The sequence below is a fragment of the Pangasianodon hypophthalmus genome, chromosome 4, assembly GCF_027358585.1.
Source record: "Pangasianodon hypophthalmus isolate fPanHyp1 chromosome 4, fPanHyp1.pri, whole genome shotgun sequence".
Taxonomy (NCBI): Eukaryota; Metazoa; Chordata; class Actinopteri; order Siluriformes; family Pangasiidae; genus Pangasianodon; species Pangasianodon hypophthalmus.
The window spans coordinates 9,544,912-9,674,147 of NC_069713.1; the positions used below are offsets into that span (position 1 = coordinate 9,544,912).

General features: G+C 38.3%; 3 protein-coding genes and 1 long non-coding RNA gene across 5 annotated transcripts; 2 read left to right on the top strand and 2 right to left on the bottom strand.

Annotated features, from left to right (window-relative positions):
- The first annotated feature begins 9,951 nt into the window (after positions 1–9,951).
- On the top strand, positions 9,952–26,322 carry LOC128318152 (low affinity immunoglobulin gamma Fc region receptor II-b-like). Its single transcript, XM_053233529.1, has 6 exons — positions 9,952–10,282; positions 15,071–15,343; positions 22,118–22,384; positions 24,629–24,874; positions 25,583–25,693; positions 25,789–26,322. Exons 1-6 carry the CDS (start codon positions 9,952–9,954, stop codon positions 25,845–25,847), a joined length of 1,287 nt encoding a protein of 428 aa, XP_053089504.1. The 3' UTR covers positions 25,848–26,322.
- Positions 26,323–32,258: 5,936 nt separating this feature from the next.
- On the top strand, positions 32,259–37,425 carry LOC128317070 (uncharacterized). The gene is made up of 5 exons (XM_053233530.1): positions 32,259–32,293; positions 32,551–33,190; positions 33,307–34,833; positions 36,501–36,694; positions 36,947–37,425. Exons 1-3 carry the CDS (start codon positions 32,259–32,261, stop codon positions 33,676–33,678), a joined length of 1,047 nt encoding a protein of 348 aa, XP_053089505.1. The 3' UTR covers positions 33,679–34,833; positions 36,501–36,694; positions 36,947–37,425.
- Positions 37,426–40,645: 3,220 nt separating this feature from the next.
- On the bottom strand, positions 40,646–44,932 carry LOC113524706 (uncharacterized). 2 transcript variants are annotated; one of them, XR_008301566.1, is made up of 3 exons: positions 44,892–44,932; positions 43,957–44,808; positions 40,646–41,231 (listed from the first exon to the last, which is right to left on the bottom strand). It is a non-coding gene; the product is annotated as an uncharacterized LOC113524706 (long non-coding RNA). The 2 variants fall into 2 exon arrangements; XR_008301565.1 differs by lacking the exon at positions 44,892–44,932 and having other exon boundaries at positions 43,957–44,882.
- A 3,167-nt stretch (positions 44,933–48,099) lies between these two features.
- On the bottom strand, positions 48,100–116,193 carry LOC128318153 (basement membrane-specific heparan sulfate proteoglycan core protein-like). The gene is made up of 25 exons (XM_053233531.1): positions 116,082–116,193; positions 115,550–115,663; positions 98,931–99,203; positions 91,650–91,922; positions 90,579–90,851; positions 81,739–82,011; positions 80,697–80,969; positions 74,306–74,578; positions 73,264–73,536; positions 67,638–67,910; positions 66,603–66,875; positions 60,962–61,240; positions 60,012–60,281; positions 59,045–59,314; positions 58,595–58,864; positions 57,400–57,672; positions 56,475–56,741; positions 54,335–54,580; positions 54,132–54,239; positions 53,852–53,905; positions 53,718–53,759; positions 53,555–53,623; positions 50,312–50,389; positions 49,998–50,057; positions 48,100–49,180 (listed from the first exon to the last, which is right to left on the bottom strand). Exons 1-25 carry the CDS (start codon positions 116,191–116,193, stop codon positions 49,173–49,175), a joined length of 4,977 nt encoding a protein of 1,658 aa, XP_053089506.1. The 3' UTR covers positions 48,100–49,172.
- Positions 116,194–129,236: the final 13,043 nt, after the last annotated feature.

Here is a 129,236-nt window from a genome sequence, read left to right on the forward strand (position 1 = left end):
AAGTGGTCCAAGGAAGGACAGCCTGTGAACCGGCAACAGGGTCATGGGCACCCAAGGCTCACTGATGTGGGTAGGGAGCAAAGGCTAGTCCGTCTGGTCTGAACCCACAGAAGAGCTACTGTAGCACAAATTGCTGAAAAAGTTAATGTTGGCTATGATAGAAAGGTGCCAAAACACACAGTGCATTGTATGGGTCTGCAGACCGGTCAGAGTGTCCATGCATAGCCACAGACCAGTCACCACCCTGTCATCAGTGCCCACCCTGTCCACTGCCAAACGCACCTACAATGGGCATGTGAGCATCAGAACTGACCCATGGAGCAATGGAAGAAGGTGGCCTGGTTTGATGAATCACGTTTTCATTTACGCCATGTGGACGTTTGGGTGCGTGCTTGTCACTTACCTGGGGAAAGCATGGCACCAGGATTAAATATTGGGAAGAAGGCAAGCCGAGACAGTGTGATGCTCTGGGCAATGCTTTGCTGGGAAACTTTGGGTCCTGGCATTCATGTGGATGTTAGTTTGACATGTACCACCTTCCCAAACATTGTTGCAGACCAAGTACACCCCTTCATGGCAATGGTATTCGCTAATGGCAATGGCTTCTTTCAGCAGGATAATGCGTCCTGCCACACTGCAAAAATTGTTCAGGAATGGTTTGAGGAACATGACAAATAGTTCAAGGTGTTGACTTGTTCTCCAAATTCCCTAGATCTCAAGGAAGACAAGGAGGCCAGGCTTCCAATCAACAATTAATCAGTGGGGTTGAAGTGTTCAGTGGGGTTGAGGTCAGGACTCGGTGCAGGACACTGGAGATCCTCCACACCAAGCTCATCAAACCATGTCCTTATGGACCTGACTTTGTGCACTAGGGCAGATGTCATGCTGGAACATGAAAGGGCCTTCCTCAGACTATTGCCACAAATTTGGAAGAATACAATTGTCTAAATGTCTTTGTATGCTGTAGCATTAACTTTACCCTTCACTAGAATTAAGGGGCCCAAACCCTGAAAACAGCCCCAGATCATTATCCTTCCTCCACCAAACTTTACTGTTGGCACTATACATTCTGGTAAGTAGCATTCTCCTGGGGTCTACCAAACACAAATTCATCCATCACACTTCCATATAGTGAAGAGTGATTCATCACCCCAGAGGACACATTTTCACTGCTTCAGAGTCTAGTGGCGGCATGCTTTACACCACTCTAGCAGATGCATGGCACTGGGCATACTGATCTTAGGCTTGTGTGCAGCTGCTTGACCATGGAAACCCATTTCATGAAGCTCCCGATGCACAGTTTTTGTGCTGATGTTGATTCCGGAGGCAGTATGGAACTCTGTAGTGATGGATGAAACAGAGGATAGGCAATTTTTACGTTCTACACTCTATGTTCTACACAGTAGGTGGCCCCATTCTGTGAGTTTGCATGGTCTACCACTTCATAGCTGAGCTGTTGTTGCTCCTAGATGTTTCTGTTTCACAATAATATCACTTACATTTGACATTTCAACTGGGAAATTTCAACTGAGAAATTCCAACTGACTTGTAGCAAAGGTGGCATCTTATGACAGTGCCACGTTTAAAGTCACTGAGCTCTTCAATATGAACCATTCTACTACCAATGTTTGTCTATTGCGTTTGCATGGCTATGTACTTGATTTTATGCACCTGTTAGCAATGGGTGTGTCCAGACCCCTAAATCAGTTGCTTAAAGGTTATCCATCACAAAAATGTCAGGGAAAGGAGAACTGCAAAACTCCAATTATGACTAAGTATTTCAAGCCCTCACATCCATGTGGGTCTCGACGGGATGAACGTTGTGAGTTGGCTTTTCAGGAGCTAAAATGCCATTTGACACAAGGAGGTGTTAGCTTTTGGTGATCCTAACTTACTTTACATATTACATGTTGACGCAAGTATGAATGGCCTGGCTTGTGTGCTATACCAACCACATCCTGAGGGATTGCGCCCAGTGGCATTCTTTAGCAGAAGTCTCTCCCCCTCTGAAAAGAATTACCCAGCGGACAAGCTGGCATTAAAATGGGCCATAGTTGACAAGCTACGTGATTATCTTTAGTGACTTTTGAGGTCAGATCGGACAAAAATCCCCTGACCTACCTCCTGAAGTCGGCTAAGCTAGATGCTACTGGTCACAGATGGCTGGTAGCTTTGTCTACTTACTAGTTCAGTTTGAAGTATCGGCAGGGGAGGAAAAACATTGATGCAGATGCTTTGTCTAGGCGACCTCATTCCCTGTCGGAACTGGAAGAAAACTGGCAGGAAATTCCAATTTCTGGGGTTTGTCAATCTGCTGAGGCAAAGGGGAAATAGAAGAGCGACAATATTCTAGGCATAGATGACATAGATGAACAGCAGAGTGGTGACTTACCTGATGTCAAAACGGGGTGTTGCCAATCTACATTTCTGGTCACAGGGTAGTTACCTGACTTGAGGCCTGGTGAAATAAATGCCGCTCAGAAAAAAGGATCCTTGCCTTAGATTGGTATAGATAGTGGTTAGGCAGAAATGTCCTGCTAGCAGTGTTCAGTCTGATCACCCTGATGTGAAACTTCTAAAGAAAGAATGAGAGAGATTGTCAGTTAGTCAAAGCCTATTGTATAGGGAGGTTACTAGACCCGGCATAAGTGAAAGACAGCAACTCTTGCTTCCTACTGAGTTTTGTGATTCTGTGTTGACATGTCTTAATGATGGTAATGGTCGTTTATGGTTTGAGAAAACCCTATGCGCTCATGCGTGACAGGTTTTTCTGGCCTAGGATGAAAGCCGAAGTGGAGGCTTACTGTAAAAGCTGTGACTGCCGCATCCTGAGGAAGACTTTGCTTCAGAGTCACATTTACACAGTTCTGTTCCTCTGGACCTAGTCTGTATTGATTTCCAGTCAATTGAGCCGGACACCTGAAATGTATGCAATGTGTTGGTAATTACCAATCATTTTACTTGGTATGCCCAAGCCTTTCCATACAAAGACCAGAAAGCTTTATCTATTGCAAGAACCTTGTGGGAGAAGTATTTTGTTCGCTATGGTCTGCTGAATCGAATCCATTCTGATCAAGGCCGGTACTTTGAGAGCCAGTAGATTAAGGAGATGCTGACCATGTTGGGGGTACAGAAATCCCGAACTTCTCCATACCATCCACAAGGAGACCCACAACTGGAGAGGTTTAACTGAACACTTCTTGATATACATATGGGCCCCAACGGAAATCCAAGCGCTTGGTTCAGACCCCGCGTGCCTCGCTCTCGCCATGCAGAGGGGATTCTCCCGTCTTCTTTGAGCGCCCAGACCTGCATCCCTCGGCTGATGCGAGCGACATGGTTTCTTTGGCGCAATAGAGGAAGAACCGCTAGATGACAGCATGTATTTAGCAGCGTCAGATGCGGAGGATATTTAGAGCTCTTCCTTCGACCCCGCCCCTTTGCCGACTATGGATTCCAGCGTCACCAAGACGAGTATGGACGCCGAGCTCTTCCACATTCTCTCTAAAGCGGTGGAAGAGCTGGGTTTAGAGTGGTCCACGCCGGAGGAGCCCATTTGGAGCCGTCTGGATGAATGGTTCCTGCCGGGTTGCTGTCAGGCTCCTCATCAGCGAGCTGCGCCTTTTTTTCCAGAGGTCCATGACGAGCTCACTAAGTCATGGCGCGCTCCTTATTCAGCTTGCCTTCGCACGTCCGTTTCATCCGCGTTCTCCACGGTCGACGGCGTGGACGAAAAGGGCTATGAGGGCCCGCCCACTGCCATCGGATGGAGAGCGAAGGTCGTGCACCCCTAAAAACCTTGCAGAACAACGTCTGCGCTTGCTGGAGGAGCTTACTCTTCCTCTGGGCAGGCAGCCTCAGCTCTGCACTCAATGGCCGTGCTCCAGGTTTTTCAGGCAAAACTCCTCCAAGTTATGGACGAGTCGGAGCCCGATCCTGCGGCCTTCAAGGAGCTGCACAGTGCGACGGACCTGGCCCTTCAAGCTACGAAGGTGACAGCTGAGGCCATCAGGAGGTCAATGGCCAATTTAGTGGTGTTGGACCACCACTTGTGGCTAAACCTGACGGAGATCAAAGAGACGGACAAAGTTCCTTTCCTCGATTCTCCAGTTTGTCTCACGGGGCTGTTCGGACCCGCCGTCGAAGGGTTTGCAGAGCGCTTTACTGCCGCGCAGAAGTCATCTCAGTTACTGCGACACTTCTTACCGAAGCGTTCAAGCTCTGCGAGTGCCACCAGTCGCCCCTAAACCCGCCCCAACGCAGCACCCGGCTAGATCTGTGCCTCCTCAGCCTACTCAACAGCCTGAGCTTCCGCAGCACTCCCGCTCGGCCAGACGCCACTCATTTTTGAGACGCCAAGGACCCCGGCCCAAGTTGACGCTGGATCCTGCGCCTCGGGCGCCATCCTGATTTACTGGACAGGAAGAGGAGGGGGCAAAGTCTCACCGTCGCCGGACCACCCCCTAAACGATCTCTGTTATGCCCCCAAGCACCCCGTTCTGTTCCGGGTGCCGGCGGCGATGTGTTTGTAAATGCTGTTGTGGATATTGGACCCGTTCTGAAAGCGCCCACACAAGCAGCCACTGTTATAGCAAAAACAATAAAACACAAACATTTTCAGACAGAGAGCATACTTCCTCTTCCACTTACAACGAGTGTCAGATCTCCTCATGGCGATCTGCCACTCGAACCAATCCAACCCCTCGCCACATGGGCAGAAGCCTGGCAGGCCATCCCCAGAGCGTCAGATTGGGTTTTGGGGATTATAAAGCGAGGTTATTCACTCCAGTTCGCTCGAAGACCCCCGCAATTCAGCAGTGTGGTTCCCACCTTAGTGCAGAGCAAGGACGCTCATGTCCTACGCTCCGAGGTGATGGCCCTACTGGTGAAGAGTGCCGTAGAAACGGTCCTGCCAGAGCAGAGTGAGTCAAGATTCTACAGTCGCTACTTCATCGTCCCCGAAAAGGGTGGCGGACTTCGGCCCATCCTCGATCTCAGACACCTGAACCACGCGCTCATGAAGCGGCCGTTCAGGATGACTACATTGAATCAGATCCTCTCGCAAATACGCCGAGGGGACTGGTTCTTTTCCCTGGATCTGAAAGACGTATACTTTCACACCCAGATAGCCCCCCAACACAGACAATTCTTGAGATTCGCCTTCGAGAGAGTGGCTTATCAATACATGGTCCTGCCCTTTGGGCTGTCCCTGGCTCCTCGTACTTTTACGAAGTGCATAGATGCGGCTCTCTCCCCTCTGAGAGAGAAAGGAATCCGCATTCTGAATTACCTCGACGACTGGCTCATCTTAGCCCAGTCAGAGGCCGAGCTAGTGTCTCACAGATCCCTCCTCCTCAGCCACTTGAAGTGCCTAGGACTCAGGGTCAACTTTGCCAAGAGCTCGCTGTCCCCCAGCCAACGAACTTCGTTCCTGGGTGCAGTTTTCGACTCAGCCCGCATGAGGGCAGCAGTCGCTCCAGAACGTACTCTAGCTATTCACCAGCTCGCGGCTTCCTTCAAAATTGGAGCCATACGCCCTCTCAAAACGTTTCAAAGGATGCTAGGCCTTATGACCTCGACATCTCCAGTGGGCCTGTTGGGCCTGCTTCGTATGAGACCCCTCCAGTACTGGCTGAAACCACAAGTGCCGCCCAGCGCGTGGCGTCACGGTTGCCTTCGTATCAGGGTGACCCAGGCCTGCGTTGCGGCTCCGGCCCCCTGGAAGGACCCCCAATGGTTCAAACAGGGTGTAACTATGGGCATCATTCACAGGAGGAAGGTTGTCTCGACGGACGCTTCCAACACGGGTTGGGGAGCTCTGTGTGAGGGCAAACTGGCCTTCAGCTCATGGTCGGTCACGGAAGGTTGGCTACACATCAACTGCCTCGAGATGACAGCAGTATGTCGAGCTCTTCAGATCTTCTTGCCAGACCTGAAGGGGCACCACGTGCTAGTCCGCTTGGACAGCATGACAGTGGTCGCCTATATAAATCGCCAAGGCGGGCTCTTCTCGAAGCGCCTTTTCGAGATGGTAAAGCGCCTCTTGGAGTGGGCACATCTCAATCTGCGGTTGTTGAGGGCAGCACATGTCCCTGGCGTGCTGAACCAGGGAGCAGACATGCTATCTCGGAGCAACGTCCCCTCAGAGGAGTGGATGCTCCACCCACAGACGGTTCAGAAAATCTGGGAGGTCTTTGGCAGGGCAGAGGTCGACTCTCATTGCCCAATATATTTTTCAAAGAGCGAGGATGTGTTGGCCCACGATTAGCCCAATATTCTCCTGTATGCTTTCCCCCCGATCGCTCTTATCCCTCAGGTAATCAGACAAATCAAGGACCACAAAGACAGAGTCCTCCTAGTGGCCCCACTCTGGAGAAACCAACTTTGGTTCTCAGAGCTATCTCAGCTGATTATAGCGGCCCTGTGGCCCATTCCCCTGAGGCAGGACCTTCTCTCTCAGGCGAACAGGACAATTTGGCACCCCCAACCCGAGTTGTGGGCATTACATCTTTGGGCTCTCGACAGGAATCAGTAGATCTCCCTAAAAGTGTCCAAAATACTATATCATAGGCTAGAGCCCCGTCCACGAGACGCTTCTATGCCCTTAAATGGTCGGTCTTCTCTGCCTGGTGCACAACCCGCGGCGAAGATTCTATTTCCTGCGACATATCAGTGATATTGTTCTTTCTACAAGAGCTGTTGGACAAGGGTCGCTCCCCTTCCACGCTAAAGGTCTATGTGGCAGCTATAGCAGCTTCTCATGTTCCTATAGCAGGACAGTCTGTGGGTCGGAACAACCTATTTGTTCGTTTCCTGAGGGGTTCCAGGAGGCTTAATCCGCCCCGGCCCCCTACCGTCCCCGTGTGGGATCTGCCCACAGTACTGAGGGCCCTCAAGGGGTCCACTTTCGAGCCACTACAGTCTGTAGACCTAAAAACCTCATCATTAAAGACCGATGTTACTGGCGTTAACATCGGTCAAACGAGTAGGTGACTTACAGGCTCTCTCGGTGAGTCCTGCCTCGAGTTTGGGCCTAACGACTCCAAGGTCGTTCTGAAGCCGAGACATTGTTATGTTCCTAAGGTACTCTACACCCCATTTAGAGGACAGGTTATCACTCTCTCGGCGCTTCCTCCATCAGAGGAAGACCCGGAGTTGAGCCTTCTCTGCCCTGTCAGGGCACTGCGAATTTACATAGAGCGTTCCGCTCCATTCAGGCAGTCGGAACAACTCTTTGTGTGCTTTGGCGGCCGCATCAAAGGGTCTCCGGTCACAAAGCAGAGAATTTCTCGATGGCTAGTTGACGCTATTGCGCTGGCATACTCCTCCCTGGGCCTGCATAGCCCCATAGCAGTTAGAGCCCACTCCATTTGGGGCGTAGCCTCGTCTTGGGCATGGTCTAGCGTGGTGTCCATGGCAGACATTTGTGTGGCGGCTGGCTGGGCCTCGCCGTCCACGTTCACCAGGTTTTATAGCCTGGACATTCCGGCCTTACAGGCTCGGATCGTTTCTGCCTAGGGGCACACGCCTGTTTATGACAGGCGTATTCCTAGTGCGTTCTTGGCCCTTTCTAAAACGTGCTGAGACGACACAGGATTATTTTGGAATGGTTATCTTAGGCTAGGCTGTCCTCGGTGAGTTCAGCCCTCCTGCCTCCATCGGGTTTCACCCTTCTTAAACTGGTCCCTCTGGGCCTTATTGCTCAAGGCCGGTTCATGCCAATCGTTCGACGTTCATGGCACGGCGTGATTGTATTGGTTCCCCATAGCATCTAACGACACAGTACGAATGTAGCATCGAAAGGGAACATACTCGGTTACTAACGTAACCTCGGTTCCCTGAGATACGGGAACGAGTGCTGAGTTGCAGGCTGTGCCATAACGTTGCACAACTCAGTGTCGTCGCTTCAGTCGATTTGACCTGAGATCCTATGGCGCTATGCCCGCTTATATAGCCAGATCGTGGCGGGCTTCCTTGCCATAGGCGCGTTCAGTTCCGCTGCTGAGCCATTGGTTCGCTTTGTTGCACTGCACGAACCAATGGCCGCGCAGTTTTCACTGTGTGATTGTAAAGGCTTCAGTCATTGGAGAAAAAGGAGTTTTCCCCATAGTGTCTAGCAACGCAGTACTCGTTTCTGTATCTCAGGGAACCAAGGTTTCGTTAGTAACCGAGTACGTTTTTTTCATCTACCTTTTATGTAACTAGTGTGTGTGGTAGTTGAGTTGTCATGAATTCCACTTCACAATGAGAGTGCTGCTTTCTCTTGGTTAGTTTTTCATGTGTTTTTGTTTGTTTTGCCATGTGCATTTGTTTCGGTTCGACTCCTGACGCCATCCCTGTCATGTCATTGGTTGGTTCCCCTAATGTGTTCATCTGTTCTATGTTTCACTTCGATTAGTTTGCCTATTTATATTGTCTTGAAGTCTTGATAATTTCAATATTGCCACCATTATTAGAGGTGCAACTTTACACATGTGCCTGTTTAACTTTTTTTGAGATTTGCCTCATGATTTGGATTTGTTGATCATTACCAGCCATTTTAATAAAAATCGTCCTCTGTAATTGTCACCGTCTCTGCTGCCTGAAACAATAATTTCAATATTGACAACAATATAAGATGCATAAATATATTAGGATAAATTCAGTTATATTGGGACAGTTAAACCTAGCATTACTTATTTTCTGGCTTGATAAGTGAACGTAAAAACATATCTTTGCACCTTGCAGTGGAAGTGTTTGATGGAAATTACATGACTTCATTCATGTGACATCATATCAGGGGGCGTGGTCAGAATTCAACAGGAAGTTTTATTTATTATTACATTTAACCTTTATTTAACCAGGTAAAGTCTCGCATGCATGCAAAGTTTCAACAAGCAAAACAGTCATGCAATTATACAATACAGTGAGCATAGCATCATAGCATCCCAAAAAGTTGACCTAAAAATTTCTTGAAGTAGAAAAATGACACACATATTGTACAGTTGTTTCTTTTTTAAATAAGATTCTAAAACTGTTATTTATGATGCATATAAACATGTGATAAACTGTAACAAAATAAGCATAAAGCTAGTTCAAATCATGTCCAGATGTTTATAATTTAATCATTGTGAAGATTTTCAGACATGGGGAGGTCATTAGGAACAGCACAGTGTTCAGTTTAATTGGAACAGTCTTAAATACAATAAGTGGAGAGAGGAAAAGTGAAGGGATGTGATGGATGCATGAATGGATGAATGAAACACCCCACAACTATGGTTAAATGAGGCATTGATGGATTATATGTGCTTTAAATGATGTTTTTATGAAATGTGTGAATAAGCAGGTGATTAAGGTAGACTGGGAAATACAGAATGTTACTTAGACCTCCTACTGAGTATGCAGAGATTTCTACTTAGTGTACTGTCTTCATATCATTTTAATGATGTACATTTATTTGTTTATTTGTTTGTTGTGAGGTGGCAACACGACCCACTTTTACTGATGTTTAGTCAAAACACAAAGTGTTAAAAAACAAGACCATTTCTAAACATTTCCAATATGTCTTCCAGTAAAGATTATATGTGTACTTTTGCATTTTGTATTCCACTTTTCCAAAATAATCTTTACTCTATACACCCATAAAAATAAACTGATGTAGAGAGTGATTAAAGATCTGATAAATTATCACACACATATGAGTAGTGTCAATATAGCAACATTTACACAGCTACATACAAAGAACTCTTTCAGCTAAATCATTTATTAAAGTTAAAGAGAGACAGTGTGAGCACGGCTGAGCAGGGCTGGTGTGAGGTGAGCTGGAAAGCAAGTGGTACAACACTAGTTTAGCTTTGGAAGAAAATATCACCAAAATCTTAATCATTTACATGTGAGCAGATATACTGTATCTACACTCTGAATGGTTACCTAAATTCTGTATTCAATTTTAATATGTTACTACTTCTTTAAATGATAGTGTCCGAAATAAATTCATACATAGAAACAGTAGTGATTTTTTTTCTTACAGAGAGTCCTAAACCTGTGGTGTCTATAACGCCTGATACACAGATGTTCAGAGGAGAGACTGTGACTTTCAGGTTTGACATACAAGAAGGAAGAGACACTAAGTGGACACATGGCTGGTATAGGGATTACACATCCTACCCATCCCACACAACACAGAAGTTCAGCATCAGCTCTGCTGAAAATGATCAACATGGTAAATACACCTGCACAGGGAGGAAGAGAAGTGACTCTCAGATCTCAGAGACGAGTGATCCTGTTACACTCTCTGTATCAGGTGAGTGTGTGAATGTATGTTATTGCTTACGTTATGTATGTTAAATTTATCACTAGTTTCAGATTTTGTTCCAGATTTTATCATATGAGACACAAAGTCCCATTATAAAGATTTTACAGCTTCTTTTTTGTCTGTTTACTTTTGACTTTCAATTTCCTAGTTTAAAGTTACCGATTCAATTGATTTGTAAAGAATCACTACAACTTATTAGTCAGTCTGACTGCTGGAATGTCATTTTGCCTTTAATTTTATTTTAAGATTGTTAGAAAATCATTGATATGTATAAGAAACATGTTCTTCACCTAATAGTCAAGCTGATGCTACTGTCATGATTCTACATGTTTGAAAACCGAGTTCAATGCTTCACTGTTGTGGCTTCACAATAAAAATCTGTAAGTTTAGTTGCGTGAAGAAGATTTTTAAAGAGATACTGATGTGTGCAGTTGGTGGTGCAGGTTGTGTCAACCCAAGCTTACAACAGCAAAACACACTTTACCCCATTTTTCTTTAACATGCACACACAAGAACTAGAACACACCTCAGTCCAACACAGAGTCTCTGTAACACATCAGCTGCACCAAAGAGCCCTACGTTCACTGACTGGAGGAATTCAGCAATAAAGATCTACTTGTTAAAAATAACTAAAAATGTACACTCTAGTAAGAAAATCACAAAGCCAAACAATGTGTCATGTCAGTGCCGGAATCTGCACCGGACTCTATTTCCCACAATGCACCATCACCTACAAACATGGACACGGGACTACAACACCCATGCACCATGTTCAGTGTCACGTTCACAGTCACCCAATTCCTGATCACACACACCTGGACCCTGTTAGCACACACACTGTATAAGCACACACACTGTATAAGCACACTCACTGCACCAGCACACTGCAAAGTATTTGTTCAGTTTGTGTTCTCACCTGATGCACTAAGCCTTTGTTTGTTGCTTCCTAATTCTGGTTTTGACCCTCGTCTTTGCCTTTGACTCTTGAACTTTGTGTTGTTCTGTGATCTCCAGTTTGTACCTCGCCTGACCTTCAGCCTGTTTAACTTTTTTGAGATTCGCCTCATGATTTGGATTTGTTTTTCATTACCAGCCTCTGTAATTGTCACCGTCTCTGCTGCCTGACACAATAATTTCAATAGTGACAACGTTATAAGATGCATAAATATAATAAGATAAATTCAGGTATATTGGGACAGTTAAACCTAGCATTATTTATTTTCTGGCTTGATAAGTGAACGTAAAAACGTATCTTACTGAGGCCCTGCAGTGGAAATGTTTGATAGAAATTACATAACTTCATTCATGTGACATCATATCAGGGGGCGTGGTCAGAATTCAACAGGAAGTTTTATTTATTATTTCATTTAACCTTTATTTAACCAGGTAAAGTCTCATTAAGATTAAAAATCTCTTGAAAAAGAAGGCAGCATGCAAAGTTTCAACAAGCAAAACAGTCATGCAATTATACAATACAGTGAGCATAGCATCATAGCATCCCAAAAAGTTGACCTAAAAATTTCTTGTATATATTTTTAAAAATAATATTCTAAAACTGTTATTTAAGATGCATATAAACATGTGACAAACTGTAACAAAATAAGCATAAAATGAGTTCAAATCATGTCCAGATGTTTATAATGTAATCATTGTGAAGATTTCCAGACATGGGGAGGTCATTAGGAACAGCACAGTGTTCAGTTTAATTGGGACAGTCTTAAATACAATAAGTGGAGAGAGGAAAAGTGAAGGGATGTGATGGATGCATGAATGGATGAATGAAACACCCCACAACTATGGTTAAATGAGGCATTGATGGATTATATGTGCATTAAATCATGTTTTTATGAAATGTGTAAATAAGCAGGTGATTAAGGTAGACTGGGAAATACAGAATGTTACTTAGACCTCCTACTGAGTATGCAGAGATTTCTACTTAGTGTACTGTCTTCATATCATTTTAATGATGTACAGTTATTTATTTATTTATTTATTTATTTATATGTTTGTTTGCTGTGAGGTGGCAACACGACCCACTTTTATTGATGTTTAGGCAAAACACAAAGTGTTAAAAAACAAGACCATTTCTAAACATTTCCAATATGTCTTTCAGTAAAGATTATATGTGTAGTTTTGCATTTTGTCTTCCACTTTTCCAAAATATTCTTTACTCTATACACTCATAAAAATAAATTGATGTAGAGTAGAGAGAGATTAGAGACCTGTTAAATTATCACACACATATGAGTAGTGTCAATATAGCAATATTTACACAGCTACATACAGAGAACTCTTTCAGCTAAATCATTTATTAAAGTTAGAGAGAGACAGTGTGAGCACGGCTGAGCAGGGCTGGTGTGAGGTGAGCTGGAAAGCAAGTGGCACAACACTAGTTTAGCTTTGGAAGAAAATATCACCAAAATCTGTACAACTCTTTTAACAAGCTGCTCAGAGGCTGTAAAAGGGGCTTCATAAAGGTCAAAAAGTTACTCCTTCAGAAACATCAACATGCTCGAGTCGAGACCTGCCTGAGTGTGAATGAGTGAAGAGGTTCAGTTTTATACTGAACCACTGAGTGTAAGAGGCTGTAGAATCTGAAAGAATGAGAATTATTGTTTTCTAGCACTATTTTTTTGCTTTTTTATTAAGTATACCTGTTAAAAGTGTAATCACTTTTTACTGTCAGTTATTTCTAACATTATTGTGATCTACATTTACTTCATTAGTAGTGATTGTTAAAATGACTCAGTGCACCTCTGACAGAGCTTCATCATTTACATGTGAGCAGATATACTGTCTTCCATTTTAAAATCTTACTACTCATTTAAATAATGGTGTTGGGAATTAATTCATATATAGAAAAAGTATTGATTTTTTTTTTTTAATTGTAGTCCTAAACCTGTGGTGATTATAGAGCCTGATACACAGGTGTTCAGAGGAGAGAGAGTGACTTTCAGGTGTGACATACAGAGAGGAGGAGACACTGAGTGGACACACAGCTGGAATAAGAATGATCACACACTCTACTCAGACAGAACAACACAGGAGTTTGACTCAGTTAGAAATGATGCCAGTGTTAAATACACCTGCAGAGGGAGGAGAAGTGACTCTCAGAGCTCAGAGAACAGTTACTACTTATATGTAAAAGTTATCAGTAGTTTTAGGTTTCATGTTTTTTCCCAGATTTTTTCAGCTACATAGTGTCATTATAGCAACTTTAAATTTCTTTTTGATTTTTATTTTCCTATTTTAAAGCCATCAATTAACTTGATTTGTCAAGAATCACCACAACTGATTAGCCAATCTGATTGGTGGCACAGAGTAAGCATTAAGTAAGAAAGGCAGTCAGTCCCACATCATCTTCCCTCTGCTATTATTTGAAACGGAAGGAAATAAATTCGTGTACGAGAAACACTTTCCTATTTATCTAATAGTCAAGCTGATTCTACTGTCATGGTTCTACAAGTTTAAAAAAGCTTTTTTCACTGCTGAGGATTCACAGTAAAGTGTTCAAGTTTAATAATTGACTAACATTTCTAAACAGATACTGATAGGTGCAGGTTGTGATATATGACTTGACACACTATTTACAAAACATCAAACTAACAATAACAAATACAGTGACTTTTACACTTCAGTTCAATCGTTCAATTTCATTTTATAGAATGTTCTGCATATAAGCTGTGTTGAAGAGTCATATTGAAAATTGTTTAACACTGTATCTAAATGCTGAATCAGACACAAAAATAATAAAACTTATGATGTAAAGATAAAAGAAGCTCTGATACCTTCATCATTTCATATCAACAGAAAAACCCAAACCGACTGTGAGTGTGAATCCTCAGAGCTCCGTCTACACTGGAGACAGCATTACTCTGAGCTGTAAGTCTGTGAAAAAAAAATTATTGGAATTGTGTAATTATATAATAGATTTAAATGATGTTTACATGTACTGTATGTGCTGAAGTTTTTATTATCTTTGAATAGCGAGACCAAAGCCTGTAGTGAAAGTACAGGCAGCTGAGCGTGTGTTCATTGGGGAAACTGTCACTTTCTCATGTGAGATACAGACTGAAGGATCCTGGCAGTATCGCTGGTATAGGGATAATAATGAACTCAGAGATGCTGCAGGAAAGAAAACATACACAATCTCTAATGTTAAAGCCTCTGATAAAGGTGATTATACCTGTAGAGGAACAAAGTCATCAGACCCAAATTACACACAGACCAGTGATGCTGTTACACTGACTGTATCAGGTGAGTGTGTTTTATGTCTATTATGTTAATATTGTCTATTGCATTAAAACTAAAAAGTGTAGAGATGTGTTCTGTATAGAACTGCTTTAAACATTGAATAATATCAAATAAAAGAGTAATGTGTATCACAAGAATGTATCAACTTTGTACATCAAGACTGAAGGGATCTGAGTATGAGTTCATCAAGAAGAAAGATAATCACTTGTTTAAATCATCTTATTTACTTCTTAAGTAATTTACTAATTATAAACCACAGAAGAATCACATCATGTAGGCACCTGCTATTTCCTAATGTTTGGTCTGTTTCCTTTTTTAGCAAATAAATGTGAACATGATTATTTAGCTTACTATGCTACACTAATAAAGTAATATAATAAAAGGAAAAGATGTGTAGGCTTAATTATTGTTTAACCGAGACCAGGATCATCACAGAGACAGCAAAAATGTTTTCACTCTGTAGAGGTGATTAGTACAGTAAATATTACATTACTCCTGAACTGTGTGTTTCGTCTCTAACAGAAAAACCTAAACCTGAACTCACATCAGACCTTAAAGGAGCTGCACTGACAGGAAACCCAGTGATTCTGTCCTGTACACTGAAGCTGCAGTCTGCTGGATGGAAGTTTTACTGGATCAAACCCACACAGAGCACTGAGAGTGAGACTGAAACACACTCCTACTTCATCAGATCAGTTACAGTCTCTGATGGAGGTCAGTACAAGTGCAGAGCTGGAAGAGGAAACCCAGTCTACTACACACACTACAGTGATGCACTCTGGGTAAATGTTACTGGTGAGTATGTGACTGCACTGCACAGAAAGTGTTAACAGTAGAGCTGGGTAGGAACACACAGTTACTAACACTAACCCTAAGCTATATTTACACTTCTTTATATATAGAAGAAATAAATTTTCCCCACTATCATGCTCGAGTGTGAATGAGTGAAAAGGAGGAGGTTTGAACTTTTATACTGAACCATTGAGTGTAAAAAACTGCTGAATCAGAAAGGATGAGAGAGATTAGAGAGTCGTTGTGAGGTGTTATGAATTGATAATGTGTGTGTGTGTATCTGTGTGTGTAGACATGCAGTGATGAGTAATGTCTGTCTGACTTTTTGTGATTTAGCTCCGGTGCAGTGCAGCACTTCAAACGAAAAGCTACTTTTTACTCAGAAAATTATTGTCATTGCTAGCATCTTTAATGCTCTATGTGTATTTTAATCTATTATCTTCATTACTTCACACCACAAAACTTTTTTTTATCTCTTAACTAATAAATAACTAGTTTTTTAATCAAAATAAATGTTAATAAAATATTGACATAGATTGATATATACTAATATGACTAAAATTGTTAACAGGTGAGTCTTCTCCAGTGTCTCCTCCAGTAATGATAAGGATGTGCACATCAGAATTATTTTTTTTTCTAACCTTATTTATTTTTTTTTTATTAAATATATCTGTTAAGTGTAAACAAATTATATTCACTCAGTTATTTCTAGCATTATTTTGCACCTTTTACTTTTAGTTTCTTGTTCCCTTGCTGACACTCAGTCTTCCTAAAGATGAATAGTCAGGGAAACAGGATAAAAAACACACTGTCATTCAGACAGGAATCAATAGTGGAAAAGATCTAAAGTTTCAGAACAGTAACTTGATTAATTTTAGGATTGAGTCAGTTTTCCGAATTGTCATCTACATTTACTTCATTAGTAGTGATTGTTAAAATGACTCAGTGCACCTCTGACAGAGCTTCATCTTTTTTTTTTTTTTTTTTTTTTTTTTTTTACAGAGAGTCCTAAACCTGTGGTGATTATAGAGCCTGATACACAGGTGTTCAGAGGAGAGAGAGTGACTTTCAGGTGTGACATACAGAGAGGAGGAGACACTGAGTGGACATACAGCTGGAATAAGAATGATCACACACTCTACTCAGACAGAACAACACAGGAGTTCATCATCAGCTCAGTTACAGACTCTGACGGTGGTAAATACACCTGCAGAGGGAGGAGAAGTGACTCTCAGAGCTCAGAGATCAGTGATCCTGTTACACTCTCTGTATCAGGTGAGTGTGTGAGTTTATGTTATTACTTTTTTATTACATATGTTATTATTTTGGTTTTTATTATATGTAAAATGTATTGCTACTTTAAGTTTTCAGATTTGTTCCAGAGTTTTTTCAATGAACTGCACTGTAACTGAGTCTCATTATAATGACTTTACAGCTTCTTTCTGTCTGCTTACTTTTAATTCTCACTTTTCTGTCTTAAACCCTCAAATTCACTTGATTACTGGTCAAGACAGGAATCATCACAACTTATTATTCAGTCTGACTGCTGGAACATCATTTTGCCATTAATTTTAGTATAAATTACTAGAAAATCATTGATATGTATAAGAATCATGTTCTTCACCTAATAGTCAAGCTGATGCTACTGTAATGATTCTGCATGTTTGAAAAACGATTTCAATGCTTCACTGTTGTGGCTTCACAGTAAAGATCTGTAAGTTTAATTAAGTGAAGAAGATTTTTTAAATAGATACTGATGTGTGCAGTTGGTGGTGCAGGTTGTGTCAACCCAAGCTTACAACAGCAAAACACACTTTACCAGAACTTGTGTTGGCAGTAAGGTACTGTAAAATTTAGAGTAAACAACTGTAAAACATATTTACAGTGAATTACTGTAATATCATAATGTTGTATAAAATAATATAACCCAGAACACTTGCTCATTTGAGTGATGCAGGATAAAACTGAGCTGAAGGATCGTGCCAAACCATGACAACTTGGCAGTGCTAGGATTTGAACATATAACCTTCTGATTCATGACGCTAAGCTTTAACCACTGAGTCATCACAACTACACCATAATTAACTTGCACTGATTCAACTACTTCTACCACTGAATTAACTCCACTAAAAGATTACATTGAATCAATGCAAGCTAGTGGTGCTAGTTGCGGTACCTCAGTGGTTAAGGTTTCGAGTCAAGGATTAGAAGGTTGTGTTCAAATCCCAGCACCACCAAACTGCATTGATTGTGTCCTTGAGCGAGACTCTTCAGCTCAGTTGTTTCTTGCATTAACCAAATATATGGGGTTACGTGTTATTTTATACTATGTATAATATTACAGTGCTTTACTGTAAATATGTTTTATAGTAAAATTTGCTGAAAGTTTCACAGTACTCTGTTGGCAACCCAGATTGCCAGTAAATTACTGTAAAATCTACAGTAAAGTTTTTTACAGTGAAAACAAAGTTTCTGTAACACATCAGCCACAGCACAGAGCCCTACCTTCACTGACTGGAGATTTCAGCAATAAAGATCTGCTTGTTAAAAATGACTACAAATGTGCACTCTAATAAGAAAATCACAAAGCCAAACAATAATTTTCAATGTTGACAATATAATATTGTAAATATAATAGGATAAATTCAGGTATATTGGGACAGTTAAACTTAGCATTATTTATTTTCTGGCTTGATAAGTGAATGTCATTTATGTGACATCATATAAGGGGGTGTGATCAGAAAGAATGAGGTAGTTTTATTTATTATTTCATTTAACCTTTATTTAACCAGGTAAAGTCTCATTAAGATTTAAAAATCTCTTTTTCAAGAGATACCTGGGCAAGAAGGCAGCATGCAAAGTTTCAACAAGCAAAACAGTCAAGCAATTATACAACAGAGTTAGCATAGCATCATAGCATCCCAAAAAGTTGACCTAAAAAATTTCGCAATGTAGAAAAATGACACACACACACACACACACACACTATAGTTTTTTTTAAATAATAATGTTCTAAAATTATTATTTAAGACGCATATAAACACATGATAAACTGTAACAAAATAAGCATAAAATGAGTTCAAATCATGTCCAGATGTTTATAATGTAATCATTGTGAAGATTTTCAGACATGGGGAGGTCATTAGGAACAGCACAGTGTTCAGTTTAATTGGGTCTTAAATACAATAAGTGGAGAGAGGAAAAGTGAAGGGATGTGATGGATGCATGAATGGATGAATGAAACACCCCACAACTATGGTTAAATGAGGCATTGATGGATTATATGTGCATTAAATCATGTTTTTATGAAATGTGTAAATAAGCAGGTGATTAAGGTAGACTGGGAAATACAGAATGTTACTTAGACCTCCTACTGAGTATGCAGAGATTTCTACTTAGTGTACTGTCTTCATATCATTTTAATGATGTACAGTTATTTATTTGTTTGGCAACACGACCCACTTTTATTGATGTTTAGTCAAAACACAAAGTGTTAAAAAACAAGACCAATTCTAAACATTTCCAATATGTCTTTCAGTAAAGATTATATGTGTAGTTTTGCATTTTGTCTTCCACTTTTCCAAAATATTCTTTGCTCTATACACTCATAAAAATAAATTGATGTAGAGTAGAGAGAGATTAGAGACCTGCATCATCACACAGCAGTTATATTTTGACCCTCACTTCGATCACAGCTGTTATTTAAGTTAAAAAGTTTAAAGTTTCACTGCTGTGCTTTTACAATAAAGAGTTAAATGATTGAATAAGATTTTTAAAAAGACACTAATGCATGCAGTGTGATACAGAATTTGAGACACGATTTATAAATCATCATGTGGAAAAGCAAAATCACAGGAGCAATACAGTGACCTTTACACTTCAGTTCAATCGTTAATTTCTTTTTGTAGACAATATACTGTATACAAACCATGTAAAAATAAAAAGTCACATCACTGAAACCTTTACAATAAACACTGTATCTAAATGCTTAGTTAGGCACAAAGATTAAACTACTGCTCATGTTGTAAAGGTAACTCCAGCTTTTCATCATTTTATATCAACAGGAAAACCCAAACCGACTGTGAGTGTGAATCCTCAGAGCTCCGTCTACACTGGAGACAGAGTTACTCTGAGCTGTAATCTGCTGTCTGTTGGATGGACTTTTCTCTGGTACGATAATCAGCAGTCAAAATATCTGACACCTGTAGATGCACACAGTAACACACTCGATGTAACAGTCTCTAATGAAGGACAAATAAATTACTACTGTAAAGCACGCAGGGGAAACTACGACTCAGAGATCAGTTATCCAGCCACGATTACAGTGAGAGGTACGTCATGTTTTCTACATTTTCACTACACGTTTAAAATTAGGAAGATGGTGAAAACCTAATTATTTTATTATTTTCGTAACTGTTTCAGGAAGTATTATAATTATGTAATTATGTAAATATCTAATATGTTAAATTTATCCTGTATATAGTTAAAACGTTTTTGCTCTCTTTCTATAGCGAGACCAAAGTCTGTAGTGAAAGTACAGGCAGCTGAGCGTGTGTTCATTGGGGAAACCGTCACTTTCTCATGTGAGATACAGACTGGAGGATACTGGCAGTACCACTGGTATAGAGATAATAAAGAACTCAGTGATGCTGCAGGAAAGAAAATGTACACAATCCCTCATGTTAAAGCCTCTGAAAAAGGTGATTATACCTGTAAAGGAACAAAGTCATCAGACCCAAAATACACACAGACCAGTGATGCTGTTACACTGACTGTATCAGGTGAGTGTGTTTTATCTCACATATTGTCTATTTCATTAACAGTGAGAAGTGTAGAGGTGTATTTTGTATAAAACTGCTTTAAACCTGTCTTTTATACTTAATAATGTGGGTTTGTAAATTTGTCTGATGAACACAGTATGTTAGAAACTCTAATCCTGCCAAGAAACTCACCTCATAAACACTGGCTACATGAGCTAAAGGCACGGTTATTATCTTACTGTAATCAAACTTAATTTTGAACTTAACCAGAAAGTGCAAGATGCAGGAATGAAGTGTTTGTATGTGTGATGAATAAAAGTGATCTGCAGGTAAACTGATGTGATCTTCTAAGATTGTAGAACAGAGTTCTGCCAATATAAACATGTGATATAACAGTGAGAGATTACACTTATGACTTGAAATAATAAAAGAATAGAACAGCTACTTTTGCTATATTCAGCTTTATGGATTTGAAAAAAGAAATCATTATTCTACTTCTAATTGTTAATTTGAATAATATCCACTGAATGCGTAATGTGTATCAAAATGTGCATGGTCTCTGTACAGCAAGACCAAAGAGATCTGAGTATCATCAAGATGAATTTATCAAGATGACTATTTTGTCATTATATCATTTATTTATAATAAATCACACAACGCTAAATATGTTGAATAAAAGAATCACATCATGTGGGGACCTGCTACTGGTCTAATCTTTGTTCAGTTTCTCTTTCAGCAAATAAATCTGAACATGATTATTTTAACTTACTGTGCTACACTAATAAAGTAATACAATAATAGAAAAATATGTAGGCCTAGTTATTGTTTAGCTGAGACCAGGATCATCACAGAGACAGCAAAAATGTTTTTCACTCTGTAGAGGTGATTAGTACAGTAAAGATTACATTACTCCTGAACTGTGTGTTTCTTCTCTAACAGAAAAACCTAAACCTGAACTCACATCAGACCTTAAAGGAGCTGCACTGACAGGAAACCCAGTGATTCTGTCCTGTACACTGAAGCTGCAGTCTGCTGGATGGAAGTTTTACTGGATCAAAGACACACAGAGCACTGAGAGTGAGACTGAAACACACTCCTACTTCATCAGATCAGTTAGAGTCTCTGATAGAGGTCAGTACAAGTGCAGAGCTGGAAGAGGAAACCCAGTCTACTACACACACTACAGTGATGCACTCTGGGTAAACGTTACTGGTGAGTATGTGCCTGCACTGCACAGAACATGTTAACAGTAGAGCTGGGTAGGAACACACAGTTACTAACACTAACCCTAAGCTATATTTACACTTCTTTATATATAGAAGAAATAAATTTTCCCCAGTATCATACTCGAGTGTGAATGAGTGAAGAGGAGGAAGTTTGAACTTTTATACTGAACCACTGAGTGTAAAAAACTGCAGAATCGGAAAGAATGAGAGAGTTATTGTGAGGTGTTGTGAATTGTGTGTGTGTGGGTGTGTGTTTGTTGGGGGGGGGGGTTTAGTGGTTAGCATGCTTGCCTCGCACCTCTGGGATTAGGGGTTTGAATCCTGGCCCTGCCCCGAGTGTGTGGAGTTTGTCTGATCTTCCTTGTGCATTGGGGGTTTCCTCCAGTACTCCAATTTCCTCCGCCAGTCCAAAGACATGTGCTGTAGGCTGATTGGCATCTCTAAATTGTCTGTAGTGTGTGAATGGGTGTGTGAGTGTGTGATTGTGCCCTGATTGTGGTACAGAAAATGGATTGTGTGTGTGCGTGCAGCATGTAATAATGAGTAAAAAAATGTGAAATTTTGTGACTTAGCTCTGGTGCAATGTAGCACTTCAAACAGAAAGCTCCTTTTTACTCAGTAAATTATTGTCACTAGCATCTTTTATGCTCTATGTATAGTTTAATCTATAATCTTCCTTACTTCACACTGCAAATCTTTTTTTATATCATTTAATTTTCTTACTTTCTTAAGCAAAATACATTATAATATTGACATACATATTAGAATAATATGAGTATAATTATTAACAGGTGAAGCTCCTCCAGTGTCTCTGATCATCAGTCCCAGCAGAACTCAACACTTTACTGCTGACTCTCTCTCACTGAGCTGTGAGGACCAGAGTGACTCTACTGGATGGACAGTGAGAGGATACACACACAGTGAGACATTGTTCGATTGTTCATCAGTTTCAGGATCTACATGTAACATCAGCTCCCTCTCTACATCACACACTGGAGTTTACTGGTGTCAGTCTGAATCTGGAGGACGCAGTAATTCTGTCAACATCACAGTGCACAGTGAGTCATTTTATCAATTCTCATCAGTAGTATTTTAATATATAAAACATATCTAACATTTAAAAAAATTATTCTAAAGTTTTGTAAAGAAGTTAATTGATAACTTACTTGCAGTAATAACAGATGAATACTTATTTATTATATTGTGATTAACAGAATTGCAGTAAAACCTATTTTAATGTCTGAAAGCTACTGAAAAACTTCTGGAAACTTTACTTAACACAGTGCCTTAGTTCCTTTTAAATGAACAATTACATTAGACTCTTCAGCTCATGTAGCTCTCTGTTTCCTTCTCTCTGAGTCACTCTGTCATGGTTAACATAACTGCATAGCTATGTATTTCCATAACCTGAGAAAATGATGAAAGCTTTAACATTAAACTACATTCATAGATAGTTATTAAGCTGCTGCTGTGTTCTTTAAGATTTATGATGTTAATTGTGTTGTAGGCAGGACAGCATGTAGGTCTGAATGACTGCAATATTAGCTCGAAACTTCTGATATCTTCCATAACTGGATTTAATATTTTTTCAATTATTTTTAAAAATAATTTAAATTATAATATTCATAATATTCAGTCTGTAACTTAACTCCCATTTATTTGTAAATTCCACGAGCTTTGAGTGATTTGTAATTGTAAAAAAAAAAAAAGTCAAATGAAAAAATTGCCACCACAAGCAAAATAGAATACTAGAAAAATGTAGGGAAGTTAGAGCCTGTGGGTCATATAAATGCTACATTGCATATTAAACAAAAAGTTATATGGAGTTGCCATCCATATAACTTGTGATTCCTATTCATCTATTTCAGTCACGTTATCTCTTTCTTATAGCTGTCATAATTATGACCATAATTTATGATCCATACCAAGTCCCAGGGGAAAATATATAGAGATCTGGAGTCAGAAGAGACATTGCCAAATCTACAATTCACATACATTTACGTATTTATTTAATCTACAGTCCATCTCTGTACATGGGCAAGAGTCTGAGGGCTTTAGTGTACAGAAACCTAGCAGTACAAAGTACAAAATGAAGGCACAAAGATTATAAACTTTATGTAATCCCTATGTAAACTTATGTAAACTTGTGGACAGACCTCTACTGATCTGTTCCATGTGAGGTTACTGTATGACCACACTGCCATATTTATTATCAAAAGATTGTGGAAGATGTGGCTATAAATAAACAGCAGTATCACAGCAGTCTCTAGCTTCATAAATAGAAACAAAAGTTTGTGGTCACATTATTTGTGAGCTAAAACTAGCTAGTGAACTGTGTAGCCTAGGTAGATATGTACAGCTACCAAATGCAAATTCAACACTTGGAATCAACTTCAGACCTTTTATCTCCTTAATTTGTCATGAAATAAGGAGGAAACAGGCCACACCTGCTCATGAAACTGCATATCAGTCAACTGTCCAATTACTTTTGAGCCTGTGAAAATGGAGGAACTAATAAAAAATGGCTGTAACTCCTAAACAGTTAATGCAATATTTTTGTTAAACCCCTTGAATCCATTGTGGAGGTGTACAGAGGCAAAATGATGAAAATTGTGTCACTGTCTAAATACTTATGGACCTGACTGTAGATATGGACAGCAGATATGTACAAGAAGATATTTATTATTTTGAAAACCCACTGGTAAATCTACAGACAGCAACATTAAACATCAAACCTCTGCACATCTGTCTCAGACAAATGTTCAGATAATTTATTTAGCTTAGCACATATAGCTATAGCCACCAACTTACTGATGTAAAGTGCTCATTACAGAGAATGGAGTGTTTTGGAATGGAGTAAAATCAAATCATTCAAATTGAATCAAAATCATTATTTTTGACTGAGATTTTCAGAGTCACATTTTCCACAATCTTTTGGTCACAAATATGGCAGTGTGGTCATACAGTAATGTCATATGGAAGAGATCAAGAGGTCTGTCCATAAGTATTTGGACAGTGACACTGGAATTACAGCCATTTTTTACATAGTTCCTCCATTTTCACAGGCTCAAAAGTAATTGGACAAATTAACAATCATAAATTTTAGGAATATGTCTAATACTTGGAAGCAAATCCTTTGCAGTCAATGACTGCCTGAAGTCTGGATCCCACGGATATCACTAAATGCTGACTTTCCTCCCTTGAGATGCTTTGCCAGGCCACAATTTCAAAAATTGGACCTGACTGTATACTTGTATTTTACACACTTTGTGTTTTCAGTGTCGTCTTTCTCTTTCCTGCAGATGGAGATTTGATCCTGGAGAGTCCTGTCCATCCTGTAACTGAGGGAAATCCTCTGACTTTACACTGTTTAATTCGGTCAAAGATCTTAGATTCTGGTGCTGATTTCTATAAAAATTATTCCATCCTCCAGTCCCAGACTAAAGGAGAGATGACCATCCACACTGTCTCAAAGTCAGATGAAGGTTTCTACCACTGTAAACACCCAGAGAGAGGAGAGTCACCGAAAAGCTGGGTTTCAGTCAGAGGTGAGAAATAATTCTTATATTCATTTAAAGAAAACTTTTGCTGTGTTGGAGTCAGTTTTCCATTCTTAAAGCATTTAAAAAATATTTATTATGACTTATTTCTCCTTTACACCTTTTAAGCTACATGAATGCTAGTCACAAGATATTTACTACTCATTGTAATTTATGGTGTAGAAATCTCATTAAACCTCCTTGAAATGACACGACTTTTACACCATTTTCAGTAAAATAAGCACAAGTTATGTTGTATTTGGAGTACTGTAGACCAGAGAAACATGCTGAGTGATTATCAAAGGCTGGCAGGCTAGACTCTGTGTCGATGTTTAGCCAAGATACTTGCATTTCAAGCATTAACACTTTATTTATTAAAGCTCACTTCAGACACTCTACAGTCAACAAACCATCTATAGGCTGTGACTAACCTGCCAGGTGACTGTCATCAACCAGCCTATCAACTCATGCTAGACAATACAGCACTGTCCAAAAGGAAGCCTGATTTTTATACACATTTTGTCTTAGATGTTTATTTTATGTCTTCTACATTATCAGTAGGAAAGAGCAAATATATCTGTCCTCATGTTCAGATTCATATTTTGACATGAAACTTAAATGTATGACCACTAAATTAATGCTTTATATATGATTAATTGTAATTTATTATTATTTTAATTATATTATTATCCATAGTATTTACCCCTTCATTTCTAGCACATGGAGAAGCTCCATCATCGGTGCTGAAGCTCCTCAGCAGTGTCGTAGCGGCCTCTCCGTATGTGCTGGTGACCATCATTCTGGCAGTGAAATGTTCCAGAGCTCGAAGTAAGAACTCACAGTGTTCTTCATTAGCTATAAAATTAAACCCTAACATTTAATAAGAGGCTAATTTGAAGTGCTCATGATTGTGTATTTTACAGATGACCCTGATGAGGACAACAGACCGTACAGAGTGATAGAAGCTGAAGCGTCTGTCTGACTGTCAGGTTTTTACATTATTTTTATAAACTAGCTTTTAAATAACAACATCTCTCAGTGCTACAGAGAACACATTCGTGTATGTGCTCTGTCAGTAAGTACAGTTTTAGTGATGAGTGGCTGTGACGCTGTTTCTGTGATTTTGGATGAAAGCTTTAACTTCTAATGATGCGTTAGGTTTTATATAGAGTGATTTCTATTCCTGATATATTTGTATTTGTATTACTTGTATGCATTTATTTTCACTATTTAAGCTTTGCTTTGTATTATTGTTGTTTTTTTAGCTATATGTCTTGTAATTTGTTTAAATTCCATATTAATGTTTATATTGTAGCCAGCATTTACTCAGGGATGAATATGCAGTATGGTTTGATGCAGTGTGATATTTGTAATTAAATAGAGTAAGGCTTATTTTGTAATATTTTATGGAAAGATGAGTTTTGTTGTTTAAAACAATGTTGTAATGAGACTGAAGTGTGCTTGTTGGATACATTTTAATAAAAACAATGAAGTCTGTAAGAAAAAAAAAAGGTTTTCAGTTTTTACTAAATACCCCATTGGATCATTTATTGCCTAGTTGTCTTTCATAACCCATTCAAAAAGGTTGACAGAGCAGATTTGTTTGAAAATGTTGAGGAGAATGGAGTGTCTGCGTCCTGCAAGACTACAAACCACGCCTATTACAAGGAACGCCCACTACAAGGAACGCCTACTAGCAAATCACACTACACAACATTCCCACGCCCTCTACACAACATTCCCACGCCCTCTCCCCCCTAACCCTAACCCTATGTTTTACGTATTTGTGGTGGGTGTAACTTGTAATAGTGGGTGTGCCTTGTAAGGGGTGTGGTTTGTAATCTTGCATACGGATACACTTGCTATTGAGAGCTACAGGAAGCACGTGACTGCGTGGCGGCGAGAGCAAAGAGAGTCGCAACTCTTTATTTCAGTGGCGCTGGTTTGCCAGAGAGAGCGAGCGGAGTTGGGATTCTTCCTTCATGACTGGCAAATTAAATGTCATTGTCCATCTGCAGGTATGAGTAATTCCTTTTTATGCTGTTTCATTCATCCTTTTTTAGTGGAATATTTTGTTTTGTATATTTTCAGTCGTTTTGTTTCTTTTGTACTTGTTTAGACTGGATGACGTTTGCACTCCCAGCAGATGTGTTTGCTCTCTGTACTGGTTTGGATCGGATGAACCCATTTAGATGTTAGTGGAGTTGTGTTTAAATGGTAATTGCGTTTATTTTAGACAGACTGGGCACGTATTGTGTAGCGGGGGCTTCCTCGTCATCATGGTTACGGGGGAATTCCTGCGTCCAGAGATGCTGCTGCTTTGCTTCGTTGACTTTGGTTTTGAGTTGTCCTGCAGGTTCCAGTCATCTCTCCATCTTTCTCACAGACTGGGGGATTTGGGTTGTTGATGTTATTGTGTTGGTTTGTCGATTGTGTTTTGTTATGTTATTTTGATTGCATTGTTTTATGTGTATTTTAGTTTAGATATTTTTGTTTATTATTTGTTTAGAAACCATCATATGAACGGAAATGATCTGGATGCAGTCTGGTTTGGTTACGCCTGTTGTCTCTGATTGTTGGCATTGTGTACCATCGCTGAACATCCTGCATGACTTGAATTTCTTTTCTGTCTGTTGAAGGAGCTCAGCGCCTAAAGCCGGGGTTGGATCTTCTGGTGGCAGTTTTTCCATTCACTTGTTGGATCTTATTCACTTGTGCTGTATGCTGTGCTCTCAGTATCGTGTGTGTGTGTGTGTGCTATTGGGGTGACTCCTTGATTGGTGGGCTGATTGTGTCCATCCTTAACCTCCTCCCTGTGAGTAAGCCTCGGCTCCTCCATTAGGAAGTTCAATGATCGTTTCTGATCTTCAGATGGATATCGTATATCATATTTACACTTAGTGTGTGACTATCAGTGACCTGTCTTCATGGTCTGTTTCATGGATTATTTTTTTATTGTGGGTTGTAAATTAATATTTGTATTTTTGTATATCTACGTCTCCTGCCTTTCACTAGTGAAACGATCCTGTGTTGTTCTTTTTGTGATCCTGTTTAGATTTAGTAAATATTCTGAGTAAATTTCCCAGGGTGGTGTAGTCATTGCTTTCTATTTAGCACTTGAGCTATTCTCTTTGCCCCTGATGCCACACAGTGAAAAACCCCATCTCTTTACACCTGTTACTGTGTCTTATCTCATGAACATATTTGGCATGGGTTTGTACAGTTTCACCAAATTAGGAAACATCCAGGACAACCTTCCCAAATTGCAGATTGTTTACTGACTGCTGAAGAATCAACACAGGAAACATCCGTTCCTTCTTGAAGTCTTTGTAAATGTAACAAGATCCAAGCTCTTGTCTCTCTATTTCTTTTTTTTCCCTCTTCAGGTATAGCTCATGAGCCACCCATATTCATGTCACTTGTTTCTCCTTTTTCCTTAATAAGGTATTGTAAGAATGATTGATTGTGTGTCGGCTCATTAGCGGAAAACTGCTAACAGTTCAAAGCAAACAAATAGCAGGTCACTGATTGTTTGCTACAGCTGACTACATTAAGTCATTACAAGCAATAGACTGTATATAAGCAACACACAATTACAAAAATATATGAGAACAACAGTCCAGGAAGTGAATCTAGGCAACAATAGTTTTCCTCCCCACTATAAAACTAAACAAACTGTACATGGATTGTGCAGAAAAGGATGACATAACCATCAGGACAGTCTATGTGAAGCAGGGAAAGCTCACAATCTGCACATCTGAAGCAGGGACCTGATGATGTACAGCCTCAGTTGTATCAGTAGTTGAAGACAGTGACTTTGACCATTCTTGGCCAGAATCCACAAGTCACAGTTCCTTTCATAGTGCATGCTCTTTATGTAAAGTCTGAACAGATATCCACCAAAAACACACCCCATCTGCTCCTACCCAACAGAAAGTAGTCTACAGTCTAAAAGAACACGCTGTGGAATGCAAATCTTTACTGATATATGCTAAACAAACTGATTCAGACGTCCCTCAATGTGAAGACTTATGACATTACCATGCCGGTAAAATCACAGTCACATATTTAAGATGATAAACCATTAATGTGGAGTATTACAGCAATTTTATATTTAAAAATACATTTTAATCATTTAACATAAAAACTGTAAATGGGCTTTTATGAGGTTGTAGGTTAAATGTTCTGTGTAAAGTCGTGTATATATCCATCTGAAAACCCAGCATTGTGGATTTATTCCGTTTATATAGAACAGCATATTAATCTGAAACATAAGAGCATGAAACAATGAGGTAATGACGTATATGTGAAAGCCTACAGTAAACAGACTTTGTCATAATTTGAACATTAAATTAAACACTTGAAATTGAATTGAACATTTTTTTCCCAACAAAAGTACCAGGGATTTGCTAAAACCTAATTACGTTAGTGTTTATGATACAGACTGAGTGAACATTTCCAACTCTGTTCATCACTGGGCTTGAAAATGGCTGTTGTGTTTTGGCTTTTCTCAGCAGTGTGAGTTAAACAGTGAGAAAGAGGGAGCAGGTGCTAAAATGTTTTTGCACTGCTGAGACATCGTTTCACACTCTCAAGCTAAAAGGCTAAAAGATGCACTACTTAAAACTTCTATGGGAGGTCCAGATGACTTGTAATGAATAATGAAATAAGAAAAAGAGAATATAATATTATTGTGAATGAAGCAGCTCCACACAGATATACACCAGTCAAGTTTGTCACCATATACTGTAATAAATAAAAAGTTTAGAACATTAGACACATTTACCCTGACTTTGAGTATACAGTATGTTAAACAAAAACATAATGCTAACTCTCTGCTCATATGTGAAGCTCAGTACCACAGTAAAGCCACATTCATTGCAGTTATGTTGTGTTTTACTTGCAGTAGCTTGTAGAACCAGTAGGTACACACAGCACAGCCGAGCTCAGATGTGCAGACGCTAATCTATGATTACTGAGGCTTTTTTTTTTTCAGCAGCAGTGATGGCAGTTTAAGACAAACCTTTAAAGTAACAAAATTCCAACTTCTCAGTTTCACTTCATGCTCCTGTCCTACCTAATAATCTGTTCTCTCTATGGAGAGCTGTAAATGCACTCCGGCTGCCCGATATGATTAACTCACATCTACTGCTGTGGCTCCTCTCAGCCTCGAAGCTGCCTGACTGCTGTTGATGTTCTACGATTGCTCTGTTCCTCCTGCTGCTTCGGCTTTCTGCATTATGACTCGCCTCCTGCTGCTGTGGATAATCTCACCTGTATACCCTGAAGGTGTGCACTTCCCCAAACCAGTTTATATCCACCGCTCACCTTCCTGCTTCACTGAGTAGTCTTATCTGAAAACCATACACAACTGCAAATTAGCTCACGTCAGTTATTTCAGATCATTTCAGATCTAAAAAATAACCATTCACATCTAGCAATGAATGTTCTGATTAATTAACATTATTACACTGAGTTTCCTCTTATTTGTTCTTCAGAAAATAAGTGACGTTCAGTGGTGTAAAGTAACGAATTACAAATACTCTCGTTACTGTAACTGAGTAGTTATTCTCAGGAATTGTACTTTATTAGGTAGTTTTAAAACAGGGTACTTTTACTTGAGTACATTTTTAGCGCTGTATCGGTACTTTTACTGCGCTACTTTCCCTCAACCTGCCGTCGCTACTTTATATGTTTATTTTTTCGTCAACGGTGATTGGCTAAGGAGAATAATCAGTCCCGTGATTCCCGTCGAATCAAATCACACATAGAAAACTTGCATCAGACAGACTTCAAGACACCTGGCGCCAATTTAGTTTAATCATGGAGGAGGGAGGAAGTGTGGTGGATGCTTCAACATGCAACAGCTCAAATACAGCACTTCAGCATCCTTGGCCACAATGAAGCAGCTTTTTGCAGTGAAGGCGAAGAAGGACAATTGTGTCATTATGTCGTGTCAGCTTTGCCTGCCTAGACCTGTTGAAATATCGGCATTCAAGAGTTCTTCCTCTAATTTGAAAAAACACATCGAGGTAAGTTTTGAATATCTGCTAAGTATCATACCTTAAATATGTTAAATGTTATAATAAAAGTCACAACCAATATAGTGCAGGGGCGTAAATGCGCAATCTTTCTGGGAAAGTGTGTTCATGTAGAGGTTTTATGAGCCAGCGTGAATTAGGGATGCACTGAACGTTTGGCAACCAAAAAATAGCACAAAAACTGCTGGACACTCTTAGCTTGTTAGCCAGGGTTCAAAGTGCACCTATCGTTAACCTCTCGTCACAGCTGTATTTTTGCCTCTTACACAGGTTTCGCTCAGCATATAAACACATTAACCTGCTTTCTGTCGGCTTATTATCGGTGCATATATTAATGTAATGTGTTCTCACATGGGGATTTAAAATTGTAGTCCATGAATAGCAAGTAACATTTATATTTTATAGTTTTATATTTAAATCATGTTTGTTTGTTAAATGATGCAAGCAAAAGTTATCAGTGGTTACAAATGTGAGTTACTCAATTTTGAAGTGTATTCTTTTTACAGAGAAAACATCCATTGAAATTAAAGCAGTACAATGAATGTGTCTTGAAAAGAAAAAACTCAGAAGAACAGAGGTGTGATTCAGCTGTGAAACAGATGAAGATTAAAGACTACTCCATGTCATGCAGGCAGGTTACTCAGTCCACAATTGACAGGCTTGTAGTTGAGTTTGTCTGGGAAAGCCTTCAGCTCTTCACCATAGTTGAACTTCCAACATTCAAAAATCTAATCCATACAATGCAACCTAGCTGTACAGTTATGTCCAGACCAACTGTGAAGTTGAGAATCGAGGAAGCAGCCGCAAAGGTAAAAAAAAACATTGCTGAGATGGCAAAAGTCAGCTATATAGATACCACTACTGATTGTTGGACAGCTCGACAACGGAGTTACATCGGTGTAACCGCACACTGAATCTACACTGGAAAGAAGGTCTGCTTCGATTGCCTTTAGACGCTTGAAAGGATCCATACATTTGATTTGCTTGCAGGGTGTTATGTGGCTAGGCGATAAGATGTTCAAAAGTGTCGCGCCGGCCCTGCTTGTCCGGGAGGACAATATATATGGTATGAAAGGAGCCAAGTGCGGAGACGGATCAAAAGACTCCGCCTAAAATGCGGCCGCCTAAAGCGGGACACGAACCGGAGAGTTTGTGAACCCCAAGCTGTAACTGAGCTAATTCTATTGTATGGGATTTGTGAGTGTTGCAGTGCTTGTGAAACTGGATCGGGAAGCTCAGATCCAACGGCTGAACTCAAAAGCGCTGCAGTGCGGCGGAAAAACAACTCAAAACTGGCCCTCCTTCTGGCCGAACTTAAAGGCACCAAATGAGACAAAAATCTCTAACTTAAGATGGCTGAATCTTTATCTGGGAGTGAGGACTCTCAGTCTGTCCTCCTCTTTAGTTTTGTGCCTACTTCCTCTTTAATCCTGAGCTCCCTTTTCTTTCTTTCCCTCAATAATTTCTCTCCCTTTCCTTTTCTTTCTAAACCTAAATATTTTATTTTATTTCTTTTCTTCTCTTCTTTTTTTACATATCAAAATCACCGATCAGAGTAGCGTGGCGCTGCTCTGTTACCTGGCACAGATCTATATCCGCACGCGGAGTGAGGCAATCAGAGGGCTTATAAAGAGGCGCGGCCAGGTGCTGCACGTTTACACTGATTACCTTCTTGAGATCACCTCGTTATAAAAGCCCGTGCAGGTGGCCGTGGATCTGCCTGAGAAGGCACCTGCCGCGTTACACAGGGATCCTGGATGACATCCACTCGGAATATGGCATCTCAGGAAAAATAGTCAGAACAACAACAACTGATAGTGGATCAAATTTAATTAAAGCATTTAAGGTGTATGGTGAACAGAGTCAGCAAGAGTTGACTGGTGCTGACTCTGCTGAGGCAGTGACACTGGAGAGTGAGGAAGATGCAGAAGGAGTTGAGGTTCAGGACACCTGTTCTATTTTAAACACTAACAGTGGGTTGGAGTATCATCTACCCGAGCATCAGCGTTGCGCGTGTCATCATCTTAATTTGGTGGCTACTGTGGATGCTTCCAAGGCAGAGGACAGCAGTGAGGTATATAAGAAGCTTCCCCGTTCAACGTTTGCAAAATGCCAGGCATTATACAATAAAACCAGCCGGTCTGCCATCAATGCTGAGATTGTCCAAGAAGAATGTAAGCTGCAGTTCATTCAGCCCAACCACACAAGATGGAATTCGGTGTACAGTGCTGCAGAGAGGGTAATGCGGATCCTAAAGGAGCAGGGAGAAGCATCCCTTCAGAATGTATGTGCAGCATTCAAAATGAAAATGTCAGTCTGTTTGCTCAATCTCACATTGTTCTAATTGGAGTACTTAAGGTGTTTGTTTCTTGCTTCTCTGAATACTGCACTGTGATGAAGCCTGTATCCATGGCCTTGAACATCCTTGAGTCTGAAACCAACACTCAGATGGGGTGGCTGCTTCCCACCATCTACCTTCTTGAATCCAAGTTCAGAAAGATGGAGAAGATGGAGGCTTCAGTCAAGGTATGTCTTCCCCTTATTCGTGCTCTGCAGCAGGCTCTACAAAAGCGCTTTGGGGAGTTTATGGAAGATCCGGAGCTCGTCAGTGCTGCAATTCTTCTTCCAAAATTCAAAACGTCATGGACAGACAAGGCCCACATCATAAAAGCAGGTAAGATGTTCCTAATATTTTGTCAGGAGTCATGGGTACATTTTGCTTATCCCACTTGTAACTGGTCCACTACTGTGTATGGGTTTGTGTGGAGTTAAGCTATTGGTTCAATATTTATTTACTGGCCTACTGTAGCACAGTCAGACTGTGAAACAGTGTTAGAAAAGACAAGGGTATTGAGGGGTTATAGGGGAGTAAATGCAGCAGGGCTTATGTAGCAAGTGAACGGTTTTATTTAATTTCTAAACTATCCATGAAAACCCCAATAGTTGGTCCATAACACACTAGTAAACATGCCATAGTTTGTCTATCAGCATTATCCACAATTATTATTAATGTTTGTGTGTATGGTAGGTATGGATTACATCCTGCATTATCTTGATGCCATTAAGGGCACCCAGCAAAACGAATCACAACGTGATGCCTCTGACGAGGATGACTTCTTTTCTTCCATTAAGACTGTTCCATCCCCAACTGCATCTGAATTGGATGGATACTTGGCTTGTGCCTCAGAAGAGATGGGACTGCTTCACTTGTTTCCTTTGGTGAAAAAGCTAAGCCTCAAACTGAACACACCCTTGCCTGCCTCTGCAGCATGTGAGTGCCTTTTTAGTTGTGCTGGGCAGCTGTTTACTCCTAAACGAGCAAGGCTGGACAGTACAAATTTTGAGAATCAGCTCATTGTAAAACTGAACAACAAATTCAGAATATAGGCTCGTTGTTGACCCCTGCACTAAAATCGCTGCAAGCCTGCGTTCATGTTCAGAGACTTGTCAGTTAATGCATGCTCTATTCACTTCAGTGTAATTTTCTAATTTGTGCTACAGGCTCATCTTTTTATGTTAAATTGTTAATGTACAATGCTTTGCAACCTTTTATTAACCTGCAAGAAGACCTCTACAGAATGCTTGTCATAAATGTTACCTGATTATTGTGATTATTATTATGTGTTACAAATATTACATGCCTGGATTTTCAGTGCTAGCAGTCAGAACAGGGTTCCCACAGGTCCTTGAAAGTTTGTGAATCTGAAAAAAAAAATTTCAAGGCCCTGGAAAGTTTTTGAAAATAAACATACATAGATACAGAAGAAGATTACAAAGAATGGCTTGCCAGAGATCCAAAGGACCATCACTTGGCCAGGTGCAGAGCCTGTTGTAAATCTCTCAAAGTGCATAGGATGGGAGAAGCGGCTCTTTCAAGTCATGCAGCTGGATCTACACACAAGACGGCACTGCGGAAATCGGAAGCAGGTAAGTCCTACCATAGCCTGCATCTGACATAGAAATGTTGATTTCGAAGGCTGTTGAGTTGTTGGCGATGTGGATAAATTTGCACCAGCTCTGCAATCGGCACTCCAGTCACGCCACGTTCATTTATATAGCGCTTTATACAACAGATTGATTTAAAGAAGTGGTTCTCAAAGTGTGGTACGAGTGCCAGTAGTGGTACTCAGGCGCCCTCTAGTGGTGTGCAGAGGAATCACTAAATTAAATATAAATGAATGTTAAAACACAATACATTTTAATTTCATCTTTATTTGAGTATATATATATATATATATATATATATATATATATATATATATATATATATATATATATACATATATATATATATATATATATATATACATATATTTATATTTATACATTTAAGTATAGTACAGTTTTTATTTAACTTTTAGGTACAACACATTTTAATTTAATCATTATTTAAGATTTTATTCACCTGTGTGTAAGCACAGTGCGGTTATAATGTTCAAACTGTGTATTTACAATGTTAAAGTGGCTGACAACAATAAATATTCTTATTAGGAATAAAACTGCCTCGTTTTTTTAACTGTGCAGAGCTGTAGCTGAATAGTTATCCCTACTACACTACTGTATTTTAATGTTGGTCATTATGGTGGTACTTAGAGATCCAAATAGTTTCTGAGGTGGTACTTGGTATAAAAAGTTTGAGAACCACTGATTTAAAGCAAGCAGCTTTACAGTATTAAATATGAAAAAACAGTGTCTGTCACTTTCAGTTAGAATTACAACTTGATTTTCTGTTATTAAGCAGCTCTCCAGTGTGGAGCTAGCTAATGATAAAATCTTTTTATTAGTGAATGCAAAAATAAATAAATCATTACATTAAAGTGATAGTCTGGTTTGCACAGATTAAAGCTTAATCTTGCTCAGGACTGTTTTGATTATTATAGCATTATAATGTTTTTTTAAGGGAGCTAATGTTGTGATTAAATAATTTATCCAAGAATAAAATGTCTCACTTACCTTTATTTTGGTCCATATCCATATGTGTGACAAAAGGAGATGTGATGTCTGTCTGTCATCTCATTTTGTGTGCCAAATATATATATTTTTTTATATTGTAAAAAAAATAATAGTAATTGTACAATGGTAATATCATTGTTTGACATTTACAAAAGCTGGAGTGATTACCTAATTTATTAGTTAGAATATGTGTAACTCCATATATTTATCCAATTGTAAAAACTGAGTAATAGAACAAAGCCTACTGATTAATTGGTGAAATACAATTAGTCGATTAGTCAATTGTTGTAATAATCGTTAGATTAATCGATTATCAAAATAATCATTTGTTGCAGCCCTATCAGTGGTATCAGTAGGCTTACCAAGATATTGTATGTCACCCATTGTAAATCAAATATTGTGTTAACATATGTAGGCTATAAGCTAATTGGTTTATGATGCATATATAAATACATAGATATACCTGACTATTTACCACCACAGGAAATAGTTGTATCAGCTGTTAAATGGGTCTGGATGGAGTGTTTTTAAAGGTGGTATTTAAGTCCTTGTGCCCAAGCTGTGTTATATTTAGATGTCATACAGCAGTTGTTCTTATAATAAGTCAGTGTTATTTCTTACAATATGTCTATTTCTTACAGCACCCACTTTAGTCAACTTTGTGGAAAGGTTGGTGACATCAACTCCTACACCATGTAGACCTGCAACGGCTACCACCATTGCCACATCCTCCAAACAGTCAATAATCACAGAGAGGACACATTAAAAGCTCAGGTCCTGTGGTGTTTGAACATGATGGAGTCTCACTACTCTTTCAATTCCAGTGAAGGGACAGGTAAATGAAATGATTTGAACTTTCACCTATGACATCATTTTGAGATTCCAAGGTTAAGTGCAGCAAAGTACCAAATGCCAAAGTTTGATTTAATGCTGTCACAGATTTGTATGCAAAGATTTGTATTTGTATGATTTTATGTGCTTCAAAATGATTTCACAGTCAAAGGAGGTGCCGAAATCTGACTTTGTGGTGGCTGTACTTTGTGAAATGTGTTTGATTTCAATCTCTTTCTTTTTTCTTTACTTGTAGGTGTGCTATTTTCTGCAATTTTTTCCGACAGTGCAGTTGCGAAGACTTTTGCCTGTGGAGCAACAAAGTCCACGTACATTTGCACGCATGGTTTGGCTCCGCATTTCAAACACTTGTTGTGCAAAAAACTCTCTTCTAATAGGGAGGACTATGATGTTTTCAGTGCTTACACCAAACCCAAATATGTTCAGTCAATGACTGTATCTTGTGTTCAATAAACAAAACATTTGTGATAATCTGTTGCCCAAATATTTTATTTAATGTAATGTTGAATTGTTTTGCTTGTTAAGATAATGTAAACCCATGAGGCGAGAAAAACTTAAAAGCATATTCATATGTCTTAAAACTTCTGGTTACATGATCCTAAGCTCCTTTCAATAAAATCCATGCAAAAGTTAATATCAGAATTTTTAGAATACAATATAGGATATACCGAACATTCTTCAGTTTTATGCAAAACAGAAATACGACAAATAGAATATCAGATCTCTGTCATATGGCCAAAAATAAATGCAAAAAAATGTTTTTTTGCATAGTTGTTTGACACATGAAAACTGTAACAATGTATCTTAACAAGGTAACACGATGTAACCTTGCTCTCACTTGAAATGTGTATTGGGTATTGGACCTGGATAGTCCTTGAAAGGTCCTTGAATTTGAAGTTAACCAAGGTGTGGGAACCCTGGTGTTAGTCTCAATTCATACAGAATTGTGCTGCTCTACTTTCCATGGTAACAAAATAAGGATTTTCTAATCTCAGGATCTACCTGATAATTATCTTCTGTAGGAAGAATAATTGTGAAGTAAAAGTTTGTTGTTCTGTTGTAGTGGAATATACCATAGCGCTATTCAGGGCACTCCCCACACTCTTTCCTTCTCCGACTGCACCACCTAAGAAGCTGGGACATGCCAGTGAGGCATTGCTTCATGTCCTTCAGGTGAGAGTTTGTTCACATTTTGTCACATCCAACTCTTTTTGTTTGGTAGTATGCAATGGCTTTTATATGTTTGATTTTCTGTTGTACCCTGAAGAAAATGTTCATATTTTTTATCTTTTATTTCAGCAAACAGAAGATCCCACAATCTACCTTCAGACGAGATCTCTCTCCAGCCCTGTTTTGCTGTTTGATGGTTCCAACTGTCTTATCGCTATTGGAACCACTCCCGTCACCACATTTGCCAAGGAAGACTTCAGTGAAGGCCTGCTGTATCTGATGGCTTACTACTACACCCTTCATCTTACATACTCTAAGTGTGTGGCAACCCTCTGGCAAACATCTGGAGGAGTTGGAGGGACTGATGTTCTGTGTTCAAGGAATTTAAGAAAAAAGTAAATGTTTATGATGTGTGTTTTTTTTTCTTGTTTTTTTGTTTTTTTTGGGGGGGGGGGGGGGGACTTTGTTCTTTATACGAAGTACTTAATGGCTTTTTACTAAGTTGTTCTGTAGTTTTCTTTCAGTTTCTCATGTTGAATATCTTTCAGTGTTCAGTAATGTCAAAAACATTCAATGTTTTGTTGCAATAAGTTGAAGTATTTTTGAGAAGCAGCAAGTAATGATTGTTTTTGCATCATAACTACTGTATGTTACAAGAGTCTTCATTTGAATAAATAATTGTTGACGATATGTATGCGTGATCTTGATTTTAATAGTCTTGTTTTAAATTTAAATGCTTTGTCTCACTTTAAGTCAGAATATATAATGATGACAATTCTTAAATTAAGAGGAATTATCTTGTTTAGTAGCTCTGGTTTTAAGATATTTTCGCACAAGTTAAGATAAGCAAACTTTAAAAATTAATTAAAAAGCTAGTTTTAAGTTAAGTAGACTAAATGCACAGCTTGGAATAAGTGTTTTAATGCTTATTTTAAGACATTTTGTTCTTTTCTAAAGGCTAGATATGTTTTCTTATTTCAAGAAATCTTACCAAGTGTAATTATCTTACTGCACTGGCAGATAATTTGACTTGTTTCTAGTCTGTATCTTCTTAAATCATGCATTTGTTTCTTATATTTACACGGTTATTTTTTGCAGTGTGAAAACAGTGTTTAATGACTATTTAAGGTTTTACTCATAAAATAAATTGGGTCGAATGTAAAAAAACACCACAAAATAGCAGAATGCACTGTTCATGCTAAATTTAGTATCAACCCTTAGCTACAGACTAATGAAATAATCATACAGAACGTGATGACAGGACTCTCAGCCTGATAATTCAAAACTTACTTCACCACCAACCACTGTAATGAAGACACACAGAGAACATTTACTCACAGAGTGGACGGATCTCCGTCCTGTCCTACTGATGACTAACCGACTGACTGTGAAGTGTCTGTGTTAAAGCCTCGACACTTCCTGTGTTCTTAAACACCAATCACACTTCAGTGAGAGAGAGAGAGAGAGAGAGGATTCACACATTTTCACCCTGAACACAATATTTTTACCACTCATAATGTGCATTATGTGCAGTTTAGCAATGGTGTAGAAAAAGTATCTCTCCAAATATCTCTCCAAATACAAAGTCTAAAAACAATAAGTGTTGAAAGAGGAAGTACAGAGGCAGAGAGAGATGTTCTGTTCTGTATATGAGGCGAAAAAGTCTTGGTGTTGCTGACACTAATAACAGCAACTGATCAGCATGTAAGCAGTCAGGAAAATCTTGGTGTGCTGTTATGTTTTTTTTTAGCCTAAGGTTTAAGCAGATCATCAGTTTTACTGTTAGAGCTGTTAGTAAAAGGCCCGAAATGAGACACATGAATTTTAAACTTTTTCTAAGGGAGCAAATATATTGTTTCATTCACACATGGTCTGATGGTCTGAATGTTGCTGTCTGTGTTTGTTATGTCTGTTTCTGATGAGACAGGACACAAGTGAATAAACTCAGTGTGATCTTTATTAAGTGCAAACCAATAAACTTCATCATAATTACAAGCAGAGGTCCTTTACTTCCAAAGTAAAGGAAGGCAACATTAAAGTAAGCAGATCCATAATCCAAAAAACAGATTTACACAGGAACATGGGATTAAGACTCACTACTGCACTAATAAACTCAACAAGATTTCAAGCAAGGTGAGAATCATCAGGGTATAAAAAGACAAACAAATCATGGGCTAAATCATATCACCGAACCTCCACTGAGTCTCAGGACTCTTCCTCTGATTTGTGTCTTGATAACTGTTAACAATTTTCAGTAGACTCACAAGTAAAATATCCAGTTTAGGTGAACACAGCACTGTACTTAAAGCTTTTATGTTATTAGGCTTCAGTTTCTGATTAATTCTACTCACTGCCTGTGGATGGTATGGACACATTTCAAGCTATTTCCATTCTGAGCTCTCTGTGTTTAGATTTTTTGTGGCGCAAAATAATGTGTCGTAAGTTAAGATACGATGCTGTAGAGGCTGCAATGACATCTAACATTATGTTCATCTTTCATTATTAGCTCATCTCATTGAGTGCTGATAGTGTTTGTGCTGAAAACCATGGCACATGCCACAGAAACCAGCAGTAGTGGGAACATGCATGTGTGGCGAGGGTGCCGTACAGGTTTTAACACACAAGCCCAAGTTCATCTACTTGTAGAAAATTCGACTACGCCACCTGGGGGATTTTCACCCAGGAAATAGAAATAAACCCCAAAGTTTATTATTAGGTCACACAGGTTCACTTCTCTTATAAAAGGGTAGGCAAGAAACGTAGGTATCGTATAAAAATACAAAGTTTATTCACAATGAATTCAACAAGGTAGAAAAATACTTAAAATAGCCTCAATGGTAACATGCCACTCCTGGCAGCTCTCTCTCTCCAATAGCAGTTCAATAAACAAAAATACACTATCCCACGGGGCTGAGGTTACACACAGGAGTGATCAGCAGCAATAATTATCCAAAAGCACACTTCCACACACCCCACCGTGCACTCAGATCACACACCCAAACACTTCAAAAAGTGTCCAACGGCAAACGTTGAAGCAGCACCACCACCAAAGATCCTTCACCCATGGGACCCCAGCTCCTGAAAGAAAATCAAAAACAAAATAGATAATTCTTATAAACAGAAGTAAATGAAAATCAAATGGAGTCACAGTTCCATCAAAAAACAATAATAATGGGTACAAAAAAAATAACCACAATACAGCACAAACAACATACAAAAATTCAAAAAAAAGGAAGAAAAAGAAAACCCAAAGAAGAAACTCAGCTCAACTACGAGGAAGACAGGACTCATAGGGAGCGACCGCGTAGTCTGTACGCCAGCTCCGATAATCAAACGGACGATCCTCCACCCTGAGATAAAAATAAATAAATAAAATAAACTAGAAATCAAAAGAAACCAGACAGCAGCAGCAATCCCCTTTTATTAGTTGCGAAGTAACAGCACTCTTGCATCGTGGCAGCAGAAAAACGACAGAGCTGCAACACTAATCACCCAAAACGAAAGGGAGAATCCTGCAGCAAATACGAATAACAAAACACAAAACACTGTTACTAATAATCACCCACTAAAATTGATTTTAGTGGGTGAGATCACATGACCCAAGTACTGCACTTCACGTTTAAAGAAGGCACACTTGGACAACTTGGCCTTCAAACCTTCCCTGAGTAACCGGCTTAAGACTACCTCCATCCGAGCTAGATGTTGGTCAACAGAAGAGGAAAACAACAATGTCATCCAGGTACAAGAGAAGAGACTGGCACTGTTGGTCCCCAAACAACCGTTCCATTAATCGTTGGAAGGTATTAAAAAACCCAAACGGCATCCCGTTCCATTCAAAGAGACCGAACGGAGTACAAAAAGCAGTCTTCAGTCTATCTGCCTCGCTAACAGGGACCTGATTGTACCCGCTGGCAAGAAATGGTAGAAAACCACCGTGCCCCTGCCAGCGAGTCCAGTATCTCCTCAATACGGGGTAGAGGGAAGGCATCCTTCCTGGTCTTAGAATTTAAATGACGGTAGTCTACACACATGCGTAGGCTACCGTCCTTCTTTTTGACCAGGACGATGGGTGACGCGTAAGGGCTGCAGCTCTCTCTAATTACCTGGGCCTCAAGCAGTTGGTTAATGTGTGCCTTCACTACCTCATACTCAGAAGGAGGAATGCGCCTATACCGCTGCCGCACAGGGACCTCATCTAGCAAGGGGATGTCATGGGAAATGAGACTAGTGCATCCCAAATCCGCATCGTGTATAGAAAACACAGGCGAATACTTATCCAGTAGCGCCCTCACCTTACCTTGTTCTTCCAATGACAACACAGACAAATCAATCGCCCTGATCTGTTCTTGTACAGACAGGGAAGCCTCCATAACTTGTGTACTCACCCTAGCCGAAACCACCTGAACTTCAGTGACCTCTGGGGGTAAGCTAACCACATAAACATGGTTGACAGTGCCTACGACCGTGCTAGCATACATCACTACATCTATGGTGCCCACATTAACCACAGGCACATAGGCTGTACCACGGTCCACCTGTACTAGAGAAGGAGATGCCAACAAACCTGCTGGAAGACCAGAATCTAGTGGCTCAAACAGTACTGTACCACTCAAGTACTGTGCAGAGCACGTTATGGCAACCAATTTCATGGTGCCCCCATTATGTGACACGCCCGGCGTCCGCGCACTTTGACTTGACCCCCCCGATCCGAGACTGGCTGGACTTCAATGTGATGGCAATGTTGTAAGGCCTGGAAAACAGGAATAGGGGCCTGTGACTCAACAGGTAAATCAAACAGACTCGTGCCATGCTGGCCAAAGAGCTCAAGAAACAGCTCTCCGTAATGGTGGACACCATAGAACCAGTGTCCACCAGGCAAGGTACATTGACCCCACCCATACACACGTCAAGTTGCGGACACGTTGACATCAAACGAGACATAAAATCTGCATCAATTAGAACACCCGAGCCTGTTTTGTTCCCCAACCAAGCCATGGCCCTGCAGCTTGGCGGGAACTAGTTTTCCGACGGTTGCCTGGACTGTGACTGCACACCCCTTGTTAAAGCTGAATCTGCACGCGCTGATGGAAAACGAGAAGGTCTCCGCTCCCCATCACAATCCCTGGCAAAATGACCAGGCTGCTGACACCTTCTGCAAATAATCTGACTAGGCCGGGATGATTGCAAACGTGGCTGAGGATTTTGAATTTGAGCCACACTGAGTCAATTGATTCAATTGTTGTTGCTGCTTTTTCAGCATTTCTCGCAATTCGCTCAATTCAGAAGTCGCTGAGATACTACTACTCCCTGTGTGCTGATGTCCCTGTACCCCATACTGAATACCATAAGCAGAAGGAACGGATTGGCTTCGACCGGGCCCCCCCCCCCCCCCCCAGGCATTCCCTTGCGCTCCCAGCGCATAGCTTCGCTGCAAACGTTCAACAACATAGCAGTGGGTTGGCGACAGACTAACTGTTTCAATTCACATCGAAGAGCACCATCACTAACATGTTCAACAAATTGATCTCACAGTAAAATATCCGCATTAGGCATACCATGGGGTGATTGACATTTCACTTTTTCCAGGAGATTCAACAGGGCCAGGGAGAACTCCAACAAGGTCTCCCCATCCTGTTGTTTCCGGGAAAAGAAAGACTCTTGAAGAGCTACATACGAACTCGTGCAACCATACAATTCACGCAATGCCTGAATAATTTTGTTTGGATCCTCCCTCTCGTCTTTTGCCCGATATTGAATTTCCTCCCTCGCCTCTCACTCCAAATGATCAAACAAAAAAAATGCCTGATCAATAGTCGAGAGATAGTGAAGCTGCATGCAGGCCTGAGCCTCTTCTACCCACTCATCAATCGTAACACTAGACCTACCATTAAATTTTGGGCACTTTCCTACGCATGTGTGTAGACCACTCCTGGCAGCTCTCTCTCTCCAATAGCAGTTCAATAAACAAAAATACACTATCCCACGGGGCTGAGGTTACACACAGGAGTGATCAGCAGCAATAATTATCCAAAAGCACACTTCCACACACCCCAACCGTGCACTCAGATCACACACCCAAACACTTCAAAAAGTGTCCAACGGCAAACGTTGAAGCAGCACCACCACCAAAGATCCTTCACCCATGGGACCCCAGCTCCTGAAAGAAAATCAAAAACAAAATAGATAATTCTTATAAACAGAAGTAAATGAAAATCAAATGGAGTCACAGTTCCATCAAAAAACAATAATAATGGGTACAAAAAAAATAACCACAGTACAGCACAAACAACATACAAAAATTCAAAAAAAAGGGAGAAAAAGAAAACCCAAAGAAGAAACTCAGCTCAACTACACGGAAGACAGGACTCATAGGGAGCGACCGCGTAGTCTGTACGCCAGCTCCGATAATCAAACGGACGATCCTCCACCCCGAGATAAAAATAAATAAAATAAACTAGAAATCAAAAGAAACCAGACAGCAGCAGCAATCCCCTTTTATTAGTTGCGAGGTAACAGCGTTCTTGCAGCGCGGCAGCAGAAAAACGACAGAGCTGCAACAATAATCACCCAAAACGAAAGGGAGAATCCTGCAGCAAATACGAATAACAAAACACAAAACAGTGTTACTAATAATCACCCACTAAAATTCCCCACTCGTAGCCACATGCAAGACATTTACCAACGAGGACAAATGTGCTTTATGATCCGTTCACAGGCCAGGATACACAGCCTTCATATAACCCACTGCTAAACTGAAATACAGGGAACTGCACATTACTCAAACCAGCCGCCAAATTGTCAAGCCCCAAGCGAAGCTAGATCTGTTTGCTACAAAACAGCTTTAACTCACATACCTGAAAGGAGGGCAGTCATCAACTCTACTACTGAAGCAACAGAAGGAGACACGCACACAGATGAAACGACAAGCTAGGATGCAACAAACGAATCGTTAATGCCCCACGAACAGTAATTAAAAGGTTAGCGAGAGGCTACATGCTAAGAGCACATACCTGAAACCACCTTCAATAAACAGAAAGGGGAGGATCCGGACGTGACGCATAATAGGCTTCTTCCTTCTTCTTCTTTGAGGTTTAACGGCAGCTTGCATCCAAGAGAGTTGCATTACCGCCATCTTCTGGATCATTCTCCTGCGATGTTACTCCAGTTTATTTCCTTCAGCTTGTTTTCCGCGATCATGTTTTCCGCGATCATATTCTCCTCATCAAACCCGTACTAATTAAGAAATTACATATACTTTTCCTGCCTTTTCTAATCACACCACTTTGCAGAATATCTTTTATACCTGCCCCTGCCAACCCATCTCTTCTTAATTCTTCCATCATATTTCTCCTCTGTTCTTCATATCTTCTGCAACTTAAAAGTATATGTTCTATGGTTTCTAATGTCTGACAATACTCACAAAAACCTGTAGGATGCTTCCCTATAATGTGTAATGTACTATTTAACTTACTATGTCCTATTCTTAATCTTGTCATCACTATTTCTTCTCTCCTAGCCCCTCCCCAGTTCCTCACTGCCAACTTTATTTTGAATGGCATACAAATGTCTTCCTTTAGCTTCCCTGTCCCACTGACATTGCCATTTCCCCATGGCTTCTTTCCAAACTATACTTTTCCCTTCAGATTTTGACATCTTTATATTTACTTCAATATTCTGTTTTTTAATTGCTTGTTTAGCTAATTTATCCACTCTCTCATTGCCCAGAATGCCTATATGAGCTGGGGTCCAGATCAGTTGAATCTCATTGCATTTTTCCTTTACTCTTGTATATGTTGCCAATATTGCATATAACAGGTCCTGATGGCTATTGGACATACCTGTCCTGAGGCTGTACAGCGCTGACAATGAAACACTTCCAATTAAAACTTTACTTATTTTGCCCTCCTTTCTAATCCATTCTAATGCCATCATGATAGCATATAACTCAACTGTATACACATTCAGATCATTCGTGGTTCGTTTGCTTTCCTCACCTCTTTGATTAACTATAAAAATTGCTGATCCAGTCCTTCCTGTTTCAGGATCTTTCGACCCAGCTGTATAAATCTGAATATAATCTCTGTATTTATCATTCACATATCTGGAGAATTCAGTTACAAGGTCTGCACTATTGTTTATTGTTTTGATTTGATGTAATTCAGAATCAACTTCCATGGTTTCAATCTTCCATACTAGAAAGTTTGGCCATACAACAGTTGGGCAGAACTCTTTTCCGCTCACTCCCAAATCTCTAGCTGCCTCATCTCCCATCCATACAAAACTAAACTTATGCGCCCTTTTCTTTTCCCAGCTAGCTTGCAACATTCTCTTAGTAGAATGACCCTCTCTATGTCCCTTTAGATTAATCCAATAATTTACCAGCAATTGTTTACGCCGAATGTCCAGTGACATTTCTCCCGCTTCCACTTGTAGTGCACATACTGGCGATGTTTTTACTGCTCCTGAACATAGTCTCAATGCTTCGCATAATAGGCTGCAACCAACCAGCTCTAAAATAGGAAGCACTCGTCGCTGATTGGTGATCACAAATGTCAATCACCACCACTTACCTCATTCATACTGTCACACGTGTGGCTGTTTTAATTTCGGCTTTACTAAGAATGTGAATGACAGAGCATTTCCTCGTTTCTTACTGGTTAAAGCCACACAACTTTAACCTTTAACACACAGCTTTAACAACTACAGTAGAAACCAAGCCACAATAGTATGGCATGTCTTAACTGCTATTAATGTAAAATGAAAGTCACATTTTGATGAGGAACAAATGAGTAAACTCATCAAGTAATAATGTCAATTAATCACAATATTCATTACTAGATATGAAGGCATGGGGATTTTTTAATGTACTAAACCAGATCTGAAATGACTGACGTGAGACTACGAAGCAAAATGTCAGTCAGTATTACTCCAGAAGCAGATTTAACTAAACAGGCCTAATTTCCTGTGATCTGTGTTCTTTGTGTCTGAGTCGTTTCTCCTGTTAATTAATATAGGCATCTTCCAAGTACTGAAAGGGAGACTTTCAAAGTTATCAGTAAGTCTAAGCAGGTGACAGTAATGTTATTAGGATGGCTTACTGTGTGGCTTGCAGTGTGAGTTCACTAAATTTGCCATCAAGCTTTTCATGGAATTCAGGTCAGGGCTTTGTGATGGCTACTCCAATACTTTCACTTTGTTGGCTTTAAGCCATTTTGTTACAATTTTGGAGGTATGCTTATTATCATTGTCCTGCTGGGAGACTCATTTGCAGCCATGTTTTAACTTTCTGGATGATGTTTTGGAGTGTTGCTTCAGTATTTCTAGATAATCCTCCTTCTTCATGATACCATTTATTTTCTTAAGTGCACCAGTACCTTTTCCAGCAAAATACTCCCACAACATGATGCTGCCACCCCCATGCTTTACAATTGGGATGATGTCCTTTGAATTAAAAGCCTTACAGTACATACATAGCGCTGATCATTATGGTCAAACAGTTCAATTTTTGTTTAATCAGAGAACACTTCTCCAAAAGCTACAAAATACAGTCTGGCTTTTTCTGCTGGTCTTAGAGTATGGGCTTCTCCCTTGGGCGACAGCCTTTCAGACCATGATCATGTAGGACTCTTAATGATGGCTGTAGTTTACAAAATTTGATACCTAATGTATGGAACTCTTATCAGTTCCTTTGTTGTCATGGGGTTCAGTTGAACCTTTTAGACCAAAGGTTGTTCATCCCTGGGAGTTAATTTGTGCCTCTTTCCTGAACAAAGCAGGGTCTGTTTGGCTCCAAGACTTTTACTGTATTGTACTGTTGTTTTGAAATTAATCTTAAGGAGGAACCAGACTTGTCCACATTTTTTTTTCTTAGGTTTTGGCTGAGTTGCATTTTTCCATGGTTTGTGTAAAAAGTGTAAAAAGTGTAAAAAGGCATTGCCTAAGAGAAGACAGGGATTCTGCGTATTGTAATATTTGTAATGGCAACGTTAGAAGCTGAAGGTTAAAATAAAACATTGAAACTTTGAAAATATTCAATTCATATTGTGTAAAATGTCCACAAAAGAAAGAATAATTGACTTCCAGACCTTCATTTAAAGTGAGCATACATGTTACATACAGTCAATCAGCACTGATTTAACCTCAATCATGTCTGATAATGAAGAGAAGAACAGAACATAAGAGCTGCTGTTGTTTTTAAAATTGTTTATTCATGCTAATTTCAGGCATCATGCTTAAAAAAATACAAACTTTAAATTCATTTTTATGTACTGCTTAAATTAATTATATAATTTGGAATATAATACTTATAAAAATACATGAGAATATAATGAAAGGAACAATACAATGAAAGGTACAAAATTCAAGCATAAAAATACCATAATAAGATATTGCTGAGGATAATTATTATTCAAAGCTCTTCACACAGCATGTACACAGCCTTATATTTCTTTTGCTCCTGTAACATCCTGGTGGATATGGAAGGCAATAAACCAGAGGAAAACCAAAGAAAGTACATTATCTAACTCAAAATGATGAAATTTATTACTTTACTGATACTTGTATTTATATACTGAAAAATATATAATTATAAAAAATAGAAATGTACATATTATATAGGCACTAAACTCGAAAAGATTTTAAAAGATTAAAAAAAAAAAAAAGACACAATATCAGTCTGTGTGCCAAAGGTCCATGAGCTGCTCCCTCAAGAACAATACAGCATTACTGACTGTTTAAAGCAGTGAAGACAAAATATCTGATTATTCCTAAACTCTAAAATCCAATGCTGGATTTTTTTTCCCTTTTACAATCCATTAATAGGTAAATAGCATAAATGAGTAAATAAACACAAAATACATGAATAAAATAATGTACAACACAAAATACATGAACAAAATAATGTACAACAAATTAAATGCGGAATGTTAAATGTGAAACAATAATATACTTGTTTTTTTTTTTGTAATTGAGATCAGTATTAAAATATACGAGTGAACACTTAGTAATCAACACTGCCAGCTTAGTTATACTGATCCAGTGAATGAAAACTGGCAACTAAATTTAACCTGGATAAAGCCAATTCCAGCCCATTGTGAAAGATAGAAGGTATAATTTTAAATGCATTCAGCTTCCTGTTCCTTTAACATCCCTATCAGGAGTTTGTACAATGCTTAGATTTGAATTAAGCAAAAAACAAGCTTTCCAGAAACTACAGTGTCCTCCCTAAAATATATATTTACCATGTTCTTTGGCTGTTTCAGCAATTCTTGATTGGAGACTTTAGACTTTCTTCATGGACCTATGCAAAAAGGACAGTTTATATCATTTAGTTATTAATGATCTAACTATTGTTGGGTGCCATTTATCAAACATTTAGTAAAGTTGTGTGTAAATATTTCTACAGGCCAAACTGAACTAAAAATTCCTGCCAATTTTAAAATGTTTCATTAACACTGTTTTTCTTTGTACTCATGTACAGCTGTTGATACATGACCCATTAATTACCAAGCACATTCAAGTGCAACGTTATAATCCAGCCCACCAAATACATTTTGAATCTGTGTTTAAAATTGAAATAGTCTTTTGGACTATAATTAAATTGAAAGCTTTAATAATAATAATAATAATAATAATAATAATAATAATAATAATAATAATAATGGAACTAGGCTAAAAAAAACTTTACTGTAAGTTTAGCATATTTTCCCTTCTCGTACATGAGAATGGGGCGGAGTTAAAATTGTACTGCAACCAGCCACTAGAGGGCTTCAGAGACATTGTGGCTTCACTTTGAAACTCCTGTTATGATGTCCAGCCGTATACTGTACACAGTCGATTTGATCAATTCAAAAACGGTGAATAATACTGTATCTTATATCCACTGGATTTATGGTACTTATGTCCCAGTTCTGACCTCCAGGCTATTAATCGTTGCCTATTCTCTGGGTGATTTGTATTGCTGTGCTTTCACCGGTTTGCACATTTCTAAGTCTCTATAAGAGCCTTTTCCATGTTACTGAATGTAGTGTAAATGCAGTAAACATATAAATATCTCTGTTTGTCTAAGCAATACTGCTGTGTGGAGAGATTGTGTAAACTCTTTGAGCTCATCTTACCTTTATCTGTGTTCTGCTTCAGATCTGAGTAAACAGTGTCAGCTGCCTCACTGCTCTTTCCTAGTGGGCAACAGTCACTTATTTAGCATTCGCTTAAATCAAATACACCATTCTATTAACCCCTTAAACTTCCATAACTACAGTACTTTTACCTCTTTTGTTATTTTATTGTAGTTACTGAATGATTCATAGCAGTTATTGAATACTATGCTTTAAGATGAATAACTGGCAAATAATCAAAGGTTTTAAGAGGTTAAATGAAATCTAAAATGGTGGCCATTTGCACTGCATAAATTGAAAGAATTTAGTCCCACCTTGTTTTCTCTTTGGTTTCTTTTGGTTTTTCAGTTCAATGTCAGCATAAGTCACATCACTCGGTCCAGTGGCAGCATCTATAAAAGATTATAGACACAGCTTTGTTATCCCATTGTTTCCCATTCTAAAAATATATTATGCTGTATAACATGATGCTGTTGTCCACAGCCAATCTTTCAAATAAAATACAATAAAAATCCAACTCCACTAGCTGCCATACAGGCCCTCTCCATGGCACTACCTCTGTGATTCACTAAGGCCAGCACTCTGTCTTAGTCTTTAAGCTATCTCTCTATAAGATGTTACTGTATTTTCCTTTCAAAATTATGAACTAAATGGATTATTTCAACAAAATCTGTTTCCAGTTGATTTAGTGTGATTGTGAAACAACACACTAATTGTTTATTCTACTTTTCATTTCAAATGTATGGAAGTATTTTCTGGACAAATTTTTCAAAAGTAAATTACATTTGCAATTGCATTTCCTATTTGTGGACGCACAAATTGTGACAATTCAAATGATTCCAAATTCCAAATACAAACACGCCCCGTAGTATACTTCCACTCCCAACCCTGATTGACAGGTTTCTGTGCAAGGCATCGGAAATGCAGATGCAAAGGGAATTGTGATTCCATTTGAATTTTGGCAGGCTCCATGCGGGACACCGAGAAAGTGAAATAGCGGTAACGCGGTAATATGCAATTTGCATTTTCATTTGAATTGTCACAATTTATGCGTCCACAAATAGGAAATGCAATTACAAATGTAATTTGCAATTACTTTTGAAATTTGTCCAGAAAATACTTCCATACCTGCTACTAACGCTTTGAAAACACTTTAACTTAAGGTTCATTAATAAACAATTTGTTCTCAAGTAATATATAGTTTACTGATTAGAAATGCAAAATTCTAAGATCTAGTGTTAGCTCCCTTCTAGATTTTGCTAGAGAGTCGAGTTTTTTCATTAACTGTGGCCAAGAACTATCTACCTTTAGTGAAGACCATTTAACCAACAGATTAACCAACGGATGTTTTCACGGACATCTTCAACATCTCCCTGAGCAACGCCGACGTGCTTCAAGGCCACCACCATCGTCCCCGTGCCTAAGAAGTAGCCAGTGTCCTGCTTCAACCACTACCGTCCCGTTACACCCATCATCATGAACTGCTTCGAGAGGCTCGTCATGAGGCGCATCAAGACCCTGCTGCCCCCCTTACTGGACCCACTGCAATTCGCTTACAACAACCTGCCTCTGAATGTGGACAAAACTAAAGAGATGGTTGTTGACTTCAGAAGAGCTCAGGATGACCACTTTCTGCTGAACATCGGCGGCTCCGTGGAGATCGTCAACAGCACCAAATTTCTTGGTGTTCACCTGGCGGAGAACCTCACCTGGTCCCTCAACACCAGCTCCATAACAATGAAAGCCCAGCAGCGCTTGTACTTTCTGCGAAGGCTGAGGAAAGCACATCTCCCACCCCCCATCCTCACCATGTTCTACAGAGGGACTATTGAGAGCTTCCTGTGCAGCTGCATCACTGCCTGGTTTGGGAATTGCACCGTCTCGGATCGCAAGACCCTTCAGCGGCTAGTGAGGACAGCTGAGAAGATCATCGGGGTCTCTCTTCCTTCTATCGCAGACATTTACACCTCACGCTGCATCCGCAAAGCCACCAGCATTGTGGATGACCCCACACACCCCTCTTACACACTCTTCACCCTCCTGCTGTCTCGCAAATGGTACCGAAGCATTCGGGCCCTCACAACCAGACTGTGCAACAGTTTCTTCCCGCAAGCCATCAGACTCCTCAATACTCAGAAACTGGACTGAAAGAACACATACACACACATACACACACACAACTGTACATCCTCCATCTTCTTTGCAATTTTTTGCACATCCCCACATTACATACAAATATTTATTATACTGTACATATCTTATACTCTCTACTAGGCTGCTACTTCTTATGTTTACACCTATTTCAGCAACTTCTACTTTTTTGCACTATTGTCACTGAATTGACTTTGTAATAGAACTGTGTACTGGTCGGCGCTGCACTGGGACTTACTGTGCCCATTGTCTATCTCAGTAGTCATTGTACTGTCTGCACATGTTTGCGCTTGTGCACTTTATGTATAAATGTATGTAGTCCCTTGTAGTTCTGTGTTGTTCTGTGTTTGTCCTATGTAGCACCTTGGTCCTGGAGGAACATTGTTTCGTTTCACTATGTACTAACTGGCTGTATATGGTTAAAATGACAATAAACTCCACTTCACTTGACTTGGTGTAATAAACATTTAAAGCTCACAGTCCCTCCACCTATGCTATGAGGCTTTTAAAAAAAAAAACATACTTCTCCTAAGCACACTGTTTTCAAGAGACGATGTGCTAACATACTAGCATAGTAGATTCTATGTTCAGCAGCAAGCAGGAGCTGAAAGATTCCCCTAAAACATTAAGGTCTGGTGTAATGGAGCACTTCACCTTCCTGGTAAGTTATAATCCTGAAGGTCAGCGAGTTGTCGACCAAAAGGTTACAGTGTATAATACACCAGCACTAATACCACAAACATGCACACACCTGCGAGCATGCAGCAAACTCTCTGCTGTATTCAGGCTGCTTTTATTTGCTGAAGAAATTACTGTGGCAATTGAGAAGATCATATTGGGTAGTGGAGAATGCGGAGTTCAAAAGCACACCTATAGGGTTACGTGACACTGCTAGCACAACTACCTGACAGCAGAATATGAAAATCTCCAGGCATCTGACATGCCCTCTTGTGAGTCACACCAGTAACAGCTCAGCCAATTACATGCACAAGTTTTTTTTCTCATTACAAGCTGCTAAGAGTCTGAACACTGTGTCATTATTAAGTTTCAATTATTGTACGTTTATAATATTGAATGTTTTAATCAGTTGAAATGTAATCTTAAGACATATATTCAGGCAGTGTTTATTTTTGTTCTACTGAAAATGTATTGTATCGAGGCACCGCCTTTTCTAAATCGTATTGAATTGAATTTGAATTTTGTGTATCATTACACCTTTTTTTATACATGCAGAGTCATATGATGAAAAACAATTATCATCTAAAAAAAGTTTTTATTTCAATTTGGGAATAGATCACATCACCTGGCTTTCTGGCGGCATCATTTAATACAGAAATTATTTTAGATGAACAACAAAGGCAATTAAAAACAAAAGATTTGACATTAGTTGCATGCAGTATTCTTACCCTTTTGTTTCTTGTTTCTAGTGACAACCTCTGAGTAGAGCATATTGCTGGCTTCAGCTGCAGAATCATCTAGAAGAGAATAAAATAGAGTCAATACAGAAGCTCTTGCAATGTTATGATACTAAATCTATCTCACATTTAGCTGCAAAAATTTAGACTATACCTGTGGTTCTGATATCAGTATTTTCATAGATGTTATCACCATCTTTTAAAATAGAAAAAATAAAGACTTTAGGGGAAAAGGTTAACTAATGTCAAAAACAAATGCTGATGTGGTTATTGTTATTGCAGACTGACCTGCAGGCTGATTGGTGTCCTGATTTACAGCAGAAGGAGTCTGATATTCTACACCTTCTCAACAGAGTAAAGCAGTGATACACATTAAAACATTGCCTTTACGCATGTATAAGAATTTCTGGTGAAACATGAACATGTACAAACTTTTTTTTTCACTATTTTTCCACAAAAATTGCAAATTACAAATTATATGAAATAGCAAATACACCATAGGATCTGTCTTTTAGTGGCCTGTAGACAGCCTTTTTGTGCTATGGACATGAAGAGCTTATCATCAAACCTCTTTTCTTCTTGTAGTGCAACAGCAGAATCAGTAAGATCAATAAGATGACAAACACGAAGGCCGAACTCAGTCCTATAATTACACCAGTGGATCCAGAAGCTGAAACTAGGGAAAGAAGGGAACACAAATATCCATTTAAACACTACATATTGAAATCGTATTGTTACAAATCTAATTCATGCAAGACATGGTTTCCTCACCTCTGACTGAAACCCAGCTTTTCGGTGACTCTCCTCTCTCTGGGTGTTTACAGTGGTAGAAACCTTCATCTGACTTTGAGACAGTGTGGATGGTCATCTCTCCTTTAGTCTGGGACTGGAGGATGGAATCATTTTTATAGAAATCAGCACCAGAATCTAAAATCTTTGAGCGAATTAAACAGCGTAAAGTCAGAGGATTTCCCTCAGTTACAGGATGGACAGGACTCTCCAGGATCACATCACCATCTGTAGGAAAGAGAAAGACGACACTGAAAACACAAAGTGTGTAAAATGCGAGTATACAGTCAGGTCCATAAGTATTTGGACTGTGACACAGTTTTTGAAATTTCAAACAATGAAACAATCTCAGCCAAAAATAATGATTTTTGATTTGATTTGAATGATTCACTTTCACTCCATTCCAAAACACTCCATTCTCTGTAATGAGCACTTTACATCAGTAAGTTGGTGGCTATAGCTATATGTGCTAAGCTAAATAAATTATCTGAACATTTGTCTGAGACAGATGTGCAGAGGGTTTATGATTAATGTTGCTGTCTGTAGCTTTACCAGTGGGTTTTCAAAATAATAAATATCTTCTTGTACATATCTGCTGGCCATATCTACAGTCAGGTCCATAAGTATTTAGACAGTGACACAATTTTCATCATTTTGCCTCTGTACACCTCCACAATGGATTTGAAATGACGCAATCATGATGGGATTGAAGTGTAGACCTTCAGCTTTAATTCAAGGAGTTTAACAAAAATAGTGCATTAACCGTTTAGGAATTGAATTGCAAGTGTTGAATTTGCATTGGGTAACTGTACATATCTACCTAGGCTACACAGTTCACTGGCTAGTTTTAGCTCACAAATAATGTGATCACAAACTTTTGTTTCTATTTATGAAGCTAGAGACTGCTGTGATACTGCTGTTTATTTATCTACAGCCACATCTTCCACAATCTTTTGATCATAAATATGGCAGTGTGGTCATACAGTAACCTCACATGGAACAGATCAATAGAGGTCTGTCCACAAGTTTACATAAGTTTACACAGAGATTACATAAAGTTTATCTTTGTGCCTTCGTTTTGTATTTCGTACTGCTAAGTATCTGTACACTAAAGCCCTCAGACTCTTGCCCATGTACAGAGATGGACTGTAGATTAAATATATATGTAAATGTATGTGAATTGTAGATTTGGCAATGTCTTTTCTGACTCCAGATCTGTATATATTTTCCTCTGGGACTTGGTATGGATCATAAATTATGGTCATAATTATGACAGCTATAAGAAAGAGGTAACGTGACTGAAATAGATGAATAGGAATCACCAGTTATATGGATGGTGACTCCATATAACGTTTTGTTTAATATGCAGCATGTAGCATTTATATGACCCACAGGCTCTAACTTCCCTACATTTTTCTAGTATTCTATTTTGCTTGTGGTGGCAGTGCTTATTTTTTACATCTGACTTTTTTTTACATCTACAAGTCACTCAAAGCTCGTGGAATTTACAAATAAATGGGAGTTAAGTTATAGCCTGAATATTATGAATATTATAATTTAAATTATTTTAAAAAATAATTTAAAAAATATTAAATCCAGTTATGGAAGATATCAAAACTTTGGAGCTAATATTGCAGTCATTCAGACCTACATGCTGTCCTGCCTACAACACAATTAACATCATAAATCTTAAAGAACACAGCAGCAGCTTAATAACTATATATGAATGTAGTTTAATGTTAAAGCTTTCATCATTTTCTCAGGTTATGGAAATACATAGCTATGCAGTTATGTTAACCATGACAGAGTGACTCAGAGAGAAGGAAACAGAGAGCTACATGAGCTGATGTAAGAGTCTAATGTAATTGTTCATTTAAAAGGAACTAAGGCACTGTGTTAAGTAACATTTCTAGAAGTTTTTCAGTAGCTTTCAGACATTAAAACAGGTTTTACTGCAATTCTGTTAATCACAAGATACTAAATTAATTTTCATGTTTTATTATTAAAAGTAAGGTATCACTTAACTTCATTTTCAATTCCTAACATTAGATTTTTTTTTTAAATGTTAGATATGTTTTTGTATATTAAAATACTACTGATGAGAATTGATAAAATGACTCACTGTGCACTGTGATGTTGACAGAATTACTGCGTCCTCCAGATTCAGACTGACACCAGTAAACTCCAGTGTGTGATGTAGAGAGGGAGCTGATGTTACATGTAGATCCTGAAACTGATGAACAATCGAACAGTGTCTCACTGTGTGTGTATCCTCTCACTGTCCATCCAGTAGAGTCACTCTGGTCCTCACAGCTCAGTGAGAGAGAGTCAGCAGTAAAGTGTTGAGTTCTGCTGGGACTGATGATCAGAGACACTGGAGGAGATCCACCTGTTAATAATTATATTCATATTATTCTATTTCAATTTATGTCAATATTATATTAACATTTATTTTGCTTAAAAAGTTAAGAAAAATAAGGATATAAAAAAGATTTGCAGTGTGAAGTAAGGAAGATTATAGATTAAACTATACACAGAGCATGAAAGATGCTAGTGACAATAATTTACTGAGTAAAAAGGAGCTTTCTGTTTGAAGTGCTGCATTGCACCAGAGCTAAGTCACAAAAACTCAGACATACATTTTTTACTCATTATTACATGCTGCACGCACACACACACAATCCATTTTCTGTACCATTTATCCTACACAGGGTCGCAGGGAGCCTGGAGCCTATCCCAGTGGACTCGGGGCACAAGGCAGGGGACACATGGCATGGTAACACATCGCAGGGCACAATCACACACTCACACACAAAATTCACAGCACCTCACAATAACTCTCTCATTCTTTCTGATTCTGCAGTTTTTTTTAAAACTCAGTGGTTCAGTATAAAAGTTCAAACCTCCTCTTCACTCATTCACACTCGAGCATGATACTGCCGAAAATTTATTTGTGCTGTATATGTAGCTGTGTAAATATAGCTTACTGTGTGTTACTACCCAGCTCTACTGTTAACACTTTCTGTGCAGTGCAGTCACATACTCACCAGTAACATTTACCCAGAGTGCATCACTGTAGTGTGTGTAGTAGACTGGGTTTCCTCTTCCAGCTCTGCACTTGTACTGACCTCCATCAGAGACTCTAACTGATCTGATGAAGTAGGAGTGTGTTTCAGTCTCAGTCTCAGTGCTCTGTGTGTCTTTGATCCAGTAAAACTTCCATCCAGCAGACTGCAGCTTCAGTGTACAGGACAGAGTCACTGAGTTTCCTGTCAGTGCAGCTCCTTTAAGGTCTGATGTGAGTTCAGGTTTAGGTTTTTCTGTTAGAGAAGAAACTCACAGTTCAGGAGTAATGTAATCTTTACTGTACTAATCACCTCTACAGAGTGAAAAACATTTTGCTGTCTCTGTGATGATCCTGGTTTCAGCTAAATAATAACTAGGTCTACATATTTTTCTATTATTGTATTACTCTATTAGTGTAGCACAGTAAGTTAAAATAATCATGTTCACATTTATTTGCTGAAAGAGAAACTAAGAAACTGAGAATTAGACCAATAGCAGGTCCCTACATGGTGTGATTCATTTATTCATCAGCGTTGTGTGATTTATTATAACTAAATGATATAATAACAAAATAGTGAATGTCTTTCTTCTTGATGAACACATACTCAGATCTCTTCGGTCTTGCTGTACAAAGATGATGCACATTTTTATACACATTACGCATTTAGTGGATATTATTCAAATTAACACTTAGAAGTAGAATAATGATTTCTTTTTTCAAGTTCATAAAGCTGAATATAACAAAAGTAGCTGTTCAATTCTTTTATTATTTCAGGTCATAAGTGTCTCACTTAAATCTCTCACTGTTATATCACATGTTTTATATTTGCAGAACTCTGTTCTACAATCTTAGAAGATCACTTCAGTTTACCTGCAGATCACTTTTACTCATCACACATATAAACACTTCATTCCTGCATCTTGTACTTTCTGATTAAGCTCAATGTAAAGTTTCATTACAGTAAGATAATAACTGTGCCTTTAGCTCATGTGGCCAGTGTTTATGAGGTGAGCTTATTGCCAGGATTAGAGATTCTAACATTTGTTCATCAGACAAATTTACAATTCCACATTATGTGAGTATAAAAAACTGTTTAAAACAGTTCTGTACAAAATATACCTCTACACCTTTCACTGTTAATGAAATAGACAATTTGTGAGATAAAACACACTCACCTGATACAGTCAGTGTAACAGCATCACTGGTCTGTGTGTATTTTGGGTCTGATGACTGCGTTCCTTTACATGTATAATCACCTTTATCAGAGGCTTTAACATTAGAGATTGTGTATGTTTTCTTTCCTGCAGCATCACTGAGTTCTTTATTATTTCTATACCAGTGATACTGCCAGGATCCTCTAGTCTGTATCTCACATGAGAAAGTGACGGTTTCCCCAATGAACACACGCTCAGCTGGCTTTACTTTCACTACAGACTTTGGTCTCGCTATACAAAGATAGCAAAAACATTTTAACTATATACAGAACAAATTTAACATATTAGATATTTACATAATTACATAATTATAATACTTCCTGAAACAGTTACTAAAATAATAAAATAATTAGGTTTTCACCGTCTTCCTAATTTTAAACATGTAGTGAAAATGTAGAAAACATGACGTACCTCTCACTGTAATTGTGGCTGGATAACTGATCTCTGAGTTGTAGTTTCCCCTGCGTGCTTTACAGTAGTAATATTTTTGTCCTTCATTAGAGACTGTCACAATGAATGTGTTGGTCACTGTAGCTACAGAGGTCAGAGGTTTTAATTGCTGATAATCTTGGTACCAGAGAAAAGTCCATCCAGTAGACTGCAGATTACAGCTCAGAGTAACTCTGTCTCCAGTGTAGACGGAGCTCTGAGGATTCACACTCACAGTCGGTTTGGGTTTTCCTGTTGATATAAAATGATGAAAAGCTGGAGTTACCTTTACAACATGAGCAGTAGTTTAATCTTTGTGCCTAATTAAGCATTTAGATACAGTGTTTACTGTAAAGGTTTCAGTGATGTGACTTTTTATTTTTACATGGTTTATATACAGTATATTGTCTACAAAAAGAAATTAATGATTGAACTGAAGTGTAAAGGTCACTGTATTGCTCCTGTGATTTTGCTTTTCCACATGATGATTTATAAATCATGTCTCAAATTCTGTATCACACTGCATGCATTAGTGTCTTTTTAAAAATCTTATTCAATCATTTAACTCTTTATTGTAAAAGCACAGCAGTGAAACTTTGAAATCTTTTTCAAAATGTAGACTCGTGACAGTAGAATCAGCGTGACTATTAGGTGAAGAAGAATGTGTTTCTCATAAATGTAAATTATTTCCTAACAGTTTAAATAACAGCTGAGGGAAAATGTGTCATATCGTTCAGAATAGCTAATAAGTTGTAGTGATTCTTTAAAAAACAAATAAAATGGTTACTTTAAATTAAGAAAGAAAATCAAAAGTACACAGAGAAAAAGAAGCTGTAAAATCATTATAATGAGACTTTGTGTCTCATATGATAAAATCTGGAACAAAATCTGAAACTAGTGATAACTTTAACATACATACGTAAGTAATAACATACATTCACACACTCACCTGATACAGAGAGTGTAACAGGATCACTCGTCTCTGAGATCTGAGAGTCACTTCTCCTTCCTCTGCAGGTGTATTTACCACCGTGATCATTTCTAACAGAGATGCTGAACTCCTGTGTTGTGTGGTATGGGTAGAATGTGTAATCGCCCCTATACCAGTCGTATGTCCACTTAGTGTCTCCTCCTCTCTGTATGTCACACCTGAAAGTCACTCTCTCTCCTCTGAACACCTGTGTATCAGGCTTTATAGTCACCACAGGTTTAGGACTCTCTGTAAGAAAAAAAAAAATTACTACTGTTTCTATATATTAATTAATTTCCAACATTATCATTTAAAGAAGTAGTAACATTTTAAAATTGAATACAGAATTTGGGTAAACATTCAGAGTATAGATACAGTATATCTGCTCACATGTAAATGATTAAGCTCCCAACAATCACTACTGATGAAGTAAATGTAGATCACAATCTTAAATACAGACTCAGCCCTAAAAATAATCAGGTCACTCTTCTACACTAGTTCTAGACAGGTTATATATACATAAAACTCTGCGATACACATCCTTAGTCATCACCACACACCTGTTATCAGTTCATAACTCCTCATACACACTCACTCTCTAATCTCTCTCATTCTTTCAGATTCTACAGCCTCTTACACTCAGTGGTTCAGTATAAAAGTTTGCTCCTCGTCCTCTTCACTCATTCACACTCAGGCAGGTCTCGACTCGAGCATGTTGATGTTTCTGAAGCAGCAACTTTATGAAGCCCCTTTTACAGCCTCTGAGCAGCTTGTTAAAATACTTTTACAGATTTTGGTGATATTTTCTTTGTCATACAGAGTTCCTTGTATGTAGCTGTGTAAATATTGCTATATTGTGACACTGCTGACATGTTGTTTATATGTTCATTGTTGTGCAAAATCACTTCAACAGAAAGTCTCTTACTCACCAATAACATTTACCCAGAGTGCATCACTGTAGTCTGTGTAGTAGACTGGGTTTCCTCTTCCAGCTCTGCACTTGTACTGACCTCTATCAGAGACTGTAACTGATCTGATGGTGTAGGAGTGTGTTTCAGTCTCAGTCTCAGTGCTCTGTCTGGGTTTGTTCCAGTAAAACTTCCATCCAGCAGACTGCAGCTTCAGTGTACAGGACAGAGTCACTGAGTTTCCTGTCAGTGCAGCTCCTTTAAGGTCTGATGTGAGTTTAGGTTTAGGTTTAGGTTTTTCTGTTAGAAATTAAATACACTTTCAGAATGTTAAATAATCTTTACTACACTAATCACATCTACAGTAAAACAGTAATACTCTCTCTGTGATGATGCTAAACAACTTATGACTACTTTTAAATTGTTTTAGAATTTTTAGTTAAACACATGATGAGAATGAAAATAGGGATATTAAATGTAAAGCTTCACTGTGATTGAAGTGAGGGTCAGAAAATAACTGCTGTGTGATGATGCAGGTCTCTAATCTCTTTCTACTCCACATCAATTTATATTTTTGGGTGTATAGAGTAGAGATTATTTTGGAAAATGCAAAACTACACATATAATCTTTACTGGAAGACATATTGGAAATGTTTAGAAATGGCCTTGTTTTTTAACACTTTTTTTTGTTTAAACATCAATAAAAGTGGGTCGTGTTGCCACCTCACAGCAAACAAACAAATAAATAAATAACTGTACATCATTAAAATGATATGAAGACAGTACACTAAGTAGAAATCTCTGCATACTCAGTAGGAGGTCTAAGTAACATTCTGTATTTCCCAGTCTACCTTAATCACCTGCTTATTTACACATTTCATAAAAACATCATTTAATGCACATATAATCCATCAGTGCCTCATTTAACCATAGTTGTGGGGTGTTTCATTCATCCATTCATGCATCCATCACATCCCTTCACTTTTCCTCTCTCCACTTATTGTATTTAAGACTGTCCCAATTAAACTGAACACTGTGCTGTTCCTAATGACCTCCCCATGTCTGACAGTCTTCACAATGATTACATTATAAACATCTGGACATGATTTGAACTGATTTTGTGCTTATTTTGTTACAGTTCATCATGTGTTTGTATGCATCTTAAATAACAATTTTAGAATCTTATTTAAAAAGAAACAACTGTACAATATATGTGTCATTTTTCTACCTCAAGAACTTTTTAAGTTAACTTTTTGGGATGCTATGATGCTATGCTAACTGTATTGTATAATTACTTGGCCGTTTTGCTTGTTGAAACTTTGCATGCTGCCTTCTTTTTCAAGAGATTTTTAATCTCAATGAGACTTTACCTGGTTAAATAAAGGTTAAATGTAATAATAAATCAAACTTCCTGTTGGATTCTGACCACGCCCCCTTATATGATGTCACATGAATGAAGTCATGTAATTTCTATCAAACACTTCCACTGCAAGGCCTCAGTAACATACGTTTTTACATTCACTTATCAAGCCAGAAAATAAATAATGCTAGGTTTAACTGTCCCAATATTTGTTTTTTGTTTACTACTTTATTAATCCCACACGGGGCAATTGCGTAAGGCATAGGCAGCATATCCCAAACTTCAGTTCAAATATACATAAAAACACACACACACACAAAAAAGACATTTTTACACAAATTACAACAGTACAACATGCTTCATAGTAAATCCAACCACAAGTAAGATCTAAAAAATAGTGCAGGACAAATTAAGAACCATTAATACTTATCAATACTCATTACTACAATTCAGGTTACAAATACGAAAAGCTTCTGGCACAAAAGTAGACTTATATCAATTGGTCATACACTTAATACTTCTAAGCCGCCTTCCAGAAGGCATTACCTCAAAATGCTTGTGCAATGGATGCGTGTAATCATTCATGATACGCCGAGCTTTCCTTATCACTTGTTGCTCATAAAATTCATTTAGGCTCCGCAGTGGCATACCAATAATTTTTGAACAAGTCTTAACTATGGTCTGGAGGTGATTCTTATTCTTTAGAGAAAGTGATGAAAACCAACATAAAAATGAAAAACTCAAAACGCTCTCAATAAAAGTATTATAAAATACACTCAGTAAAGGTTTTTGTACACAGAAAGAATTCAATTTCCTTAAAGCAAACATTCTTTGGTGAACCTTCTTAATAATAACCTCTGTGTTCTGCTGAAACTTTAAAGTCGTATCAAAAACAGTTCCAAGATATTTGTACTCCTCTCTTCTATCAACCTCTTTACCCTGAATAAGAGCTGCACCCTTGGAGCATTTTTTCTAAAATCAATCAACATCTCCTTTGTTTTTGTTATATTTAATCTTAACTTTACGTCATTGCACCATGTAGTAAACTTAAGAAGTGCAAGACTATCATCATCCTTTGAGCTTGATAACATGGATAGGAAAACTGTATCATCTGCATATTTAACAACATAACAATTATCCTCATAACTTTTACACTCATTTGTATAGAGGATAAAAAGAATTGATGACAATACACACCCCTGTGGAGTCCCGATAGACATACTAAGTGTATCTGACAAAACTCCACTCATCCTAACCCTTTGCTGTCTACTAATTTAAAAATCCAAGATCCATAAAACCAGCCCATGATTAACATTAAACTCATTCACAGGTTTCTTAACTAAGATAATTGGATTCATTGTATTAAATGCTGAGGAAAAGTCAGCAAATAATAGTCTGGCAAATGAGCCCCCATTTTCCAAATGTTGATGTAAAGTGTTCAGAAGAAAGAAACCTCTTTTAGTGCGATAAGCAAACTGTAAGGGGTCTAATTTCTCATCGCAAACTTTCATAAGCTGTAACTTAACTTCCCTTTCCAGAGCTTTCATAACTAATGAGGTTAAGGCAATAGGCTGATAATCATTAAAAGAACGTGACTTCTCTCGCTTCGGGATGGGTTCTACAATAGAGGCTTTCCATAACCGAGGAACTATGGCTTGATCCAGTGAGGCTTGAAACCATGTGTGAAACACCCCACTGAGCTGCTCTGCACAGTGGTTAAGGGTTCTGCCACATATACCATCAGGTCCGGGAGTTTCATTAAAAGGTGTAGACTTCAGCTGTTTAATTATATTAGGGAGACACAGTTTCACAGGGGCAGAGGGACTCAATGTCTGTTTAAACTCTTCAAGTGCAGCACTTAAATCATGTTTTTCCAAACGCGGGAAGAACAAGTTCAAGTCATTGGCTAAGGAGTTCATATCATTTTTATCCGTTATACCTGGCCCCTTCTTGAATGTATTTATGTCCGCCATATTTTTGATACCTTGCCAGACAGCCCTAATATCACCTTGAACAAACTTTTCTTCTATTTTATTTCTATAATTTAATTTAGCACGTCTAATCACTCTTTTAAACTCCTTATTAATATTTTTTTTCTCCTCATTAGTCCCTAATAGAAATACCCTTTTTTTCATATTAAGAATATTTTTAAGCTCTTTGGTTACCCATGACTTGTTGTTCGGAAATACTGTCAAGCTTTTTGTAGGAATAATAGAATCAACACAAAAATTAATATAACTGGAAACCACCAAGACCTGATCATTCAAATCAGGGCTATCATTTAAAAACGAGTCCCAATCAGTACTCTCAAAGCAACTGTGCAGTTCTTTTATGCTAGAGACAGTCCAGTTCTTTATTATCTTTTCCTCTCTTTCCTCACGCTTTACCACTGGCGTGTAGGTCGAAGCTAAAAGTATTGTATTATGGTCAGCCGTTCCAATCAGCGGCATCGATTTATAGGCATCTTTGATCGGGCCATAACACTTGTCCAAAGTCCTATTCGCCCGAGTTGCACATGTTTCAGTCATCACTATCATGTGTGCATTCCTGTACTCATGTAGAAAGGCCACATTCCCTTGTATTTCATCCATCTTATGACGAAGAGAATGGACATTACTCTGTATAATATTAGGCAGTGGGGTAAATCTCTGATTCACTGTCAGCCTCCGTTTGACTCCTCCGCGCTTACCCCGTTTCCTTTTGGTCCTTGTTAACGGCCCGGTGTTGTAATTTTGCACTGTATCCACATTTGTGTAGGAACCTGGCCGTAGTTCTACAGGGATATCCCACGAAGGGTCCACCGAACCAGCAGCCGAGCGTAGACTCAGGATAAATTCCCTGGAGAGCATTAATGTATTGACTCGGCTTAAGCCGGGCACACACTTAAAATGTCTGCTCGACTTTAGTGGCATAAAACCGAGCACCACTTCTCCCAGAAAGATGAGTAGCAACAGGAGTCGTCGAAGATTGAACATTTTCTGTGTTTACGCACTCCTGATCTTGGCGAATTTAAAATATGCTAAACGACTTATGCTAAAAAAAAGTAGCTAACACTAGACAAATGAACAAAAACACATTAAAAACTTAGCACGTGGGACGCCACACATATACCTGAATTTATCCTATTATATTTACACGTCTTATAATGTTGTCAATATCGAAATTATTGTTTCAGGCAGCAGAGATGGTGACAATTACAGACGAGGATTTTTATTAAAATGGCTGGTAATGATAAACAAATCCAAATCATGAGGCAAATCTCAAAAAAAGTTAAACAGGCTGAAGGTCAGGCGAGGTACAAACTGGAGATCACAGAACAAGACAAAGATCAAGAGTTGACAGCAAACACGAGAGTCAAAACCAGAATTAGGAAGCAACAAACAAAGGCTTAGTGCATCAGGTGAGAACACAAACTGAACAAATACTTTGCAGTGTGCTGGTGCAGTGAGTGTGCTTATACAGTGTGTGTGCTAATAGAGTCCAGGTGTGTGTGATCAGGAATTGGGGGACTGTGAGTGTGACACTGAACATGGTGCATGGGTGTTGTAGTCCCTAGTGTCCATGTTTGTAGGTGATGGTGCATTGTGGGAAATAGAGTCCGGTGCAGATTCCGGCATTGCCATGACACATTGTTTGGCTTTGTGATTTTCTTACTAGAGTGTACATTTTTAGTTATTTTTAACAAGTAGATCTTTATTGCTGAATTCCTCCAGTCAGTGAACGTAGGGCTCTTTGGTGCAGCTGATGTGTTACAGAGACTCTGTGTTGGACTGAGATGTGTTCTAGTTCTTGTGTGTGCATGTTAAAGAAAAATGGGGTAAAGTGTGTTTTGCTGTTGTAAGCTTGGGTTGACACAACCTGCACCACCAACTGCACACATCAGTGTCTATTTAAAAATCTTCTTCACGCAACTAAACTTACAGATCTTTACTGTGAAGCCACAACAGTGAAACCTTGAACTTGGTTTTCAAACATGCAGAATCATGACAGTAGCATCAGCTTGACTATTAGGTGAAGAACATGTTTCTTATACATATCAATGATTTTCTAACAATTTAAAATAAAATTAAAGGCAAAATGACGTTCCAGCAGTCAGACTGACTAATAAGTTGTAGTGATTCTTTACAAATCAATAGAATCGGTAACTTTAAACTAGGAAATTGCAAATCAAAAGTAAACAGACAAAAAGGAGCTGTAAAACCATTATAATGAGACTTTGTGTCTCATATAATAAAATCTGGAACAAAATCTGAAACGAATCATAACTTTTACATTTATAAGTAATAACATACATTCACTCACCTGATACAGAGAGTGTAACAGGATCACTCGTCTTTGAGATCTGAGAGTCACTTCTCCTCCCTCTGCAGGTGTATTTACCACCGTGATAATTTTCAACAGAGCTGATGCTGAACTCCTGTGTTGTTCTGTCTGAGTAGAGTGTGTGATCATTCTTATTCCAGCTGTATGTCCACTCAGTGTCTCCTCCTCTCTGTATGTCACACCTGAAAGTCACTCTCTCTCCTCTGAACACCTGTGTATCAGGCTCTATAATCACCACAGGTTTAGGATTCTCTGTTAAGAAAAAAAAAACAAAAAAAAACTATTTTTTAATTAATTCCCATCACCATTATTAAAACGATTAGTCAGATTTTAAAATGTAAGACAGTGTATCTGCTCACGTGTAAATGATGAAGCTCTGTCAGAGGTGCACTGAGTCATTTTAACAATCACTACTAATGAAGTAAATGTAGATCACAATTTGGAAAACTGACTCAGTCCTAAAATTAATCAAGTTACTGTTCTGAAAATTTAGATCTTTTTCACTATTGATAAATGTAAAAGACACACAGTAATGCTAGAAATAACTGACTGAGTATAATTTGATTACATTTGTAATGGGTATACTTAATAAATGAAAGAAAAAATAGTGCTAGGAAACAATAGCTTCTCCTCATATATCTCTAATCTGTCTCATTCTTTCAGACACATACACACCCATATACACGCACACATACACATGCACACACATGCACACACACAGATTCTACAGCCTCTTACACTCAGTGGTTCAGTATAAAAGTTTGACCCTCGTTCTCTTCACTCATTCACACTCAGGCAGGTCTCGACTCAAGCATGTTGATGTTTCTGAAGCAGTAACTTTATGAAGCCCCTTTTACAGCCTCTGAGCAGCTTGTAAAAATACTTTTACAGGTTTTGTTATACAGAGTTCTCTGTATGTAGCTGTGTAAATATTGCTATATTGTGACACTGCTCACATGTTGTTTATATGTTCAGTGTTGTGCAGAATCACTTAACAGAAAGGTTCTTACTCACCAATAACATTTACCCACAGTGCATCACTGTAGTCTGTGTAGTGGACTGGGTTTCCTTTTCCAGCTCTGCACCAGTACTGACCGCTATCAGAGACTGTAACTGATCTGATGGTGTAGGAGTGTGTTGCAGTCTCAGTCTGACGGCGCTGTGTGTCTTTGTTCCAGTAAAACTTCCATCCAGCAGACTGCAGCTTCAGTGTACAGGACAGAGTCACTGAGTTTCCTGTCAGTGCAGCTCCTTTAAGGTCTGATGTGAGTTCAGGTTTAGGTTTTTCTGTTAGAAATTAAATACACTTTCAGAATGTGAAGTAGTCTTTACTACACTAATCACATCTACAGTAAAACAGTAATACTCTCTCTGTGATGATGCTAAACAACTTATGACTACTTTTAAATTGTTTTAGAATTTTTAGTTAAACACATGATGAGAATGAAAATAGGGATATTAAATGTAAAGCTTCACTGTGATTGAAGTGAGGGTCAGAAAATAACTGCTGTGTGATGATGCAGGTCTCTAATCTCTCTCTACTCTACATCAGTTTATTTTTATGTGCATTTATAGTAAAGATTATTTTGGAAAAGTGGAACACAAAATGCAAAACTACACATATAATCTTTACTGAAAGACATATTGGAAATTGTTTTTTAACACTTTTTTTGTCTAAACATCAATAAAAGTGGGTCGTGTTGCCATCTCACAGCAAACAAACAAATAAATAAATAACTGTACATCATTAAAATGATATGAAGACAGTACACTAAGTAGAAATCTCTGCATACTCAGTAGGAGGTCTAAGTAACATTCTGTATTTCCCAGTCTACCTTAATCACCTGCTTATTTACACATTTCATAAAAACATCATTTAATGCACATATAATCCATCAATGCCTCATTTAACCATAGTTGTGGGGTGTTTCATTCATCCATTCATGCATCCATCACATCCCTTCACTTTTCCTCTCTCCACTTATTGTATTTAAGACTGTCCCAATTAAACTGAACACTGTGCTGTTCCTAATGACCTCCCCATGTCTGACAGTCTTCACAATGATTACATTATAAACATCTGGACATGATCTGATTTTATGCTTATTTTGTTACAGTTTATCATATGTTTATATGCAATATAAATAACAATTTTAGAATCTTATTTAAAAAGAAACAACTGTATAATGTGTGTGTCATTTTTCTACCTCAAGAACTTTTTAAGTTAACTTTTTGGGATGCTATGATGCTATGCTAACTGTATTGTATAATTACTTGACTGTTTTGCTTGTTGAAATTTTGCATGCTGCCTTCTTTTTCAAGAGATTTTTAATCTTAATGAGACTTTACCTGGTTAAATAAAGGTTAAATGTAATAATAAATAAAACTTCCTGTTGAATTCTGACCACGCCCCCTCACATGATGTCACATGAATGAAGTCATGTAATTTCTATCAAACACTTCCACTGCAAGGCCTCAGTAACATATGTTTTTACATTCACTTATCAAGCCAGAAAATAAATAGATAAAATAAAATAAATGCTAGGTTTAACCATCCCAATATTTGTTTTTTGTTTACTACTTTTTTAATCCCACACGGGGCAATTTCATAAGGCATAGGCAGCACATCCCAAACTTCAGTTCAAATATACATAAACACACACACACACACACACACACACAAAAAAGACATTTTTACACAAATTACAACAGTACAACATGCTTCATAGTAAATCCAACCACAAGTAAGATCTAAAAATAGTGCAGGACAAATTAAGAACCATTAATACTCATCAATACTCATTACTACAATTCAGGTTACAAATACGAAAAGCTTCTGGCACAAAAGTAGACTTATATCAATTGGTCATACACTTAATACTTCTAAGCCGCCTTCCAGAAGGCATTACCTCAAAATGCTTGTGCAATGGATGCGTGTCATCATTCATGATACACCGAGCTTTCCTTATCACTTGTTGCTCATAAAATTCATTTAGGCTCCGCAGTGGCATACCAATAATTTTTGAACAAGTCTTAACTATGGTCTGGAGGTGATTCTTATTCTTTAGAGAAAGTGATGAAAACCAACATAAAAATGAAAAACTCAAAATGCTCTCAATAAAAGTATTATAAAATACACTCAGTAAAGGTTTTTGTACACAGAGAGAATTCAATTTCCTTAAAGCAAACATTCTTTGACAAACCTTGTTAATAATAACCTCTGTGTTCTGCTGAAACTTTAAAGTCGTATCAAAAACAGTTCCAAGATATTTGTACTCCTCTACTCTATCAACCTCTTTACCCTGAATAAGAGCTGCACCCTTGGAGCATTTTTTCTAAAATCAATCAACATCTCCTTTGTTTTTGTTATATTTAATCTCAACTCATTGCACCATGTAGTAAACTTAAGAAGTGCGAGACTATCATCATCCTTTGAGCTTGATAACAAGGATAGGAAAACTGTATCATCTGCATATTTAACAACATAACAATTATCCTCATAACTTTTACACTCATTTGTATAGAGGATAAAAAGAATTGACGACAATACACACCCCTGTGGAGTCCCGATAGACATACTAAGTGTATCTGACAAAACTCCATTCATCCTAACCCTTTGCTGTCTACTAATTTAAAAATCCAAGATCCATAAAACCAGCCCATGATTAACATTAAACTCATTCACAAGTTTCTTAACTAAGATAATTGGATTCATTGTATTAAATGCTGAGGAAAAGTCAGCAAATAATAGTCTGGCAAATGAGCCCCCATTTTCCAAATGTTGATGTAAAGTGTTCAGAAGAAAGAAACCTCTTTTAGTGCGATAAGCAAACTGTAAGGGGTCTAATTTCTCATCGCAAACTTTCATAAGCTGTAACTTAACTTCCCTTTCCAGAGCTTTCATAACTAATGAGGTTAAGGCAATAGGCTGATAATCATTAAAAGAACGTGACTTCTCTCGCTTCGGGATGGGTTCTACAATAGAGGCTTTCCATAACCGAGGAACTATGGCTTGATCCAGTGAGGCTTGAAACCATGTGTGAAACACCCCACTGAGCTGCTCTGCACACATATACCATCAGGTCCGGGAGCTTCATTAAAAGGTGTAGACTTCAGCTGTTTAATTATATTAGGGAGACACAGTTTCACAGAGGCAGAGGGACTCAATGTCTGTTTAAACTCTTCAAGTGCAGCACTTAAATCATGTTTTTCAAAACGTGGAAAGAACAAGTTCAAGTCATTGGCTAGGGAGTTCATATCATTTTTATCCGTTATACCTGGCCCCTTCTTGGATGTATTTATGTCCGCCATATTTTTGATACCTTGCCAGACAGCCTTCATATCACCTTGAACAAACTTTTCTTCTATTTTATTTCTATAATTTAATTTAGCACGTCTAATCGCTCTTTTAAACTCCTTATTAATATTTTTTTTCTCCTCATTAGTCCCTAATAGAAATACCCTTTTTTTCATATTAAGAATATTTTTAAGCTCTTTGGTTACCCATGGCTTGTTGTTCAGAAATACTGTCAAGCTTTTTGTAGGAATAATAGAATCAACACAAAAATTAATATAACTGGAAACCACCAAAACCTGATCATTCAAATCAGGGCTATCATTTAAAAACGAGTCCCAATCAGTACTCTCAAAGCAACTGTGCAGTTCTTTTATGCTAGAGACAGTCCAGTTCTTTATTATCTTTTCCTCTCTTTCCTCACGCTTTACCACTGGCGTGTAGGTCGAAGCTAAAAGTATTGTATTATGGTCAGCCGTTCCAATCGGCGGCATCGATTTATAGGCATCTTTGATCGGGCCATAACACTTGTCCAAAGTCCTATTCGCCCGAGTTGCACATGTTTCAGTCATCACTATCATGTGTGCATTCCTGTACTCATGTAGAAAGGCCACATTCCCTTGTATTTCATCCATCTTATGACGAAGAGAATGGACATTACTCTGTATAATATTAGGCAGTGGGGTAAATCTTTGATTCACTGTCAGCCTCCGTTTGACTCCTCCGCGCTTACCCCGTTTCCTTTTGGTCCTTGTTAACGGCCCGGTGTTGTAATTTTGCACTGTATCCACATTTGTGTAGGAACCTGGCCGTAGTTCTACAGGGATATCCCACGAAGGGTCCACCGAACCAGCAGCCGAGCGTAGACTCAGGATAAATTCCCTGGAGAGCATTAATGTATTGACTCGGCTTAAGCCGGGCACACACTTAAAATGTCTGCTCGACTTTAGTCGCATAAAACTGCGCGCCGCTTCTCCCAGAAAGATGAGTAGCAACAGGAGTCGTCGAAGATTGAACATTTTCTGTGTTTACGCACTCCTGATCTTGGCGAATTTAAAATATGCTAAACGACTTATGCTAAAAAAAAAGTAGCTAACACTAGACAAACGAACAAAAACACATTAAAAACTTAGCATGTGGGATGCCACACATATACCTGATTTTATCCTATTATATTTACACGTCTTATAATGTTGTCAATATTGAAATTATTGTTTCAGGCAGCAGAGATGTTGAAAATTACAGAGGATGATTTTTATTAAAATGGCTGGTAATGATAAACAAATCCAAATCATGAGGCAAATCTCAAAAAAAGTTAAACAGGCTGAAGGTCAGGCGAGGTACAAAATGGAGATCACAGAACAAGACAAAGTTTAAGAGTCGACAGCAAACACGAGGGTCAAAACCAGAATTAGGAAGCAACAAACAAAAGCTTAGTGCATCAGGTGAGAACACAAACTGAACAAATACTTTGCAGTGTGCTGGTGCAGTGAGTGTGCTTATACAGTGTGTGTGCTAATAGAGTCCAGGTGTGTGTGATCAGGAATTGGGTGACTGTGAGTGTGACACTGAACATGGTGCATGGGTGTTGTAGTCCCTAGTGTCCATGTTTGTAGGTGATGGTGCATTGTGGGAAATAGAGTCCGGTGCAGATTCCGGCATTGCCATGACACATTGTTTGGCTTTGTGATTTTCTTATAGAGTGTACATTTTTAGTTATTTTTAACAAGTAGATCTTTATTGCTGAATTCCTCCAGTCAGTGAACGTAGGGCTCTTTGGTGCAGCTGATGTGTTACAGAGACTCTGTGTTGGACTGAGATGTGTTCTAGTTCTTGTGTGTGCATGTTAAAGAAAAATGGGGTAAAGTGTGTTTTGCAGTTGTAAGCTTGGGTTGACACAACCTGCACCACCAACTGCACACATCAGTATCTGTTTAAAAATCTTCTTCACTCAACTAAACTTACAGATCTTTACTGTGAAGCCACAACAGTGAAACCTTGAACTTGGTTTTCAAACATGCAGAATCATGACAGTAGCATCAGCTTGACTGTTAGGTGAAGAACATTTTTCTTATACATATCAATGATTTTCTAACAATTTAAAATAAAATTAAAGGCAAAATGACGTTCCAGCAGTCAGACTGAATAATAAGTTGTAGTGATTCTTTACAAATCAATTGAATCGGTAACTTTAAACTAGGAAATTGCAAATCAAAAGTAAACAGACAAAAAGGAGCTGTAAAACCATTATAATGAGACTTTGTGTCTCATATGATAAAATCTGGAACAAAATCTGAAACGAATCATAACTTTTACATTTATAAGTAATAACATACATTCACTCACCTGATACAGAGAGTGTAACAGGATCACTCGTCTTTGAGATCTGAGAGTCACTTCTCCTCCCTCTGCAGGTGTATTTACCACCGTGATAATTTTCAACAGAGCTGATGCTGAACTGCTGTGTTGTTCTGTCTGAGTAGAGTGTGTGATCATTCTTATTCCAGCTGTATGTCCACTCAGTGTCTCCTCCTCTCTGTATGTCACACCTGAAAGTCACAGTCTCTCCTCTGAACACCTGTGTATCAGGCTTTATAATCACCACAGGTTTAGGATTCGCTGTTAAAAAAAAAAAAATCACTATTTTTTTTGTATGAATTAATTCCCAACACCATTATTTAAATGAGTAGTAAGATTTTAAAATGGAAGACAGTATATCTGCTCACGTGTAAATGATGAAGCTCTGTCAGAGGTGCACTGAGTCATTTTAACAATCACTACTAATGAAGTAAATGTAGATCACAATTTGGAAAACTGACTCAGTCCTAAAATTAATCAAGTTACTGTTCTGAAAATTTAGATCTTTTTCACTATTGATAAATGTAAAAGACACACAGTAATGCTAGAAATAACTGACTGAGTATAATTTGATTACATTTGTAATGGGTATACTTAATAAATGAAAGAAAAAATAGTGCTAGGAAACAATAGCTTCTCCTCATATATCTCTAATCTGTCTCATTCTTTCAGACACATACACACCACTATACACACACACACACACACACACGCACACACAGATTCTACAGCCTCTTACACTCAGTATTTCAGTATAAACGTTCGCTCCTCGTCCTCTTCACTTATTCACACTCAGACAGGTCTCGACTCGAGCATGTTGATGTTTCTGAAGCAGTAACTTTATGAAGCCCCTTTTACAGCCTCTGAGCAGCTTGTTAAAAGAGTTTTACAGATTTTGGTGATATTTCCTTTGTTATACAGAGTTCTCTGTATGTCACTGTGTAAATATGGCTGTACTGTGACACTGCTAACATGTTGTTTATATGTTCAGTGTTGTGCAAAATCACTTAACAGGAAGTCTCTTACTCACCAATAACGTTTACCCAGAGTGCATCACTGTAGTGCGTGTAGTGGACTGGGTTTCCTTTTCCAGCTCTGCACCAGTACTGACCTCCATCAGAGACTCTAACTGAGCTGATGGTGTAGGAGGGTGTTGCAGTTTCAGTCTCAGTGCTCTGTGTGTCTTTGATCCAGTAAAACTTCCATCCAGCAGACTGCAGCTTCAGTGTACAGTTCAGAGTCACTGAGTTTCCTGTCAGTGCAGCTCCTTTAAGGTCTGATGTGAGTTTAGGTTTAGGTTTTTCTGTCAGAAATTAAATACAATTTCAGAATGTTAAATAATCTTTACTACACTAATCACTTCTACAGTAAAACAGTAATACTCTCTCTGTGATGATGCTAAACAACTTATGACTACTTTTAAATTGTTTTAGAATTTTTAGTTAAACACATGATGAGGATGAAAATAGGGATATTAAATGTAAAGCTTCACTGTGATTGAAGTGAGGGTCAGAAAATAAGTGCTGTGTGATGATGCAGGTCTCTAATCTCTCTCTACTCCACATCAGTTTATTTTTATGGGTGTATAGAGTAAAGATTATTTTGGAAAAGTGGAACACAAAATGCAAAACTACACATATAATCTTTATTGGAAGACATATTGGAAATGTTTAGAAATGATCTTGTTTTTTAACACTTTTTTTTGTCTAATCATCAATAAAAGTGGGTCGTGTTGCCACCTCACAGCAAACAAACAAATAAATAAATAACTGTACATTATTAAAATGATATGAAGACAGTACATAAAAGTAGAAATCTCTGCATACTCAGGAGGAGGTCTAAGTAACATTCTGTATTTCCCAGTCTACCTTAATCACCTGCTTATTTACACATTTCATAAAAACATCATTTAATGCTCATATAATCCATCAATGCCTCATTTAACCATAGTTGTGGGGTGTTTCATTCATCCATTCATGCATCCATCACATCCCTTCACTTTTCCTCTCTCCACTTATTGTATTTAAGACTGTCCCAATTAAACTGAACACTGTGCTGTTCCTAATGACCTCCCCATGTCTGACAGTCTTCACAATGATTAAATCTGGACATGATTTGAACCGATTTTATGCTTATTTTGTTATGGTTTATCATATGTTTATATGCATCATAAATAACAATTTTAGAATCTTATTTAAAAATAAACAACTGTATAATATGTGTGTCATTTTTCTACCTCAAGAACTTTTTAAGTTAACTTTTTGGGATGCTATGATGCTATGCTAACTGTATTGTATAATTACTTGGCCGTTTTGCTTGTTGAAACTTTGCATGCTGCCTTCTTTTTCAAGAGATTTTTCATCTTAATGAGACTTTACCTGGTTAAATAAAGGTTAAATGTAATAATAAATAAAACTTCCTGTTGAATTCTGACCACGCCCCCTTACATGATGTCACATGAATGGAGTCATGTAATTTCTATCAAACACTTCCACTGCAAGGCCTCAGTAACATACGTTTTTACATTCACTTATCAAGCCAGAAAATAAATAATGCTAGGTTTAACTGTCCCAATATTTGTTTTTTGTTTACTACTCTATTAATCCCACACGGGGCAATTGCGTAAGGCATAGGCAGCACATCCCAAACTTCAGTTCAAATATACATAAAAACACACACACAAAAAAGACATTTTTACACAAATTACAACAGTACAACATGCTTCATAGTAAATCCAACCACAAGTAAGATCTAAAAAATAGTGCAGGACAAATTAAGAACCATTAATACTCATCAATACGCATTACTACACATAAACCCATAATCAGAAAATGGAATTTCAATAACACCCTTTTGTCAGATAAGAAAATAGTAGAGGAAATTAAAAAACAAATCAGATTTTTTCTTGAAATGAATGATAGACCTGAAACCACAAAATCCACACTTTGGGAGACATTCAGAGCTTACATGAGAGGCCAAATTATTCTACTGAGTTGCCTTAAGAATAAACAGCGAAGGGAAAAAGAATCAAGATTAACCCAAGAAATTTTGGAGACTGATAGATTATATGCCATCTCTCCTACGCCAGATCTCTACAACAAAAAACTCTCTCTTCAAACTGAGCTAAATTTACTTTATACAATGGACACCACAAAATTATTGACACAACTAAAACATAAGTATTATGAATATGGGGAAAAAACGGGTAGATTGCTGGCGCAACAAATTAAAGAAGATGCTGCATCACGATTAATTACAGAAATACGAACGGAAACTGGACATATCACTACAGACCCAAGTGTAATTAACAATACTTTTAAACAATTTTATTGTAAACTCTACTCATCAGATTCCAAACGTGACACAAATTTTATAGACACTTTTTTTGAGAATATTAATATACCCACTATTAATCTAGAGAACAAAAAAGTGTTAGAGCAGCCTGTTTCAATTGAAGAAATAAAACAAGCGATTAATAGTATGCAAAGTTCAAAGTGCCCTGGCCCTGATGGGTACAGTGCAGAATTTTATAAGGCGTTTAATGAACAGCTCGCACCACTTCTATTAACAGTCTTTAATGAATCTTTAACAGTCGGATATCTCCCACCCTCTTTATACGATGCAAGTATCTCCTTAATACACAAAACAGGCAAAGACCCGAAAGAGCCAGGATCTTTAGATCTATAAGTCTTTTGAATGTCGATAACAAAATATTAGCCAAGATTTTAGCCAGGCGTTTGGAAACAGTTCTACCAACAGTTGTGTCCCCAGATCAAACTGGATTTGTTAAGGATAGGCAACTATTTTTTAATATTAGACGGCTTTTTAATATAATCTCTACCCGCAGACCCAATAGTCGGATGTCGGAGGTGGTGCTCTCATTAGACGCTGAGAAGGCCTTTGACAGGGTCGAGTGGGATTTTCTCTTCTCGGCCCTGTCAAAGTTTGGATTTGGCCCCAATTATATATCGATGATCAAATTGCTTTACGCTAGACCCAAAGCATCGGTGCAGACAAATAACATCAGCTCCAGTCCTTTCTCTCTTCATCGTTCAACAAGGCAGGGGTGCCCCTTGTCACCTCTCTTATTCGCTCTAGCTATAGAACCTCTCGCCATATCGTTACGCTCTGCAGTAGGTTATAGAGGAATTTTAAGAGGAGATGTAGAGCACAAAGTACGCAGATGATCTGCTTTTATACATCTCAGACCCTCTAATCTCAATACCAACAATCATAACCATATTGTCAGAATTTGGTAAGGTGTCTGGGTACAAAATTAATATATCTAAAAGTATACTATTTCCAGTTGGTTTTAAAAACGGAGAAAATTCACAGACACTATCTACTTTTCCCTTCAGCATCTCAAATGGTTTCCGATACCTTGGGATAAATATTACACGGGAGATCTCCGGTCTTTTTAAACAGAATTTTTTAAATCTTTATCAAAAAACTGATCAACAATTAAAAAGATTATGCACTCTCCCCTTCTCACTGGCTGGTCGCATAAGTATAATCAGAATGAATGTTCTACTCAAATATCTATTTCTTTTTCAATGTATTCCAATTATATTACCCAAAAATAAAAAATAAAAAGATTCTCTCATTTCATCATTCATCTGGAATAAAAAAACTCCAAGAATAAGAAAGGCATTTTTACAAAGACCTAAATCCACAGGGGGTATGGTATTGCCAAGCTTTCGGTTGTATTACTGGTCTTGTAACATTCGATGTGTCTTTTTGGGATGGTATGCACCAACCTGACTGGGAACGGATGGAAAGTCGAGTCTTTTATCCAAACACTTTAAAATCACTTTTATTCTATACTTTTATTAAATATTCATATTAAGAATATTTTTAAGCTCTTTGGTTACCCATGGCTTGTTGTTTGGAAATACTGTCAAGCTTTTTGTAGGAATAATAGAATCAACACAAAAATTAATATAACTGGAAACCACCAAAACCTGATCATTCAAATCAGGGCTATCATTTAAAAACGAGTCCCAATCAGTACTCTCAAAGCAACTTTGCAGTTCTTTTATGCTAGAGACAGTCCAGTTCTTTATTATCTTTTCCTCTCTTTCCTCACGCTTTACCACTGGCGTGTAGGTCGAAGCTAAAAGTATTGTGTTATGGTCAGCCGTTCCAATCTGCGGCATCGATTTATAGGCATCTTTGATCGGGCCATAACACTTGTCCAAAGTCCTATTCGCCCGAGTTGCACATGTAACATATTGAAAATATCCTTTTAAAACATTGTCCATGTAACACTGATTAAAATCACCTAAGATGAATTTAGGAGAATCAGGAGCAGTGGCGTCCAATTTATGCAGAGTTTTCATCACCACATCTATGGCTGAGCCCAGTTTAGCATGAGGATGAATGTACACAACAAGAAAGTATAATTGAGGAAACTCACGTGGTAAATAAATTAGTCGGGTAGAGAGAACAAGCATTTTGATGTCCATAGAGCATATTTTGTCCTGCACAATCACGTTATTGCACCAACTCTCCCTAGTGTACACACACACTCCACCTCCATGCCTTTTCCCAGTAGCATCTTTATCTCTATCCAAACAAACCGGTCTGGAAAAGCCACTTATCCTCAGGCAATCATCATCCACAGAATCATCCAACCATGTTTCAGTCATCACTATCATGTGTGCATTCCTGTACTCATGTAGAAAGGCCACATTCCCTTGTATTTCATCCATCTTATGACGAAGAGAATGGACATTACTCAGTATAATATTAGGCAGTGGGGTAAATCTCTGATTCACTGTCAGCCTCCGTTTGACTCCTCCGCGCTTACCCCGTTTCCTTTTGGTCCTTGTTAACAGCCCGGCGTTGTAATTTTTCACCGTATCCACATTTGTGTAGGAACCTGGCCGTAGTTCTACAGGGATATCCCACGAAGGGTCCACCGAACCAGCAGCCGAGCGTAGACTCAGGATAAATTCCCTGGAGAGCATTAATGTATTGACTCGGCTTAAGCCGGGCACACACTTAAAATGTGTGCTCGACATTAGTGGTATAAAACTGCGCACCGCTTCTCCCAGAAAGATGAGTAGCAACAGGAGTCGTCGAAGATTGAACATTTTCTGTGTTTACGCACTCCTGATCTTAGCGAATTTAAAATATGCTAAACGACTTATGCTAAAAAAAAGTAGCTAACACTAGACAAACGAACAAAAACACATTAAAAACTTAGCACGTGGGACGCCACACATATACCTGAATTTATCCTATTATATTTACACGTCTTATAATGTTGTCATTATTGAAATTATTGTTTCAGGCAGGAGAGATGGTAACAATTACAGACGATGATTTTTATTAAAATAGCTGGTAATGATAAACAAATCCAAATCATGAGGCAAATCTCAAAAAAAGTTAAACAGGCTGAAGGTCAGGCGAGGTACAAACTGGAGATCACAGAACAAGACAAAGTTCAAGAGTCGACAACAAACACGAGGGTCAAAACCAGAATTAGGAAGCAACAGACAAAGGCTTAGTGCATCAGGTGAGAACACAAACTGAACAAATACTTTGCAGTGTGCTGGTGCAGTGAGTGTGCTTATACAGTGTGTGTGCTAACAGGGTCCAGGTGTGTGTGATCAGGAATTGGGTGACTGTGAGTGTGACACTGAACATGGTGCATGGGTGTTGTAGTCCCTAGTGTCCATGTTTGTAGGTGATGGTGCATTGTGGGAAATAGAGTCCGGTGCAGATTCCGGCATTGCCATGACACATTGTTTGGCTTTGTGATTTTCTTATAGAGTGTACATTTTTAGTTATTTTTAACAAGTAGATCTTTATTGCTGAATTCCTCCAGTCAGTGAACGTAGGGCTCTTTGGTGCAGCTGATGTGTTACAGAGACTCTGTGTTGGACTGAGGTGTGTTCGAGTTCTTGTGTGTGCATGTTAAAGAAAAATGGGGTAAAGTGTGTTTTGCTGTTGTAAGCTTGGGTTGACACAACCTGCACCACCAACTGCACACATCAGTATCTGTTTAAAAATCTTCTTCACGCAACTAAACTTACAGATCTTTACTGTGAAGCCACAACAGTGAAACCTTGAACTCGGTTTTCAAACATGCAGAATCATCACAGTAGCTTCAGCTTGACTGTTAGGTGAAGAACATGTTTCTTATACATATCAATGATTTTCTAACAATTTAAAATAAAATTAAAGGCAAAATGACGTTCCAGCAGTCAGACTGAATAATAAGTTGTAGTGATTCTTTACAAATCAATAGAATCGGTAACTTTAAACTAGGAAATTGCAAATCAAAAGTAAACAGACAAAAAGGAGATGTAAAATCATTATAATGAGGCTTTGTGTCTCATATGATAAAATCTGGAACAAAATCTGAAACGAATCATAACTTTTACATTTATAAGTAATAACATACGTTCACTCACCTGATACAGAGAGTGGAACAGGATCACTCGTCTTTGAGATCTGAGAGTCACTTCTCCTCCCTCTGCAGGTGTATTTACCACCGTGATCATTTTCAACAGAGCTGATGCTGAACTCCTGTGTTGTTCTGTATGGGTAGAGTGTGTGATCATTCTTATTCCAGCTGTATGTCCACTCAGTGTCTCCTCCTCTCTGTATGTCACACCTGAAAGTCACAGTCTCTCCTCTGAACACCTGTGTATCAGGCTCTATAATCACCACAGGTTTAGGATTCTCTGTTAAAAAAAAAAAATCACTATTTTTTTTGTATGAATTAATTTCCAACACCATTATTTAAATGAGTAGTAAGATTTTAAAATGGAAGACAGTATATCTGCTCACATGTAAAAGATGAAGCTCTGTCAGAGGTGCACTGAGTCATTTTAACAATCACTACTAATGAAGTAAATGTAGATCACAATTTGGAAAACTGACTCAGTCCTAAAATTAATCAAGTTACTGTTCTGAAAATTTAGATCTTTTTCACTATTGATGAATGTAACAGATACACAGTAATGCTAGAAATAACTGACTGAGTATAACTTGATTACATTTGTAATGGGTATACTTAATAAATGAAAGAAAAAAATAGTGCTAGGAAACAATAGCTTCTCCTCATATATCTCTAATCTGTCTCATTCTTTCAGACACATACACACCCATACACACACACACACACACACACACACACAGACAGATTCTACAGCCTCTTACACTCAGTATTTCAGTATAAACGTTCGCTCCTCGTCCTCTTCACTCATTCACACTCAGGCAGGTCTCGACTCGAGCATGTTGATGTTTCTGAATCAGAAACTTTATTAAGCCCCTTTTACAGCCTCTGAGCAGCTTGTTAAAAGAGTTTTACAGATTTTGGTGATATTTCCTTTGTTATACAGAGTTCTCAGTATGTAGCTGTGTAAATCTTGCTATATTGTGACACTGCTGACATGTTGTTTATATGTTCATTGTTGTGCAAAATCACTTAACAGGAAGTCTCTTACTCACCAATAACGTTTACCCAGAGTGCATCACTGTAGTGTGTGTAGTGGACTGGGTTTCCTTTTCCAGCTCTGCACTTGTACTGACCTCCATCAGAGACTCTTACTGAGCTGATGGTGTAGGAGTGTGTTGCAGTTTCAGTCTGACGGCTCTGTGTGTCTTTGATCCAGTAAAACTTCCATCCAGCAGACTGCAGCTTCAGTGTACAGTTCAGAGTCACTGAGTTTCCTGTCAGTGCAGCTCCTTTAAGGTCTGATGTGAGTTCAGGTTTAGGTTTTTCTGTCAGAAATTAAATACACTTTCAGAATGTGAAGTAATCTTTACTACACTAATCACTTCTACAGTAAAACAGTAATACTCTCTCTGTGATGATGCTAAACAACTTATGACTACTTTTAAATTGTTTTAGAATTTTTAGTTAAACACATGATGAGAATGAAAATAGGGATATTAAATGTAAAGCTTCACTGTGATCGAAGTGAGGGTCAGAAAATAAGTGCTGTGTGATGATGCAGGTCTCTAATCTCTCTCTACTCTACATCAGTTTATTTTTATGGGTGTATAGAGTAAAGATTATTTTGGAAAAGTGGAAGACAAAATGCAAAACTACACATATAAACTTTATTGGAAGACATATTGGAAATGTTTAGAAATGGTCTTGTTTTTTAACACTTTTTTTTGTCTAAACATCAGTAAAAGTGGGTCGTGTTGCCACCTCACAGCAAACAAACAAACAAATAAATAACTGTACATTATTAAAATGATATGAAGACAGTACACTAAGTAGAAATCTCTGCATACTCAGTAGGAGGTCTAAGTAACATTCTGTATTTCCCAGTCTACCTTAATCACCTGCTTATTTACACATTTCATAAAAACATCATTTAATGCACATATAATCCATCAATGCCTCATTTAATCATAGTTGTGGGGTGTTTCATTCATCCATTCATGCATCCATCACATCTCTTCACTTTTCCTCTCTCCACTTATTGTATTTAAGACTGTCCCAATTAAACTGAACACTGTGCTGTTCCTAATGACCTCCCCATGTCTGACAATCTTCACAATGATTACATTATAAACATCTGGACATGATCTGAACTGATTTTATGCTTATTTTGTTATGGTTTATCATATGTTTATATGCATCATAAATAACAATTTTAGAATCTTATTTAAAAAGAAACAACTGTATAATATATGTGTCATTTTTCTACCTCAAGAACTTTTTAAGTTAACTTTTTGGGATGCTATGATGCTATGCTAACTGTATTGTATAATTACTTGGCTGTTTTGCTTGTTGAAACTTTGCATGCTGCCTTCTTTTTCAAGAGATTTTTAATCTTAATGAGACTTTACCTGGTTAAATAAAGGTTAAATGTAATAATAAATCAAACTTCCTGTTGAATTCTGACGCCCCCTTACATGATGTCACATGAATGGAGTCATGTAATTTCTATCAAACACTACCACTGCAAGGCCTCAGTAACATACGTTTTTACATTCACTTATCAAGCCAGAAAATAAATAATGCTAGGTTTAACCGTCCCAATATTTGTTTTTTGTTTACTACTCTATTAATCCCACACGGGGCAATTGCGTAAGGCATAGGCAGCACATCCCAAACTTCAGTTCAAATATACATAAAAACACACACACACAAAAAAGACATTTTTACACAAATTACAACAGTACAACATGCTTCATAGTAAATTCAACCACAAGTAAGATCTAAAAAATAGTGCAGGACAAATTAAGAACCATTAATACTCATCAATACTCATTACTACACATAAACCCATAATCAGAAAATGGAATTTCAATTACACCCTTTTGTCAGATAAGAAAATAGTAGAGGAAATTAAAAAACAAATCAGATTTTTTCTTGAAATGAATGATAGACCTGAAACCACAAAATCCACACTTTGGGAGACATTCAAAGCTTACATGAGAGGCCAAATTATTCTACTGAGTTGCCTTAAGAATAAACAGCGAAGGGAAAAAGAATCAAGATTAACCCAAGAAATTTTGGAGACTGATAGATTATATGCCATCTCTCCTACGCCAGATCTCTACAACAAAAAACTCTCTCTTCAAACTGAGCTAAATTTACTTTATACAACGGACACCACAAAATTATTGACACAACTAAAACATAAGTATTATGAATATGGGGAAAAAACGGGTAGATTGCTGGCGCAACAAATTAAAGAAGATGCTGCATCACGATTAATTACAGAAATACGAACGGAAACTGGACATATCACTACAGACCCAAGTGTAATTAACAATACTTTTAAACAATTTTATTGTAAACTCTACTCATCAGATTCCAAACGTGACACAAATCTTATAGACACTTTTTTTGAGAATATTATTATACCCACTATTAATCTGGAGAACAAAAAAGTGTTAGAGCAGCCTGTTTCAATTGAAGAAATAAAACAAGCGATTAATAGTATGCAAAGTTCAAAGTGCCCTGGCCCTGATGGGTACAGTGCAGAATTTTATAAGGCGTTTAATGAACAGCTCGCACCACTTCTATTAACAGTCTTTAATGAATCTTTAACAGTCGGATATCTCCCACCCTCTTTATACGATGCAAGTATCTCCTTAATACACAAAACAGGCAAAGACCCGAAAGAGCCAGGATCTTTAGACCTATAAGTCTTTTGAATATCGATAACAAAATATTAGCCAAGATTTTAGCCAGGCGTTTGGAAACAGTTCTACCAACAGTTGTGTCCCCAGATCAAACTGGATTTGTTAAGGATAGGCAACTATTTTTTAATATTAGACGGCTTTTTAATATAATCTATACCCGCAGACCCAATAGTCGGATGTCGGAGGTGGTGCTCTCATTAGACGCTGAGAAGGCCTTTGACAGGGTCGAGTGGGATTTTCTCTTCTCGGCCCTGTCAAAGTTTGGATTTGGCCCCAATTATATATCGATGATCAAATTGCTTTACGCTAGACCCAAAGCATCGGTGCAGACAAATAACATCAGCTCCAGTCCTTTCTCTCTTCATCGTTCAACAAGGCAGGGGTGCCCCTTGTCACCTCTCTTATTCGCTCTAGCTATAGAACCTCTCGCCATATCGTTACGCTCTGCAGTAGGTTATAGAGGAATTTTAAGAGGAGATGTAGAGCACGCAGATGATCTGCTTTTATACATCTCAGACCCTCTAATCTCAATACCAACAATCATAACCATATTGTCGGAATTTGGTAAGGTGTCTGGGTACAAAATTAATATATCTAAAAGTATACTATTTCCAATTGGTTTTAAAAACGGAGAAAATTCACAGACACTATCTACTTTTCCCTTCAGCATCTCAAATGGTTTCCGATACCTTGGGATAAATATTACACGGGAGATCTCCGGTCTTTTTAAACAGAATCTTTATCAAAAAACTGATCAACAATTAAAAAGATTATGCACTCTCCCCTTCTCACTGGCTGGTCGCATAAGTATAATCAGAATGAATGTTCTACTCAAATATCTATTTCTTTTTCAATGTATTCCAGTTATATTACCCAAAAATAAAAAAAAAATAGATTCTCTCATTTCATCATTCATCTGGAATAAAAAAACTCCAAGAATAAGAAAGGCATTTTTACAAAGACCTAAATCCACAGGGGGTACAAGGGGATACAAGCTTTTGGTTGTATTACTGGTCTTGTAACATTCGATGTATGTCTTTTTGGGATGGTATGCACCAACCTGACTGGGAACGGATGGAAAGTCGAGCCTTTTACCCAAACACTTTAAAATCACTTTTATTCTATACTTCCGATCTCTCCAAATTCAAATGCAAGAACCCCGTGGTCTCATACTCATTAAAAATTTGGTCTCAGATTAGGAGATACTTTAAATGGAACTGCTGTTCAATACAGACACCATTGATTAATAATCAAGCCCACAAGTTACTTTCAGAAAACACATTTAAATTATGGGACTCAAAGGGTGTTCATTCATTTGCAAATTTGTTTACCAACAAGATTTTTTCTACATTCGACCAATTGAAACTTAAATTTAATATAGATAATAAAGATTTTTTTAAATATTTACAAATCCGTGACCTTGCGAAGACGGTCTTTCCTTCTTTTCCCAGTCAACCACAAGAAAATGCTATGGATAAAATTTTTCTTCAAGAGCCACTTAAAAAGGGGTCTATCTCCAAAATTTACCACAGCCTTTCACAGATTGACTGTACTTCCACTTTGGACCATTTGAGGGAAGCGTGGAATGATGATTTATCGACAAATATTACAGTAAGTCGATGGGAAGATGCTCAAGGTTGGGTTCACTCCTCCTCAGTCTGTAGAAGACATGGCCTTATTCAGTTTAAAATTCTACATCGACTACATCTATCAAAAGAAAAGTTATTCAAGAGCGTATTTGTGAGCATTGTGGACATGCCCCTGCATCTTTAGGTCATACATTTTGGAAATGCCCCAACATCACCCTCTATTGGGATACAGCTTCCTATGGATCCTGTGTTGGCACTGTTTGGGGTACCTGATGATAGATTATGTCTAAACTTCAAACAAAGGAATGTTTTATGTTATGTTACATTATTGGCCAGGCGTTTAATTCTATTAAATTGGAAGAGTAAATATCCACCAACTCACATAATACAAGTTTTAAGGGACACAATGCAACATCTAAAACTAGAGAAAATCAAGTTCTCATTGAGACAAAAAGAAGGTCTTTTTAATATTATTTGGCAGCCTTTTATTGAATATTTCAACACTAGAGTAAAAGGCAACATTTTAATTTGATATTGTATGTGCAGGTTTTTGTTGTGTTTTTGTTGCTGTTGTTCTGTTTTTTTTTGTTTTTTTTTCTGTTTTGTTGTTTTGTTTTGTTTTTTCTGTATGTATTCGTGTCTCATTTATTAACACTTGTGAATTCTTGTATAACTAATGTTCGCATATTGAGACAGTGTTGTATATTGGAAAACTCTAATAAAAAGAAATGGAAAAAAAAAAATACTCATTACTACAATTCAGGTTACAAATACGAATAGCTTCTGGCACAAAAGTAGACTTGTATCAATTGGTCGTACACTTAATACTTCTAAGCCGCCTTCCAGAAGGCATTACCTCAAAATGCTTGTGCAATGGATGCGTGTCATCATTCATGATACGCCGAGCTTTCCTTATCACTTGTTGCTCATAAAATTCATTTAGGCTCTGCAGTGGCATACCAATAATTTTTGAACAAGTCTTAACTATGGTCTGGAGGTGATTCTTATTCTTTAGAGAAAGTGATGAAAACCAACATAAAAATGAAAAACTCAAAACGCTCTCAATAAAAGTATTATAAAATACACTCAGTAAAGGTTTTTGTACACAGAAAGAATTCAATTTCCTTAAAGCAAACATTCTTTGACGAACCTTGTTAATAATAACCTCTGTGTTCTGCTGAAACTTTAAAGTCGTATCAAAAACAGTTCCAAGATATTTGTACTCCTCTCTTCTATCAACCTCTTTACCCTGAATAAGAGCTGCACCCTTGGAGCATTTTTTCTAAAATCAATCAACATCTCCTTTGTTTTTGTTATATTTAATCTCAACTCATTGCACCATGTAGTAAACTTAAGAAGTGCGAGACTATCATCATCCTTTGAGCTTGATAACAAGGATAGGAAAACTGTATCATCTGCATATTTAACAACATAACAATTATCCTCATAACTTTTACACTCATTTGTATAGAGGATAAAAAGAATTGACGACAATACACACCCCTGTGGAGTCCCGATAGACATACTAAGTGTATCTGACAAAACTCCATTCATCCTAACCCTTTGCTGTCTACTAATTTAAAAATCCAAGATCCATAAAACCAGCCCATGATTAACATTAAACTCATTCACAAGTTTCTTAACTAAGATAACTGGATTCATTGTATTAAATGCTGAGGAAAAGTCAGCAAATAATAGTCTGGCAAATGAGCCCCCATTTTCCAAATGTTGATGTAAAGTGTTCAGAAGAAAGAAACCTCTTTTAGTGCGATAAGCAAACTGTAAGGGGTCTAATTTCTCATCGCAAACTTTCATAAGCTGTAACTTAACTTCCCTTTCCAGAGCTTTCATAACTAATGAGGTTAAGGCAATAGGCTGATAATCATTAAAAGAACATGACTTCTCTCGCTTCGGGATGGGTTCTACAATAGAGGCTTTCCATAACCGAGGAACTATGGCTTGATCCAGTGAGGCTTGAAACCATGTGTGAAACACCCCACTGAGCTGCTCTGCACAGTGGTTAAGGGTTCTGCCACATATACCATCAGGTCCGGGAGCTTCATTAAAAGGTGTAGGCTTCAGCTGTTTAATTATATTAGGGAGACACAGTTTCACAGGGGCAGAGGGACTCAATGTCTGTTTAAACTCTTCAAGTGCAGCACTTAAATCATGTTTTTCCAAAGGCGGGAAGAACAAGTTCAAGTCATTGGCTAAGGAGTTCATATCATTTTTATCCGTTATACCTGGCCCCTTCTTGGATGTATTTATGTCCGCCATATTTTTGATACCTTGCCAGACAGCCTTCATATCACCTTGAACAAACTTTTCTTCTATTTTATTTCTATAATTTAATTTAGCACGTCTAATCGCTCTTTTAAACTCCTTATTAATATTTTTTTTCTCCTCATTAGTCCCTAATAGAAATACCCTTTTTTTCATATTAAGAATATTTTTAAGCTCTTTGGTTACTCATGGCTTGTTGTTCAGAAATACTGTCAAGCTTTTTGTAGGAATAATAGAATCAACACAAAAATTAATATAACTGGAAACCACCAAGACCTGATCATTCAAATCAGGGCTATCATTTAAAAACGAGTCCCAATCAGTACTCTCAAAGCAACTGTGCAGTTCTTTTATGCTAGAGACAGTCCAGTTCTTTATTATCTTTTCCTCTCTTTCCTCACGCTTTACCACTGGCGTGTAGGTCGAAGCTAAAAGTATTATGGTCAGCCGTTCCAATCGGCGGCATTGATTTATAGGCATCTTTGATCGGGCCATAACACTTGTCCAAAGTCCTATTCGCCCGAGTTGCACATGTTTCAGTCATCACTATCATGTGTGCATTCCTGTACTCATGTAGAAAGGCCACATTCCCTTGTATTTCATCCATCTTATGATGAAGGGAACGGAAATTACTCAGTATAATATTAGGCAGTGGGGTAAATCTTTGATTCACTGTCAGCCTCCGTTTGACTCCTCCGCGCTTACCCCGTTTCCTTTTGGTCCTTGTTAACGGCCCGGTGTTGTAACTTTGCACCATATCCACATTTGTGTAGGAACCTGGCCGTAGTTCTACAGGGATATCCCACGAAGGGTCCACCGAACCAGCAGCCGAGCGTAGACTCAGGATAAATTCCCTGGAGAGCATTAATGTATTGACTCGGCTTAAGCCGGGCACACACTTAAAATGTCTGCTCGACTTTAGTCGCATAAAACTGCGCGCCGCTTCTCCCAGAAAGATGAGTAGCAACAGGAGTCGTCGAAGATTGAACATTTTCTGTGTTTACGCACTCCTGATCTTGGCGAATTTAAAATATGCTAAAAGACTTACGCTAAAAAAAAAGTAGCTAACACTAGACAAACGAACAAAAACACATTAAAAACGCCACAATATGCCTGAATTTATCCTATTATATTTACACGTCATATAATGTTGTCATTATTGGAATTATTGTTTCAGGCAGCAGAGATGGTGACAATTACAGAGGATGATTTTTATTAAAATAGCTGGTAATGATAAACAAATCCAAATCATGAGGCAAATCTCAAAAAAAGTTAAACAGGCTGAAGGTCAGGCGAGGTACAAACTGGAGATCACAGAACAAGACAAAGTTCAAGAGTCGACAGCAAACACGAGGGTCAAAACCAGAATTAGGAAGCAACAAACAAAGGCTTAGTGCATCAGGTGAGAACACAAACTGAACAAATACTTTGCAGTGTGCTGGTGCAGTGAGTGTGCTTATACAGTGTGTGTGCTAATAGAGTCCAGGTGTGTGTGATCAGGAATTGAGGGACTGTGAGCGTGACACTGAACATGGTGCATGGGTGTTGTAGTCCCTAGTGTCCATGTTTGTAGGTGATGGTGCATTGTGGGAAATAGAGTCCGGTGCAGATTCCGGCACTGACATGACACATTGTTTGGCTTTGTGATTTTCTTATAGAGTGTACATTTTTAGTTATTTTTAACAAGTAGATCTTTATTGCTGAATTCCTCCAGTCAGTGAACATAGGGCTCTTTGGTGCAGCTGATGCGTTACAGAGACTCTGTGTTGGACTGAGGTGTGTTCTAGTTCTTGTGTGTGCATGTTAAAGAAAAATGGGGTAAAGTGTGTTTTGCTGTTGTAAGCTTGGGTTGACACAACCTGCACCACCAACTGCACACATCACTATCTATTTAAAAATCTTCTTCACTTAACTAAACTTACAGATCTTTACTGTGAAGCCACAACAGTGAAACCTTGAACTCGGTTTTCAAACATGCAGAATCATCACAGTAGCTTCAGCTTGACTATTAGGTGAAGAACATGTTTCTTATACATATCAATGATTTTCTAACAATTTAAAATAAAATTAAAGGCAAAATGACGTTCCAGCAGTCAGACTGACTAATAAGTTGTAGTGATTCTTTACAAATCAATTGAATCGGTAACTTTAAACTAGGAAATTGAAAATCAAAAGTAAACAGACAAAAAGGAGATGTAAAACCATTATAATGAGACTTTGTGTCTCATATGATAAAATCTGGAACAAAATCTGAAACGAATCATAACTTTTACATTTATAAGTAATAACATACATTCACACACTCACCTGATACAGAGAGTGGAACAGGATCACTCGTCTTTGAGATCTGAGAGTCACTTCTCCTCCCTCTGCAGGTGTATTTACCACCGTGATCATTTTCAACAGAGCTGATGCTGAACTGCTGTGTTGTTCTGTATGGGTAGAGTGTGCGAGCATTCTTATTCCAGCTGTATGTCCACTCAGTGTCTCCTCCTCTCTGTATGTCACACCTGAAAGTCACTCTCTCTCCTCTGAACACCAGTGTATCAGGCTCTATAATCACCACAGGTTTAGGACTCTCTGTTAAAAAAAAAATCACTATTTTTTTTTTATGAATTAATTCCCAACGCCATTATTTAAATGAGTAGTAAGATGTTAAAATGGAAGACAGTATATCTGCTCACATGTAAATGATGAAGCTCTGTCAGAGGTGCACTGAGTCATTTTAACAATCACTACTAATGAAGTAAATATAGATCACAATTTGGAAAACTGACTCAGTCCTAAAATTAATCAAGTTACTGTTCTGAAAATTTAGATCTTTTTCACTATTGATGAATGTAACAGATACACAGTAATGCTAGAAATAACTGACTGAGTATAACTTGATTACATTTGTAATGGGTATACTTAATAAATGAAAGAAAAAATAGTGCTAGGAAACAATAGCTTCTCCTCATATATCTGTAATCTGTCTCATTCTTTCAGACACATACACACCACTATATACACACACACACACACACACACACACACACACACACACAGACAGATTCTACAGCCTCTTACACTCAGCATTTCAGTATAAAAGTTCGCTCCTCGTCCTCTTCACTCATTCACTCTCAGGCAGGTCTCGACTCGACCATGTTGATGTTTCTGAATCAGTAAGTTTATGAAGTCCCTTTTACAGCCTCTGAGCAGCTTGTAAAAAGAGTTTTGTGGGTTTTGGTGATATTTCCTTTAACTTTAATAAATGATTTAGCTGAAAGTGTTCTCTGTATGTAGCTGTGTAAATGTTGCTATATTGTGACACTGCTCACATGTTGTTTATATGTTCATTCTTGTGCAAAATCACTTAACAGAAAGTCTCTTACTCACCAATAACGTTTACCCAGAGTGCATCACTGTAGTGCGTGTAGTGGACTGGGTTTCCTTTTCCAGCTCTGCACCAGTACTGACCTCCATCAGAGACTGTAACTGAGCTGATGGTGTAGGAGTGTGTTTCAGTCTCAGTCTCAGTGCGCTGTGTGTCTTTGTTCCAGTAAAACTTCCATCCAGCAGACTGCAGCTTCAGTGTACAGTTCAGAGTCACTGAGTTTCCTGTCAGTGCAGCTCCTTTAAGGTCTGATGTGAGTTCAGGTTTAGGTTTTTCTGTTAGAAATTAAATACAATTTCAGAAAGTGAAGTATTCTTTACTACACTAATCAATTCTACAGTAAAACAGTAATCTCTGTGATGATGCTAAACAACTTATGACTACTTTTAAATTGTTTTAGAATTTTTAGTTAAACACATGATGAGAATGAAAATAGGGATATTAAATGTAAAGCTTCACTGTGATTGAAGCGAGGGTCAGAAAATAAGTGCTGTGTGATGATGCAGGTCTCTAATCTCTCTCTACTCTACATCAATTTATTTTTATGTGTATTTATAGTAAAGATTATTTTGGAACAGTGGAACACAAAATGCAAAACTACACATATAATCCTTTTTGGAAGACATATTGGAAATGTTTAGAAATGGTCTTGTTTTTTAACACTTTTTTTTGTCTAAACATCAGTAAAAGTGGGTCGTGTTGCCACCTCACAGCAAACAAACAAATAAATAAATAACTGTACATTATTAAAATGATATGAAGACAGTACACTAAGTAGAAATCTCTGCATACTCAGTAGGAGGTCTAAGTAACATTCTGTATTTCCCAGTCTACCTTAATCACCTGCTTATTTACACATTTCATAAAAACATCATTTAATGCACATATAATCCATCAATGCCTCATTTAACCATAGTTGTGGGGTGTTTCATTCATCCATTCATGCATCCATCACATCTCTTCACTTTTCCTCTCTCCACTTATTGTATTTAAGACTGTCTCAATTAAACTGAACACTGTGCTGTTCCTAATGACCTCCCCATGTCTGACAGTCTTCCCAATGATTAAATTATAAACATCTGGACATGATCTGAACTGATTTTATGCTTATTTTGTTATGGTTTATCATGTGTTTATATGCATCATAAATAACAATTTTAGAATCTTATTTAAAAATAAACAACTGTATAATATATGTGTCATTTTTCTACCTCAAGAACTTTTTAAGTTAACTTTTTGGGATGCTATGATGCTATGCTAACTGTATTGTATAATTACTTGACTGTTTTGCTTGTTGAAACTTTGCATGCTGCCTTCTTTTTCAAGAGATTTTTAATCTTAATGAGACTTTACCTGGTTAAATAAAGGTTAAATGTAATAATAAATCAAACTTCCTGTTGAATTCTGACCACGCCCCCTTACATGATGTCACATGAATGGAGTCATGTAATTTCTATCAAACACTTCCACTGCAAGGCCTCAGTAACATACGTTTTTACGTTCACTTATCAAGCCAGAAAATAAATAATGCTAGGTTTAACCGTCCCAATATTTGTTTTTTGTTTACTACTCTATTAATCCCACACGGGGCAATTGCGTAAGGCATAGGCAGCACATCCCAAACTTCAGTTCAAATATACATAAAAACACACACACACAAAAAAGACATTTTTACACAAATTACAACAGTACAACATGCTTCATAGTAAATTCAACCACAAGTAAGATCTAAAAAATAGTGCAGGACAAATTAAGAACCATTAATACTCATCAATACTCATTACTACACATAAACCCATAATCAGAAAATGGAATTTCAATTACACCCTTTTGTCAGATAAGAAAATAGTAGAGGAAATTAAAAAACAAATCAGATTTTTTCTTGAAATGAATGATAGACCTGAAACCACAAAATCCACACTTTGGGAGACATTCAAAGCTTACATGAGAGGCCAAATTATTCTACTGAGTTGCCTTAAGAATAAACAGCGAAGGGAAAAAGAATCAAGATTAACCCAAGAAATTTTGGAGACTGATAGATTATATGCCATCTCTCCTACGCCAGATCTCTACAATAAAAAACTCTCTCTTCAAACTGAGCTAAATTTACTTTATACAATGGACACCACAAAATTATTGACACAACTAAAACATAAGTATTATGAATATAGGGAAAAAACGGGTAGATTGCTGGCGCAACAAATTAAAGAAGATGCTGCATCACGATTAATTACAGAAATACGAACGGAAACTGGACATATCACTACAGACCCAAGTGTAATTAACAATACTTTTAAACAATTTTATTGTAAACTCTACTCATCAGATTCCAAACGTGACACAAATCTTATAGACACTTTTTTTGAGAATATTAATATACCCACTATTAATCTGGAGAACAAAAAAGTGTTAGAGCAGCCTGTTTCAATTGAAGAAATAAAACAAGCGATTAATAGTATGCAAAGTTCAAAGTGCCCTGGCCCTGATGGGTACAGTGCAGAATTTTATAAGGCGTTTAATGAACAGCTCGCACCACTTCTATTAACAGTCTTTAATGAATCTTTAACAGTCGGATATCTCCCACCCTCTTTATACGATGCAAGTATCTCCTTAATACACAAAACAGGCAAAGACCCGAAAGAGCCAGGATCTTTAGACCTATAAGTCTTTTGAATATCGATAACAAAATATTAGCCAAGATTTTAGCCAGGCGTTTGGAAACAGTTCTACCAACAGTTGTGTCCCCAGATCAAACTGGATTTGTTAAGGATAGGCAACTATTTTTTAATATTAGACGGCTTTTTAATATAATCTCTACCCGCAGACCCAATAGTCGGATGTCGGAGGTGGTGCTCTCATTAGACGCTGAGAAGGCCTTTGACAGGGTCGAGTGGGATTTTCTCTTCTCGGCCCTGTCAAAGTTTGGATTTGGCCCCAATTATATATCGATGATCAAATTGCTTTACGCTAGACCCAAAGCATCGGTGCAGACAAATAACATCAGCTCCAGTCCTTTCTCTCTTCATCGTTCAACAAGGCAGGGGTGCCCCTTGTCACCTCTCTTATTCGCTCTAGCTATAGAACCTCTCGCCATATCGTTACGCTCTGCAGTAGGTTATAGAGGAATTTTAAGAGGAGATGTAGAGCACAAAGTACGCAGATGATCTGCTTTTATACATCTCAGACCCTCTAATCTCAATACCAACAATCATAACCATATTGTCGGAATTTGGTAAGGTGTCTGGGTACAAAATTAATATATCTAAAAGTATACTATTTCCAGTTGGTTTTAAAAACGGAGAAAATTCACAGACACTATCTACTTTTCCCTTCAGCATCTCAAATGGTTTCCGATACCTTGGGATAAATATTACACGGGAGATCTCCGGTCTTTTTAAACAGAATTTTTTAAATCTTTATCAAAAAACTGATCAACAATTAAAAAGATTATGCACTCTCCCCTTCTCACTGGCTGGTCACATAAGTATAATCAGAATGAATGTTCTACTCAAATATCTATTTCTTTTTCAATGTATTCCAATTATATTACCCAAAAATAAAAAAAAAAATAGATTCTCTCATTTCATCATTCATCTGGAATAAAAAAACTCCAAGAATAAGAAAGGCATTTTTACAAAGACCTAAATCCACAGGGGGTACAAGGGGATACAAGCTTTCGGTTGTATTACTGGTCTTGTAACATTCGATGTATGTCTTTTTGGGATGGTATGCACCAACCTGACTGGGAACGCCTTTTACCCAAACACTTTAAAATCACTTTTATTCTATACTTCCGATCTCTCCAAATTCAAATGCAAGAACCCCGTGGTCTCATACTCATTAAAAATTTGGTCTCAGATTAGGAGATACTTTAAATGGAACTGCTGTTCAATACAGACACCATTGATTAATAATCAAGCCCACAAGTTACTTTCAGAAAACACATTTAAATTTTGGGACTCAAAGGGTGTTCATTCATTTGCAAATTTGTTTACCAACAAGATTTTTTCTACATTCGACCAATTGAAACTTAAATTTAATATAGATAATAAAGATTTTTTTAAATATTTACAAATCCGTGACCTTGCGAAGACGGTCTTTCCTTCTTTTCCCAGTCAACCACAAGAAAATGCTATGGATAAAATTTTTCTTCAAGAGCCACTTAAAAAGGGGTCTATCTCCAAAATTTACCACAGCCTTTCACAGATTGACTGTACTTCCACTTTGGACCATTTGAGGGAAGCGTAGAATGATGACTTATTGACAAATATTACAGTAAGTCGATGGGAAGATGCTCAAGGTTGGGTTCACTCCTCCTCAGTCTGTAGAAGACATGGCCTTATTCAGTTTAAAATTCTACATCGACTACATCTATCAAAAGAAAAGTTATTCAAGATATACCCTGGACTGGATCCCTCTTGTGAGCGTTGTGGACATGCCCCTGCATCTTTAGGTCATACATTTTGGAAATGCCCCAACATCACCCTCTATTGGACAGAGATATTTAAAACTCTGTCACTAGTGCTTGGGATACAGCTTCCTATGGATCCTGTGTTGGCACTGTTTGGGGTACCTGATGATAGATTATGTCTAAACTTCAAACAAAGGAATGTTTTATGTTATGTTACATTATTGGCCAGGCGTTTAATTCTATTAAATTGGAAGAGTAAATATCCACCTACTCACATAATACAAGTTTTAAGGGACACAATGCAACATCTAAAACTAGAGAAAATCAAGTTCTCATTGAGACAAAAAGAAGGTCTTTTTAATATTATTTGGCAGCCTTTTATTGAATATTTCAACACTAGAGTAAAAGGCAACATTTTAATTTGATATTGTATGTGCAGGTTTTTGTTGTGTTTTTGTTGCTGTTGTTCTGTTTTTTTTTTTTTTTTTTTTCTGTTTTGTTGTTTTGTTTTGTTTTTTATGTATGTATTCGTGTCTCATTTATTAACACTTGTGAATTCTTGTATAACTAATGTTCGCATATTGAGACAGTGTTGTATATTGGAAAACTCTAATAAAAAGAAATGGAAAAAAAAAAATACTCATTACTACAATTCAGGTTACAAATACGAATAGCTTCTGGCACAAAAGTAGACTTATATCAATTGGTCGTACACTTAATACTTCTAAGCCGCCTTCCAGAAGGCATTACCTCAAAATGCTTGTGCAATGGATGCGTGTCATCATTCATGATACGCCGAGCTTTCCTTATCACTTGTTGCTCATAAAATTCATTTAGGCTCCGCAGTGGCATACCAATAATTTTTGAACAAGTCTTGAACAAGTCTTAATAGTTGTGGGGTGTTTCATTCATCCATTCATGCATCCATCACATCTCTTCACTTTTCCTCTCTCCACTTATTGTATTTAAGACTGTCCCAATTAAACTGAACACTGTGCTGTTCCTAATGACCTCCCCATGTCTGAAAATCTTCACAATGATTAAATTATAAACATCTGGACATGATTTGAACTGATTTTATGCTTATTTTGTTACAGTTTATCATATGTTTATAAGCATCTTAAATAACAATTTTAGAACATTACTATTAAAAAAACAAAACAAAACTATATAGTGTGTGTGTGTCATTTTTCTACTTTGAGAAATTTTTAGGTCAACTTTTTGGGATGCTATGATGCTATGCTAACTCTGTTGTATAATTGCGTGACTGTTTTGCTTGTTGAAACTTTCATGCTGCCTTCTTGCCAAGGTCTCTCTAGAAAAAGAGATTTTTAACCTCAGTGAGACTTTACCTGGTTAAATAAAGGTTAAATGAAATAATAAATAAAACTACCTCTTTCTTTCTGATCACGCCCCCTTATATGATGTCACATAAATGACATTCACTTATCAAGCCAAAAAATAAACAATGCTAATTTTAACTGTCCCAATATACCTGAATTTATCCTATTATATTTACACATTTTATAATGTTGTTAATATTGAAAATTATTGTTTGGCTTTGTGATTTTCTTATTAGAGTGCACATGTGTAGTCATTTTTAACAAGCAGATCTTTATTGCTGAAATCTCCAGTCAGTGAAGGTAGGGCTCTGTGCTGTGGCTGATCTGTTACAGAAACTTTGTTTTCACTGTAAAAAACTTTACTGTAGATTTTACAGTAAATTACTGGCAACCTGGTTTGCTAATAGAGTACTGTGAAATTTACAGCAAATTTTACTATAAAACATATTTACAGTAAAGCACTATAATATTATACATAGTATAAAATAACATGTAACCCCATATATTTGGTTAATGCAGGAAACAACTGAGCTGAAGAGTCTTGCTCAAGGACCCAATCAATGCAGTTTGGTGGTGCTGGGATTTGAACACACAACCTTCTTATCCTTGACTCAAAACCTTAACCACTGAGGTACCGCAACTAGCACCACTAGCTTGCATTGATTCAATGTAATCTGTTAGTGGAGTTAATTCAGTGGTAGAAGTAGTTGAATGAGTGCTAGTTAATTATGGTGCAGTTGTGGTGACTCAGTGGTTAAAGCTTTGCGTCATGAATCAGAAGGTTGTGTGTTCAAATCCTAGCACTGCCAAGTTGTCATGGTTTGGCAAGATCCTTCAGCTCAGTTTTATCCTGCATCACTCAAATGAGCAAGTGTTCTGGGTTATGTTATTTTATACAACATTATGATATTACAGTAATTCACTGTAAATATGTTTTACAGTTGTTTACTCTAAATTTTACAGTACCTTACTGCCAACACAAGTTCTGGCAAAGTGTGTTTTGCTGTTGTAAGCTTGGGTTGACACAACCTGCACCACCAACTGCACACATCAGTATCTATTTAAAAATCTTCTTCACTCAACTAAACTTACAGATCTTTACTGTGAAGCCACAACAGTGAAACCCTGTAATCTGTTTTCAAACATGCAGAATCATGACAGTAGCATCAGCTTGACTATCAGGTGAAGAACATGTTTCTTATACATATCAATGATTTTCTAATAATTTAAAATAAAATCAAAGGCAAAATGACGTTCCAGCAGTCAGACTGAATAATAAGTTGTGATGATTCCTGTCTTGACCAGTAATCAAGTGAATTCGAGGCTTTAAGACAGAAAAGTGAAAATTAAAAGTAAACAGACAGAAAGAAGCTGTAAAGTCGTTATAATCAGACTCAGTTACAGTGCAGTTCATTGAAAAAACTCTGGAACAAATCTGAAAACTTAAAGTAGCAATACATTTTACATATAATAAAAACAAAAATAATAACATATGTAATAAAAAAGTAATAACAAACTCACACACTCACCTGATACAGAGAGTGTAACAGGATCACTGATCTCTGAGCTCTGAGAGTCACTTCTCCTCCCTCTGCAGGTGTATTTACCACCGTCAGAGTCTCTAACTGAGCTGATGCTGAACTCCTGTGTTGTTCTGTCTGAGTAGAGTGTGTGATCATTCTTATTCCAGCTGTATGTCCACTCAGTGTCTCCTCCTCTCTGTATGTCACACCTGAAAGTCAATCTCTCTCCTCTGAACACCTGTGTATCAGGCTCTATAATCACCACAGGTTTAGGACTCTCTGTAAAAAAAAAAAAAAAAAAAAAAAAAAAAAAAAAAAAAAAAAAAAAGATGAAGCTCTGTCAGAGGTGCACTGAGTCATTTTAACAATCACTACTAATGAAGTAAATGTAGATCACAATTTGGAAAACTGACTCAGTCCTAAAGTGTGTTTGTTATCCTGTTTTCCTGATTATTCATCTTTAGGAACACTGAGTGTCAGCAAGCGAACAAGAAACTAAAAGTAAAAGATACACAATAATGCTAGAAATAACTGAGTGAGTATAATTTGTTTACAGTTTTAATAGGAGTACGTAATAAAAAAAGGTGCTAGAAAACAATAATTCTGACGCACACATCCTTACTCATCACTGCAAGTCTGATCAGTAACCAGGCCTTTAACTATTGAGCCACCATTGCCCTATCCTCCCATTTTCCAAGAAAATATATGTTTTGTTGCACTTTTTTCCTTTTTTTTTTAATTCATTGCATATGTTAGCCTAAAAATTTAGTTTACTGTGCAGAATTATGCCTACATATCTATAACTATCTACGTTTTCAATATCGATGTCAATGTGTTTGAATAATAAAGGATTTTCTAAAAGCAATTACCATTTCCTTTGTTTTCATTACATTTAATCGCTAAAAGGACTGGTCACACCAAGACAAAATCATCCACTACAGTGCCATGCCATCTCCTCATCTTGTAAAAGACTCATAATAACAGAGTCCTCTCCAAACTTGATCAGATGTCAATCTTTATCATTGCTACAGCAGTCATCGGTGTACATAATATACAGGAGAGCGGACTATACACAGGCCTGCACTGGATGAAGATAACTGTACAGAAAACGTGCCACTGACCCTGACATGCCACAGCCTGTAAGAAAATTCACTATTCATTACAATATTAGGATCTAACTTAAAATCGGAGAGTAAATTCTCAGCAAGCAAGTGTGGCTGAATAGTATTGAATGCAGACGAGAAGTCATTAAAGAGCAGTCGAGCATGAGTCTTTTGTCTCTCAAGATGTTTTAACACTAAATTTATTAGGCTTAGATTGGCATCCTCCACACCTCACCCTGTTCTGCTGGAATGTAGATCTAACTGATTCTTAGATATGGATTTGGATCTAACTGATTCTTCAATTTCCTGAGCATATAGTTCTTAAAACGTTTCTCGAAGGATTTCATTCACAGGGGCCCGTAAGCCACTGGCCTATAATTATTCAGCTCTTAAGGATTGGACTTTTTAGAAACAGGAACCACATGAGCTTTGTTCCAGAGTTTAAAGAATGTTCTACTGACCAGGTGATTCACTGAAGATGACCTTAGGCCTCATTTATAAAACTTTGCATGGATTCCAGAGTGAAAGTGTGCATGTGCACATAAAAACAGGAAATGGCTTACACACACACACACACACACACAAAAAAAAAAATAATAATAATATTTATAAAACCTTGCATATGCACATGTGCATTCCATTTCCATTCATTTTCCATTATAATTCACAATGCAGTGGTGAATCAGCCTCTTCTCCTGCCAGGTTACTGCCCACACATATCCATAAATGGTCAATGCAAATTACTTGATACATATTTAAAATATGGGGTGTCCCATTCATTTTTGAATGAGGTTGTGTTGTAAATGGCAGAGAGAAAAGCAAAAAAGAGGAGAATTTGGGGAACAAGAAGTGGAAGTTGTGTCAGAGATCAACAAAAGCACACAGTTACCACCACTGAAAACTTGATAAATTAATTAAAAATAACAAAAATACCAATGTTATTAAAAGAGTTTGTTAAAAAAGATATATTTGCACTGGTCTCAAGCTGTTCATAATCAACACATGACATCTTATAGCGTGAAGTTTGTTGGGTAGTGATGTGAATTGGCTCCTGGGGTGAAGGGGAAGCCCAATCGGCTGTGCCATGTTGCGCAGCACAGCACCTGCCCTAACAATCCGGTACACTTTTTCTGGCAGTCTCCCACCTGAAGCCGTCTCCTACCTGAAGCCATCTTTCACATTCACTTACAGGTCACTGTAGCGTCTCTCCTCTGTGCTGTGTGGGTTAGGGAATTAAAATGACTTATAAAAGAAAATTCTGTCTAGGTGTCCTTATAGCAACATGAATCTAGTCAATTGCACCAATTACATTTGGGGAAACCGGATATTGCTGCAAATTGCACTTTAATGTTGGCCTCTTCACTCACTGTTTAAAGAAGTCTCGACTTGTCAATTTAATTATGTCTATGGCAAGAGAATTAGTTGTAAGAGAATGGCTCTTAGAAATCTAAAACAGCTCATTAGCCTGTCAATATGAGCAAGGAAATCTTCTTGGTCTCTAAAAACAAGTTCTCATTATTTTATTTATTTTTTTTCTGGATCTCGTTGGATGGTGTGGTCTTCTAATAATGGCAACAAAACCATTGTGCTATAAACAACACATCATTCAGTGTAGCCTATTTATAGATCTGTGAATGTGTGAAATTACGTCACAGCCCTTTGCAGCCTGTAATTACCCATGATTAATACTGATCCAAAATGAGTTGCCATTTTGTTTGGGGAGGGGATTAAACAAACTGTAAGCTGCAAATATTTATTTGGAGCAATAAATATCAATACATAGAAACAGGCTAATTAATCAGTCTACACAAGCTAATTAACTAGTCTAAACAAACAAACAAATATTGTTAGTCTTTAATGCTTGTCATGACCAAGTAGCCTGCATGCAGCTATGATGGAGCTGCATAATTTAATATGTAGTGTTACACGTGAGAGCTGTGAGTTGCACATTTAGCTGTGCAATATCCCTACATATACACAGGATCTCATCTATTCTCACAGTCACTAAAATGTTGCATATGGCTCTACACATGGGTGAAAGCTTCCATAAATATACACCCAATTTCTAGCCAAGTATTTCTTTATAAATGCAGGTTTTTGCATGGGAGGTTGCATACGCACATTCCAGACCCATTATTGAGTGTAAGCACTCTTTATAAATGAGGCCCCTGACCTTTTCAAAACTTCTGTCTGGCAGAATACTGTATACTGGACACTAAAGTTTACTTCTGGGGCTGCAATTGTTCTTCTACAAATCTCTGAAATCTCCTGAAAAAAAAATCATAATAATCAAATCTAAGATAAAAATCTATTTACTTTCTCATCCAGCTGTTTATCTGAGCTAAAACCATTCAACCTTATCATACTACTATTCCTATTTTCAAATAATCCAGTCATGGTCCTTATCCCCTGCCAAGCAGATCTTAGGTTATTGCTACTAAATTCTGTCTCAATACTGAAAATCACTGGGCCTCATCTACCAATCTGGATATGAACCGATTTATTTGTAAATAGTTTGTATGGGCATTTACAGGAGAAATTTAGCAATTGTCAAGATTCAGGATAATATAAATAGGCAAACTAATCGAAGAGAAACACAGAATACACGAGCACATTAGGGGAACAAACCAATGACATGACAGGGATGGTGTCAGGAGTGGAACCAAAAGAATGCACATGGCAAAACAAACAAAAACACATGAAAAACTAAACCAGAGAAAGCAGCACTCTCATTGTGAAGTGGAATTCATGACAACTCAACTATAACACACATTAGTTACACAAAAGTTAGATGAAAAAAAATGCATTATTAATTAATACAATCTGTGCACTCTGATTTAATGACTCTTAATGCCTATTCAGTAAGATCTTTAACCACTTCACTGCATGCACAACCAGGGGCAGCCCTAGGGTGGTGGCAGCCCCAGGGTTTGAGCCACTGTTGGGGCCCTATGCATACACCATAACATGAAACTACAGTAGCTCCAACCAGAAAAAAAATCAATGCTGCTATAACACAAAAGAGTAACTACTATAATATCTTGATAACATGGCATCAGCAGACAATTTATGATATAATAGCAACTATTCAGCCAATTCATTAACTGTATCTGATCCTAACCGTATCCATTATTAATTATTTAAAAATCCATCACATGTTCATGCATTAATTTAATTACTCATAAAATGTGATCGGATCTTTATACAAGATCAAATCATAATAATACTCTTATTCTGTCTAAACTAATAACACAAAGAGCTCTTAATTGAAGTCTTCAGTTAGATTTCACAACCCTGGCTGAGTAAATGATCTGAACCCCCTTTTTTATTAGTAGAACTAGTAGAACTTTTTTTTAGCAGTAACAACCTCCACCAACTGTTTTCTGTAGCTGCTGAAAGGAGGATTGAGGAGGAATTTTAGACCATTCCTATAGCTCTATGGTTCCTACAGCACTACGGTGAGGGTCAGTTGCATGAACACTCCTTTTTCAGATCAGCATGTAAAATAGTTTAAGACTGAACTCTGACTGATCATTATAATACATAAAATTTTCTTCTTTTTAAACCTTTTTAATCTCTTGTTTATTTATGTTTGAGTTTTGAGTCATTGTCTTGTTGCATCACCCAACATTCATTAAGGTGATGGAGCACTACCCTGAAATTCCCCTGTTAAATTTCTTGATGCAATTTTAAGTTCATCATTTCCTCAATACATTTTAAAACCAGAATGTACAAGTGTTTGTGTGTCATCAGCTTAGCTGGAATGGGTTTGTCTATTATTATGATTTGGATGAAGATCAGAGAACATGTTAAGAGTAATACGGTAATCTAGGTATATTTTAAAGGATCAGAAACTTTTTTCTGAACTGTACTTGGATGTGAGGTGGTTAAGGAGTTAAGGAGGGGAGGGTAGAGCATGGGGCATTAAGGCAACGTAACATCTGGGAAGGGGCAGACATATGCTGGTAAATGCACATGCCCCTTTCACAGCTTCTGAATATTTGTTAAAATATATGTACGTGTAAAGGGTTAATGAAGGGTACATTAAATTGTTAATGGAAAAGAGACACCCCCCCTAATTTTAAAATAGGAACATCACCAGTGCAGTTATCCATGCGCATGCGTATGTGTGTATCAGAACACCGCCACATCAGTCGATGGAGCTTGAGCGCTCCTGTGAAGCACAGTAGAGACTAGTTTTCTCCCGGGTGCGATCTCAGCAGTAAATGATGCGCCAAGGGAACGACACTCATTTTGTCTGTCTCTTTATTGTTTCACAGGTAAAGTAATATATATATATATACTTTAAACATTTTTCTGTTGATTAACGTGACTTTGTTGACGTAATTGAAAGTGATCACGAAGTGTGTTAAGTGACTGTGCGCGATTCTAATATGTTTCGGAGAATCTAATTTTGCCGAATGCTAAATTGAGGCCGAATTTAATTGAGGTCATAGGTGTAAATGATTAACGCTGTCTTAAGTGCATTTAAGAATGTACCATATAATGTTCGTGTATGGCAAAATGTCTGTAATTTTAAACACATTGGCAATGAGTTGTTTGCTATTTAGTGGTACAGCTAACCGTGCACCTGTTGTATTAGCTGTTCAATAGCCATATTGAATGCTATGCATGCACATGCTCAGTGTGTGACACGATGCAAATTACATTGTAAACGTTCTAAATGCAACAGTGGTTGATGTATTTCTCTTGATATGTGTGTCTGTGACACATTTGTGTTTGGTTCTTTTGAGTAACGTGAGACACTTGTTAAGTGAACTTGGAACGTTGGTTTACTCTTTAAGTTTTGTATATGGAATTTGTTGGCGTGCTTATTCTGCTCTCTATGTGTGATATGGAACTCAATGTTTTTCTATGTGAAATAAGTAAGGTAAATGGATGCATATGTATACGTGTATGTTGTGTCCATGTATTATCCATATCACGTTATCCCATGTACAGATGTCATGTAACATGAGAAGTGCTCATGGTTACTAATAGGTTCGATCTCAGAAGTAAATGACACGCCAAGGGAACGACACTCATTTTGTCTGTCTCTTTATTGTTTCGCAGTTTCACAGGTACACAGTGCTTAACAGGCTGTGTGTCCTTAGTTGCCGACCCAGATATCCCCTAGGTCTGAGGCCGGTAACATATGCACTCTCCTGCTGTAATGAAACAAGGTTGAAGGTTGAAGAAATTTTTTGCATGTACCTGCATGTGACGCTTTACTGTTAACATGTTGTTTATAGCGTGTATACAAACAGTGTTGTATGAAAGTCTTTTATTAGTATCAATGTTATGTGGTTTATTGTAAGTAAATAGTAAATCTATTTACACAAAAGAGTAACTTTTTTCTGTGCTGAACTGCATACGTATATCTTATGGTCTTGCTGTACAAAATGGTGCATTCTTTTGATACATACTGTATGATATCTTTCAAAATTACCAAAGGAAGTAGAATAATATATTTTTTTAATCCATCAAATTTAAGGCTATGTATTGCTGTTTTATGTATTGCTGTTGTATGAAGTTCTTTGCATGTACCTGTGACCTCTACAGTTTACATGTTGTTTATGTAACCCTCCTGTGAGTTATAATGGCGCTCAGCTAAACAGCAAGACCTGGAGTCCCAGCGGTGGAATGGTGAACTGGCTGGATTTTCTCTGATAAGTTATTTTACAAGCTACAATTTATATAGCACAGTGCCTTCAGTTAAGAAAACTATACTCAAATTTGCTTTGGTACTCTGTTGTTCCTAATAAAATGAAATTTTACCAATGAAATCTTTCCCTTTTTTCCGGTCTAGTAACCACCCTATACAATAGGCTTTGACTAACTGACAATCTCTCCCATTCTTTCTTTAGAAGTTTCACATCAGGGTGATCAGACTGAACACTGCTAGCAGGACATTTGTGCCTAACAACTATCCATACCAATCTAAGGCAAATATCCTTTTTCTGAAAGGCACTTATTTCACCAGGCCTCAAGTCAGGTAAGTACCCTGTGACCAGAAATGTAGATTGGCAAGAGCCCGTTTTCACATCAGGTAAGTCACCACTCTGCTGTTCATCTATGTCATCTATGCCTAGAACATTGACCTTCTTCTATTTCTCCTTTGCCCCAGGAGATTGACAAAGAGTACAAACCCCAGAAATTGGGAATTTCCTGCCAGTTTTCTTCCAGTTTCGACAGGGAATGAGGTCAGCTAGACAAAGCATCTGCATCAATGTTTTTCCTCTCCTGCCGATACTTCAAACTGAACTGGTAAGTAGACAAAGCTGCCAGCCATCTGTGACCAGTAGCGTCTAGCTTAGCTGACGTCAGGATGTAGGTCAGGGGATTTTTGTCCTATCTGACCTCAAAAGTCACTAAAGATAATCACGTAGCTTGTCAACTATGGCCCATTTTAATGCCAGCTTGTCCTCTGGGTAATTCTTTTCAGAGGGGGAGAGACTTCTGCTAATGAATGCCACTGGGCGCAATCCCTCAGGATGTGGTTGGTATAGCACACCAGCCAGGCCATTCGTACTTGTGTCAACATGTAACATGTAAAGTAAGTTAGGATCACCAAAAGCTAACACTGGAGCTTGTGTCAAATGGCGTTTTAGCTCCTGAAAAGCCAACTCACAACGTTCATCCCATCAAGACCCACATGGATGTGAGGGCTTGAAATACTTAGTGGTAATTGGAGTTTTGCAGTTCTCCTTTCCATGACATTTTTGTGATGGATAACCTTTAAGCAACTGATTTAGCGGTCTGCACACACTAGAGTACCCCTTTACAAACTGCCAATAATAGCCACAAAAACCCAAGCTGTGTGATGGTCTGAGGTCGTAGCCAAGCAATAACTGCTTCCACCTTACAGGGATCAGTTGCTATGCACTCTTGTGACACTATGTGCCCAACATAAGTCACAGAAGAAAAATTACACTTTTTTTGCAGAAGTCCTGCAAAAATGACACCAACTGCCTTCTCCATGACTGTCTGAAAGGTGGCAGGGGCTCTGCTAATCCCCTGAGGCATACGCTCAAACTGATAAAACCCCAGTGGGCAAATAAACACAGTTCTCTCCTCATCAGCCACACTCATGGGGATCTGATAATACCCACTCCTCAAGTCCAGCACACTGAACCATTTGCTCCCACTGTAATTGTGGCTGGACCCCTGAACTCTGAGTTGAAGTTTCCAATGTGTGCTATACAGTAGCACTCCGTCTCTCCTTCATTAGAGACTATCACACAGTAATTCTGTGAACTTTGTGCTTAATTTAACATTTACATTCAATATTTATTGCAAAACCTATACAGTTTGTTTGCAGCAATTTGTCTTTGTGATGAAATTCATGATTGAACTGAAATGTAATGGTCACAGCATTTGATGTTAGTTTGCTTTTCTACATAATGTTTTATATATATATTAATCCTGCACCATTAACTGCACGTACACTGCGTGGCCAAAAGTATGTGGCCAATACTTCTAATTTATGAGTTCAGGAATTCCAGCCACACCCATTGCTAACAGGTGCATAAAATCAAGCACATAGCCAAACTCAATAGACAAACATTGGTAGTAGAATGATTCATATTGAAGAGCTCAGTGACTTTAAACGTGGCACTGTCATAAGATGCCACATTTGCTGCACGTCAGTTGGAATTTCTCAGTTGAAATTTCCCGGTTGAAATGTCAACTGTAAGTGCTATTATTGTGAAACAGAAACATCTAGGAGCAACAACAGCTCAGCTATGAAGTGGTAGACCATGCAAAGAGTGGGGCCACCTACTGTGTAGAACATAGAGAGTAGAACATAAAAATTGCCTCTCCTCTGTTTCATCCATCACTACAGAGTTTCGTAGTGCCTCCAGAATCAACATAAGCACAAAAACTGTGCATCGGGAGCTTCATGAAATGGGTTTCCATGGTCGAGCAGCTGCACACAAGCCTAAGATCAGTATGCCCAGTGCCAAGCATCTGCTAGAGTGGTGTAAAGCACGCCGCCACTAGACTCTGAAACAGTGAAAAAGTGTCCTCTGGGGTGATGAATCACGCTTCACTATATGGAAGTGTGATGGATGAATTTGTGTTTGGTAGACCCCAGGAGAACGCTACCTACCAGAATGTATAGTGCCAACAGTAAAGTTTGGTGGAGGAAGGATAATGATCTGGGGCTGTTTTCAGGGTTTGGGCCCCTTAATTCTAGTGAAGGGTAAAGTTAATGCTACAGCATACAAAGACATTTAGACAATTGTATTCTTCCAAATTTGTGGCAAATTTGTCTGAGGAAGGCCGTTTCGTGTTCCAACATGACATCTGCCCTAGTGCACAAAGTGAGGTCCATAAGGACATGGTTTGATGAGCTTGGTGTGGAGGATCTCCAGTGTTCTGCACCGAGTCCTGACCTCAACCCCACTGATCACTTCAATCTCACTGATTAATTGTTGATTGGAAGCCTCGCCTCCTTGTCTTCCTTGAGATCTAGGGAATTTGGAGACCAAGTCAACACCTTGAACTATTTGTCATGTTCCTCAAACCATTCCTGAACAATTTTTGCAGTGTGGCCGGATGCATTATCCTGCTGAAAGAAGCCATTGCCATTAGGGAATACCATTGCCATGAAGGGGTGTACTTGGTCTGCAACAATGTTTGGGAAGGTGGTACATGTCAAACTAACATCCACATGAATTGCAAGACAAAAAGTTTCCCAGCAAAGCATTGCCCAGAGCATCACACTGTCTCAGCTTGCCTTCTTCACAATATTTCATCCTGGTGCCATCCCTTCCCCAGGTAAGTGACAAGCACGCACCCAAACGTCCACATGGTGTAAAAGAAAACGTGATTCATCAGACCAGGACACCTTCTTCCATTGCTCCATGGGTCAGTTCTGATGCTCACATGCCCATTGTAGGTGCGAAACTATATATTTACAAGACCTTTTCTGGGATTTCTAACCAAAGTTGAGTAGATGAGTGTGTTTCTATTAAATGAGCACAAAGATGTGTTCTGAGAGTGTGTGAAATAAGCCCTCAGTAGTAGACATCACGCCTTTCATCCACTTTTAATGCCAACCTCCGTTTTCATAAAATATGCTATTATTAGACAAAAAATGAACTCAGAAATGATGATTCAGTCATCATGATTTTCTTCCATTTTTGTTCACTTTATGTTACACTCCTGAGCTGCCGGTGATCCAGACCCCCCTACGCTCTGGACCAGATGAGCATCACTCCTGAGCTGCTGGTAATCCAGACCTCCCCCAGACCTCACTCTGGACCTGTCCACCGGCAATGCTTCATACTGCCACGAAAACGCTTCAGCTGTTTTCCATGGACTACACCAACACACATTGTACTCACACACACGCACACTACAGTGTAAACCCATATGAGGATGGGTTCTCTGTTGAGCCTGGTTCCTCTCAAGGTTTCTTCCTATCACCATCTCAGGGAGTTTTTCCTTGCCACCGTCGCCCTGCTTGCTCATCAGAGACGGCACACACACACACTTCACTTTACTTTTGTTTGTGTAAAGCTGCTTTGAGACAATGACCTTTGTAAAAAGCAGTATACAAATAAAAATGAATTGAATTGAATTGAATTTATTAACAATACTGATAATAGAAATGATCAGTATCAGTATCAATAAACAATAAAATTTGCTGTGTTAATGTCATGGCTTGTACAGATATCATCCAAGAAAAATGGACTTAAGTTCAAGGTCAGAATTGTGCGTAAATGAGACATGCTTATATTTTGACAAATTCTCCATGTGAACCAAACCAGACAGCTACAAGATGATTAATGTCCTTAATCTTTCTCCTGAGTTAAAAAGAAATTTAAAAAAAAGGTGGAACTACTGATCCCATAGATCATTACATATTATGATATGAATCCATTTTTTAATTCCTTGTCCATAAGCATAAAGCCTATTTATCTTTTAGTGTTTAGCATATATTGTGTGTATTGTAGTTTATGTATATGAAGTGTTTTATATTCTATCATTCTAGTTTTGATTTAGTTCCCCGTCCATTATTTTAACCTTAGGTAGCATTTGGCTACTAGATATGCAACACACGTGTTTACAGCCCTATTCGGGCGATAGCAAATGTCTGTATTAACACCCAGTCTCGTAGAAAAAAGTTCACATTTATCGTACGTGTAACACCAAAACAAATATTAACATCCTTTCACAAGCAAGATGTATATTCATGTATCAAACTTTCACTCCACTGCTCTGAAGGTGCTCTTGCACATTCGGTACCAAAATAATTGAACACACCCACATATCCACTATGCTTTTTGGACGTTGACGTGTAACAAATACGTTTACCTCATTTTTAATCATATTCAGCGGGGGCCACATTCACATTCTTCTCCTAGCCATTCAGAAATTCGGGTATATTCAGAAGCATGTTTGAAAACCGGAAAGCACAGAGGTGGAGCCATCAGAATATTGCACTGCCACGTTACTACATTACCCATGAATCTCATCACCTCCAAACAATAAAAAATGGGAAACTGGTAAAAAAAAATAGCTTAATAAATAAAAAGCTTTTTTCCTTGAATAAAAGGAATAAAAGCAATAAACTTTATATGCTTATAACTTATAATGTAACACAGTTCTACAGTCCTACCTATGAACCAAAACACACTATTATGGTGTCAACATATATGTAGTACACTTTCTCCAGTGACAAAAGGGTTTATAAATGTATGCTCATAGTATATCTGCATTTACCAGCATATGTCTGCCCCCTTCCCAAATGTTATCTTACCTTAATTATGTTACCCCATGCTTCACCATCCCCTCCTTATGTCCTTGCCCACCTCATATCCCAGCATCCAAAAAACCATGGGCATTAATTTGTGCCCACTGAATCAAAGGAGAATCGAGATCGATGATTTATGAGATCGAGGTATTGAACGTAAGGATGGATTACTGATCAGGCCTAATGGGCACAGGTCCAGGAGCTCAAGGACTCAGGCCCCAATGTCAGAACCTCCATGAAAAGTTGCTCTTATTACATACCCAGAGTCATAGATCCAGAAACTGAAGAAATAGCCTACACAATAACTTTGAAGATGTCACAAGAAAAGAAACCATCATTACACCTTCAACATGAGGTAGTGGCAGCTCAGTGGATGATTTGTCTAGAGCCCCCTAGTGATTCTCAACCTTTTTTCAGCTATGGACCCCTAGCATATTCTGACTGATCTTCATGGACCCCCTACATAATATGTATACATTAAAATACAATATAATTATAATGTATATAATGTATAAAAATATATAAGGAGTCTACATTACACATTTTCATAAAGCAACAAGAGTCAAATTTGATAATTTTTCAGTTCAATATTAGATTTGATATACTGCTTGATATTCACATTGCTGTAATATTAACAATGATATTTTTGTACATTACACATTGACATTATCACATTTAACATTTCATTTTACCCATCAATGTTAAACCTGAAATTGAAGTTTTTGCAGCCTGGAGTGAATAGAAAAACGTTCACACATTTTATTGCTAACATTACACGTAATTTGATGTACACTCTGAATTTTAACATTATAAACCTTGCGCTAATAATGACATGCTGAACATTGATCGAGGACACTCCAGAATGACCAAGCAAAGTAAGTGAGAGAGTTGTAAATGCCCATGACTAAGCATAGTCTGTGGCTTTTCTGAAATTTAATGGGCCTAAAAATGTATTGAAACTACACTTACTTTGAAATATTTAACAAAAATATCACATACATATTTTCAATATTTTTAGAAACAATCCCACAGACCCCCTGTAATTTATGCCATGGACCACAAGGGGTCAGCAGACCTCTGGTTGAGAAACACTGCCCTAACTCAGACAGCATGGTCCTCCAGACCAGTACACAACTGCATTGTCACTTGACCATAGAGTTGATATTGCGGGGTAGAGTGGGCCATTAGAGGTGCTGAGAGTGCTGCCTACTGAAGTCTTATGTACTGTGAAATATTATGCATACCTTTTCTCCTTTAAATATGTAGTGCTAGGCCTACACTGGAACAAATCATTTTCTTTTAATAGTTTATAGGGCCCCACCTTGTGCAAGTCAGGGTTTGTTCCCTGTAATTGCAGGTATAATATTGTTAAGCTAATTATCATCATCTTTTAAGAAAGGGAAGCTCGTGCTGAGCTATTTTGGCTCACTAGTTTGGTAGTGGGATTCAGGGATGGATTTAGCCTGTCTTGATTGAGGGTGCAGGCATCTTTTACAATTATGATTGCCATGAAATATATTTATATAATGAAGAACTTGAGGCTCCCTGCCATACAGTATGTTTTGTTTAAACTTTAATTTAGTTTTAATTACAGCACATGAGGACAGGGGGATAGTGTTCCTGTAGCTCAGTACTATCCTTTGACATATACAATTTGTTTGTTTGTTTGTTTGTTTATAGATTATTTTTAGTTTATTATTTTAGGCCATATACAGCTAAGCCGAGAATATTAGGGGTGGTTTGTTATCCAAAGCTATGATATATATTTATTTATTTATGACATATTTACCTTATTTATTATCCTGATTGAAGGTTTTTTTTTAATGAATGCATTCCTTTTTTAATGGCTGCTGCTATGGTGAGAAATTGGATTAACCAATTGGGACCATGCGTCTTCCCTGTTTCTGTCTGAAAGCTACTAGCCAGATAGCTACACTATAAGCATAGAGATATCGAAGTTAGAGCTGATGAAGTAGCCTGCAGTATGTTTAATCCAGTAGGAAAAGAAAGTTTCCAGGATTTATAAGAAAAGGCATAACGTTCCCCTATTATTGATGTTATCTTAATCATTTAATTGGAACTGTCATAAAGGTAATTTATGGCAATATTATTAATATGGCAAAGTCATTTGAAGGTAGATTGTGCCTTAAAATGATAATGCAAAAAAAGATTTTATTTTGTATAGGTCCTCATCACACTGAAAGCAATTCCTGTGTATGCCACTGTTCATATCTGACGTGTTTCTGAATTGTTTTAGATACAAGTGTGACTTACATCAAAAGCAGCAGACAGGCATCGATTTTAAGCAGAGTTTCAGCACATAGATGATCATGTGCTGTACAGTGATAGTTGCACACTATGGTGAGAATTCTAGTATGAAATGTTTACTAGTACATACTGAGGCCCTCTTCAACATTTTTTTTTCTTGAGTTTTTTTTTATTTTTTTATTTAAACAGTTTACTGGGGCAGGGGTTCAGACTATGTTGTATGTCCTTAAACCTCTGTATTTTAAAAACTTAGTGTCTTTTAACCTCACCGTTTGGATGCTGGGAGGCCTTTTGTACATTCGTGCCCAGGGGCCCACTTTCTCATAATCCGTCCCTGATTGGACTAGAGGGCCTGGCTCTCAATCACCATTCTAATTCATCCCAAAGGTGTTTTAAAACCACTTTAATTTAATTTTAAATTTGACTTTAATTGTAAAACCAAATAAAGACTCCAATCAATGTTTCATCTACCATCCCATATCATAAATAAATTTAAATATATAAAGGATAAGTAAAGCACTGTCAATTACACTAGAATCTGTAATCCCCACACTTATGAACATTGATCTCATCAAAGGGAGATACTCCACAGAAAACACACAACGATTCGTTAACTTAATGCAATGGTACAATAGTAATAACTTCCTAAATGTAACCGGGTGGTAATGGTCCCTTTATTTTGCTTCTTTCCTTGCATTGTTTGAAACTTATTTCCTGTTCAGATGAATGGCTCCAGCTAAGTATAAGGACAAGAAAAGCTGTTATTGCCTGCATTAACCTTGAGGTGTCAGTAAGTGGCGATGTGAGGTACGAGCAAAGAGACTATGCACGTGCGCGCACACACACTACTCGATGCTCAGTGAGAAGTGCAGGAGAGAAGCGCACTCTCTGAATTGTTTTAGTGTATTTCATGTCATCCAGTGGTAAATATAATATTTCATGACAATATTTTGGATAAGTATCACTTGTGGATGTATGTTTTTATGTTTTATGTCAAACAAGTATCATATTGAGAGAATGATATCGAATGTAATATCCACAATGGTATGATGCAAAAACCATGCAGTGCAATGTTATTTTTTATTTATTAAAATTTTTTTGCTAATGTAACGATGTGGTGCACTTCATGTTAAAATGTTTTATGAGTACCTTATGCAATATCTTCAACTCTCAACTCTCAACTCAAAGATTTTAACTCTGATGGAGTGAAAGTACCATGTTGTGCAGGAGCTCATAATTTTGGGAGTGTTATTTTATTTCTTTCAAACGATGTAAGTGGGTAATATGAAAAATATAATTATGTTTTATTTGTTTCATAAATATAGTCCCACTGCCATATTCTTAGACATACCAGGTTGTGAACTATATGGTTTTGCATTTTCGTATTGAGCAGACTATTCGGAGTCATACTGTGAGATAAATATGGAGTTGTTAAATAGGAAAAAGGAAATAAAAATGAATGATAATATTATCAGTTCTGTGACTATTGTTTCAGATCTGAAAGTTGTTCTTGCCAACGAAATCTAAATCCACAGTCACATAAATAAATCACCATTTATATTAGCATCGCTAGATGCTGAGAAGGTGTTTGAGTGCTCCTTTCACCCCTCTTATTTGGATTTGGACCATATTTAACTAAATGGACAGAAATACTATATAATACTAACTGTATCACCCCTTGCCTCTGTACTAACTAATGGTTACAAAGATGACCACTATCTCCATTACTGGTTGCACTTAATATTGAACCACTGATTGCCTCAATCCAAAAATCATAGTCAGTGTCAATTCCTTGGTTCAATATACAGTATATTAATGTATATTAAATGAGGGAAATCCATATTTAAAAATGTTAACACAGGAAAGAGTCAGAAATCTGAAAGCTGAAAGCAAGGGAACAACATGCTTAATGATGCATGATAATCGATTAGCCTTTGTGATGAGACAAAGAAACATAAGAGTATAAAATGCAAACTAATCAAAATGAAAAACAAAACACATTAGGGGAACCAACCAGTGTCCAGACAGGGCAGAGAAAGAACTGGGACCAAAAAGAATACATATGGCAGAACATAAACATAAGCACAATCAAGAAAAAGCAGAGCTTTCCCAAGTAGCTGATAGTTGGTAAAATGTAAAAAAAAAATTATTAAAAGATTGGTGAAGTGATTTTCCATGTTATTTTCCCACAAGATTATACACACACAAGTGTTTTTGTTACTAGGTGGGGACACAAGGCTAGGTAATGCCTGGTGGAGACCACGCTTTTTCAAGGGTCTATAAAGTAGAGAATAATACAGGCTCTATTAGCCCCTCCCCCACGTGGCCTATTATTTCAAAAAGTGAAAATTAGTGATGGAAGACAGACCTTACATTATACTTCCTGGTGGAGACGTGGGATCTGTCAGGTCAAATGACTTGGTGGGAACAATGGTGTCACACATTTGCATGTGCAAATATAACTTCACTCTGTGTGATTGGAAGGTTACCTGTGGGGACCTCTGAGGCAGCAGGGGCACGGTCGAGTGTCGGCTGTCTCTCATTTCTAGCCTTTCCCCCGATGTCTCCCCTTGTCCCCTCTCTGTCCACATAGGCAGAACCATCTGTGCCCGCCAGGACAGTGGCAAAGCATGGGCAGTGGAAGTCCTAGCATTTCCAGGATCAGTGTTCCTTTATGGAGGTGGGAGCACTGACTCACTGCAAGCCTCCCCTGATTGAGCAGGAACATACTGAATACCGGTGAGTATACAAGGGAGTACACATCAGGCCTTGGTGGAGGTTGTAACCAGACCTCATTCTACCAAAGCCTAAGTCAAGGCGGGGCATTGCGTAATGCACAACTGGTGAAGGTAATGTGTGTGCACGGGGATGTTCACAAGTATCTGCCGGTGTCCAGGGCCCTCTACATTGAGTAGAGGTGGCAGTTAGTCCTCGCCTCACCCATCCACTATTTCTTGGGACAAATTGGGCAGGGTTTCAGGAAATAGTATGAGAAATGTTTGCAGATAGGTCCTGCAGTACAAGGCACGGTGTGGAATATGCACAGCATCGGCTGGGAAGGCAGCGCTGGCGCCATCCACATCACCTCCATGTCAGGGAAACACAGAGGATGGGGAGGGCTCCACCCCTCCATCCTTCACGGGGATTACCCCCTGGGATTTCCCCTTGTAACAGAACCCAGATACAGCCAATCCACACAGTTAAACAAAACAGTTTTGGAGTAGGGATGGTCACAGTGGGGACTGGGTTTGCCAGGTTTATACACGCTTATACAGCATGCTAGTAACTTAGTTTTGTTAACAGTGTATCAGAGAGACCACCAGTGTGCTGCATGGCACATGAGCCAAGCAGTGAGAGCTGAAGTGTATGTGTGTGTTTGAGATGTCGAATTGAGAGCTAGAATAGCTAGAATAGTATGTCATGTCAGCACCAGACTCCATTTCCAGAACACACTGCAGTCTACAAACCTGGCTGCCACCGACTACACTTCCCAACTCACACGTCCATTTTCATGTTCACGGTCACCAGACTTCTAATCATGCACACTTGTCTCACACCCACTACTATATAAAGAACTCAAAAACACTCACTCACTGTGAAGTAATACTCAGCGTATCATTGTCTGACTTACCATGCCTTTATCTCTGTTCTAGCTATTCTGGTTTTGACTTTTTTTAATCTGGTTCCATGAGTTCTGTCTTTGCCTCCTTTATGTTGTTTGCTGATTGCCTGAATCTCCACCTGTTTTTGACCTTGATCTTGTGTCCTATATGTCCTAATTCCTATATTTTTTTTTCTTTAAGGCCAAATGGTATGGTCCATTCTAAAAAGGAATGAGGTGTTCCTATCATGATGCTAATTTATTGTACTCTAATCTACACCAGTCTTATGCAAATATGCAGATAATCCCCACCCCATAAAAACTACACACATCTTGTACACTTTTGACCACAGGGGGCGTACTTCCACAGAAACCTCTGTTACACACACTTTCAACCATGCACCCCCCCCCCCTCCCCCCAGCCCAATACTGACCCAGCCCAATACTGATCCAGACCATGCATTTATATTAAAAGCTCTTAGTCTAAGGTCTCACTGAATCTATATGTGTAAAGCTGATCTAAAAACTGAGTAAAGTTTAATGTTCTTAAGGCAGAAAGATGAATAAACTCAAATTTACAGTACATGTATTATTAGATATGATTTTACTAATTTGAGCCACTTGTCTTAATCATCTATTAAAATGAGCAGGCTGAGTTTTACATATACAAGAACAAGAATCACCTGTTGGTATGCAGTGGATGAGTCCCGTCAGCACTAAAAGTAGGGAGAGAAACAGAAGAAATGACAGATGAAGTAAAATAATCCAACAATGGGGTGGTCTGATGTGGCTCATTGTGAAGTGGATTTACTTTTACCATTCCAAAGTTGATTATTTTCCAATAACAGCATATCCTGTTGAAGTGTTTTATTCCTCTTATACCACAGCAATTTGCCAACAATTACAATGTTTTAAATTATTAATGAACATGTCATACTTTTTACCATTTATGTTCATGTTTAATGTTGTGTGACAATCACAAGACACAAACCACAAGTTAGCTCTTGTTGTCACTAGCGTTATAGCAACTAAAAACAGTCATTTCCTTTTCACCAGCATCCGTTTTCACACTTAAAGTTACAAAAAATATAGAGGCAAAAAATGTTGTCATGTTACTGAGAAACCTCAAAGGACACTTTGTCTTAATCTACATTCCTTTCCAAATCTAGTGGAATAAAGGCTTTCCCATGATGGAAAAATTACTGACCATTACAAAGCACTGACACTCGAGACTCCATAAATATTCCATAAATGTTAAATAAATGTTCCATAAATGTTAATAATCGTCTTCTTACAGAAAACATCACCATATCAACCATTATGAAATTGTCTGTTAAATAACATGATTTTGTCCCTGTACACTTTATAAAGCAATGATAAAGTGTGACAACAGTAATATAAACCTGTACTTTGTCTTGCAACAAACACTATTGTCAGAGCTGCTGTTAGAGAATATTAATCAACACCTTCTAACCAATCAGAACTGAGAATTCACCAGCGTGGTAGTATAAAATGAATTGTTAGTTATCACACTGTATATGCTATATAAATCTCAAATAGATTTATTCAAAGCAGCATCCATTCTGTTCTGTTATTGAACACAGTGCCATGTCTCTATGAATATAAACATCTTATATTTAGAAACTGAGTCAATTGATTTCCTGTCTGCTTGGCACAGTCTCCTGCCAGACGCTAGGTTTTATAGTATATCTACAAGAGCAACATTCTACACTTTACAAACATTAGAGTACAGAAAATATCACCAAAATATTGAATAAACTATAAAATGTAAAATCTTAAATAAATACTGACTTCCAATAGATAACTGCAGTTAAAATCATGAACTCAGCTTTAATGTTCTGGACATATGTGAGACACCAGCATGCAATTGCAGATTTAATACAGTGACTATTTAATATTTTACTCAGAAAATAAATTGGGTGGAATTTAAACATACCACAAAAAGCAGAATTCACTGTTCACTCTAAATTCAGCATCAAACCAGCACTACAGACAAACGAAATAATCACACAGACACAGGACTCTCAGCCTGTTAATTAGAAACTTAATTCAGCACCCCTCACTGCCATGAAGACATACAGAGAACATTTACTCACAGAGCATCACATGGAGTGGACGGAGCTCCATCCTGTCCTACTGATGACTGACTGAATGAGCAGTGTCTGTGTTAAAGCCTCGACACTTCCTGTGTTTCTAAAGACCAATCACACTTGTGTGTGTGTGAGAGAGAGAGAGAGAGAGAGAGAGAAAGAGAGAGAGGTAATGCAGGTTGAAATTCATACATTACTTATATTATAGTTACATACATTATTAGGATTCACTACAAGCAGCAAAAATGTTTTCACCACTCATAGTGTGCATTATGTGCATTATAGTAGTGATGTAAAAAGTTTCTCCCCACATGGCTGAATATACAATGGATATAAAAAGTCTACACACTCCTGTTAAAATTGAAGTAAAAAAAAAAAACAACATAAATCATGTCATATTTTTTTCAACCTTTAATATGATATAGCAACCAAGAGTGCACACTCATACAATGGGGCATGTGACTGTGCTCAGAATGAACCAATCACATTCAAACACATGTTGAAAAGTAATTATTATACACCTGTCATCAATGAAGTGATTCTGATTAACCCCAAATAAAGATCAGCTGTTTATGGTGAATTTTCTTAACAGGTTCTTGGTTTCATCTGATTGCTGAAGCCATGGTCCACAAAGAGCTTACAAACCATGTATGGGATCTCATGGTTAAAAGGTCTATGAGGAGAGGGGTACAAAAGAATTTCCAAAACATTAGATGTACCATGGAACACTGTGAAGGCCATCATCAACAGGTGGAGACAATGGGGCACCACAGTGACATTTGTAACAGGACGTCCTTCCAAAATTGTTGAAAGAACAAGATGAAAACTTATCAGGGAGGCTACAAAGAGACCTACAGCAACATTAAAGGATCTGCAGGAATATCTGGCAAGTACTGGTCACTCCATGTATGCGACAACAATTTCTTTTATTCTACACATATCTGGGCTATAGAGTAGGATGGCTAGACAGAAGCCCTTTCTCATGAAAAAAAAAAAAATCCAAGCCTGCCTAAATCACCCCAAATCATGTGGCAAAATGTGTTATGGTCAGATGAGAAAGACCAAGGTAGAAATTTTTAGGCATAATTATAAAAAAAGGAAGCTTATCACCCAAAGAACACTATACCCACAGTGAAGCATGGTGGTAGCAGCATCATGCTATGGGGCTGCTTCTCTTCAGCTGGTACTGACGCTCTAGTCAAGATAGATGGAATCATGGATAGTTCTATTTTGGCACAAAACCTGCAGGACTCTGTTAGACAGCTGAGGATGAAAAAAAAATCACCTTCCAGTATGATATTGACTCAAAGCACAAATCCAAGTCAACAAAGTACAAGCTTCAGAAGAAGAAGCTCAGTGTTTTGGAATGGCCCACTCAGAGCCCAGATCTAAATCCTATCGAAAACCTGAGGAATAACTCGAAGAGGGCTGTGCACAGGAGATCCACTTGCAATTTGATAGATCTGGAGCATTTTTTGCACGGGAGAGTGGAATAAAATTGACAGATCAAGATGTGCTAAGTTGGTGGACTCTTACCCAAAAACACTGAGTGCTGTATTACAAGTAAAAGGTGCTTTAACCAAGTATTAGTAAAGGGATGTGCACATTTTTGCAACCAAAATATGTTTTTCTTTCCCCTCAGAACCCCCACCCCAATTAAAAAAACAAACAAACAAGAAACCTTTGTTTTTCACTTGAATTTTGTTGGTTTCTATATCACATTAAAGTTGGGAAAAGATCTAACATGATTTATCTTGGTTTCATTTTTTATATCACAAAAACCTGCAATTTTAACAAGAGTGTAAAAAGTCTTTATGTCCTCTGTAGTGGGAGTCTTAAAACCATATGTTTCAAAGAGGAAGTGCAGAGAGGCAGATAGAGAAAGAGAGAGCTGTTGTGGTTTCTGTATGTGGTGGTAAAAGGTCTCAATGTTGCTGACATCAATAATAGCAATGACCAGTATGTAAGCAGTCAGTGAACGTGGTGTGCTTTTTTTTTCCCTTTAGGTGTGAACAGTTCATCATTTTTACTGTTAGAGCTGTTGCACAGCTCATCCACCCTGTATTAACCATGCAATAACGCAACATTTTTTACGTTCCTTCACAATGTATTTTTTTTTCATATATATTCTTTTTCTTATGGACAAATTCTACTGACAGTCACTTTATTATCACCTGGACTACAGTTACTTTACTTTTGTTGCTACTTAGCATTTTATTTTTTATCATATTTTATTTTTATTTACTTACTGTAATGGGTACTACAATCTGTGCATTTTCTGTGTCCTTGTATTTTTGTTGTTTATTGTACTGCTGCAACGAAACAATTTTCCTCAGGGATAAAGACAAAAAAAATAATGTGAGAAGCTGTAATGTGCAAAGCTGATGAGACAGGACACAAGTGAGTAAACTCAGCATGCTCTTTATTAAGGGCAAACCAATCATCTTCATCATATTTCCAAGCAGAGGTCAAAGTTCAGGAAGGCAATATCAAAGTAGGCAAATGATATATAATCCAAATGAAAAGTGTGGATTTACACAGGAACATGGAAATATGGCTCCAGAAACAGAAACAAATGCACAGCAGCACTCACTGCAGGACACACGCTGCTGTGCACTGAGGGGGAATGTGTGACGGTTCCACAGATTCCTGTTGCTGCTGAAGGTCACAGGGGCACTGAACCTCCACTGATTCTCAGGATTTTTTTCTTTTTGTGTCCAAATTACTTTAAATTTTACTAGACAAGCAAATAAAATATAATGGCAAATAAAACAGCACTGTACTTAAAGTTTTTATGTTATTGGGCTTCAGTTTCTGTTTAAATCTACTGTTACGACGCAGTCTAGGGTTGGGTCATACAGCGTTAGTAGCACAGGGTTGTGTTAGCTGGAGGGCAGTATGAGGTGCTGTTGGGAACACACACACAGGACACACCAGATATATACAAAACGTGGAATATTATGCAAGATATATACAAGTGCTGTACAAGCAACAACCGGGTGGAGCTTCAGGGTGGAATAGTTAGTTAGTTAGTGTAGTTGAGATCAAAATGAAGGCCGAGTTCAAAGATGGGTGTAGTCCGAGTACTCGCCGAGTACTCATGGGTCGTAACATGTACGTAAACATGCCATACACGCTGATTGTGTGATGTGTGATTTTGACTTCTGATTCCAATTCTGATTTTGCACCGTGGCTGGTGTGATCCCATCGCAAGAGTTGAAATATTTGAAATTTACTTGGCACATGTTGACTATATTACTTTATAGTACACTGACCATATTGCATCAGTAACAGCTGTGTATATCTGAACTCTCTCTTATAATCTGAGTGCATCATATGCTACACTTCTTATGTGGACTTAAATAGTTTGATGTTTCATTTAAACATTTTTGTTCGTATCTGTGGATATGCCTCTTCATCTTCACTGTCTTCACTTTGCCCTTGTAACCCCTCTCGGTTCGTGCTTTCTATCCTCTCAATAAAGACCACAGGAAAACAGTTCTGTTGAGCACACTCACGTTAGCGTTTACTGTGAGCTGGGGAAAATCTGGAAAAGACATGGGAAGTACCAAACAGACAATAAATACTGCTAATCCGGTCACAAAACATCCTTCTCAACAGCTCGACTAAACTGACAACTTAATCAATAAACACTTTTTGTTACATATGAGTATGACTCAATCTCTTTTTTTTTTCTTTTGTACACATAGAGAACACAAAACTGCATGAAAAAGTAATACATCATACATGGAAAAGACATGGGAAGTACCAAACAGACAATAAATACTACTAATCCGGTCACAAAACTGTCGAAAAATAATACACATAAGGATAAATCAAACGAATATACAAAATGAAAAAAAAAAAAAAAAAACAGAGCAGATGCCATTAGCACATGGTGTTCACAACTACCTGTAAAACACATAAAACTCTGCTACACACCGCTTTACCCTCCTTAACACAATAATACAGAGTAAAGTTATCTTAAACACATTTCTAGACAAATACAACTGACTTTAGACAAAAATAAAACAATGTCTCCTGACATTTTTTTTTTTTTGACCGATTGACCAGAGACATTTTCACCTACCATCCTTCTCAACAGCTCGAGTGAACTGAGGAGATGGCTGACTTCACACGTTCCCTATCGACACTACACTCGTACTGCGTTGCTAGACGCTATGGGGAAAACTCCTTTTTCTCTGATGACTGAAGCCTTTACAATCACGCAGTGAAACTGCACGGCCATTGGTTCGTGCAGTGCAATAAAGCGAACCAATGGCTCAGCAGCGGGACTGCACACACCACTTCTTCCCAAAGCGCTCAAGCTCTGCGAGCGCCACCAGTCGCCCCAAGCCTGCTCCAGCGCAGCAGTTGGCTAGATCTGTGCCTGCGCCTGCTCAGCCTACCCAAAAGCCTGACCCTCCGCAGCGCTCCTGCTCAGCCAGACGCCACTCATTTTTGAGACGCCAAGGACCCCGGCCCAAGCTGACGGTAGATCCTGCGCCTCGGGCGTCATCCTGATATGCCAGACAGGAAGAGGAGGGGGCAAAGTCTCGCCATCGCCGGACCACCCCCCAAATGATCTCTGTTATGCCCCCAAGCACCCCGTTCTGTTCTGGGTGCCGGTGGCAGTGTGTTTGTAAATGCTGTTGTGGACACTGGGCCCGTTCTGAAAGTGCCCAAACAAGCAGCCACTGTTGTAACAACAAAAATAAAACACATTTTCAGACAGAGAGCAAAATTCCTCTTCCACTTATAACGAGTGTCAGGTTCCCTCACGGGGATCTGCCACTCGAACCAATCCAACCCCTCGCCACACGGGCAGAGGCCTTGCAGGCCATCCCCGGAGTGTCAGATTGGGTTTTGGGGATTATAAAGCGAGGTTACTCACTCCAGTTTGCTCGAAGACCCCCGCGATTCAGCGGTGTGGTTCCCACCTTAGTGCAGGGCAAGGACGCTCACGTCCTACGCTCCGAGGTGATGGCCCTACTGGCGAAGGGTGCCGTAGAAACGGTTCCACCAGCACAGAGCGAGTCAGGATTTTACAGCCGCTACTTCCTCGTCCCCAAAAAGGGTGGCGGCCTTCGGCCCATCCTCGATCTCAGACGCCTGAACCGCGCGCTCATGAAGCGGCCGATCAGGATGATTACTTTGAACCCGATTCTCTCGCAAATACGCCCAGGGGACTGGTTCTTTTCTCTGGATCTGAAGAACGCATGCTTTCACATCCAGGTAGCCCCCCAGCACAGACGATTCTTGAGATTCGCCTTCGAGGGAGTGTCTTATCAATACACGGTCCTGCCCTTGGGACTGTCCCTGGCTCCTCGCACATTTACGAAGTGCATAGATGCGGCTCTTTCTCCTCTGAGACAGAAGAGAATCCGCATTCTGAATTACCTCGACGACTGGCTCATCTTAGTCCCACAGATCCCTCCTCCTCAGCCACTTGGAGTGCCTAGGACTCAGGGTCAATTTCGCCAAGAGCTCACTGTCCCCCAGCCAACGACCTTCGTTCCAGTTTTCGGGCAGTTTTCGACTCAGTCCACACGAGGGCTGCAATCGCACCAGAACGCGCGCTAGTCATACAGCAGCTCGCGGTCTCCTTCAAAATTGGAGCCCTTCGCCCTCTAAAGATGTTTCAGTGGATGCTAAGCCGAGGCATGGTTACATTCCTAAGGTGCTCTACACCCAGTTTAGAGCACAGGTTATCTCTCTCTTGGCGCTTCATCCGTCGGAGGAAGACCCAGAGTTGAACCTTCTCTGCCCTGTCAGGGCGCTGAGAATTTACATCGAGCGTTCCGCTCCATTTAGGCAGTCGGAACAACTCTTTGTGTGCTTTGGCAGCCGCACCAGGGGTCTCTGGTCACAAAGCAGAGAATTTCTCTATGGCTAGTTGACGCTATTGCACTAGCATACTCCTCCCTGGGCCTCCAGAGCCCCATAGGAGTGAGAGCCGATTCCACTCAGGGCGTGGCCTCGTCTTGGGCATGGTCTAGCAGGGTGTCCACAGCAGGCATTTGTGCAGCGGCCGGCTGGGCCTCGTTGTCCACGTTCGCCAGGTTCTATAGCCTGGACGTTCCAGTCTTGCAGGCTCGGATTCTTTCTGCATGAAGGGTGCGCGCGTGTTATGACAGGCGTATTCCTTGTGCGTTCTTGGCCCTTCTAAAAAGTGCTGAGTCGACACAGGATTATTTTGGAACGGTTATCTTGTCTTTGGTGAGTTCAGCCCCCCTCTGGACTTTATTGCTCAAGGCCGGTTTGTGCCTATCGTTCCATTCTCATGGCACGGCGTGATTGTGTTGGTTCCCCATAGCGTCTAGCGACGCAGTACGAGTGTAGTATCGAAAGGGAACGTACTCGGTTACTAGCGTAACCTTGGTTCCCTGAGATACAGGAACGAGTACTGTGTTGCAGGCCGTGCCATAACATTACACAACTCAGAGTCGTCGTTTCAGATCTTTGACCTGAAATCCAATGGCGCTACGCCCGTTTATATAGCCAGATGGCTCCGCCCATCCTGGCGGGCTTCCTCGCCATAGGCGCGTGCAGTTCCGCTGCCTAGCCATTGGTTCGTTTATTGCACTGCACGAACCAATGGCCGTGCAGTTTCACTGCGTGATTGGAAAGGCTTCAGTCATCGGAGAAAAAGGAGTTTTCTCCATAGCGTCTAGCGACGCGGTACTCGTTTCCGTATCTCAGGGAACCGAGGTTACGTTAGTAACCCAGTACGTTTATCGATTGGCTGTTGTTAGGCTATTTATAAAAAAACACGTTTTCACACTAAAATAATTATTTATTTCTGAAACTTGATATGCATATTTGAGCGTGTGTTTGAGCGATTATTATAGTAATGTATGTGTGATTTTTTTTCTCCTTTCCCACAAAAAATATTTTCCTCATTTGATTGGGTGGACCAGCCGTCAATCTCAGTGGGCCAATGCCACCCTGGCCCTTATGTAACCTCGCCACTGGTACAGATCCCCTGAACATTCAGGTTCCAGTGCCATGTTTACAATAGCTGGTGTATCCTTATTATAATGTTTTATGTAATACTTTGTTTAGTGATTTTGTGTAATATGTAAACCAGGTTGGGTTGCAGAAAATGAAAACAGCTCCACACTACCCTGCCTAGCCATTTTAGTCCTCATTATTGTCTATACCTGACCAGTACAGACACACCGAGCACTTTGTATCTATAACATTTAGGCCTGAGCACACAGTCCTTGTTATGTCTATGCCTGATCAGTACAGACACACCGAGGACTGTGTGTCTATAACATTTAGTCCTGAAAACCCATTTTCTCAGCCACCTGTCACACCTGGGACGATTCTAGAACAGTTGACTGCATGTCTCTAGGCCTTTCCAGTGTAAAGGTACAGCCTCCCGATTACAAAGGTCAAAAAAGGTCACATTCCTATATGTGAAGGCCTCAGGCTTAGCGTGGACTGACAGATAGAGCCAATGTTTTGAAAATTGGGTTCTGGGTGATTTGTGGGATACCCAACCAGAATCTGTATCTAGATCTCACATTTAATGCTAGCAGCATAGTGCAATCAGCTATGGCATTCCACTTATGTGTTGACTGGTGGATGGGCCAATTTCCTTGAAAACCAGGTTCTAGAGATTTAGTGGGATGCCAAAGAATCTATCCCTGCATTTGATATGCGATGCTGGCAACATAGTGTAATCAGCCATGGCACCCATGAAACACTACCCTGCCTGGCAATTTCACAACGGCCGCCTCAGCACTGTCACAGAAGACACTAGGCCTCATTCACCAACCAAATTTCTTCTTAAAACCTACTTATGCAGTTTTCACCAATATTCTGACATTCACCAATATTTTCTTACTCGGTTTTTGTTTTTAGGTAAGAACAGAATCTACACACACTTGAGCACATTTGAGCACTGACATGTTTGCGCAAAATAATTTTATTGCATTTTCTTCAATTTTACAGTTGTATAATATTATAGAATTTAAATTACAATAATATTTTTGTCATTTATAATATTTTTAACATATTTAATACGTATTTTCAAGCCCCTTGATAGACTGGCGACTTGTCCACGGTGTACCTCACCTCTTGACTGAAGTCAGCTGGGATTGACTCCAGGTCCCCTGCGACTCTCAATGGATAAGCGGTATAGAAACAGGATTGATGGATGGATAATTATTTTCATTGTTTTACAAAGCATTATAGTCTTTTAAAATAAATAAACACTACACTAACACTTCAATTCAAATCAATATGTGTGCCCTTCTCTGGATACAGTAATCACTGAACAAGTAATAGCATCCCATGCATTTTTTTTGTGTCATTTTATATCCACTACTGACGTTACTAAATATGACAGCTCATTTGCTGTTCAATTCCTGCAGCTGTACCACCATTTCAGAACTACTCAAGTTTTTCTTACATTTTCTTACATTTCTAGCCTGGTGCTCCACCGTCTTTAGATTTTCGTTGGGGCATTCTTGATATCTCTCTCAACTTTTCTTGTGATTTCTGTGTGTGCACATGGCCCTGCAGTCCCATGCCCTTACATGGGGCTTGGCAGGGCATTTCCATATGCTAATTACGCACAACAGGCACACACTTTCTATTTACAAAGACAACTGGATTCATCATTATAAGAACACAGCTGCAAACAAATGTGCGGTTTTAGAACACGTCATGAATCTGACGTAGACTTTTCTTAGGACCTTTCTTAAGAACAAATTTAAGAAAAAACTTAGGAAGGTATTGGTGAATGAGCAAATGCACACAAATGGCCCTGTTACAGCAAACATGGCTCTTTGCAACTCAAACAAGACATTTGCAACTCAAACAAGGCATTTATCCTGCAGGACTTTATACTGTCTACTAACATGGACTTTTTGTTTTAACTGAGACCTGGCTAAAGCCAGGAGAGAACATCTTTTCATTTTTATGGCGATGATACCCAGGTGTATTCGTCCGTGAAACGCAATGATCTCAGTAGGCTACGTGATCTTACTAATTGCCTTACTGCAATTAAGGCCTGGATGTCTGCAAATCTCCTCATGTTAAATGAAGACAAGACCTAAATCCTGGTTTTTGGGCCTGATAAGCCCCCTGGTTTTTAACGTTACACCCTCATGTAGAAATCTTGGAGTAATCTTCGAATCTCCCTGTTTGAACTTTTCTGTTCGCATTAGTAAACTTGTTCAAGCATGCTTTTTCCGTCTAAGAAACATTGCCAAGTTTAGATGCATTTTGTCTTTTAGAGGTGCTGAATTAATTCTTAACACTTTTGTGTCCTCCCATCTTGATTATTGTAATGCACTTTATAGCTGTAGCACGCCTTCAGCTTGTTCAAAATGCAGCTTCTCGTCTCCTAACAAAAACAAGACGTAGGGAGCATATTACTCCAGTTCTCGCTGCTTTTCATTGGCTACCCGTGAAATGCAGAACTAACTTTAAAATATTATTACTAACAAATAAAGCTCTACATGGGAAAGCTCCAGGATACATCTTAGAGTTGCTGTTTCTCTATTGTGTGAGCAAGCAGATTAGGTCATCATATCAGCATCTATTAGCCATACCAAGGACTAAACTGAAGCTAAAAGGGGACTGTGCCTTTGCTGTACATGCCCCTGCACTATGGAGTGTTCTTCCTTTGGACATTAGACTGTCAGAATCTGTAGAAATGTTTAAGTCATCTTAAAACCCTCTTTTATTCAAGAGTGTTTTATGATAAATGATTTTTATCATAAATTTTATGATTGCTTGTTGTTGGTTTTATTGTTAATTTGTTGTTATTATTTTTATTTAACTCTTTTTATGTATTTTGTGATTTTCACTCAAACTTTTATGGTGATAATTTGTATGTTTTTGATATTACCTTCCTTGACTTTGGTCTTATTTTTATATTTTTCTATATATTTTTTTACTCTTATTTATGTATTATTTTGATCCAAAAAAAAAAATTTGGATGATTTGTTGATTTGTTTATGGGAGACATAAATATGGTTTGTGGTTTTTCTTTTAAGCTTTGTGGATAATGTTTTTTTTTAAAGCCATACAGAAAAAGTGCGTTTCATTAATGTTCTGTGAGTGAGTTCAAATCCACAAGTGTGGTATTAAGTGAACATGTTCATGTAAAAATGAATTAATCATGTGTGGGAAATAAAACCAGATGCCTCACATGTGTGAAGTTTATTTGTGAAAATAAATAATATGGGAGGGAAAAATTACAGGTAAAAATAAAGGTATCATGTTAAAAATGTTACATGTGAAAATAAATGAATTATATGACAAAATTATAAGGAAAAAAATCACATGAAAATAAAAACATGCACTACATGTGAAACAGAACATGTGAAATCTCTAAAAACCACATGTGTAAACTTCATGAGTCATGATTATTCATATGTGAAGTTCATGTGATGCTTCTGGTGTAAAGGAACCGATATAATAAAAGTGGAATTACTTTGCTTT

Excerpts from the sequence above, each read along its gene's own strand:
- LOC128317070 (XM_053233530.1), top strand. The coding sequence starts at position 32,259 with ATGGCTGAATCTTTATCTGGGAGTGAGGACTCTCA. Across the intron at positions 32,294-32,550 it reads TCTGGGAGTGAGGACTCTCA|GTGCTGCACGTTTACACTGA; the intron begins GTCTGTCCTCCT and ends AGGCGCGGCCAG. Across the intron at positions 33,191-33,306 it reads GAGAAGCATCCCTTCAGAAT|CCTGTATCCATGGCCTTGAA; the intron begins GTATGTGCAGCA and ends ACTGTGATGAAG.
- LOC128318152 (XM_053233529.1), top strand. The coding sequence starts at position 9,952 with ATGATAGTGTCCGAAATAAATTCATACATAGAAACAGTAGTGATTTTT. Across the intron at positions 22,385-24,628 it reads TGTCAACATCACAGTGCACA|ATGGAGATTTGATCCTGGAG; the intron begins GTGAGTCATTTT and ends TCTTTCCTGCAG. Across the intron at positions 24,875-25,582 it reads AAGCTGGGTTTCAGTCAGAG|CACATGGAGAAGCTCCATCA; the intron begins GTGAGAAATAAT and ends CTTCATTTCTAG.
- LOC128318153 (XM_053233531.1), bottom strand. The coding sequence starts at position 116,193 with ATGGAGGGGTGGAGCCCTCCCCATCCTCTGTGTTTCCCTGACATGGAG. Across the intron at positions 91,923-98,930 it reads TGTTACACTCTCTGTATCAG|AAAAACCTAAACCTGAACTC; the intron begins GTGAGTGTGTGA and ends AATTTCTAACAG. Across the intron at positions 61,241-66,602 it reads TGTTACACTCTCTGTATCAG|AAAAACCTAAACCTAAACCT; the intron begins GTGAGTGAATGT and ends AATTTCTAACAG.